The 144,179-nt window shown below is 38.9% G+C and overlaps 4 protein-coding genes and 1 long non-coding RNA gene across 12 annotated transcripts; 4 read left to right on the forward strand and 1 right to left on the reverse strand.

The window, feature by feature from the left end:
• The first annotated feature begins 31,254 nt into the window (after positions 1 to 31,254).
• On the forward strand, positions 31,255 to 36,944 carry LOC114316925 (acyl-CoA-binding domain-containing protein 3). Of its 6 annotated transcripts, none has more exons than XM_082894976.1 (5): positions 31,255 to 32,852; positions 34,287 to 34,392; positions 34,487 to 34,572; positions 34,687 to 34,771; positions 36,620 to 36,944. In XM_082894976.1, exons 1-5 carry the CDS (start codon positions 31,837 to 31,839, stop codon positions 36,632 to 36,634), a joined length of 1,308 nt encoding a protein of 435 aa, XP_082751102.1. In that variant the 5' UTR covers positions 31,255 to 31,836; the 3' UTR covers positions 36,635 to 36,944. The 6 variants fall into 6 exon arrangements, 3 of the variants coding, with proteins under 3 accessions (XP_082751102.1, XP_028119425.2, XP_028119429.2); XR_014344556.1 differs by having other exon boundaries at positions 31,316 to 32,852; positions 34,287 to 34,381; XR_014344557.1 differs by lacking the exon at positions 34,687 to 34,771 and having other exon boundaries at positions 31,316 to 32,852; positions 34,287 to 34,381.
• A 1,959-nt stretch (positions 36,945 to 38,903) lies between these two features.
• Positions 38,904 to 54,869, forward strand: LOC114316926 (uncharacterized). The gene is made up of 9 exons (XM_028263629.2): positions 38,904 to 40,707; positions 41,040 to 41,184; positions 41,922 to 42,090; positions 42,317 to 42,596; positions 46,498 to 46,586; positions 52,258 to 52,440; positions 52,553 to 52,638; positions 52,777 to 52,861; positions 54,043 to 54,869. The coding sequence occupies exons 1-9, from the start codon at positions 40,503 to 40,505 to the stop codon at positions 54,175 to 54,177; spliced, it is 1,377 nt and encodes a 458-aa protein (XP_028119430.1). The 5' UTR covers positions 38,904 to 40,502; the 3' UTR covers positions 54,178 to 54,869.
• Positions 54,870 to 55,202: 333 nt separating this feature from the next.
• Positions 55,203 to 62,266, reverse strand: LOC114316928 (putative prolyl 4-hydroxylase 9). 2 transcript variants are annotated; one of them, XM_082894995.1, is made up of 8 exons: positions 61,800 to 62,266; positions 61,538 to 61,660; positions 60,258 to 60,415; positions 60,001 to 60,103; positions 58,816 to 58,911; positions 56,998 to 57,063; positions 56,772 to 56,891; positions 55,203 to 55,356 (listed from the first exon to the last, which is right to left on the reverse strand). In XM_082894995.1, exons 1-8 carry the CDS (start codon positions 61,947 to 61,949, stop codon positions 55,267 to 55,269), a joined length of 906 nt encoding a protein of 301 aa, XP_082751121.1. In that variant the 5' UTR covers positions 61,950 to 62,266; the 3' UTR covers positions 55,203 to 55,266. The 2 variants fall into 2 exon arrangements, with proteins under 2 accessions (XP_082751121.1, XP_082751126.1); XM_082895000.1 differs by having other exon boundaries at positions 56,998 to 57,034; positions 58,877 to 58,911; positions 61,800 to 62,249.
• Positions 62,267 to 71,159: 8,893 nt separating this feature from the next.
• Positions 71,160 to 94,134, forward strand: CGLD27 (DUF1230 family protein (DUF1230)). Of its 2 annotated transcripts, XM_028263630.2 has the most exons (7): positions 71,160 to 71,635; positions 71,933 to 72,085; positions 72,827 to 72,904; positions 73,716 to 73,811; positions 93,331 to 93,366; positions 93,540 to 93,721; positions 93,813 to 94,134. In XM_028263630.2, exons 1-7 carry the CDS (start codon positions 71,417 to 71,419, stop codon positions 93,973 to 93,975), a joined length of 927 nt encoding a protein of 308 aa, XP_028119431.1. In that variant the 5' UTR covers positions 71,160 to 71,416; the 3' UTR covers positions 93,976 to 94,134. The 2 variants fall into 2 exon arrangements, with proteins under 2 accessions (XP_028119431.1, XP_028119432.1); XM_028263631.2 differs by lacking the exon at positions 72,827 to 72,904 and having other exon boundaries at positions 71,297 to 71,635.
• Positions 94,135 to 98,874: 4,740 nt separating this feature from the next.
• LOC145802315 (uncharacterized) lies at positions 98,875 to 101,237 on the forward strand. The gene is made up of 2 exons (XR_014344563.1): positions 98,875 to 98,957; positions 100,874 to 101,237. It is a non-coding gene; the product is annotated as an uncharacterized LOC145802315 (long non-coding RNA).
• The last annotated feature ends 42,942 nt before the right edge of the window (positions 101,238 to 144,179 follow it).

Consider the following 144,179-nt stretch of genomic DNA (forward strand, 5'->3'; position numbering starts at 1 on the left):
CTTTGGTTAAGATTGGGATGCGGAGAAAGAATGAACTGACACCACTCTAGGGATATCGGCGAGGAGATCATCTAGAACAATTTTTGCTCAGCCCATGTCATCAGCAGTAACAGCAACAATTACTCTGGGGCCAAAATGAATTGCTGGCAGTGCAATTGAAGGGTTGGATGGGTCTGTGGTCGATAAAATAGGACCTCGACGCCTTCTGTTGCGAGTTCTTCCTACTAGAGCGTTAGTAGGAGCTCGGCGTCGGTGCTGACACTGAGTTGGAGGAATTAGCTGGGGGGCAAAAGTGGACGGCTAGTCAGCAGGATCAAATGTGGAGGCCTGATTTGGCCTTAGAGATGAAGCAGCTGGAGGAGTTGTGGCAGACAGAGGAGACTTGCTTTTGCGAAGAACATCGGGCAGGGGGCTTCTATATGTCGGGATGTAGTTAAGAAGGAGTGGAGCCTTGCGGAGTTCAATGGAAAGGTCGAGAAGTCTAACTAAGTCCTTACTAGGCATGTAGGACTGGCAGAAGTTCTTCTCTGGCCGAGGGATAGCTGCAAGGCAAAAAGAGAATATTAGAACAGATAAACAGAAAGACTACTAAGTAAGGCAATAGTGAAGGGACTTTGAGGGGAGGAACTAAGTCCTTACCCTTGTTATCCCTAAAAACTTCACAGCGCAAAGGGAAAAGATGGAGCTCATCATCTTGCGCGAACTCCCAATTGCCCGAGACAATCAGGTAGTCATCGGTTGCGCCCTTATTGGAGTCCGAAATGTCGACTATTAGCTTGTACTGAGTGGATCTCGCCTTGAGGTAGTATGTGTAGCCAGTGTTGGTCTTAAAGCCACACATAGTATAGCAGTACTAGATATCGGCTAAAGTAATTCTAGCATTCTGCCTACGTGCCAACTCGACAATATCATTGATAATCCTAAATGAGGTAAAAGCCAGCTGCATGGGATTGAGTTTATAATACTGGAGGACTTCCATGAAGAGAATGTCGAGGGGAAATCTGATTCCGCCTTTAATGATGGAGACTACGGGAAAAGACATGTAGTCTTTCCCAGGCATGATAGAGTCATCCTTTCCAGCCAACCGAAGTTGAACGTCGGCTGGAATGGAAAACTCTTGCCTAAAGTACTCTAGTTTGAAAGGGGTGTTTACCCTCCTCCTAAATATACCCACAATATCGGCTTAAAACTATTTGGTGTTGGAGTTCAGAGAAAAGTGATTGAAGACCTCAGTTAAACTGTAAAAGGCACTAGGGTGAGGGTTTCGAAGATCGAAAGGGGATTTTTGTTTCAATTTTCCTTAGGCAATTGTTTCTAGCAAATCCCAAACCTAAGTCTATGCAAATATACAAGATTCAGAGGCAGTAATCTGCAAACAAACAAGAATAGACAAAGGGCACAGGTCTCCAAAACATGAAACAATTTAAGAATACGGGAAAAATAGAGCGTTGACAGATTCTGGGTACAAACAAGGTCGATAGAAAATGGTGACTATGTGCTAGGAAATATGTGTCGAGTATAGTAAGTGTGAAGATAGGCATAAGAACAATGGGATTCAAATATAAGATGGCAATACAGATGTAGATAAAGATACAGAGTGAAACATATAGGAAAATTCAAGAGGGAATATGTTGAAGAACATATTCAAAGAGCAATAAGGAATTGAAGAAGGAAAAGAAAAAATTAAAAAAATTACCGAGTAGGGCGGAAGAAACGACACCGGAGCAATACTCGCCGAAATCAGACAGTAACAGTCACCGGAGCAGAACAATGAGTGCTTCGCCGGAAACGATGGACGGCGCAATTGTAGGAGCTTGAGAGAACTTGAAAATGGCAGAATGTAGAGAGAGAAAATCTCGAACAAGAGGGAAATTGATTTTGCAAAAGTGAAGAAACGGGGAGAGAGAGAGAGAGAGAGAGAGAGAGAGAAAGGAGTTTTTATCAAAAATATGAAAAGGCAGCAAAACATAATGAAATGGTTTGGACGACGTGCTTGTCAGACGGTGTGGGCAGAAATGACGCGCCTTGACAGCGCATGTCAAGTACGAAGTGATGAGGAAAGGACACATGTATGAAACGGCTGAAAAGGTTGTGCACGACAGCTCATACGCAGTTAGAACTCTTGAAATTCTTGAAGTAATAAAACAATAACCTCGACTAAAGGAGTGATTTCGGTTGAGATGCTTAAAGAAATTGATTCTTGATTCTTGGTTCTTGGTCCTTGATAGAATGGGTAGTAGAGTCTTGGTTACTTGAAGCCGACGAGTCATAATCTTGGTTAGAAAGATGAATGGATTGTTAGCTGACATGCTATATGAACAAACGATGTAGGTTCCATTACCTCAGGTTGCCAAGGTAATAGAACCTAGGGGGCAATTGTGGGGACATATTTTGCGAATGACAACACTTGGCTAAGGTGACGCCGAAGTATCAGCCGAGGTGCCACGTGGTTTGGTCATGCGCCGAGATGATCTTGGCTAGACCGAGGTTGTTTACGATTGAGCCTAAGTCCATTGAAGTGAGACTTCTAATGGGATTAGGTCACTACTGGTTATAAAAGTAAGGCACCCTCGTGGGTTTGAGGTAAGTTCTTTCTTGTGAGTTTAAACACTATTTACTATTTGTGAGAGATATTGTTTATTGACTTGATTATCGGCGTGCTTCCAGGTGGACAAGCCACCGCCGAATTCTTATCTTCTTGTTACAGGTTGTTGGGCTTAATCTATTCTGCTGGTACTCTCTAGCTAAATTTTTTCTTTTGGTTGTGTGGTCGGAAATCAACACCCACACGTGGCATACCAATTTAAGTATAAGTTTGTAACAATATACTCGAGAATTCAGGAAAAAATTTCATGAGGCGTTGACATTACTCTTAGATTGTGTATTGTATGCATGTTTAATAGTTATAAATATCGATATTCAATTTTTGTACACGTCAAGAAAGAGTTGAAGCTTCATGCTTTTGTTACGCGGATAGCATTTAGAAGTTCTAATGCATAGCCATGTGCTTCCATTTTGGGGTAAAATGTCAGAAATTGGTCTACCGGAATACATTTGTTTGGGTCCAGAGTAATTAGATTGGAGTTCCAAAATTTGTGCTCGTAAACTTTTATCCAATAATTTGTTTGGGTCCAGAGTAATTAGATTGGTGTGTGTAACAACCCTCATACTGTTTACTGATTAATGACTGATTGATTACCGATAATCACCGATTACTGCTAAACGGAACTGATAATGACTGATAACTGACTGATAATTGAACTGATTAAAAGTACTGAACTGACTGACTGAAATTGGAAACCGAATTGATTGAGTATATGTTAGTTAAATTGCATTCTATCTGTTTGACTGTATGATTATCTGTTCATGCTTATATGTTTAAACTGTAAATTGAAGGCCATATCGGCGGCCGAATTAGAAACCGATTGATGTTCCATGATCCTCAGAATTAATGTGATTTTATGGTATAATTATCTGAAAATTGATTAGGTATGATTAAATTAAGCTAATTAAAGAGTTGGACTTAATTACCGTTTTGCCCTTGAGTGGGCCACTACCTCTATACCTTGAGCTCATTATACTTGAGCCAAAAACATTTTTCCTCAGCCCATTCCTTGTGCTCTAGCCGACCTTAGAGAGAGAGAGGAGCTAGAAGAGTTGAGTTCAACTTGCTTCATTGTGAATTGGCTAGAATTGCTTGAAGAATTGAAGGTTGATTACTAATTTGAGCTCCTAAACTTTGAATACTAGACTAAGGTAGGAAACTCATCTTCTTATTGTTGCCATTAAGCTAGTTCTTGCATGATTCATGCTTCATTGTAAGTCATGTTTTGGTTCATTGTTGTTAAATGAAGCTCAATTCTTGCATGCATGTGTTCTTGGTTGAATTTGGAGTTGAGTTCATGACAAAATGTTACATGCATGTTCACAACTATGTTTAAGTCCATGAGTTCATCTTGTTTTTGAAGGTTTGAGTTCTTTTGAAACAGCATTAAAGCTTTGAAAATGATTTAAGATCATGCATGTCATGTTTGAAGATTGTTCTTGAAAATGATTTGAAATTGGTTTGAAATTGGGTTTGAATTAAACACCCTTGGGCTTTGATTTCTCAAATTGAGCTTTGAGCCATGTTATTTTATGTGTTTATAAATGTTTTCCAGAAAAATGAGCCCAAGAGGATCGGCTTTGATGCATTTAAACTTGAGTTTGAGCTTGGAGGTGCAATCTGGGTTTTCCAGATTTCGCACTTCCGCTCGAGCGGGGAAAGTTACGCTCGAGCGTGGAATCCGAGCAACCAGCATCTCTCTGCACTGTTTTGCAGTCCGCTCGAGCGGAGTCTTGTCTCAAGCTCGAGCGGGCGTCGAGCGGAGATTTCACCCGTCCAGTACTTTTACAGTACGCTCGAGCGGGTAAGTTTACGCTCAAGCGTGTACCTTTGTTGCATGTCCGCTCAAGCGGGGAAACATGCGCTCGAGCGGGACTCTGTTTTTCTGAAAATGCTTTTAAATGTGCATCTTTGCATCCTCATTCCATTCTAGGCATTCTTAGGCTTAGTTTAAGGCATCTTGTTGAGGATATAGATGTAGAACACACCGAGGCATTAGGAATCAAGTTATTACCGTTCCCAATTGGGTAGCTTAGTGTGTGTTCAATCTGTTAACTGTGTAGGGTTGGCGACTGGGGAGGCACGCTCTAGCATACTGTAGCCCAAACTCTGTGAGTAACAATTGTGTAAAGATATGTTCAACTGATATCTTTTGAATACTGAACTGAACTGTTTATTGAACTGGTATTACTGAATGAATGTATGTCCTTTATTTCTGAACTGTACTGTGGCATCCTTAGTACCTACTGCTTACTGTTACTGTTACTGTTACAGAGATCTCTGTCGGTTCCCTCGTGGAGCCACTACTGTTTACTGACTGATGGCCATCATTACTGTTCGGTCTTTTAAGACCTAATGTTACTGTTATGCTAATGGATGTACCACATATGACTGTTTACTGTACTGAACAACTGAAATACTGATTGAATTGAACTGTTTTCATTACTGTAAGGACATTCATTCTAAACCCCTTTACGCTTTATGTTATTCATTGGGCTTTAGCTCACTGCTCATATATATATGTAGGTGTACAGGCACCAGATCGGAGCTAGGAGCGTCAGGGTAACTCCAGTTTTGTCAAGCCAGCCTTTGTGCCTCACTGCGAGGTTCCGAGCCTACCTGTTAAGGCTTAGGGGTCTTTTACAATTCCCCCTTCTGTACTGTTTTACTGTTCTGTATAGACTGAATGTTTACCGTACTGTGATCAAGGGATTAGGTCCCTGTACTGCGTGACTGTAAATTCTGTATAGACCGTACTGTTTGTATGTATGATTGCATGAAAAGTCTTTTTGGCATACAGACCGTCACAGCTCATTGGACATTGTTTAACTACTGTTTTGGCTTCCGCCAGGCCCTGTACTCTGTTTTACGATATTACTGTTCAGCAGGCCTTCGGTAATCTCGGATTACTGGCCGGTTACGGTGCTAAACCCATAGGGCCGGGTTTGGGTCGTGACAGAGTGGTATCAGAGCGATACTTAGCACGAGTTATACCGCACACACGTGTCCAAATGAGCTATAGGGTGTCCTAGAAAAGTGATTAGGGCATCTCATGAGCATGATAAGTGTGTGGTTATGTTATGACTGAATACATACTGATGTGGTAAACCGTTAAACAAATGACTGCTTACGTTTAAAACTGTTATAACTGCTTATAGTGAAATGGACAATGCAAATGAACCTGAGTCCTCATCTACTGAGGCAAGAATGGAAAGAATGGAAAGAATGATAGAACTGATAACTGCTAGACTGGAACAACAACAGAACCAACAGCCCCCACCTCCTCCTCCTCCGGTACAGCCGGAACCTAATATGAATGTGAATGATGGGGATATTATTGCTCTCACCCATAAATTCAGCAAGATGAAACCGCCATCCTTTCAGGGAGGATTGGAACCGCTAAAGGCTGAAGCTTGGGTACTTGAGACAGAAAAACTATTTGAAGTGTTTCCGTGCTCAGAAGCGAACAAAGTATTGTTAGCTACCTTCACCCTACAAGAAGAGGCTAGAAGGTGGTGGATGTTGATCCGTGACACAAATACTGTTTTGACTTGGGCTCAGTTCAAGGAGTCCTTCTTTGAAAAGTACTTCCCACAATGTGTCAGGGATAGGAAAGTGACTGAATTTGAACAGCTGAAGCAGGGCACAATGTCCGTTGCAGAGTATGAAACCAAATTTACTGAACTTGCCCGTTATGCACCGCACATGGTGGATACTGAATATAAGAAGGCCAGAAAATTTGAAGGTGGCCTTAATGTGGCAATACTTGACCGGATAAATGTTTTGAAATTACCGACTTTTGTGGGTGTTCTCGACCGGGCATTGATGGCCGAGTCGAACATTGCAGCGGTGAAACAATCTGAAACACCAACAACCGAATGGCATGGTAAAAGGCAGGGTTTCAAATTCAAGAAAGGCAAGCACAACCCAGCCAACAAGAAACAGAATACGGGGTTGACAACTAGCCCCAGCCAAGGGAGTGGTTTCATACCACCCTATCCTGAGTGTGGCAAGAAGCACAAGGGGGTTTGCTACAGAATATCTGGAGCCTGTTATAGGTGTGGCAAGGTGGGCCACATGGTTAAAGACTGCCCCTCTGCTCCACAAGCCAGTAGTAAAGCTGCACCAAGCGCAGCAGCATCAACTGTAGCACCAAAGCCTAACCCCAGAGCTACCGGGAAAGAGCCCATGAGGCCGAGTGTTCGCCCTAGTACCGGGAGACGTGCAAAATACTGAGACCGTTGTGTCAGGTATTCTCTCTATTTGTACACAAAATGCATATGTATTGATTGATTCGGGGTCTACACATTCTTATGTATCGCATGCTTTCTCACGGAAATTGAATAGACCCTTAGAACCTATGAACTATCTGCTAGCCGTATCATCACCCGTAGGAGGGTCCATGACATGTGCTTATATGTACCCCGTATGTGAAATCCTTGTTGGGGATATGCATCTGTTTATTGATTTACAGCCATTGAACATTGATCATTTTGACGTAATATTGGGGATGGATTGGTTACAAAAATATCATGCCACTATTGACTGTGTGACCAAGCAAGTTGTTTTCCGTCCACCTGGTTTGCCTGAATTTGTGTTTAATGGGAGTGGAGTAGTACCTCCTCCGTATTTGATTTCGTCAGTGAAAGCTGTTAAATTAATTAGAAAGGGGTGTAAAGGATATCTGTGTTCTGTACTGACTGTGTCTACTGATGATAGCGTTAAAACTGATGTGAATTGTATTCCTATAGTCAGAGAATTTCCAGATGTTTTTCCAGATAATCTTCCAGGAGATTTGACTGACAGGGAGATTGAATTTACCGTTGATGTGATTCCCGGAACACAACCAGTTTCTAAAACTCCTTACCGAATGGCTCCAACTGAACTGAAAGAACTGAAAGTGCAACTGCAGGAACTACTGGATAAGAAGTTTATCAGGCCTAGCACTTCGCCATGGGGTGCACCACTTTTGTTTGTAAAGAAAAAAGATGGCTCGTTGAGGTTGTGTATAGACTACCGTGAGCTGAACAAGGTAACTGTGAAAAATAAATACCCTTTGCCACGTATTGATGACTTATTTGATCAGTTACAGGGTGCACAAGTGTTTTCCAAGATTGATCTCAGATCCGGATACCATCAGTTGAAAGTTAAATCAGATGACATTGATAAAACTGCTTTTAGAACGAGGTATGGACATTACGAATTTTTAGTTATGCCATTCGGAGTCACGAATGCCCCAGCTGCATTTATGGACCTCATGAACAGAATTTTTAAACCGTACCTTGATGACTTTATTGTTGTATTTATTGATGACATATTGATTTACTCCAAGAGTATAGAAGAACATGAACATCATCTGAGACTTGCCCTACAAACCTTAAGGGAACAGAAACTGTATGCTAAGCTGTCTAAATGTGAATTTTGGCTTGACCATGTTATGTTTTTGGGGCATGTTGTTAGCAAAGATGGGATTTCTGTTGATCCGCAGAAAATTGAAGCTGTAGTGAACTGGCCTAGACCAACAAATGTGACTGAAGTCCGAAGCTTTTTAGGATTGGCTGGATATTACAGAAGATTTGTCAAAGATTTCTCCAAAATTGCCCTACCATTGACTCAGTTAACTCAAAAGGGGACATCATTTGACTGGACTGACCAAAGAGAATCTGCTTTCCAGGAGCTGAAAACTCGACTTGTGACTGCACCAGTTTTGACTTTACCTTCAGGTACGGATGGTTATACTGTATTTAGTGATGCTTCTCATAAGGGTTTGGGATGTGTTTTAATGCAGAATGGGAGAGTTATTGCTTATGCTTCCCGACAGTTGAGACCACATGAAAAGAACTACCCGACCCATGACCTGGAACTTGCTGCAGTGGTGTTTGCACTGAAAATTTGGCGTCACTATCTGTATGGGGTGACATGTGAAGTATACACCGACCACAAGAGCTTAAAGTATTTCTTCACACAGAAAGAACTGAACATGAGACAGCGGAGATGGCTGGAACTGATTAAAGACTATGACCTACAGATATTGTACCATCCGGGAAAAGCCAATGCCGTTGCCGATGCATTGAGCCGGAAATCGATTGGAAACTTAGCCTGTTTGCTTACAGGACAGAAAGAGTTGCTTTGTGACCTTGAAAAATCTGAAATTGAAATTGTTTTACGAGAACAAGGTGGAACCTTAGCTGCTATTTCTGCTCAACCGGCGCTGATTGAGGAGATTAAAGAGAAACAGCAACTGGATGACTTCTTGAAGAAGATCATCGAAGAAAGAGAATCTAAACCGAGACCGGGGTTCAAATTTGAGAACAATGTACTGAAATTTCATGAAAGACTGTGTGTACCAAATGATACTGAACTGAAAAGAAGAGTTCTGCAAGAAGGCCACAATTCGAAATTGTCTATCCATCCGGGGAATACGAAAATGTACCAGGATCTGAAACAGAATTTCTGGTGGCCGGGAATGAAGAAAGAAATTGCTGATTTTGTATCCAAATGTCTTCATTGCCAACAGGTCAAAGCTGAACATCAACGACCTGCCGGACTATTGCAACCCCTACCCATACCAGAGTGGAAATGGGAGCATATCACCATGGATTTTATTGTGGGATTACCTCGCTCCAGAAAAGGTATGGATTCAATTTGGGTTATTGTTGATAGATTAACCAAATCTGCTCACTTCTTACCTGTCAAGACAATCTATAACGCGGACAAATTGGCTGTTATCTATATTGATGAGATTGTAAGACTGCATGGAGTGCCTGTGTCTATTGTTTCTGACAGGGATTCGAAGTTTACATCGAGGTTTTGGCAAAGCCTACAAACTGCACTGGGTACTGAACTGAGACTGAGTAGTGCCTATCATCCTCAGACAGATGGCCAATCAGAAAGGACCATCCAAACTCTGGAGGATTTACTGAGAATGTGTGTCCTTGATTTTCAGGGAGACTGGGAAAGTCATCTGCCATTAGTTGAATTCGCCTACAATAACAGCTACCATTCGAGTATTGGTATGGCGCCCTTCGAGGCATTGTATGGCAGAAGATGTAGGTCTCCAATTTGCTGGGCAGAAGTTGGAGATGGGCCTTTGCTTGGGCCCGAGATTGTGTATGAAACAACTGAAAAAGTGAAACTGATACAGCAGAGACTGAAAACTGCACAGAGTAGACAGAAAAGTTATGCAGATGTCAGAAAACGGGATAGAGAGTATGAAGTGGGTGATCACGTTTTTGTGAAAGTGACACCAATGAAAGGCCAGACTCGTTTTGGAGTCAAAGGCAAGTTAGCGTCGAGATATGTCGGACCGTATGAGATTATTGAGAAAATCAATCCGGTAGCGTATCAAGTTGCGCTCCCTCCTGAAATGGAACACATGCATAATGTTTTCCACATTTCTATGTTAAGAGATTATCTCCGGGATCCGTTCCATGTAATAGAGCCTACCCACGTAGTGTTGAGTGATGACTACACTTACGAGGAACGGCCTATACAGATTGTAAACCGACGGATCAAGAAACTGAGGAACAAAGAGATCCCGTTAGTGAAAGTTGACTGGCAAAACCACGGTGGCGTGTATGCCACTTGGGAAAGGGAAGATGACATGGCCAAACGATATCCTGAACTGTTTCCACTGAATCCTGTTTTCTTCCAGAATGAAGGTAACTCGAGTTTAGAGGACTAAACTCTTTATAAGGAGGGGAGACTGTAACAACCCTCATACTGTTTACTGATTAATGACTGATTGATTACCGATAATCACCGATTACTGCTAAACGGAACTGATAACTGACTGATAATTGAACTGATTAAAAGTACTGAACTGACTGACTGAAATTGGAAACCGAATTGATTGAGTATATGTTAGTTAAATTGCATTCTATCTGTTTGACTGTATGATTATCTGTTCATGCTTATATGTTTAAACTGTAAATTGAAGGCCATATCGGCGGCCGAATTAGAAACCGATTGATGTTCCATGATCCTCAGAATTAATGTGATTTTATGGTATAATTATCTGAAAATTGATTAGGTATGATTAAATTAAGCTAATTAAAGAGTTGGACTTAATTACCGTTTTGCCCTTGAGTGGGCCACTACCTCTATACCTTGAGCTCATTATACTTGAGCCAAAAACATTTTTCCTCAGCCCATTCCTTGTGCTCTAGCCGACCTTAGAGAGAGAGAGAGGAGCTAGAAGAGTTGAGTTCAACTTGCTTCATTGTGAATTGGCTAGAATTGCTTGAAGAATTGAAGGTTGATTACTAATTTGAGCTCCTAAACTTTGAATACTAGACTAAGGTAGGAAACTCATCTTCTTATTGTTGCCATTAAGCTAGTTCTTGCATGATTCATGCTTCATTGTAGAACTAAGTCATGTTTTGGTTCATTGTTGTTAAATGAAGCTCAATTCTTGCATGCATGTGTTCTTGGTTGAATTTGGAGTTGAGTTCATGACAAAATGTTACATGCATGTTCACAACTATGTTTAAGTCCATGAGTTCATCTTGTTTTTGAAGGTTTGAGTTCTTTTGAAACAGCATTAAAGCTTTGAAAATGATTTAAGATCATGCATGTCATGTTTGAAGATTGTTCTTGAAAATGATTTGAAATTGGGTTTGAATTAAACACCCTTGGGCTTTGATTTCTCAAATTGAGCTTTGAGCCATGTTATTTTATGTGTTTATAAATGTTTTCCAGAAAAATGAGCCCAAGAGGATCGGCTTTGATGCATTTAAACTTGAGTTTGAGCTTGGAGGTGCAATCTGGGTTTTCCAGATTTCGCACTTCCGCTCGAGCGGGGAAAGTTACGCTCGAGCGTGGAATCCGAGCAACCAGCATCTCTCTGCACTGTTTTGCAGTCCGCTCGAGCGGAGTCTTGTCTCAAGCTCGAGCGGGCGTCGAGCGGAGATTTCACCCGTCCAGTACTTTTACAGTACGCTCGAGCGGGTAAGTTTACGCTCGAGCGTGTACCTTTGTTGCATGTCCGCTCGAGCGGGGAAACATGCGCTCGAGCGGGACTCTGTTTTTCTGAAAATGCTTTTAAATGTGCATCTTTGCATCCTCATTCCATTCTAGGCATTCTTAGGCCTAGTTTAAGGCATCTTGTTGAGGATATAGATGTAGAACACACCGAGGCATTAGGAATCAAGTTATTACCGTTCCCAATTGGGTAGCTTAGTGTGTGTTCAATCTGTTAACTGTGTAGGGTTGGCGACTGGGGAGGCACGCTCTAGCATACTGTAGCCCAAACTCTCTGAGTAACAATTGTGTAAAGATATGTTCAACTGATATCTTTTGAATACTGAACTGAACTGTTTATTGAACTGGTATTACTGAATGAATGTATGTCCTTTATTTCTGAACTGTACTGTGGCATCCTTAGTACCTACTGCTTACTGTTACTGTTACTGTTACAGAGATCTCTGTCGGTTCCCTCGTGGAGCCACTACTGTTTACTGACTGATGGCCATCATTACTGTTCGGTCTTTTAAGACCTACTGTTACTGTTATGCTAATGGATGTACCACATATGACTGTTTACTGTACTGAACAACTGAAATACTGATTGAATTGAACTGTTTTCATTACTGTAAGGACATTCATTCTAAACCCCTTTACGCTTTATGTTATTCACTGGGCTTTAGCTCACTGCTCATATATATATGTAGGTGTACAGGCACCAGATCGGAGCTAGGAGCGTCAGGGTAACTCCAGTTTTGTCAAGCCAGCCTTTGTGCCTCACTGCGAGGTTCCGAGCCTACCTGTTAAGGCTTAGGGGTCTTTTACAATTCCCCCTTCTGTACTGTTTTACTGTTCTGTATAGACTGAATGTTTACCGTACTGTGATCAAGGGATTAGGTCCCTGTACTGCGTGACTGTAAATTCTGTATAGACCGTACTGTTTGTATGTATGATTGCATGAAAAGTCTTTTTGGCATACAGACCGTCACAGCTCATTGGACATTGTTTAACTACTGTTTTGGCTTCCGCCAGGCCCTGTACTCTGTTTTACGGTATTACTGTTCAGCAGGCCTTCGGTAATCTCGGATTACTGGCCGGTTACGGTGCTAAACCCATAGGGCCGGGTTTGGGTCGTGACAGTGTGGCCTTTCTGTTTCTCAATAATAGAAGCTACGTACGACGAATGCACGGTTCAAAGTGTTCTTTAGGCAGAGCAGTGGAAAATATTCTCTACATGAGGTTTGGTTTGCAGAGTTAGTATCCAGTGAACTAGGCCATCAACACATGAATATTAATTGTATCATATTTCTAGTTCGAATTTGTGTAGGCTTCTATGATGGTATGCTACACAAAGCATTAGCCTACACAAAGCATTAGCCAACTGAATTGTTGACGAACAGAGAAGTGATGTTGCTAGTAATACTTCTAAAAGATGAAGGAATAAGTTTGTGTGTTGAAAACAATTCTTTGAAGGTTTGGATTGATATCAGGGTTGGAAATGTTACAGTTGACGTGATGCATATAAAATGTTGTAATGTGCAATCACTTGAACTAGGTTGCTGTATTGCATGATTAATACCTGGTTTGAGAGAATGTCTAGTGATCCCAACAATCAATGTGTATATCCTGTTTAAATCTGCTTTGTTGGTGTTGGTGGTCAAGCCTGACGAAAGTTCTTTGAGTTTTCTCCTATAACATGCTCGATCAAAAAAAAAAAAAAAAGAGAGAGAGAAAATGAAAGGGATATCTTCTTCTTAAGTTTTTATAAAATTCATAAAGATGACAAGAATTATCATTCTGTAACATTCATTTATTTTGATTGATAATGATCTCTTCGTTCAAAAAGTAATAGTAGGGGTGGAACAGCAACAAAATGGGTGAAACTGATGTAGAACCACAGGGCTTAGAACTGAAGTTAAATGTGGCTATTGAGTTTAGGGTTTGGTGGAGAGGGGTTTGGCATTTGCAAGGGAATGCAGGATTGAGTTTTTGGAATAAAAAGAAAGGATTTGAGGGGTTTTCTGTGGCTGTCCTATCCGTGTACATTGACCTGCAAAGCTAGCATTCTCTGTTGTCCCCATTTTCAAATTTGGTGTCCTTGTCCGCATGTGTGCTTGTATGTGCATTTGAACTTTATTGAGGCTTATGCTTTCTCTTGAAGAAATTCACCTCTTAACCATATCCTGATTTTTATTTTTTACTTTTTATAACTAGAAGTGCAACTTTGTTTCTTGCACCTGTCAAAACATAAGTTTGAACATCCTCGGTTTTGCTTTGAGCGATTGGAATATGTTGGCCAAAAGACTCAGGTAATCACTTTCTTGTTTGAATGCGAGAACGCTAGAAATTTACAATGTTAGACTCACAAATTCACTTACAATGACGTGACAAAAAAGTTAGGGCCTATATGATTGAAAGTGTGTTGAATAAATCATATCACATCATTGTAGATCAAATTGAGGGAACTTTTTAAGGGATCTCAAATATTTTTCTTGAATTTTTGTTAAATTGTTGGTTTGTCAAGGCACAAAAAGACAGGCAATTTACATGTTTTCACTTTCTGCTTTACGATCTGTGCTATCACAGTTAATGAGAGATATTCAAGCTTCTGTTCTTGATACAAGGATTTGATCTAAAAAGTCAGGGAACTACTCCTGGATGTCCAAACAAGCTAGTTGTTATATTGATTCCATCAACACACATGCACACTTCAATTTGATTTTGTGGTTTTTCGGGTTTCTGAGCTCACTGCACAGGGAGAGTGAGTGAGTAGGTGGTAGTGCCGGTGGTGGAGGAGAGGAAGGAAAAGAGAGGAGAGGAGAAGGAAACCAAGTGGTCCGCATTGAAAGGGGCAAAAGGTGAGAGGTAAAACTGTATAAAATACCGCTCAATCCATTAAAATTGTATCGATTTGTATCAATTAACACTGCTCAATCCGCTAACCGCAGACTAAACTTTAAATTTTATAATTCGTCTTTGAAATTGTTTCGCTCCACTATAATTAAAATATATATATATATTTTAACCTCTAATGAATATCAAAGTAAAAATGAGTATGAGAGAGATTTAAGATGTGAAATTTACTATAAATTAATAGTTATACATATGAACAATATTATATAAAATTAATTTGTGTTATACATATGAAAAATACTATACAAATTAATATTTCATATTATGCAAATAATCGATAATTGGTTAGAGTATTTTTTTAATCCGTCAATTCACTCAAAATTACTCAAATTACAATTTATCAATTCGTCATTGAATTTATAATTTTATTTTTAAACAGTGTGAATCGCGCCACATGCAAAGAGTGCAAGAAAGGGATGGTTGGTCTAAGGTGAAGGAGAGAGAAACAAAGAGAGATGTGGTTGGTAGGTACAAGCTCAAAGAGAAAGAGGTGGTATGGTACGTCAAAAAGGTGAGAGAAACAGTAGAGCGAAGAGAAAGATATGATTTTGTTTAAAACGTTTGAAGTGTTTCAATAATCTTGTAATATTTACAAGAAAAATGGCTGGTAATTCAAAATTAGTGACTCGATTTTGGCTCAAATTCGATTATTTTTTTCTTTTTCATTCGAATACAGAGAAAGAGAAGAGGGAGAGGAGAAAAGAAGAAGAGAGAAGAGGAAGAAAAGAAGAGGAAGAGAAGGCTCGTGTTGGCTCTGCCGATGACGGAGGACGACGGCGGACTGTCGTGCTGGTTCTGCCGACGACGCGATCGTGCTAGTTCTGCCGACGACGGAGGACAACGGCGGACGACGAACGCCAACGAGGCTCGTGCTGGTTTGCTGCTCTGTATGTGTGTGTGGATGGGTGATTTTGCTGCTCTCTGTGTGTGTGTGGGTTTGGGTTTGGGTTTGGGTTTGATTTCAGAGCCACCCTTTTTCTTCTTCTCCATTCTTTTTCTTCTTCCTTTTGCAACAAAAACGCAAAAAAAAAGAAAAAAAAAAAAAAAAAAGACACCAAACGACGTCGTTTTGGTGTCGAGCCAAATTCAAGCCTTCGAATTCGAGCTACGAATCGGAACTGTATTTACAAGCTTATGGTATAAAGGCTTGGGTTGAGAAATAGGTTAAAATTTAATTTTTTAATTTTATTTAATTTTAAAAAAATGTATAAAAAATTTAAAAAGTAATGTGATTTAAAAATTAAAAATTAAAAAAATTATTTTTTTATCCACTTGTCCAAGCAAACCAAAATTATTGGAGAGAATTTTAATCTATATTTTTAGTGTTAGGACTATTTTTATTATTTAAGTCTTTATTCCAACCCCACGCCCTTATCTGGGATTAAAATCAGATTTTACAATCTTATTCCAAGGATTAAACAAAGAGTTAGGATAACTAATTCAATTTTGCCTTTAGTTAACAAACAAAAGTTAGGGGCCTTTATTAGTTCAAGAAAAATAAAAAAAATATATATTTTCACACACCTAAATAGCTCAAGATATATCTTTTTTCAATACACATTTATTAACTTGATTACAATTAAAGTTACAATTAATCCTATTTCTACATACTTAAAGTTATAATTACAACCTTCATTCATAACTATTGTACGCACATCACTAACCCTCTTCCCACACACTTTTGATTAATCCTATTTCTACATTGACCCACCTACGCCCTTGAAGGCTTTGGTCTGAAGTGAATTTTTCTCCCTTGAAGACTTGTATAAAAGACTTCCATTGAAAATTATTGTAAATCTTCCAAATAGTATTGAAGGTAAAAAAAAATTCTATTTTCTTATTATATTTAACATTTTGTTATTATATTTATCATTTATGAATCTATGCACACTCCGTTAACATAAAACAAAAGTTATTTCGGTCTAGTGCTCTCTTTTTCTGAAGCAATGTAGCACCTCCCTCGGTGTTGCTACCCATTCAAAATAAGTGCATCTCAAATCCATTCCTTTGTAAACCATTGTGCTAAAATATGAAAATGACAGTATATTTCCATTTAATTATAGAGAGCGGTACAGAGATTTGGAAGATGTAGAAATATCAACCTCGTTTGTTGCAGAGACCAAAATAGATTTCAAGAGGGAGACACTCAAGGGCAGACTACCGTGCCCTAGAGATAAAAAAAAGACGTCTTAGTCCTCTGATTTTTTTAATTAAAAAATTAAAAAATTATTAAAAAAATTAAAAAACCAACAATTCAAATTAAAAAGTCGAAAAATTTTTTTTCTCTTTATTTTTTACATATCTTTTCGTAAAAAGTTAAAAAGTTATCTTAAACATACTAATTTTTTTTATATTACATTTTAATTAAAAAGTCAAAAAATTACTAAAAAATACTTTCCAAACGAGATTGCAAGTCAAATTGGTTTAAATTAGTTTTTCTTACCTTCTACCTTCCAATAATAAGAAGAATATTAATAAAAATAACAATCGACAGAAGCTCATTGTCAAGACCTATCGGTCTTAATGGAAAAATAATAGAAAAATTAAGGTTTAATTTTTTTAACTCAAAAAGTGTGAATTAAGATTTTCTTATTCTTAAAAAATGTGTGTAAAGAATTTTTCTATTATGAGTGTTGATAAATGTTTATTATAGTTATTTTTATTTATGATGTAATTGTCATTAAATTAATATTTTAATAAGTATGTGTCTTAAACTAATTAAATGTGTGAAAATAAAATTTCTCAAAAAATAAATAAACAAACAAATAAACAAAAGTGAAGTTGTCTTGACCATTTTACCCGTTGTCCTGACCATTCCTTTCTTATTAATTTTATCTATTTTTGGTTCACTCCTACAATGATGGTCTTTCTTTTTTTTGTTTTTGGAAAAATTGCTGAGTGTATTTTCATATAAATAATTGTAGATTCATTAAAAAAAAGGGGATGCACCAATAAATCCTAAATTTGTATCTTGTAATCCATTTGGTCCTATGAATTTTCTTATGAACCGTTAGGTCCTATCCCAATGTTAATGACCATTAAACATCAAACATCATCATCGTCAAACCAACATCATTATCATCAAAACAACATCAAACATCACAACATCATTATCAAAACAACATCAAACATCATCACCAAAACAACATCAAACATCACAACAACATCATCAACATCAAACATCATTATCAAAACAACATCAAACATCACAAATATCATCATCAAAAAAACATCAAACATCACAACATCATCATCATCAAACGTCATCACATCATCAACAACACAACATCACAACATCAAATATTACAACACCATCAAAACAACATTATCATCATCAAAACAATATCAAACATCACAACATCATTATCAAAACAACATCAAAATCATCATCAAAACAATACCAAACATCACAACATTATCATCAAATAACATCAACCATCACATCGTTAACAACAAAATAAAACAAAAATAAACAAAATCGCAATCCAAATTGTAGATAATAGTACGAGGGCAATTGCTTGATAAAAGTGGACCAATAGCACTCCCTCGATGCAATAAAACCAGACAAAAAACAAAATCAATATGATTGCAAAATCAAGTCCGACGCCTCCATTTTCTCTGAAACCAAACGTAATTTTTTTAATCGATTTTGGAAAAACCTTCAAATCGACCAAGATCATGTTAATCAAAACTTGCAGTTTCAACAAATATTCATGAAATAATCAATCAACTATTAGAAGCATCAAAGAAAATTCTCCAAACCACGAGCGATCAGATTTTTTGAAAACTTATTATATATATATATATATATCAGTTATGCCTGGGGTGTAAAGGAGACTGGTTATGGTGAGTGTAGGCCAATTGGACATGATCTCCGACCTGTGTCGACACTGCCGACGGGTTACCGGCGAGAAACCGCCTCACCAGCGCCGCCGCCGTGATCTTCGGAGACGGAGTCCTGAACATCATGATGTTGTTGATGTTGATGATTTTCATGTTGATGTTTTTTTTTGGATGATATTTTGTTAATGTTTGATATTATCGATTGGTGCAGCTAATGTTGTTAATGTAGCTAATGTTTTGATGATGTTAACGATATTGTTGATGTTGCTGATGTAGATAGTGGGACTAAATGGTGCATAAGAAAACTTGTAGGACTAAATGGTTTAACTTTTTACCACATAGGATTTACTGATAATTTTTCCTAAAAAAAACGTACAACTTTAATTATTAATATTAATAAAATTTACCATTTATCTATAATTATTTTTTAGAAACACACTAATGTGTAATTTATTTTTTTTTTAAGTCTTGGCTGAATATAAAGTTTTCGTTTGAGATGTGGGTTGGTTTTTTAGTTATTTTAGTCTGAAGCTAAAAAACCTCAAATAGACTTTTCTGGCTTTTTTTACTTTTGCAAGAAAAAAAATAAAATGATTATGTTTTTGATGTGACATTTTATGAAATAATTATGCTTTTGATGTGACATTTTATCTTATTGACTTTTTAATTTATTGTCTTTTTATAACTATTTTAGCTTAAAAGTTGTGGAGACATATTTTGTGAATAACTGCACATGGCCAAGGTGACGCTGAAGTGTCAGTCGAGCTGCCACAGGGCCTAGTCATGATGCCGAGGTAATCCCGGTTAGGCCGAAGTTATCTGCGAAGATACCAAAATCCGAGATGAGTAGATATGGAACAAGAGTACTAGAACATAGGAGAATCTCAGTTTGGATAAAGATAAAACTCTTAAGGAGTTTATCTCTATCTAACTAAAAGTCCAAGATGAGCATTGAGTCTGAGTCTATTGAAGTGAGACTTCTACAGAGGTCAGGACAGTGCTGGCTATAAAAACAGGGCACCCTTGTAAGTCTCAGGCATGTGTGATATACTGTGAGTAGTAAGTTATTTCTTGTGAGTCAAGCACAATTTGCTGTCTTTGAGAGATATTTGATTACTGACTTGATCGTCGGAGTGCCCCCGAGTGGACGAACCATTGTCGGATTCTTATCTTTCTGTGATAGATTGTTCGGGCTTAATCTATTCTATCGGTGCTCTCCAACTAAGTTTCCCCTCTTGGTTGTGTGGTCAAAAATCAACACCCATAATTTAGCGCCGTCTGTGGGAACATAAGGAGAATAGATGGCCAATGACGGGCAGAAAGAAAAGATCAGAGATGACGTCCCATGTGGAAATGGTAAATATGTTGATCCTAACATCGAGGAAGAAAATCATAATGAAGGAACACAGGATCAAAATCTCGGGGATAAGGACATTAGCAAAGATGGAAACGCCTCGAAAAAATCAGGCCGAAATGAGTATTACAATGAAAGCGACCTCCAGGTATGGAAAGATAAATGCCTGAGGAGGGACGACGAGATAAAGGAAATGGTCAACAAGTTGGCAGATCTATAATCGGTTGTCAACTTCATGATGCAGAATAACGTCATGCAACCACCGTTCCCATTACAAGACACACCGATGCCAGGGGCCAAGACTGATGCATAGAAAGTGGGGTAGTGATTCCGCAGCATGGCAAGGAAAAAGAGCCCTCACATCGGCATTCATGGGATGTCGGGTGATGAGAGTCGGTCAGAGGTGACTTGTAGAGGACATCTCAAGCCAAGGGAACATAGGTCAAAGGACCCCTGAATATCTAGGTGAAGGGCCTGTGCTTTGGCACGATGAATGAAAAGAAGTCCAAGAGGACACATAACGACACCGAGAGTAGCGCACCAAAAAGACTGAAATTCATTGACAGCCGAGCTCTTAGTCGGGCTAAGGAGAATTTGAGGGACTACCTCTAAAGGAAGCAGCAGAATGCCGATGTCACATCTCCCGTCAAGCTGAAAACGTCGTTCTCAGTGGAGTTGGATAGGTTTGAGGCCCTAAAAAGGTTCCCTATGCCGAGGTTTCAAATTTATGACGGTAAGTCCTATCTGAACTTTCATGTCGGCTTATATATGAATTCAATGGCTTTGTATACCAGGAACGAACCGTTGTTGTGCAAGGTATTCCCTCATCCTCTAGGGAAATTGCATCGGATTGGTTTCACAAATTGACGAAAGGAACTATGAAGAGTTGTGAAGGCTTGGCCGAGATGTTTGTGGCCAGGTTTGTTACAAAGAAGTTGCAGCCACTAAGGGTAGACTTCCTGATGGCTCTGAAAATTAGCAAGGGTGAAAGCCTCAGGGCTTATGCCAAGAGGTATTATGAGGTGTTCAACCGAATACCGGGATGCAACCAAGAATTGGCAGTCGTGTCTTTTAAGAACGGCCTGAAGATGAATGCCTACTTCGAAAGTCACTAGCAAAAACTCTACCAAAGAGTATAGAGGAGCTCATGGCACGGATCGAGAAATATACTAGAGCAGAAGATGACACACCGGGAACGAAGGCACCAAAACAGGAGAAAAGGAATGGCTCGTCGAAGCGAGGCCGAGGTAATACCGATTCTAACAGGTAAGAAATAGGGCTGAGGGCTACACAAGCAGTCACCACTGTGTTCCGGATCCTAGTTTACAAAGTTCTAGAAAGGATCAGGAACCAGTTGTATTATAGAGCGCCAAAGAAGGTCCCCGATGAGTTTATGGGAAGAAGCTTGGGGAAGCACTGTGCTTACCATAATAAGGATGGACACCTGACTCAGGGGTGCAAAGCCCTGAAGACGCACTTGGAAAACCTGGTTAGATAGGGTCACTTGAGGAACCTAGTAGATGAGGCCAGTACGAGGGAAGAGCATGCAAGGCTTCCCCAGCACCGGCGGCACCACCACCACCACAACCACAGCAAGTAGAACCTCGGGTGATTAATGTGATTCACTCGAAGGTTAATGAGAATGATATGCGAGAAGAGACCCAAAAGGTGAGGCACTTACAACATGTGTATCAAGTCCAACAAAAAAGGCTTAGGACAAATGAGTACCAGGGACCGATGGTGTCTTTTACTGAGACAGACCTAGACATGGTGTAGCATCTACACAACAATACTCTAGTAGTGACCCTCAAGGTTGGAGAATACCAGATAAGACGTATTCTGATCGGCCAAGGCAGCTCTTGTGACATCATGTATGTCAGATGTTATAAGAAGCTTGGTCTTTACCGAGATGATTTGGAGCAGTCCAATAGCCCAATGGTCGGGTTCAATAGAATGCCGACACGACATGACCCCTGGGAGCAATAAATTTGAAGGTGCAAACAAGCACCAGGATGGTAAGCATAGAGTTTACAGTAATTGACACCCCTTCCCTTTATAATGTTATCTTGGGAAGGCCATGGTTACATGTAATGAAGACTGTTTCCTCAAGCACTACACCAACTGTTACGATTTTCAACTGAACAGGGGATTGATGAAGTTATAGGGGATCAAGTGCAAGCAAAGAATTGCTTCATGGTAGCAATGAAATCCAACTACAGTGTACGAGAGGCAGAAAAAGTAGAAGTCGAGGATGAGGACATAGAAGTTCTAGACGATGTCGGCAAAGAACCAGTCGAGAAGAGCGAGAAAGCCTTAAAGAAAATTCTGGTCCAAAAAGGGGATGAAGTGCGCTTCTTCCTTCTCGGCTCAGGCTTGGCCGAGTATAAGGAAATGGAGTTAGAGGCTTTCTTATGGGCGAACATAGAAGTATTTTCTTGGACGCCATATGAGATGCCATGCATTGACCTCGAGGTCACATGCCATATGCTCAATGTAGACAGGTCGGCTAAACCTGTTATCCAGCAAGCGAGGAGACCAACATTAATGCATGTTAAGGCAGTTGAAGAGGAAGTGGACAAGCTGTTAGAAGCCAAGGCTATTCGGGACCCCAAGGACAGTTTTTAACTATCCAAGATTGATCAGTTAGTAGATGTCACTTCAGGGCATGAGAGGATGAGCTTCTAAGATGCTTACAGTGGATACCACCAGATAGCAATGTATCTCCTTGATGAGGAGCAGACTGTATTTATCACCCCAAAAGGGTTGTACTGCTATAGAGTGATGCCTCTCAGGCTGAAAAATGCAGGAGCAACCTACTAGAGGTTAGTGAGCAAGACGTTCAGACATTTGATTGGCAAGATAGTAGAAATATACATTGATGACATGGTCATGAGGACCAAAGAACCTGGGAATCATCTAGCCGACTTGAAAGCAGTTTTTGATATCCTAAGAACATATCGGCTCCAACTAAATGCTTCAAAATGTGCATTTGGCGTTGGGTCTGGTAAATTGGTACTTGGTCATCGGAAGGGGCATTGAGGCAAACCCAGATCAAATCGAGGCTATTCTTGGCTTAAAGAGCCCGACGTCAGCTAAGCAAGTCCAAATTTTGACCAGCAAGGCGGCAGCCCTAAATAGGTTCATTAGCAGAAGTTCAGATAAGTATAAACCATTTTTTAGTTTGTTAAAGAAGGCCACAATTTTTTTGTGGATAGAGGAGTGTGAAGTCGTCTTGGCCGACTTAAAAAAATACCTGACAACTACTCTAGTTCTATCAAACCCAATACCTGGAGAAAAATTGTTCTTATACTTGGCTATTTCAAAGCATGCAGTGAGTGTAGTGGTAATTAGAGAAGAGAATGAAGAACAAATGACAATATATTATGTGAGTAAAACCCTAGCAAGTGCAGAGACCAGATACTTATCCCTGGAAAAAATGACACTAGACCTGGTGGTGGCTTTAAAAAAACTAAATCACTACTTCCAAGCCCAAAAGATTGTGGTACTGATTAAATATTCTTTGAAATCCCTGTTGCAGCAAGGAGATCTGACATACAGGGTAGCCAGATGGGTAGTAGTGTTGGGCCAATATAACTTGGAGTTTAGGCCCAAAACAGCAATTAAAGGCCAAGTTCTGGTTGACTTTGTGGCCGAGTTCACCTCTGGTGCCATCCCACGTCGGACTCTGGTGAGCTGCGGCTTGGAATGCCCAAGGGAGCAAGAAGAAACCCAACTAGGGCCCAAGAACCCCACTATAGCAAAACAGAAAAAAGAAGAGAAACCAAAGTCCTGCGACATTTACATCAACGATTCCTTTCATCTGTTTGTTGATGGAAGCTTAAATCATCAATGAACGAGTGCAAGAGTAGTGTTGGTATCACCAGATAGGCGAATGATAGAGCATTCTATTCGTTTGGGATTCAAGGCCTCAAACAATAAAGCAGAGTATGAGGCACTGATTGTAGGGTTGAAGTTGGCAGCAGCAATGGAGGCCGATGAAGTGGTAGTCTTCTGTGACTCCCAACTCATTATGAATTAGTCAACAGGCGAGTATGCAACCCGAGATGAATGAATGATAGCCTATGTTAAAGAGGTTGTCAGATTGCTTTCATTGTTCCAAGATTGCTGGCTACAGCAAGTTAGTCAAGATGACAACAGTCACACTAACGTCTTGGCTAACCTAGCTAGTGCAATAAAGTCAGGGGAACCGAGGACAATCATGATTGATTACTTGACGGGACCAAGTGTGGAACCTCTAATAACAAAATATAAGGCAATGTATGTGGAGATGGGTCCAAGTTAGATGGATACAATAGTGATATTCCTTAGGGATGGCAAGTTGCCAGACTACCGAAAAGAGGCACACAAGACCAGATTGAAGTCGGCCAGGTTCAACCTAACAACAGATGGCCATCTCTACAGGAGATCCTTCATTGGACTCCTTTTGAGATGTGTACATCCCTTCCGGGTTGAAGACTTTATGTATGAGATTCATGAAGGAGTCTGTGGAAGCCATGCTGGGGGCAAATCACTCGCTCATAGAGCTATCACTCAGGGATACTAATGGCCCTGCATGCAGAAGGATGTTGAAACCTACGTCAAGAAGTGCGAGAAGTGTCAAAGGTTTGCATCGTTAATATATCAACCAACAACAGATTTGAACCCTATATCTAGCCCTTGGTCATTTGCCCAGTGGGGCATGGCTTTTGTTGGATAATTACCTCAAGTAACTGGGCAAATGAAGTTTTTGCTGGTAGCAACTGACTACTTCACGAAGTGGGTAGAGGCTGAACCTCTTGCAAAAATTCGAGATATTGATATAAAAAACTTTATATGGAAGAACATCATCACTAGATTTGGGATCCCAAGGGTAATAATAGCAGATAATGGTACACAGTTTGACAGTAAGCTAATCAAAAGTTTCTTTGTAAAGTACAAAATCAAGAACTATTACTCCACTCCAAGTTTTCCTCAAAGCAATGGTCAGGCAGAAGCATCCAATAAGACTATCTTGGATGGGATCAAGAAGAGGCTAGAAGCAGCAAAAGGGAAGTGGGTAGAAGAGTTGCCCAATATGCTCTGGGCATATCGGACTATGCCGAGAAGATCAACTAGGGAGTCTCCTTTTGCCATGACTTATGGCACTGAAGCAGTTATCCTACTAGAAGTCAGCATTCCTAGAATCAGAACCCAGGGAGTGGAAGATGGGACCAATGAGGCATTCTTAGCCCGAGATCTAGATCTATTGGAAGAAAGAAGGGAGAGAGCAGCAATTCGGCTAGGGGCATACCATCAGTAGTTTGCTAGGACTTACAATAAGAAGGTCAACCCAAGAGAGTTCAAAGTTAGGGACCTCGTCTTGAGAAAAGTTATCAGCAACAAGAAGGATGCTAGGGAGGGCAAGCTCAGCCCAAACTGAGAGGGGCCTTATAGAATCATCTCAGTTACCGCAGTGGGGCATATCGGCTCGAAAACACTGATGGCAAAAAGTTGTCAAGACCCTGAAACACTTGCAATCTGAAATTTTTTTATCATTAGCTTTTTCTTTTTCGAAGTTTATGTCATAATTTTATTAGCCAAAGTAATAATAAAATGCTAGTTTGATTTTTGTGAATTTGAAATTTGTGCGATAGGACTAACCAGTCCTATGACGATGTTTCCAAATGAAACATGATGAATAATTTATACTTATTATATGACAGAGTTGAATTATACTTGCATATAACAAAGTTGAACTAAGTTGGCGATGTTTCTAAATGAAACATGACGAATAACTTAGACTTATTATATGGTAGAGTTGAGTTATACTTACATATAATAGAGTTGAATTAAGTTGGCGATATTTCTGAATGAAATATGACGAATAACTTGAACTTATTATATGGCAGAGTTAAATTATACTTGCATATAATAGAGTTGAACTAAGTTGGTAATGTTTCTAAATGAAACATAACGAATAACTTAGACTTATTATATGGCAGAGTTGAATTATATTTACATATAATAGAGTTGAACTAAGTTGGATTAACCTAGACTTGCCATGTCGGTAGAGTTAAACTCAGAATAGAAACTAAGGTCGAACAACAGAGAAAATAAGGTCGAATACCTCGGCTAGTCTTTGTTTGAATCTGACTTCGGCAAAAGGCCATAAACGCATAATATGAACTTAAGTGAAACTTGGGTTTACATTAGGGGGGCAGGGAGCATGAACAATAAATAAACTTGAGAGCTTGGCACTTGTTGAAATTTTTAGAACAATTTACAAGTTAAAGTTAGCCGAGGTAATGAGGAAAGATGTATCTGAGGTATATATTAACCGAGATGACCAACCAGGTTGTCAAGCTTGGAAAGGTTGGAATGGTGAAGTCTTGATAGAAGACAACAAGTGGAAGTAAAGAAGCAATACTTGACTGAATAAGTTTAAGAAACAGCACTTGTAAAAATATTTTGAAATATTTTTAAGTGTTATTTCAATTATTGGCCGAGACAAACATTCAAGGTTTATATCCGAGTACTCTACCCTGAAGCGATTACCCAGTTAAAGTGTACTTTGAAGAAATGCAAAAATATTCTAAGTATGGAACTTGCATAGAAGGAAAACAGTAAGCATACATGCATTCAAGGAAAACTTGTTCATTTATAAAGACAAAAGAAGGCACGTTGGCCAAATGAAAACCAACATTGTTCAAAACAAAACAGAAGATTACATTGTTCATAACAGTTCAAAGTAAAGCAAAAAATCCTAAGTGTTAGAGACTTGGGCATTGATCTCAAAATGATCAACTTCGGCTGTGTCGACCTTGGTTAGCAATGTGGATTCCTTTGACGTCGAACTGCTATTTTGGCATCAATCTCCTGCAAGGTCTAGTCCAAGCTTTTCTTGACTACTTGGACCTCGGCCTCAAAAGTTGTTTAGGAGAGGCACCCTTGGAAGGCTTCCTTCTCATCATGAGTGAATTCTAGGACTTGATCATTCAATGTTGGAGACTTGGCCCCAATAACAACCCCCTCCTCTTCTTTGGCATCCTCTGCGTCGATTTCCTCCTCGCCAGCCTCACCGTTTGAGTCTGTTGATATCTCGGAGGTCGGAGTCCATAGGGATAGATAATTTGTTAAGAACTGCAGTCCAGCTGAGGTAGAAGCCTCGGTTACAGGCTTAGTTAACTTGCTCTTCATATGCATCACAGGCGGCAACCTGCCTTTCTGAGAATGCTTTCTCGTCAGTTGACTTGATCTCGGCCTCTTTTGTAGCTAGGGTTTCTTGGAGCTCCATCTTAGCCTTAGCAGTTTTGGTCTCGGCATCCTTGATCTCGGACTTAAGTACCTCAGCCACAGCCTCGGCTGCCTCAACTTTTTCCTCAGCCTGGTCTTGGACTTGTTTGGCTGTTTTGGCCTAATCCAACAAAAATTTGATCTTGACTTCGGCATTATTTAGTGAGGAGAGGAAGCCAGCAGCTTCCTAGGTCTTGTGCACCAACTCTTGTTTGAAAGCCTCGGCTTTCATAGCAAAAGAATAGGCGTGTTGGATGGCCTGCAAGGAAACAAGCAAATTAGTAAAATTTCAAAGTGTTGAGCATTTACAGGAAAACAAGAACGATACAAGTGTCGGGTACTTACAAGAACTGAATGTTGCATCATCAATGCAAAATTTTCATATTCATTGATCTCGGTCATGCGATTGAGATCAGTTGGAAGTAGCACGGTTGTGGAGAGAGCGGCGCCGATCTCAATGCTATCGATGGCACTATCACCAGCCTTCATTGGCTTGTCACCAATCATGATAGCAGAGGCCTAGGGTTCATCAGCTTTGAAAACACTTAGGCTTGCTATGGATCTGGACCTCAGTTTCTTCGACCGCGAGGTATTAGATGTCTCAGTCTAGGTAGGCCTTTTCTCAGTAGTGGTGGTGCTCTTTTTTATCTCGACCAATTTCAAGATCAGCACTGTGTCATCTAACTCCACTTGGGTCATAGTGGTTTTTGCCTTAGCCCTTTTTACCCTCTTTGGTTTTGACTTGGGATGAGATTCTGATGGAGAAGATTGAACAGTAACCACCTCTAGCAAGTCGGCCATAAGGTCCTCCACAACGGCTTTATTGTGGCCCATCTCGTCGGCTGTTACAACGACGGTGACTTTGGTGCCAAAATGGGTTGCTGGAAAGGCAATTGAAGGGTTTGCTAGATCGAATGTCGATTTCTTAAAATATCGTCGTTTGGGACTTTGGGTTCTGCCTGCAGGGACGTTTAGTGGAGCTCGACGTCAGTATCGGCGTGGGAAAGGTGGAATCAATTGGGGAAAATATGTAGATATAATCTCCACTAGATTTGAAGAAGAGGCCTGGTCTGGCCTAGGTAAAGAAGCAATTCGTGGAGTTGTTGCAGAAGGTGAGGTCTTGCTTTGGCGGGGAACGTCGGGTAGGGCCAACCTGTATGTTGGGATATAATTGAGTAGCAGAGGGGCTTTGTGCTGGTCGACAGGTAGGCCCAACAACCTTTTGAGGTCTTTGTTAGGGAAGAAGGACTGGCAGAAGTCTTTTGATAATTGAGGGAGAGCTACAAAGAGCAAAAAGCAGACATTAGAACAGATAAGAAAAGTAAAGTAACAAAGTCTTAACAGAAAAGTTAACACTTAATCATCTCCAGCACCCTTGTTAGAGTGTGAGAGGTTGGCTATGATTTTGTAGGCAGTGGATCTGGGCTTGAGGTAATAAATGTGGCCTTTCTCAAACTTTACGCCACATATAGTATAACGAAATTGGATGTCGGCTAATGTTATCCTAGCTTTCTCTCGGCGAGCTAGGGCGATTATACCATTGATAACCCTATAGGAATTGATGGCTAGCTGCATAGGGTTGAGTTTGTAATAGTGGAGGACTTTCCTAAACAGGATGTCTAAAGGAAATCGAAGTCCACACTCAATGAATGTGACAAACGGGGAAGGGCATGGAGTCTCCATCAGGCATGATAAAGTCCTCCTCCCCAGCTAACCTTAAGTGGATGTCGGCTGGGATAGAGAAGTCCCGCCTAAAGTGCTCAAGTTTTTCTTGAGTGTCTACCCTCCATCTGAACATACCCATGATGTCGGCTTCGTAAAGTTTGGAGCAAGATTTCGGGAAAAAGTGATTGACATGGGTTTAAAAACCTCGACTGAACCCTAAATAGGCACTAGGGCATGGATTTCGATGACCTAAAGGGAAATTGTTTCAATTTTTCCTAAGTATGAGTATTTTAAAGCAAATCCCAAACCTAGGTCTATAGAAACAAGAGTCAAGGGCAAGAATCTGGAAACCAAGCAAGAAGATCAAAAACCAAATATGATTTAGAATCAAGAAGCATCAAAGGCAAACAAGATTCAAGAATCAAAACGAAACAGAAATGAAGAGAGAAGCATAGATACGACAAGAACAATGTTAGACATTCAAAAACACAAGTATGAGCAATACAATGAAATGTAGTAATTCGAAACACAAAACAGAAAGAGAACATAATCAATAATGTAACAATGTGGCAGACACAGTGGTAAAATGGAGATGATTCAAGAACATGGAAAGTCACAAACACTAAGTGGGTGTGTGCAAAGCGGCAAACTCAGAGAATTAATACATTCAGGAAACAATACCAATACATGTAGATAGATTCAAAAGAGCAAGAACTAATTTGCAATGTCCAAGTATGGCGAATGGAAGCACAGAATAAATTCATGGACAGTAAAAAAACTGACAGAAGAAATAAAGAAATCGGAGGACTTACCGATTAAAGCCGGAGTGAGATATGCCGGAGTCAAACGACTTGAATTATTAAAGTCGAATAATGAAAGGTGCGCCAGCGGTGACAGAAAACGCAGTTGCAGAGCTTGAGAGCTTGAAAAATGGTGAATTGAAAAAGAAAATTTAGAGAGAGAAAAATGGAGTGCAGAGAGAAATCAATTTTGCAAAAGTAAAGAGGCAGAGAGAAAGAGAGAGTAAGAGTTTTGTCAAAAATTCGAAAAGATGGCAAACTATAATGAAATGCCTAGGACGATGTGCCTGTCAAGCAGCGTGGGCAGCAACGACCCGACCCAATAGTGCGTGTCAGGTACGATCTAGTGAGGAAGCGACGCGTTAAGGAAACGGTTGGGAAAATTGTGCGTGACAGCTCATGCGCAGTCAAAACTCATGGAATTCCTGAAGTAATGAAGCAAAAACCTTGGCTAAAGAAATGATCTCGGTTAAGATACTCAAAGAACTTGGTTCTTAGTTCTTGATCATTGATAAGGATGGACAGTCGAGTCCTGAGAACTTGAAACTGACGAGTCATGATCTCGATCGAAGGAAAGAATAAATTTTAGCCGACATAATATATGAATAAGCAATGCAGGTTCTATCACCCCAGGTTACCGAGGTAATAAAACTTAGGAGGCAGTCGTGAGAACATATTTTGTAAATGACAGCACGTGGCCAAGGTGACGCTGAAGTGTCAGCCGAGGTGCCACGTGGCCTGGTCATGATGCTGAGGTAATTTCGGTTAGGCTGAGGTTATTTGCAGAGATGCTAGAATCTGAGATGAGCGGATATGAGACAAAAATCCTAGATCATGGGAGGATCTCAGTCTGGATAAAGATAAAGCTCTTAGGGAGCTTATCCCTATCTAGTTGAGAGTCCAGGATGAGTATTGAGCTTAAGCCCATTGAAGTGAGGCTTCTACAGGGATCAGGACAGTCCTGGCTATAAAAGCAGGGCACCCCCGTGGGTCTCAAGTATGTGTGATATACTGTGAGTAGTAAGTTATTTCTTATGAGTCAAGCACAATTTGCTGTCTTTGAGAAATATTTGATTACTCCCTCCGTCCCATAATATTAGTCCCTTATTCCATTTTTCATTGTCCCAAAATATTAGTCCCTCTTTAAAAATCAAGTACAAAAATAATATAAATTTCTCATTTTGCCCTTCTTTTAAATTCATAAATAATATAAAAAGTACAATTATGACATTGATATTCCCAAAAAAGTGTACTATCAAAGGGTTATTTTGGAAAATCAAATTTTTAAAAGTACAATAATTGTACTACTAAAAAAAGTTAGATTCCCCAAAAGGAACCATTATTTTGGGACGGAGGGAGTACTAACTTGATCGTTGGAGTGCCCATAGGTAGACGAACCACTGCCGGATTCTTATCTTTCTGTGACAGGTTGTTCAGGTTTAATCTATTCTGCTGGTACTTTCCAGCTGAGTTTTCCTTCTTGATTGTGTAGTAAAAAATCAACACTCACAAAAACTTATGCCAAACATAGCCAAAATGTATTCTTTGTTGTTTATTATATTATTCTTTATATAGTGTTATACTTATCTTGAGTAATTCAACTTGTCTAAATAACTTTTAAATTTTTAGGGTTAATCGCAACATTTTTTTTTATTTTTATTTTTACGATTGAGTCTAAATATATAATTTTATATTATTTAACCAATAATTAACCTCTATAATTATTCTATTTTTGTATCGGAAGTAAACAAATGGAGTATTAAATTGTTCATTGGTTTAATAGTTGCTTGAAAACGAAGCATATTAGTAATACCAAACCGAAAAGGATAGAACAAACCAGACAAAAAGAAAGGGGATAAAAAATGGAAATACTACATACAGCCGTCAAAAATTAGGTAGACGAAGTCGGATACCTTAACCGCCGCTTACAAAAATGGTTGGTTAGTGTGTGAGAGAGTCCTTTTAGGACACCTCGATCTACCGAAGTGGGACCCACTCCTCAACTACAATCAGATGCAAAGCATAGAGAATATGAATTGGGATCTTCCCCTTTATTTCGGTCCTTCATTCCTTCTTTGCAAGGCTTTCAGGCCCACTTTGAGGCCCAATTTTGATAATCCGAACCGTTCGTATTTTTAGATTTATTCAGTATATCATACTTGTAAAAAATCAAGTTGATCGAATACCATGAAGTATGTGTTCGGAAAACTATTTATTAAAAAATAGTTTGTAGTTCCAATTTTCTGAACGCATACTTTCTGATATCCAATCAACTTGATTTTTTACAGATATAATATACTGAATAAATCTAAAAATATAAACGGTTCGGATTATCAAAACTAAGCCTTAAAGTGGACCCGAAGCCCCTGCAAGGAGGGAATGAAGGAGGGGCTCCAGGAGGGGATCTGGACTCAGAGAATATGCCTTGCTCTGATCTTCAAAATCCCTTTCTCTCCGCCCCTTCCCCCTCTCTCTCTCTCTCTCTCTCTCTCTCTCCATCATCGTCAAAGATCTCCACGACTCTATACTCTCTCTCTCTCTCTCTCTCTCTATACATGGAGCTTTTTCAAGAGCTCATGTTCACTGTCGGTCTATCTCTTCTGGTCTTTTTCGTCATCGCCAAGCACTTTTCAATGGCGTCCTCTTCTGATCCTGCTGGAGACAACTCCGTGTCGGTGTCGGTTATCGGCGTCATCACCGAACAAAATCGTCCCCAAAAATCGGTGGTTTGGGACTCGGCAAGCGAGAGGAGAGTTTGCTTCGTCGACGAAGCGGTTGAATTTGATGAACATGTAGAGGAGCCTAGGGCTGAAGCTGTTGGATCGCCATTAATATGCGGCGATGAGGAGCTTGATGATGGAGAGGAGGTTTTCGAAGAATTCTTAAACGTTGGATTGGAGAATGAAGATTTGAGAGCCAGTGTTTTTAGGGAGGAGGCAAAAGGACAAGTGTTGAATGAAGAGAGAGAAGCTGTCGGTGGAGTTGAGTTTGAAGCAAACTTGTTTGATGAATGTTCTAAGTGGGAGAAATTTCGCGAAATCGGAATAGAATCGGAGGATTTGGTTGAAAAATGTTCTGAGAAGGCCGGGGTTCGCGAAATTGGGATAGAATCGGGAAACGATGGAGAGAGCGTGGCAAAATTTGAGGAGGTTAGGGTTTTGGAGAGTGAAGATAATAAGAGGAACGAAAGTGTCGATGAGATTTGCGGCAAAGAAACAGGGTTTTTCGATGATTGGGAAGGGATAGAGAGAACGGAGTTGGAAAAGCGTTTTGGTGATGCAGTGGTGTTTGCTGGTTCTAAGAGCAATGCTGATAGAATTTCGAGCCTCGATAATGATAGCAAGATGCAGCTATATGGGCTTCATAAGGTTGCCATTGAAGGGCGCTGCCGACTGCCACAGCCAATGGCATTGAAGGTGTCTGCTCGTGCAAAGTGGTAGTAAGCTTCGCCTCTAATTATTGAATATAAGGGTTATAAATTACCATTTTTACTCACTATGCTTACCAACTATAATTATTCTTAATGCTGAGAGTTTATGGGCTACAGGAGGATTGTGTTGAAATAAATATTAAATACACAAAATAACGCTGATCATGAAGGTGTAAAAGAGGGATTAATTTTTGGGGACTAACAGGTCCTGCGATAATTAATGACGTTTTCATCCATCCCTATTAAAAAACTTACTAATTGTTAATTTGAAGTGGCAATTTGAAAATTTTGTTACAAATAATGTCACTAATTATTAGTTTTAGCGACAAATTATAAAAATCGTGCTAAAAAAAAGTCACTAATTGTAAATTTTAGGGACATGTATAAAAAAATTATTTTTAGCGATAATTTTACTGGTAGGACTTGATGGGTATTAAGTCCAACTATTAGGACTTATTGATATTTTATCCTTAATTTTAAATTGGTAAACGTATTTGATCAGGGTGTAGCATTAGAACAATCAAGCCTAGGCTCATAATCAAATTATATCCCCAATGGGTTCAGTGGCCGAACCAAGATTTTGGCTTGAGGCCAACATTAAGCAAAAACCTGAGATTTGTGCGGTTTCAGATGCTTATTTCTCATCCATTTGTGTAGTTATGGACTAGAATTTGAAAAACTCTCATATCTATCCTTACGATTAATTTTCCATTTGATCAATTAAGTGATTTAAGGTCTTGCAGTGGCAAAGAATATAATAGGGGAAAATTTGTTTATTTCCTTTTCTTTCTTGGAAGTTGTCTATTTGATTCTTGACTGCGACCGTGTGATTGGTGGCTTGCTTGGACGTGGGTGGGAGATGCTTTGAATGCATTGCCTGCCTACCTACCAAGCACAATTCATACACATTTTAGCACAAACTATAATGTCTCTCTTAATGTTTATGTTTGTGATAAAGTAATGGTTTTCAATTTATGTATTTAATCAATTAATGGACTGGTGTGTTTAGAGGTAGAGGGAGATCATAGAATGACATTATGTACTTTATGTGGCCACTGGCTATCGACTCCCTTGGGTTGTCATTCTAGGATACTTTGGAAGTTAATTTAAATGTATTTTTTGATAAGGGACACTCTGTTCTCATTTACTCCCTCCCTTTTTTATAGGTTATCTTTTTAACCAATATTGCCATAAGCAGTTAAGTTCAACTGCTCAAAAAATTTTGATATATGGGGAGAACTCAGGGTTTATTTTCCTTTTTTTCTATCATAGCTTTCCCAATCACAAAATATAAGTTGCGCTAGGTATCGTACAAAAGGAACTCTGCTCATCATTAGTCATGTTTTAGTATGTAATTTGGCTGTTAGTTTTTGATAATAGGATTTGAGGTTCCCTTGTGTAATTAGTAACTACTGAAGCACACTGGTTACATTCTGCTAGGAATGCTTGGCGACAGCTTGGGGATATGAACCGAGAGGTGGCTATGGAGCAATATATTGCCCTTATGTCAAGAAGCATTCCTGGGTGGATGGGAGGTGACACAGAAGTATTTTCCTTCAGCATCTAGTGCTACTTGTCTTTTGAGTAATTTTAACCAAGGAAGATTAATAATTATGTTTCTGTAATTGCTCTTGCCACAGGATGGTAAACAGGTTTCTTCAGATGCAGGAGCATCTACAAATCTACCTTTTAATTTACACAAGCTAGTTGGCACAGAAAATGAAAGGTAAAAATTTGTTCTCTTATTCTGGGTTTATCAGTAGTAATAGGCTTAAGATTGATTTTTGTCTCTTTGTGTACTCTTAATTATTTGTCGTTATTTCTCTTGCCTTTCCTGCAGTATTTCAGAAGAACGTAAACCTTGTGATGGAGGTTGTGGGATGATTGGGGTTGAGGGTTTTGAGGGTTCAAACTCCGTAAACAGAGTATGCACATGGATTCATTTGTTGTTGTTGTATATTTTCTCTTGAAATTTATTTCCTTATAGTTTCACATTGAAGATGAAATATCCTGGTTAGATAAATTTGCAATTTGATATTTGTGTTGTAAATTGTCCATGCACTGTCAGTCTCTTCTTGAAATGCTTATTAGAATTCCTTAGGAAACAACTTAGGAAAAATTAGATCATTCATGCCATAGCTTTAGACCGGTAGTTCTCTTCATGGAATTTCATTCACATTTTCTGTTACAGTAATGGGTAGTTCACTGTGAGACATTTCAAAATTGTCATTGTCATTGCCTTTAAGTTATTGTAAATCAGTTTTAGATAAGAATGTAGTAGCTCCAAACAGTATATCTGTTTTCTTTATTTCTGATGAAACTTTTTATGACTTATGGCATCTTGTGTTTCATCTCACTGTTCATTTGGCCATTATTATCTGTTGTTATGCTGCTGCTTTGGTGTCTCTCCCTATTCTTTTCTTGTTTTATGTCTTCTTTGATGATACTTTGCATCTATTTCCATTTTCTCATGGTAATGTGTAAAATTTGAACATGATCCAACCCTTTATTCAACTATATTAACATCCAAAAATAAATGCTTAATTCATCAGATAAAATAAAATTATATTTTATCTATGTTTTCTCTTCAAGTATGATATAGATGCTAATGTGGCTACAACTTTGAAATTTTTGTAGACCTCATTATTTTGAAAATTGTTAGTGGGATCAATAAACCCTGTTCTCGACTGTGTGGCTGGGCTTTTGTGTTAGACAAAAGCCTTCGCAAGTTGGCCATATTAAATAAAGCTTTATCTTGGGCCATACCCTTCACTAAATTATATGACACAACTTTTCTCAGTACCTTTCTCCAATTGTTTTGGCATTTCTGTTTTGCTTCTACCACCTTCAATTTGAACCACAATCTTTTTTTTCTTTTTCTTTTTTAATTTTTTTTTTAAAACTATTTATTGCTGATGAAATGCCGTGCACTTTCATCTCTTCCCCTTTCACCCTCCCATGCACATGTGGGTTGTCGAGGTTATAGCTTGAAGGTTGAACCAAGGAGAGAGAGAGAGAGAGAGAGAGAGATAGAGTCATAAATGTGACCAACTCTACTTTTTCAACTTTTGATGTGGGACAACCACATATGGCATACTCACATGGTTTTTTTTTATTTTTTTATTTTATAGATGGATAACTCTCATGAATTGAGATAAAGAAAACTTCAACTTCATTTTATGTTTATTAAAATGCTGTAATACATATAATCTACTAAAATATATAGGAAAAGCATAGATCCATATTTTCTAGTGTTTGATACATGGTGGTTGTTTGGTTGAGTTTTTGACCTGACTGAACTCATGATGATCAAACCTGATCAAACCTTGTCAAACCTTGTCAAACCTTGGCACTGCATTCCCTTCACGAGAATTGGTATTTCCTGTTCTTATTTTTTCTTATTATATGATTATTGATACTGTTAGACCTGGAATTAAGATGATAATGCGGGGAATTTTTTATGAACACTCCATCTCTGATATAAAAAAATATATTACTTGATGTAGCGGAGTTCGTGTCCCTTTCTTTCTCCATTTGGTTTTTGAATATGATATTTTACAATACAACCCTGAATTTATTCTTTAAAAATTTTCATCATCTAATCCTACCTTCCCTATATTGAATTGCTGCCAAATCAGGTTGGTTGCTATGGTAGCTAGCCTTTACCCATTCCGTCCTTGCTTTTTCATTTTATTTATTATTATTATTTTTCTTTTGGCTATTTGTTGGGTTCTTTTTTACATTCAGTAACTGGGTTTTGGCTTGACATGCAGGAGAGGGAGGAGTGACATCCATTTAAGCCGGTTGCTTCCATGACCATGCAACTGAAAACTTCACCGGTACCAATAACCAGCGATCAGGTGTTTGCTTCAAGGAACTTCAGTTCTGGTTATAACCAAGTATATATTGCTCTTTTTTTTTTCTTCTTTTTTTCTTATGTAAATAAGGAACTAGTCTTCTGTACAATCAACAAATTTCCTGGGATTCCTAGCCCTGCTTCTCATGGGGTTGTAGCAGGAAACATTTGATTATTAGGGTCTGGAAGAAATTTTCTGTTTCTTTCATATATATATATATATATATATAATTTGGTGGCAATAGGAATTTCATTAGAGAATGTCCTCCTATTTCTGCCTTGCTGCCTATGACAAAACATTGCCCTCCTCTGTTAAATATATATAGGTTTCGTTTGGGAAGAATGGGTTGGGTGGGTTTGGAGCTATTTTAGTTATAAAAAGATAAAATAGACTTTTTAGCCTAAGAGCATCTTCAAGGGGATAGTTAAATAAGGTTTGTTAGGCATTTTAGCCAATGTAAATCTAATTTTGAGCTCTAATGGACTAGCTATTGGGCTAGTTAGTTTATCATCTTATTTTTTTGGTAGCTACAATTGAAGAGTCTCAGAGGCTCTTCAAATAATTATGTATGTATATATTTTAGATTTTTGTATATTTATGTCTTGGATTTGGAATTTTATATATTTTATATATATATATGTGTGTGTATGTAACAATTTTATATGTTCTTTCAATTCTGTTTGATGAATTACGGAATAACATATTTTGTATTTTGTATTTTTTTTCTTCTCATTTTACAGGTTTTGTACGATTGTATGAGCAAATTTATTATTATTGCAAATTTATATTAGTAAAATATTAACAATTAGTATTTTTTTTTATTTTAAAAGTTAGTTAAGTTAGTTTAAATGATTAACTAAAATAAAAAGCGTGGTTAGAGAACACAATAGCTAAAGTAATTAAGTAAAAAAAAGAGTGTATTTTTTTTGTACTTTAGATAGTGAAAAGTAGAGTGTGATGGGAGTTTATGAGATAAAATATCACATCCAATCCATAATCATTACATTGTTTTTCTTACAAAAAATCAAAAAAATTAAAAAGTTTTTTTCAAACAAATTTTTTAAATCTTAGACTAAGGCTAAGTTTGGCATCTTCAAAATAAGTTAAAAAGTTAAAAAATCACTATCCTATTTAAGTCACATCATTTTATTTAAGTCAAATCATTTTTTTATTACATCATTTTAAACTCAATTTATATTTTATAAAAAAATTAAAAAATATATTTATTTAGAAAATCTTAAACAACCCCTAAAATAAAAAAATCAATCTACTTTTCAAATGAAGGTATAATAAAGAACAAACCAAATCCAAACTTAAGAGATAGCTGGCAAATATGCTTTTGTTGTCTCACAAGTAACCGATAACTACAAGACATGCTTCGAAGTGATGCTGACGGCTTCTCTCATAATGTGAAAGCGGCAAAAACGTCATCAATGAGCATTTTTCACAAATCAAAACAGCATATACTCTTTTTTCTCTTCTTTTCTTTTTTTTTTCCCCTAATTTCTCATTTCCACCATCTAAATTTTTTATCAAGGGCTAAGGGCCCAGGTGTTGTTCCCTCTCCCCGTCCTATGGGCCAAATTACTTCACAAATTTAAAATTAAAATCTGAACACAACATTGAGATCTTAGGACTAACAAAATAACATGTATATCAAATTACTTTACAAATTTAAAATTAAAATCTGAACTCAACATTGAGATCCTAAGACCAACAGCATAACATGTGTACTGCGTAGATTGAAGCCTAATTTCGTAATAGCAACAAACTTAGTAATGAAGTTGCTCCTTTGGTCATTTTTTCTTCAATTTGTAATAATTAACCTTTTCAATTTCGTTCAAATTGTAATGTGACCATGATATGTAATATTTTTTTTGACAAAGTTATAATTTCCTTTTCCTTTCTACTCATTCTATATATTTACCACTATTTTCTCTCTGTTGTCTTTTTTAAACTCACTACTATTGACCATCCATTGTTAGTAGATTTAGAAAATAGATTATAAAAAAGAATACTATAATATATATATATATATATATATATATAGAAGAAATAAAACGAGAAGAAAACTAGCTTTTTGCCCTCATAAATATATGTTATATGATCATTTTTATTAGCAAATTTAACAACAAATTAACAGAAATGTTACATGAGAACTTGAGAAAAAATTTAAAGAGGACTATTTTGAAAAGCTGGTTTTTTTTTAAAACTTTTTTCAGTTTTTTTTTTTTGAAAAAACGTGTAAAATAATAGAGAGATGATATGATCTAAAATAGGTTAAAAATCAAAAATTGACTTTTGGCGAAGTTCCCAAATTAGACCTATTATAATTAAAAAAAAATAAAAGTCATAATTTATCGAAGTCTATATAAGAGCATATCCAACGATGAATAAAAAATTTCATTAAATTTGAGTAAAAAATTAATGCAACATTTGATTTGATACCGTTCACTCTAATATCAAAATTAGAATTTTTATCAAATTTTTTCACATGTTCAGTTGTCCAAGAGAACGTCCAAAAGGATGTTCTAGAGATCATCTAGATATGAACAAAAAAAGCTATCAAATTGTTTTAGGTGGACATCCGGGAGAATATCCGATTCAACTGTAGCAATTTAAATTTGACGAATGATTAAACCTCCCTTCATTTGATGAAATATCTGTTTTTTTCTCTATTTGATATCACTTTGATGAAAATGTTGGGACTCACTTTTTATGAATTTTTTTATCAAATTTGAATTTAATGATAGATTTGAGTAAAAGTTAGGTATGGTCGAACTAATTGTTCTATAAAAATGAGATTGAGAGGATTTATTTATGTGATCTATTTTGGTAACATAATTAACACACAATTTTTTAACTTTTTGATTTTTTTAAATCACATATCTTTTTATTTTTTTACAAATATTTTTTAAAAATTAACTTTTAGGAGTTGTTTAAGAAGTGTTAAATTAATATATTTTTTTACTTTTTACAAAAAAAATATGAAATATAAATTAAGTTTAAAATAATATGAGAAAAGAATAATATGACTTAAATAAAATAATATGTTAAAATAATATATATTATTTAACCCATACCAATATATATTATTTAACCCATACCAAACAATCACTAATCTCCCCTCAAAATAGGCGTTGTTACATATATTTTCATTTTGGGTATAGCTTCTGTTTCAGTCCGGGATCGGATTAGACCGTGCTGTTGGGCTCATGGGGACCTACTACGGGTCTCATTTTGATAATTTAAACCGTTAATGTGTAGAACTCGTCGAGTACTATATGCCTGTAAAAAATTACGTTGATCAGATAACGATAGTTATATGATCAAAACAGTTTCGTATTAAAAAAATTGGACGGTGAACAAATTAACGGTTGAAAAAAAACTGTTTTGATCACATAGTTATCGATATCCGATCAATGTAATTTTTTACAAGCATATAGTACTCGACAATTTCTACATATTAACGATTAAGATTATCAAAACGAAACCCATAATAAACCTCCACAAACCCAACAATATGATCCAGTCCGATCCCGGACCGGAAAGAAGCCATACCCGTTTATTTTTTATTTATAATGGGAAAGGCCCGGAGCCCAACTGTATTTCGATTCAAAAACCAAAAAATAAAATAAAAGATGTGCACGAAAGTGTACAGCAGCGGACGTTAGCAACAGCGATGATCTGCTTACACTTGCAATCCCTCCCTCCCCGCTTCTGCTTCACGCTAAGACAACTACCGATCTAGGGTTTTGAGATCTGAAGAATTTTCCGTCATTTTCTTTCTCCCCAAACAATGGGATTGCTCATCGAGAGCGATGTATGGGAACCGAATCAGTCCCTATATGTATTCATTTTGGTATCATGCTTCCTCTCAATCTTCTGTCTACCTCAATTTTCGGCCAATTCCAACAGAGCTCCCACTCCATTCGATTACTCTGTTCCCGCTTCGTTCCTTCGCTTTCAGAGAAGTTTTATTCTCCTATTTTCTCTCTGCTCAGGTCAGCATTCTACATCTACATACATATTCGCATTCTCATTCTCATTTTTACATGAGATTCTATTCAAGGTAACTCTGTTTGGTTGACGAGAAAATGGCTGAAAAGAAAAGAAATTATGATGTTCTAAAAACTGAAAGTTCAATTCGATGTAGAAGAATTATCTGTTTCCATCGGTTTACGTGGACAAATTTGAGTTCGATGTTTTGATTTCTTCGCTCTAATTGATATTCTCAGTAATCAAAAGGAGCTCAAATTTTGATAGTAATAAATGATGATGCTTCAATTGTTAATCAATTTCCGATTATCTCTCTCACTCTCTCTCTCTGTGACAGTGATGGAAGGGCTGTGGTCTGTGTTTGGAGAGTATGAGTTCGAACAATATGGTGTTAATAGGGAGCAGATGGTGTTGTCTCTTTGTGTTGGTTATGCAGCTGCTCTCTTCATTGGTACCTTCTTAGGCATGCTATCTGATCTAATGTAAGTGCATATTCTTACCTCTAGTTTCATCTTGTTTATGTTATTTTCATGTATTTATATTCGTATCACATAGTTTGTTGTATGAATATGATGTCAATTTAATAGGTCTGTATTTTGTTGAAAAAATAAAGTTTATAGGATTGTAGTCTATCACATATATTGAGCATCCTTGCATACGCGTACACATTGAAATAACTCAGAACTGATGAGACATGGTGAATATCTTGGAGGAATTTTAAGAATTTGCTGTATTTAATACTTCAGATATTATTGGAATTTTCACGTCATTTGGAGATCATTCACAATGCTTGGGGTTTTCCATGAATACTTTGCGAACTATGAGAGTTATGGGTTAGATTTGTTGGCTTCATGAAGAAGTAAGGCAATACATCAGGAATTTGATAACAGTACGAAAACGGCATTGCAATGATTTGAAAAAATCATGATAATATGTTGGAAACAAATTATTTAATATTTCTCGATTGTGTAAGTTTTTACGCAATTCTGTCTAGCCGAGAAAATTGCAAACGTTGCTATTCTGCTGTTAATTCAAACATGGAAACCTTGACACTTCATGTATTAAGCTTCTTCTACTGGCTACAGTATGCTCACTTAGTTGAGTGCTATTGTTACATTTCAATGATTTTTATGTTTAATGGGATTACAAGGCATAGTGAGCTATATTTCATTTCATTGTTCTATTTTTCTGTTATAGTGAATTCTACTGTTTGATGCAGAGGTCAAAAGGACGTTTGTTTGATATTTTGCATCCTGCACCTCTTTGTTGGCATGTGGAAGAGAATTTGTCCACATCTGAGTGTCTGGTTAGCAAGTATCTGTCTCTCTCTTGCCAGTTCTATATTTTCATTCAGTTTTGAGACATGGATGGTGGTTGAGCATGAGAAGGTTTGTGTTCAAAAAACCAGTTCTTCTCTTTTGCATTAGACATTGGCAGCATGTTTGGTGTTCGAAGTGCATGACTAAATCCATAGTTGCTTTCTGTTTAATTGCTGATTTTGTTTTGTGCTTTAAAATTCAGGTCTTCATTGGTCCTGTTCCATATCATAAGCACATATTGAAATAGAAACTGACAGCTAACAAATGAATTGCCCTTTTTGGTTTTACTTTGCAGCTAGGGCATAGGCAAGATTCATTGAATGACATGTTCTGGATAATGGCATTCACTGAGTCTGCATCTTTCATGGGTAGCCAAGTGATAGCAAATTGGCTGATTCCTAGTAATGTAGAGACAAGTGTGCTTTCTCCTTCTACTGCAGCAGTATTGCTGGCAATTCTCTCTATCATTTTTGTCACTCATGGATGGAAGGAAGTATCACAAACAGCAGTGCTCAAGGATTATGCAATATCTTTTAAGGATTATATGAAATCTTTCAAAGCATACATCTTTGGTGGTATAAAATACATGTTCTCCTTTAGTCTTTCTCTTCTCCTTATATAAGATGAACTTCTTGAATGACGTTATGAGAATTAATCAAGTTTTAGATGAGCTCGAGCAGTCAGGGTATAAAACAATAGAAGGGAACTTCAAATTCTTTGAAGTAAAAAATTACGACAAAACAAAGAAAAAGGTTGTTTGAGCATTGTGGCCATTGCCTTTTTTTCTCATAACAACTCTTATCTTTTATACCATTGTCATTACCTAAGTTTTTTTCAAATGAGCAGATGTTTGTGTGATATGGATATTGGAAGTCCACATCATGGCACATACAGCACAACATCTAGGGGAGAGAGAGTTTCCTTGGAAAAAAAAATTTAGAGGTTATAAGTTTCTTGTTGTTTGTTGAGAAACTATGTGAGAGCATGACCCAATCAATGATATGTATATTTGATGTTAAAACCTATCACCTACTTCACCCACTTAAACCTACTCCACTAAACCTAACCCACTACACCACTACCACCTCACCTACTCCACTAAACCTAACCCACTACACCACTACCACCTCCACTTCACCTACTCCTTATCTACTACACACTCACCCTCTTCTATATATAGGAATCATGAATCATTGTAATAAAAATTAATAAACATCAGTCAATAATACATCAATTCTAACATGGTATCAGAGCTATAAGATTTAGGCCTATATTTCTTTCTCGCCGGCGGGCAGTCGGCCGGCAATCTTGCCTTCGCTGCCCGCTGGAGTTTTCTACACATACTCACTTGACGATCTGCGTTGATTCACGATCAGACAGTCCAATTTTGTTCCTGCCCCTTTGTTTCTGCCGCCACCGAGCTCGCCGGAGAACTCCGCCATGCTGCTCTCGCTCAGTCACCGGAGAACTCTTCTGCTCAATCCTTGATGGTGTTGTCATAGCTACACGAGACCAACAAATCTAAGCCCGGCTGAGAGAGACGGGATAATTCATTTAGGAGCTGCTGTTGTTGCACATCAAAATCTTGCAACAAATCTAAGCCCTCTGCTGCAATATCTCTTGCATTCTAAGCCCGGCTGAGAGAGACGGGATAATTCATTTAGGAGCTGCTGTTGTTGCACATCAAAATCTGGCAACAAATCCAAGCCCTCTGCTGCAATATCTCTTGCATTTAAAGATGATCACAAGCAACTTGACTGAAAATGAACTGCTGTGTATGTGTTGTGGCTCTGTGTGAATGTGTGCATGAACTGCTGTGTGTTGTGTGTGGAGAACCAACCCGAGAGAGAGAAGTTGGGTGGGTTTCTCTTCTCTAAACCATGCTCCACAGGCTGTTAAAGCTCCAAACACCAAACACCAAACACCCACCTTTATTTTAATATTTCCACCCATTTATTTTAAACTTTTCTTCCACCAACCCACCAACCCACTGATTTTATATTTTATTTTATCACCCATCATTTCTTTTCACTTTTTCTTCCCACCACTTTCAATCAACTTGTCTTGCATAGCGGGAAGATTGATAAAGAAAAATATTCCAATACAACAAAGCACACCCATTCTTCTTTTATTTATTTAATCACACTCACCAAGTTTGTTTCACTCTCATTATCACATCCATACACACCGGTATCATGTTGTCTTCAACTTTCTTTTATTTATCATTTTAAAATACACCCTTATCATGTTGTTCCCCACCTTCTTTATTTTATATATATATATATATATATATCTCTTTTTTATTATATTCTATTACTCAAACTCTCCTCCATTTGATTTTAAAATCACTTATTTTTTATTTATTGTTTCCCAAATCATTTTTCCTCCTTTTTAAATACCCCCACTTTATTTTTGAAACAATCACACTGATATTTTTCATATAATCCATCTATAAATATTTTTTTATCTATTTTCTTTCTCCCTTGTTTTCTTTCATTTTATTTTTATTTTTTCAACTCAACACTCCCCCCCCCCAAAAAAAAAAAAAAAAAAAAAAACATTTTACAAACTTGTCATTTCTTCATGCCGGGGATCAACCCCGATCAGCATTTTACACCAAAAAAAAAAAAAAAAACACACAAAACAACCACATTCACAGGCGGGGATTTTCTTCTCTACTCTGCCGCCGGTCTCTTCTTCTTGCCTCCGTCCTGGGCGGCCCTTGACGGTGTTGCCTCCGTGTTTCCCACTCCACCGAGCACGTTCACTCCCCCATACTCCTCCACTGCAGTGTATGGCGGACCTCCAAATCGGAACATCACGGTGGCCTTCCGCTTCAGCTCCTTGTTTTCCGCCTTTAGCACACTTATCTCTGCTCGCGCATCCTTATACATGCGTTGGAGCAGAGCCAGCTGGGAGTTTAACTGTTGCACCTCATTTGTCCTGCTCTGCAGCCGGTGCGATAGGTTTGTGACCGCAGTCATGGTTTCCACACATGACTTCAGAGTATACTGATTGGCCTCAATATCAGTTTGCACCGCCATTTTTTGCTCCACCGACCGCATCGGAAAGTTCAACGGAGCAAAACCAGAGGTGTTTGGTTGAGGTTCACTGGCCACCGCACCAGTTATTTATCTTGTGGACTCGTTCAATTCTGGAAAGAGCCTGAGCAGACCACGGGAAGAGGAGGCCATGTTCTGGGTAGCTGGACGGGAAGAAGAGGCCATGTTGCTGAGTGTTTCAGAGACGGGTTGGTTACAGAGTATTACAGAGTTTCTCTCTCAGTAAAGGAAGAGTTTTTTTCAGAGGATTTTCAGAAGTTTTTTGTCTGCCTCAGCCTCAGCATCAACCTGGGTTAAATAGACGGGGCAGCCACGCGTATCGCGCGCCACTTGACGCCAGACGACAAACGGGCGCGCCAGCCAAGGCACTCACGTGCCTCGCCATCATGTCCGGCACATCTTTTTATGACTTGGGCTCGCCTTTTGATGGCACGTCTTTTTATGGATTGGGCACGCATTTTGATGGTACGTCTTTTTATGGATTGGGCACGCCTTTTGATGGCACGCCTTTTGAAAGATTGGGCACACCTTTTGAGGGTGCGACTTTTTATGGGTCCGACAAGACTCTATAAACTGTCCCGACATTGATTCCGGTTAGCTCCTTCATGGGTCCGACAAGACTCTGTAAACTGTCTCGACATTGATTCCGGTTAGCTCCTTTATGGGTCCGACAAGACTCTGTAAACTGTCCCGACATTAATTCCGGTTAGCTCCTTTATGGGTCCGACAAGACTCTGTAAACTGTCCCGACATTGATTCCGGTTAGTTTCTACAAGGGTCCAGCAAGACTCTGTAAACTGTCACAACAACTGTCACAACATTGTCTGCTACAACGGTCCGACATGACCCCATAAACTGTCTTCTACATCGGTCTGACACCACCATACAGTGTCCTCTACAACGTTATGACACCCCCATACAGTGTCTTCTACAACGTTATGACACCCCCATACCGTGTCCTCTACAACGTTATGACACCACCATCCAGTGTCTTCACCAATGGTCTGACACGACCATACAGTGTCACCTATCCTCTTTTATTTTTATGTATTTTCTTGTTTTGTAACTCTCTCCAAACTCAAGTTGGTTAGTTCCTATCCCCCTTGAGTTTGCGGGAGGCTGTTAAAACCTATCACCTACTTCACCCACTTAAACCTACTCCACTAAACCTAACCCACTACACCACTACCACCTCACCTACTCCACTAAACCTAACCCACTACACCACTACCACCTCCACTTCACCTACTCCTTATCTACTACACACTCACCCTCTTCTATCTATAGGAATCATGAATCATTGTAATAAAAATTAATAAACATCAGTCAATAATACATCAATTCTAACATTTGACAAGTAACATACCCCATCAATGACATTTTATTTTACTTTTTTTTTTTTCCCTTGTGTTAGATAAACAGGTATGGCTTTTGGCTTGGGCACAAGCTTGCGTTCAATTCTCCATTGCAGTCTTCTGGATTCTATGGGCTCCCACTATAGTGGTACACTCTTGACCTCAATCTGAGTACAGTTCTATTAATCGTAGTTTGGTTTCTGATGGATAATTTTCTTCCTTGTTAGCTAGATACTGTTGAGTGGAAGCATATCAAGCATTTTAACTAGTTTTCTGTAGTGCATAACTCAATTTTCTTTAAGTCCTGATTTTGGAACATAATACTGTTAATGGAAATGTTCATATGATGAAAAAGTGGGTGTTTATGATGATGAGTCGATGACTTTAGACAACACTGAAAAATTCCTTGAAATTTCTGGATATTGTAGCTTTAATTAATGCATATATAACTCAGAAGTTCAAAACTGATCATCACAGTAACTAAGACAGATATAAGTGGCAAATTTGTTCCGTAAAAATTTTAATTAGAAAGTTGAAGTTTCGAAATGTTTTAAGGGACCAAATTTGTCTACAGAGTTTGAAACTTATGAAACTATATGTTATGGTGTGTAATCAAGAATTGAGGTCTTTTCTTTAAGTTACTTTCAGCTCTTTATTCGGACTTAACCCATAATACTATAGCTCTGTCACTTTTGCTAAGATAAGAAGAGTAGAAGGCTTTGTATTACCAAATTATAGTGGAGGAGGAACCCAAATTTAAAGGCAATGAACCTTCAAAAATAGTGATTAATTGATTTTTTTTTTTTTTCCTTAGATGATGTATGAAAGTCATGAGTAACGTTTTCATACTGTGTACAGTATGGATTTACCAGCAAATTCGTAAGTTCATTTTTATTTTTGTTTCTTTGTTTCAATAAATATTTTGCTGAAAATAAAAAGAAATACAAGCCTTTAGCATCCTCTTTAAATTATACTTATAGTTAGACACGTAAAATCTCAACTGTTGGAATTTGGTGAATGTCTTAGATATATATTCTAACCATGTTTTCTCTTTATTTATTTATTTTATAGTTTTTGTATTACTTGCAAAATATGGTCAAACTAAACTTTTGAGTCGAAATACATATTGAGTTTGCATTGCATATATTTTGTCATGCAAATCTATTTTTTGGTTGTTAAAATTAATGATTTCATTAGGGTTGAGACATTGTACCTTTGGTTCAAACTTGGGGGAAAAAATTTAGATTACAAATTTTAGAGTTCGATTATATTTTTGTAACTTTTATTTCTTATGAAAAGTGTAATAAATAGAGGCATCTCCTGTTGATAAGACATCTGCAGTGGTAAACTTATTTTAAGTCATAACTTTGACCTGTTGTGCCCAAGTGCTCGAGGCTACATCGTGAGATTGGATCTATGAAGCATGGACACGGCAGTTTTCATGCCGTGGCAGTGTATATTTCTGTTATATTCAAAACTTCTTTTGTCTCTTCTTCAGTAACAACGGCAGCCTCTTCTTGCTCACCTCTGTTGTTTCATTTTCGGGCAATGCTGTCACAACGCTTGTAACCTCAACAGTGGCCATTGAAAAGCAAAGGGAATGAAAGACCAAACAACAAAGAGCAAAGAGAGTGATTTGGGAAATGAAGAGTAGAAGAGTGGTATAGTAGTGCTTTTGGTTGTAGTCGTCAACCGATTTCCATTCGTATGTGTTGAAGATGTCAAGATCCTGCCACAACCTTTTCAACGAATTGAAATATTTGGTGACGGAATCATCTCCTTGACGAATCTCTCCCAACTTCAAAGTTAATTCGAAAACTTGAGATTGATTTCCTAGGTCAGAATACATCTGACTAACATTATCCCACAATTCTTGTGCAGTAGGATAGCACATGTAATTAGAGCTTATATCCTCCTCCATGGAATTGACCAACCATGTCATAACCATGGAATTTTCAGCGTCCCAACTGTCGAACAGCGGATCATTAACAGCAGGAGCCTTCTTGTCACCAGTGATGTAACCGATCTTTCCTTGCCCACGGATATACATCCGGACAGATTGTGACCAGCGGAGAAAATTATCACCATTTAGGCGGATGGTGGTGATTTGGACAGAGTGAGAGTTTGATGTTTTCAATGGAATGGCAGCGGCAGGGGTTGAAGTGGTTTCGGACGTGACTTCCGACATGGCTATGACGGTTTTAGGGCTGCTGTGTTTTTTGTAGCTCTGATACCAACTTAGAAAATATGAGGAAGAAGAACTCCGAAAATATGAGGAAGAAGGAATATATTTCTGTTATATTCAAAACTTCTTTTGTCTCTTCTTCAGTAACAACGGCAGCCTCTTCTTGCTTCACCTCTGGAACCACTTGACAGCCGTATTTACAAGTTTCTTGCCGGCCTCAACATTGAGTTCGATGAAGTGCGAGGAAGAATTATTGGCAGACCTCCTCTCCCATCCATTGGCGAAGTATTTGCCGAAGTCAGAAGGGAAGAGAGCCGAAGGAGCGTCATGCTTAAGAAAAAAGGTACTGGTGAATCAATTGAAATTTCTGCTTTAATTAGCGATGTTGCGGCCAACAAGGCTGCAAATTACCAGCGCAGGTTTGATGATAAGCCACGGGTCTGGTGTGATTTTTGCAACAAGCCTCGCCATACACGTGAAACGTGTTGGAAGATCCATGGCAAACCTGTCAACTGGAAAAGCAGCAAACAAGGAGAGAAGAATCGTGGCTTTCCTACCGCTAATGAAGCCGATTCAGGTCCCTTCAACAAAGAGCAGATTGATCAACTCTTAAAACTGATAAAATCCAACTCCTCATCCGGTACTCCTAGTGTTTTGTTGGCACAAACAGGTAGAAATCCTAAAGCCTTCTCTTGCCTAAACTTCTCTCCGTGGATCATAGATTCCGGTGCCTCCGATCACATGACTAGTTTTTCCCATTTATTTAGTACCTATTTCCCTTGTTCCGGTCATGACAAAATCAGAATAGCCGATGGTAGTTTTTCACCTATTGCAGGAAAAGGATTTATTAAACTAACTGAGAAAATTAATCTCAATGCTGTTCTTCACGTCCCCAACTTAGCCTGTAACCTTTTGTCTGTCAGTAAACTATCTAAGGATTCTAATTGTCGTGTTACATTTTTTGAATCCCATTGTGAATTTCAGGACCAGAACTCGGGGATGATGATTGGGCGTGCTAGGATGCTTGAAGGTCTTTACTACTTTGATGAAGTATTATTGATTGATTCTTGATTGATATTTGATTCTGTTACACTTGATTGATTATATAGATGTAGGTTAGGTGGTGGTAGGTGAGGAGTAGGTGAGTGTAGTAGGTGAGTGTGTGGTAGGTGATGGTAAGTGTGTGGTAGGTGATGGTAAATTCTAACAGTCTGACACGGGGACACGCCGGGGACACGTACGGGACACGCCGGGTGGCGTGTCCCTTTAATTTAATTATTTTTTTGCAGGGGACACGGTGGAGACACGGTGGAGACATGCGTGTCTACCAAATCTGGACACGCGTGTCCAAATCTGGACACAGAGCAAAAAAAGAAGAGTAAAGGAGAAGAGTGAAGGTGTTGAAACAAACCTGAACTTCGATCCAGTCCAGTCGACTCGCCGGCGACCTCCATGACCTCCACCGTAAGCCGTCGACCTCGACCTCCATCCCCTTCGACTTCGACGATCCAGTCGCCCTTTGACTTCGACGAGCTCTATCTCTCTCACCTTCTCTCTCTCCCTCGCGATCGCGATCGCGATCGATCGCTTCTTCCTCTCTCTCTCTCTCTCGCGTCTCTGTCTTCTTTCATCTACTGGACTCGTATATATATAATATATAACTATTATTATTATAATAATAATAACTGATAGTATTATTATTATAATAGTTATAAAGGATGATTATATAACTATTATTATTATATAACTATTATATTATATATATTTATACATATTAATAAAAATAAATAAACATGTATATAAAATAAAATAAAAAAATTAATTAGAACATATTACTTAAAAAATATAATAAATAAATAAAATAATTAATATGTATTAAAATAAAAATATTTATAAAAAAATTAAAAAATCTGCCGTGTCCCCCGCCGTGTCCGTGTCCCCATTTTTTAAAAATTAACGTGTCCCGTGTCCGTGTCCGTGTCCGTATGCGTGTCCGTGTCCGTGTCCGTGTCCGTGCTTCATAGGATTGGATACATAATTTTACATTGTTTGTATTTTAGTACAATGAATTTTATCAATATGTGAGGTCATTTTGTAAAATTACTCACCTATTACCATAATGATATCTGACATATCTTGTCTTTTTTTTATAAAAAGGAAAAAGATCTGTTTCTAGTTTTCACAAGATTCTTCATGTATCTGGATGATATTATAGTCATTCACTTAAGTATGTCTTGTTGTAGCCTTGTAGGTTTTCGAACTTTTATTTTTATGTCCATTTTTGGTGAGGTTTGAAAAGAAACATCTATTTGATATAATTTTTTTGAGGCATCCGAGTGATTGCATTGATATAAATATGTAATTCCTATATTGATATATAATGTAGATTTCCACTCAGACACGCAGGTGAACACGTGCTGAGAGAAATCCCAAAGGGTGGCAGTGATATCCATGTGCCTAGCTATTCAGTCTTTACAAAGAATTTAGCTGGTAAATATCCAGATGGTATTTTTTGAGAACTATGGCTAATCAATATTCAGATGGTATCTTCACTCATCCTTTAGGTTGGCATTTAGTTTTTCCAGACAAACTCATATGAGAGCTAGAGAACCAAGGTTGCCTCTCTGAAGTAGGAAATGATTGGCTGCTTATAATCAATATCATTATGGTACATCATTAAAAGCATCAGTTCCAGTTTTGCTGTATTATTTAATATGGGTGCTTAACTCCTGCTAAAATGAGCACCACAGTCGTGTTCAGCATTGGAAGGCATCCACATAACAGCCATATCCACACAAGAAAAGAAGGAAAAAAAAAAAAAAAACTTATCTTTTTCCTAGTAAAGTCACTCATCAGATGGAAAATTAATGAAACTAATGATTTGTTGAGTATTGAAGTGTGATTTTATTTTCTTGTAAAATCTTATATTTATAGCAGAGTCATGTCTTTTCTCTTTTTCCCCATTGTGTGGCTGTGGCTGTGTGTTCGGGAAGATCTAGGATGTAAAAGATCATAACATGAGTGATTTGGCAGATTTGGATTCCTATATGTCTACTCATGTGGTACTTCGTTATGCAATATAAATAAAATCCATATGTTTAGTTTAGATACCATTATCATCCAGACCAGATCCTTTACAGCAAAGTAGCCTAAGCTGGTTTTCTGTTGCTTCTGATGGTCCTGGATCTCTCTCTCCTCCCACCCAGTGACTTCTGTTGAAAGGAGGTGAAAGTTAGTTATTAATAGATTTGATTTGTCTGTTTTACCTTGTGTGTTTTTTGAATTCACAAGTTTGTGCAATTAACATCGAGTTCTGTAGCATGATATATTTCATCCCAATTAGTTGGCAATTTTGGTTCTTGGAATGTCAAAAGGACAAATTATTATTAATGGATCTTATATATACTTTTTTTTTTTTTTTCTGCCACATGTTATCTATGCCAATTTTGAGAATGAGAGCAGGTAGGTACCTCAGTCTATTGTGATGTTTTATTGGACAATAAAAAAAGATTCTCCCTTCTAGTGCTACATAATAGTGAGACTCCGTCTGGTATTTTTTTTTTTCCCAATAGCACTATGTAGCAACAATTTCATTGACTACCAATTGATTTAAATGATATTCTTGTGGTTTTAGGCTGATGGGCGAGAAGTACGTCTAGGGTTGATATATCCTTGTTTTCTGGGTGCCAGAATGCTAGGAAGCACAGTTTTTCCATGGTTTTTCAGTGGACCATTATCTCTTCGTACTGAGGATTGCCTGGTATATGTGTTCATAGTAATGGGTTTTGTTTTGTCCATAGTGGCCTACGATTATCAGGTACCGAAACTTCTAATTATGATTGTTTGAAGAACACTTCTTTTATTTTTACCTAATATTTTGTTTTTGAAAATTGGATTTGAACTTTTACAGTTTGTACTTGTATGTGCAGGAAATTGGAGTTCTTGTAGCACTATTCTGCTTATTTCATGCTTGTGTTGGCCTTCTTTTACCTTCACTTGCCAGATTGAGGACTATGTAAATTATACTAGTGCTTCTTTGCTTCTAATTACTAGTTGGTTGTGGCTTTTACTTGTTGGGATGTTATTGCATTCATTTATTTGTTTATTTGAGAGAAACTTTTGATATATCCTCTGCTGCTTGTTCCATACACAGGTATATACCAAATGAGTTGCGTGGGGGGATGATGAGCCTTTCTCTAGCCCCTGCAAATGCAGCAATTCTGTTTGTCCTATTGCAAGTATGTACCTTTATCCTGAAGTACGAAATAAATTGAAGTTTTGGGTTTTAGAATTTCTAAAACTAAAAAGTTTTAAGGATGAGGGATTAATAGGCATAAATTTTCTTTACTTTATTTTATCATTTGATTCCCAGTTATTTCTTCAAACATGCAATATGTTTCCATGCATCTCTATGTGATTGACACTTGTGTATCCTAAGTATCCAAAACATGTCTTTTGAATAAAAATTTAAAATTATAAGATAGGACACATCTTTGGGAGTGTCAACAAGTGTCAGTGGGGTGTTTCGGTGGAATGTGATGTAACGATAACTATATTAATATACTATTTTAGCTTTTTATGTTGATTGAGGGAGGACATTGAATACTTTGTAACAAATAGTTTGTAAAGACTAAGGTTGCAATCTGCAAGTGTAGTTGCAGTAGAATGTTTTGATGATGGTTGTCGAGGACATTTGATTGTTAGGTTTATTATAGGAATCCACAGCAGAAATTTCAAGGAAATTATTATTTTTTCTTTTAATAAATCCGGGACTCATCCTACATCCCCATTGGACTCAAAGAAATAAAATAAACAACAGATACAGAACTTGCTTACCTGCCAACCCTTCGTTAAACCTACCCAGTTTTTGAGGTTAGGGTTCAAATAGGTGAAGACTGGTTTAAGGTTTTACACCCCAACTGTCAGTCGATCAGTCAGTGTTAAATTTTCAGATCTAATGGGCCATTATGTTTTTCATTTATTAGGTTGTAATGCCTCAGTACATTAACAGTCTCATATGTTGACATGCCTTTTATCCTAGTTCTTTTGGAACCACACTTTTATATAGACATGGTTCACAGTCCTACCAGATGACTGGAAGCTTGGAAATATATCATAATGAAGATTATATGTATATTATTTCATAATGATCCTTTGGTGAATGCATCAAGAACTTATGATTTGTGAATTTCCTCCAATAATTGATATATTATGCAGACTTGTTTTCTCTGCCCTCGCCATTCCTATGTTTGAAGCATATAGAACATACTTCTCAGTTTTTATGATTTGACTCTTTAAATGTATCACTTTTTGTTATTTTCAGATTAAAGCAATATAGGGATTTTCTTCAATTCTTGTGATCATTTTTTTTATCCATGTGTACCATCAAATGTTGAGATTGATTTCTAAATTGATACAGAGAGGCTACTATCAAAGCATTGAGAATTCAACAATCATGGCATTTGCTGCACTTGGTCTGTTCTCTGCCGCAGGTTGCCTACATCTTTTGAAGCGCTTGGGGAAGCAACCCCACCAAACTTGGCACAAATTGTGATTTCATACCCCGTGTTTCCAAGATCAATGGTCAATGTGGGGGATCTTGGTTTTCTGGTTTTCAAGAGATGGGAGAGAAAAAGATGGAAATGAAGTAGCAGCAACCCTTGAAAATCAATTCAATCATGTAAAGATATGTGTTGAATTAAATGAAGAACAATGAGCAGAGAGACACATACTTAATGTTGTAGATCTCCACCAGACACTGCAGAACTCAAGATGGAAGCTGAAAGGATACAGGATTACTAAACCAAAAAAGGTTAAAGGTTTTTTTATATCCTGATTATTGAGCCTTTTAATTCTGATGCAACAATGGCGTATTGTCGTTCAAGTTCTGTAACACCAGGTAAATGTTTTAGCTAACAAAAGTAGCACGCGAGATTGTGTTCCGGCTAATCCACCATTTGAGCTAGTCTAACCCAGGAGGTATTTTTCTGTTTTTGATTCAGTGAAAATTTAGTTATATACATTAAGTCGATAAAAAGCTTGAACTCAAACCATAGTCTTTGATGTAAAGCCCAAAGATCTTGGATGTCACCTTGTGGATGAAGAGTCACGTTTTAGTTCATTCATTCATTCACAAAACTTAAGAATAGTGCTGACATTTGGAGCACTTATTTATAGGGCTTATTGTTTTCATTTGGTTGTTTTGTTTTTTCCAAGGATGAGAATGGATTATTTGTTTTTATTTGATTTTGATTTTTTTTTTTTTTTTCCAAGGGTGAAAATGGATTATTGTTTTTATTTGGTTTTGTTTTGTTTTTTCCGTGGGTGAAAATGGATAAAGTAGAGGGGTTGGAATTTCATTTATTTTTTAGTTTAAAATATGCATCCCAAACAAGCTTATTTTTAGTTCATGTGCGAAGTAATTTATTTATCTTGTCATCAAAAGGGACAAATAGTAGAGCTGTTTATTCAAAGGCATATATGTTGAAAAGTTGTTCTTGGAGCTCCCAATTGTCATCCCCCCCCCCCCCCCCCCCCCCCCCCCCCCAAAAAAAAAAAAAGAGAGAAGAAAAAGAGAGATGCCAAGTCCCAAATCACCAAAACTTCCTAATAATAAGAATGTAGGAGTTACATGTACAAAAATTTACTCATCCTGATCCTGTTCATCCCTGATCCACTTTGTGGCTACCCACTTCTCCCCCAAATTTACCGGGCAGCTCCCATGAATTGATGCCTGTAGTAGTAACATTCAACCGAAGGCAACCATTAGAAGCCAACTTGAAACAATGATATAAAAACTGAAACTCATTCAATTCTTTAATTAACAATTAAAGTTCTTTTGTTTCGGTAGAAATATTTGAAATGTTCTAAATAAGTGTACTTTTTGACTTTTTATGAAATATGAATTAGGAATTAGGTTTGAATTGATGTGATAGAGAGGTGATGTGACTTAAATAAGATGATGTGACTTAAACAAGATAGTGACTTTTTAACTTTTTGATTTTTTTAGTACATGACAAACAAGGCCTAATTAGCTTGTTTGGTTTTGATTTCCAGAAAACACTTTTTAAAAAATTCTACTTCATTATTTTTCGTATTTTTTTTTCATATTTTAAGAATTTTTTTTTTCAATTTTTAGACATACTTAACATAAATACACTTAAAAAGTATAATATTTGTGAAAAAAATCTTTAAAAAATTCATTAAATACTAAAAATACAAATATATATATATATATAATTCAGTATATTTTTCATATTTTTGTATATTTATTAATTTTTTAAAATATTTTTTCACAAATATTTTACTATTTAAATACATCTACATAAAGTACATTTAAAAAGTAAAAAAATTATTTAAAATTTTAAAAATATTTACTAAAAAAAAAAACGAAAAACTCAATTTAAAAAAAATAAAATTGAAACCCAACACATGGAATGTACTAATGGTTGGTAGTGCAGTGGGGTGTTGGCGGTGGCAGTGGCCATGGTGTTGGTGAAGGTTTCAAATATTATCATCAGAGATGATATTGTGGTGTTACAGGCGTAGAGAATCTAACATACTCTAGGTTCTCCTAAATAGTTGCAAAGATTATTTGAATCTTGAATTTGTGGAAGGAATTCTTGGAGAGAGAAGAAAAGAGAAGAGAAAAGTGAATGAAATAAAAGTAAAATTGCTTTCACAAATTCCTTCTCTTTTCTTTTCCTCCACAAATCTTTTTACAAAACCAAGATTCAAACTCAGCATTTTCCTCCACATAACAAAGCTGGTCATTTACTTGTTTATACTTGTATGAATGTTGAGCGATCAATTTTTCCACACAAATTTAAAACACAGAAGCCACATGACAGGTCACAGCAAATCTCACTAATCACCTACTTTATTGAAGTTTGATCTACGATGGTAGAATTTGATTTGTTCACCTACTTAACAGGTGAGTGATGAATACCCTCGTCTCTAATTTGTAAAAAGGTTGTACTAGTGCACAAGGCTTCCACTTAAAGCAGTTGTAGTTACTTAGCTACTGTCCCTTCATAGCGACTTGAATAAGTATTCAGATATAAAGCATTTTGATATAAAGCAAGACACAACTTTGTTTTATTCAAAAGTGAAATTTGGATGAGAATGACAGCCAGAAGAAACACGCACCGAATCAATTGTACCATTTGGGAACAATGAATAAAATAGAAGTCCATCCCCTCTGCGTGGCTTTACTTTCAAGCCAACACACTTGCGGTAATCATAGTTTGCATCCAGGTTCAATCCATTCTGCAGATCAAAGCATACAGTGACTGCTAATCTTCATACATCAATTAAATTAACACGGTTGATTTAAAGGAAACCTAAAGAATAGAAAAAAGCTTCCTCATCTTACCTCAAATGGGAACATCGTTTCACCACCTTCTTCAACACTAGATAAATACAACAAGAAAGATGCAATCTGCATTAAAGTTTGCCAAGGTTGATGTTACAAATTTGAAGTAATCAATGATTCATGGTTAGTGGTGTCCAGTACTGGAGTTATATTTGTGAATAGCAAAATGGACGACAAAAACTTAATGAAAATAATCTATTCATGGTATTGAATTTTGCTGAAATTTCATATTAGTAATTTTAAAGGAATATTCTCATTAAAAAAAAAAAAGAAGATTCAAAAGCACAGTAAAACTAAGCACTTGGCAATACTTGAAAATCTCTGCCTGGCCATCATGACAAACTGAAAACGATAATGCTAGCAACAATTTTACGCCATCACTGAGGTTACCAAGAAAAACAGAGGCAAGAAACATATCAAATATTTTTATGTGGTGCCATTTGTTTTAAATGACAATTAAAAGGGGGGGAAAATTCATCAAAATCATTGGAACATTTGACATAGATCACCAAATTTAAGCAAGTTCTTGAATTGCCAGAAAGTTTGGTGAACCACCACTATTGTCACTAGAGCATACAGGGGCTTCAGATATGACTCATCAAAATATAGGCTGGCCAATGTTGGTAATCATATTTCATTATTTTGTGAAGTAGCTTACGGAGAGATGTAAACAAGAAACAAATTCACAAAGGTTAGGACAATTTTAATGGAATTTTCTTCTGATTTAATCAAAAGAGAAACATATTACATTGACTTCAATTTTCAGGCCAAAAGAAAATTCCAATGTAAAATTGGTTCAATTCTAAAAACTTCCTTTTTATTTTGCTTACACCACTTCTGCAACCTAGGGCAGAGTCACCCTCCTTTTATTTTTTGCTTTTGCCCAAAGAAACAAAACATATCAAAGAAAAAACAATCAAAATCTCTCAAAGTATCAAGAAATAATAAACAAATATATGTTCCATGTTTAGCAACCAATATAAAAAATTTAAATTGATCGAAAAGAATTATCTCAACTTCATAATTATCATGAAATGACTTCTTTTCATTTAAATTTCTATACAACAAAACAGAAAATGGATGCTCAATTGTCCAGTGTCATCATATGGCTCACTGCTAAATAGGCTTCATATGACCACCATGTCAATTATGTAAGCAGAAAGCTTGTGAGCTTCACTTATCAAACATCAAATGGAATATGGTATTACTGTGTACACAAATATTGTTTTGTTTACCCTTCTGGGTGAAGCACATATATAGTTTAAGATCTGATTATCTGATGCACTACTATTTAGTGCACCATAGACATAAGATGATTGATTTTAAACACTAGTTGGCATGATCAGCCTGGGGATTGTCCTTATGTGCAAGTTCCCAGAAAAACAACGAAGGACAGAAAAAATTAATAATAATAAAAGAAAAACGGTGATATTGTTATTTGATAAATAACAAAAGGAAAATAGTAAGAAATACTGATGATAGATATTTCAATTCCAGGTGGAAGCAAGTACAATGTGATTTTAGCTTATATGCAAGTACATGTTATGTAATCCATCCTTGCCAAGAAATCGATTAATATCATTAATTTAGAATGAACACCATTTATTAATTATTTCATTTCACATCCTATTGTCACTGGGGGCATATGATCATTGGGTCCAACTACCATAATTGATCTAGAGACTTCTAGTGACTATTTCTGAGTTTATATATACATAGCGCAAATAGTCAATATCTGCATCAATGAGATCAAACATTTCGGGGGAAAGAAAATTAAAGATGATTGAATTAATATTTATATCTTTGCTTAGTATGTACCCTTTGACTTTTCTGCGGCCCATATTCAGCAGGATTGAATGCATCATAATGAGAATTATACCTCTGCCCAATCTCATAGCGCAGGATGTTGAATGCCTGAAACATGGTGACATCCTCAAATTACTCTTACAATTTAAGAAGGGTCTGAAAACAAAAGGTAATTAACTCATCGAAAAAGAATATCACGTGCAACAAGTCTTAACACAAAAATAATAATAAATAAATTTTTTTTTTAGAAAATTTGGAAAAAGAACTCAGGTGAATAATTCATGATTAAAGATGATTTTTAAGAGACAAACCTCTCAATTGCTGTAAAGCAGGGGAAATCCAGAATTAAAAATACTTTTTTCAGCATTATTGAATCTTATAAAGTAAAGGCCATATCACAAGTGCCTCCAGTAGGACTAGGAGACCTAACAAAATTGACAAACAACAATTACAAGATTCTTATGCACATAGTAGTGCATTTCATTTTTTTTATTTTTTTTATTTTTTATAGCCAATAACCGATCCTAGGCAAGGCCCTTTGGATTGCCCATACACACTATAAATTTTTTATGTTTATTTTTTCCCTTTCCCACAATAAGATTGAGTTCAGTTTAGCTTGCAAGTATAAATTCTGTGCTTATTTTCATAATTATATATTCTGCAAGGCAAGCACAGGAAAACATTAAAGTATCTTGAGAAAAGTTTTCAAATACATAATATTGCCATATGCAGCACAAAGTTGTACAATATGAGACAAGATTCAAAACTCATTAATGCTATCTATTGAGTTATATTGGTTTAAATGTGAAGTTTGCCATACTATCCTTACTGCTTAAAATAATTATAAGCAATTGAAATCCGAAGTTTCAATTACCAAGTCATGTTAGCATGTTTATATATTTATTTTTCATTTCTTTTTGTTTACTTGACTGCATGTACATATGAGTTGCAAGCGGTGAGTGTCGATAATCTTCAAGCACAATGTTGCTAGTTTGGCTAGGGCCACCAGACAACAGGAAAATTTGTGTATCTCCATGAATTTTTGACAGAAAATATGAAGTAATATAAGAATATCCACATTTTCCATACCATCGAAAGCATAAAAGACTTCACTCTGATATGTACCAAAATAAGAAAATATTATAGTTCAAATCCAGGAGAAACCAGAGCGATGATAATGTTTTACAATAGAATTACCTCCCCATGACTCCTAGGAATCATGGTGGCCCTTGCAATTTTCTCCTCAATGAGTTCCAAGATCCCAGTTTTGTCTTCAGATGCACTAATAAACATGCCAGAACTGATCGAAAAGAAAGTATGTGTCAACAATATGTCTATCTTAACATCATTGCAGACCACAAGCAAAAAAGAGGAAAAAAAGGAACACACTTTCTGCATGTTGTTCCTGCCTATATGTTTGCATGTAGAACTATATGTATATAAATTGTATGTACCTTGTTCTAATCCCCTTGGTGTTCTCTGCTGTTTCTCCCTCGCGTAAAGCCAAGATTGATGGTGCAAGGTGTGCCTTTGCCATTTTAATTATGCTTTGGCATTGTTCTACAGTTGCAAAGTTGGGGAAGTATACTGCACGTGGCTTCCAACTTAAAATCTACATAGGAAAATTAAAGGCACAAAGTGAATAGTAGGAAAAAAAGATGTTTGACCCTCATAAAATGAAGAATGTAAATAGTGGCACCTATCGTAAACCATTGCTGGCAACATCTCCAAGGAGATTTTCACAATCCATAAAGAAATTCAGGTTTAGGTATGGAAATCTGGCAAAAGTGTGCGAACCTACAAAATGGATTTGTGTTTTGGCAAAAGTGTGCGAACCTACAAAATGGATTTGTGTTTTGTGTGTGTGTGTGTGTGTGTGTGTGTGTGTGTGTGTGTGTGTGCGTGTGTGAAATTTACATGTTCTTTCTAAACATCGCAGAATTTAAACACTAAATATTTTCTATTAAAGTAAAGAATTATTGAGTAAGTGAAATCTAAATCTGCAGAGAGAGAAACAAAGAACTCTTTTCTATTCACCAGTGAATGAATTGAACAGCATAGAAAAGATTCAAAAAACAGCAGTGATGACCAGGTATATAAAATTTCCCATGCAATAAGAAAGCGATTAAGGATTCCATGGTTGTGGTTGAATGTTCATAAGAAAAGTAGTTAATTATTGGATTGTGTTTGAATGCTCATAATGTGTTTGCAATAATCTCCACTGAAGAACTACTTGTTCCCATGGTAGCCATCAGGTTGGAGCAAACCTAGGTAATGAACAATATACTTCTCAAATTTTCAATCAAAAAATTGAAAGGATGATTGTTCTTGTTTCTAGTTTCATGAACATCTAAAAAAAAAATTCTAGTCTCAGAAAACAACTTCTAGCATCATTTTTATTTTCTGGAAACACCAAATGCAACAAGAGAAAGAGAAAAAAAGTAACCAAAGCATGAACAATGAACAACCAAAACAAGGAGTTCCAGTATTTTATTTAGAAAGCCAATGAAGAATCTCACTGATAAAGTCACTGAATCCACAGGCAAGTACTAATTCTTAGAAATTTTGCTTTAACAACACTCAAATAAAACATGAAAATCGTCATAATAAATCACTCAACCGAATCACAGATAAACAACACAATTCAATACTTTTAAAAACCTAATTGAACTGCAACAGAGAGTCAAATGCATGAATGTACCATTACCACCACAAAAAGAGCAAAATGGAGCACCTGAAAGGGGATCAAAGTCAGAGAACGCTCTCCGGTCTCGCCATGAGGCAATGGATCAAACTCTGCCCCTTCATCCATCGATTCCAGCCGCCTCGGCGTTGGTGGTACGCCAGACACAACATCCTGTTCACGAATCAATCAAATTTTCACAAAATTAACCAATGCAAAAATCAAACAAAATGCATATCTTGTGCATATGTGAGTGTATACAAATAATCAACTCTGAGAAACGAAAAGGAAAGAAGAGAGAACAGAGAGAAACCTGAGAGAGGAGAAGAGAACCGAATAAGCCGGCGAGGAAGAAGAAGGAGCACAAGAGGAAGACAGCAGGTAACCCTACCTTGGATCCGAAGCTCCTCCACAAACAACTACTACGTCCTCCTAATGATCCTGCTTTACCTTTGCTTTTCATTTGCTCGATTAAATTCAATTCTATAATTTCTCTCTCTCTCTCTCTCTCTCTCTCTCTCTCTCTCAAATTCGATAGTTTTTTCTTCGAGAATCTTTGTTGTTGATGTAGAAAGATAGAGAGAGAGAGGGGCCGGAATCGTCGGCACTAGTGGAGAGTCCTCATCGACGTGAGTGGATTCGTCTTGGCTTTGCACGCGGCGGGAAATGGGATTAGAGAGAATTCGATTGTGCTTTCTGGTTAGTTGGCTCCTAATTGTTTACTCCATTTTTTTGGGCCGGGACGGCGAGGGTAGTTAAGATTATTCTTAAAAATTATACAAGCTCGTAAATTTATAATTTTTTTTTACTAATAAATGTGTCATATATTAATAAAGAAAAATGCTTTGGAGCAATAATTAGTGCTCTCTCTAATTAGGTGGCAGTGGGTCCCGCCATTAATGATGTGATGTTTTGGTCTTGGAGTTGTGTTTTTTTTTTTTTTTTTTTTTTACTTTTTTAATACATTAGTGCTATTAGTGATGATATTTTTAGTGAGATGAATCATTGTTGATTAATAAAATTTTGAATTTTAAAAAAACATTATATAGTGAGTACAAAAAATTTGGGACATTTTGAGAAGATATTTTGGCTATTATATCAATTTGATCTCTATTTTTATAATGGCATGATTTTAATCCATTTAAAATAGAATAAATTATTTCAAATAATACGTTAACGCCGTAATCATTTTTTAAAAGAGTGAATGAATTATTTTACTTATTGATTTTAATTAATTTCTTAAAATAATATTATTAACTGGACTAAATTGACATACTTTTTAAAAAATTAATAGTCAAATTGATACAATTATAAATTTATAACTACAAATTACAATAATTAAATTAATACAATAGATAAATTGAAATGATTATGAGTATGATTTACCTAAAAAAATTGTAAAAATTATTTATTTTGTAGCATCACTCTAATTTATGTAATATTTTCTTTATAAATTTCTGTAAGATAAATATTTTTAAATAAATAAGTAGTCTTCCATTATTGAGACTTTTTTGTTTGTTTGGTTTTTTTGTTTGACTTTTTTAACTTTTTAACTTTGTTTTAGAAATTTTTTTTATCCTTTTGTGATTTTTAACTTTTTTTTTTTGTTCTTTCGTAATTTTTTTAGCTCAACTCAAAAACCAAATGACCCCTTAAAAGTAGGTCTTGTTGATGAGTATTAATTAATGCAATTTAAAAAAAAAATTCTCTTTTATAACACGCATTTTGATTAAGAAAATTATACTATAATTTAAACTTCTTAATAATTTTTTTAAGATTTGATAGCTAGATTTAATTATCATAACATTTATTTATTTCATATATGTTAATAAATATTTTAGGATGCTTATTAAGATTTGATATCTAAATTAGCATTTAACTATCATAACATTTTAGGGTAATAAATTATTAATTACTGGTTGCACGTGGCGACGAGACTGATTTTGACGGTGGTGCCAATCCGTGAACTGACATCATTGGTCCATGACAGATGGAGTCCACTTGCTTTTTTTTACTTTACCTTTTGCAACGGTTGATGCAGATGGAGTCCACTAGGACCAATACCATCCGAGTCTGGTTTTTGTTAATGGGTCATGCTCCGGAGCTCTAATTAGAGCTGCAAAAGTGCAGCTTTAATGAGCTGTCACATATATATAAAAAAAAAAAAATAGTAAACTAAAAGACAAAAAAAAAGAAAGAAAAAGACAAATTAGAGATACATTAGAGGTTCTTTTTTAGTGGTCTAAATCATTTTTGTTTTGTTAATTTAGGTCTTGTTTGTCAAGTATTATTTTTAATTTAAAAGTTAAAAATTTATTTAAAAAATTTAAAAAATTATAATTTATATTAAAAAGTTAAGTCTGCGTTTGGTTGTGTTTTGTAAATGTGATTTGAGAGTATGAGTTGTATTTTGAGTTTGTGTGTATTAGAATTATGATTTGAGTATAGAAAATTTGTTTAGTAAAGAGTTTTGAAAATAGTTTTGGAAAAGAAGTTTGATTTGAGTGGGAAATTGTTGATGTGATATTTGATATGTGATACAAAAATTTACAACTCATAACTAAACATACAACTCAAAATTATTTTAAAGAACATTAAAAATTAAAAAAAATTCAGAAAATATTTTTCCCAATTATATAAATCAATTGCAAAAAAAAAAAAAAAAAATTCTGTACAACGGAGGACATCCAGGTGGATGTCCCCTAGGACGTCCGGACAGTCTTCCCCTGGGCAAAATTTTCACAAAAGCAGCGACTGATACACAGAGCTCTTTGCAAAGCCCGTGAAAATTGATTCCAAAACAACAACCAAACATCTTACTCAAACGCACGTGTAGAAACACGTTTACAAATCACAACCAAGCAGAGCCTAAAAGTTTTGAGTATGTTTGGTTTGGTTTGGTTTGGTTTTAGAAGAATAATTTTTAAAAATTATTTTGGGAGAGAGAGTTTAGAAAATTTTTTGGTTTGTTTGGTTGTGTATTTTAAAAGTAGTTTTAGAGTTTGAGAGTTTGAAATGATTTGATATTTTGTTATAATTGAGTAGATGTGTGTGAGAGAAAAAGTGATTGAGAAAGAAAGAGAAGAGATAAAAAGTGATTGATTGATAAGTAAGAGAGAGAAAGTGATTTTAGAAATTGTTTTGAAAAATTTACAAACCAAACAAATTTTTTTCTCAAAATCACTCTACAAATTCAAACCAAACATACTCATTTTCTTTCTATTTTTTTTTTTTATATATTTTCATAAAAAATTAAAAAGTCATTTCAAATATACTAAATTTTTTTTTATTTTATATTTTAATTAAAAAATTAAAAAATTATTAAAATAATCTGTTCTTAAAATAATTTCTTATTTGAAAAAATGTTTTAGGGCCTCCCCAATTTATATTTCAAATTTTGATATATCGAACAAAATTAAAGGTTGTCAAGGCATTTATAAGTTCCATTTATAAAGTCAATTGGCTTCTAACCGCGTTTGCGGTGCACTGAGTTGAAGGTTTTGAATTTGCACGGATGGATCAGTCACGTCTCTTTTAAATTATAACATTTTTTTATTAATATTTTATTTTTGACCAAAAAAAATATTAATAATAAAATAAAATTGAAGGTTTGGAGCACCTTCACCCGAAATGTTAAATCTAAGAGCTAGGTTAGAGATTTAAAAATTTTACCAAATATTTTTTTATAGGTGTGAGATTCACATAGGATTTATATGATATGTGTAACGCCTTCAAAATAACAACATTAAACCCATCAGATAAGACATGCATTTACATATAAGCTAACCACATTCTTTTATTCATTAAAGTTCCATTACATAAGTATTACATGTTAACATCAAAACAAAATGCCCTACGGGCTTATAGCTTTCCAAGTTAACACTTGGTTACAACAAAAGAGTACTAACTCGTTTACACATTAAGCCCTTGGCTTGAAGTTACATGTAATACATCAAAAGTTAAGCGACAAAAGTATGTCCGCCTTTAGCCTCCCAGCTATGTCCTTGGAGGTGGCATGCTACCTGCACCTGAAAATGATATTCCCATATAGGGTGAGCCACAGCCCAGTAGAAATACACTAAACCAACCATGAACTATGACTAAAAGATTAGCAATTGATAAATGGCTAACACAGATACATTCACATAAATTACACATTTATGTCATACAACTTACGAGTCTGAGTTACCTTTCATTTTCCATTTTTCAACAAATAAGCATGCTAGCTCTATCATCATTTCCATAGATATGTATAAAAACTATATCCCACATTCAGATAAGCATATAAGCTATATCCACATTCTCAACAGATATGTATAACAACAATATCCCACATTCACAGATAAGCATATAAGCTGTATCCACATTTTACCAAGATAAGCATATAAGCTCTATCTTCACTTCTCTAGACAAGCATATGAGCTGTATCTACGGAGTTCATCCCCTATCTTCTCCCAACACTATCCGGTTTAGAGGTACATCCCCTATCTTCCCCTAAACCGCGGAGTACATCCCCTATCTCCTCCTCTACACATAACGTATATAAACACATTGGTTCTATATACAATCACCCAATACATACAGTTAGTGTATTCTATCAACCGTCAAGTTCCATGACACATTTCATTGATTAGTTTCAGTTTGCCTAATTATCATGCATTGTCTACAACAATCACGACTATCCTCCACCGATAGCCCAAAGCAGTTATTTCTAAACAGAAAATAAATGCACAAATGGATATTCAATCAACATTTCATTTCCTCATTTCTCACCATTAATTATCCCAATTAATCAAACAATGTAATTAGGCCTTTTTCATAATTACCATTTCAACCCTTAGGTCCCATTTTCATCAATGATTTAACATCAATTCCATTTCTCTATGCCAAACATGCATCTAGGTTTATTATGAATAAAACCCCAACTTTTGTAAAATTACACAAAAGTCCCAAACTTTCACAAAATTACCAAGCCAAGCCCAACATCTCAAAATACCAAAATTTAAAGACAAAATCCATAGAGAGGAGTAGGATATCCCTACCTCGAAGTTTAAGCCAAAAAGGAGATGAAGACTCGAAGATCAACTTGCTCCAAATCCAAACTTTTTCAGATTAAAACCAAGCTCTCAGTGCCCTCTATCTTTTTAACAAAGACCCTAGGCTAGATTCACACTCTAGGGAGATCAATTCTTAGAGAGAATATAAGTGTAGAGAGAGAGAGTCTCGAATCTAGGTTTAATCAAAAAAAGAAGATGAAAAAGTGATGTTCAAAACGCTACTGTCCGCTGATATAAAACACGCTCGCTCGAGCGAAGACTTGGTCGCTCGAGCGACTAGACACAGAAAACTCTCGCTCGAGCCAAGAAGTTCTCAATCGAGCGAAGAAAAACCCAGACCGCTCGAGCCAAGAAAAGCTCGCTCGAGCCAAGAAAGGCAACTCTCAGGTCCAGAACCAGACGCAACACTCGCTCGAGCGAAGCCACCCTGGCTCGACCCACCAGACACGAACCTCACTCTCGCTCGAGCGACAAACTCCTCGCTCGAGCGAAGGTCCAAAAATCTGGGCAGCAACACTAGGTTCCCAAACACAACCAACCTGTAACAAACCTGCCCAACACATCCTATAACTCAATATACAAAGTAAAGAGGATACAAACATGATAATAAACAACTACCAACATCCACGGACACATGTCCGGATCACTGTACAACAAGGGTAAACCCGGGATCGCTATAATATGAGTCTTACAATCATGTGAGACATTTAGTGAAAAATTTGATAAAAATTTTAAACTCTGTTTAGTAGAGCTCTTTAAACTTAATTCTACCATTACATTTGAGTGTGATGTTTGTTTACGGTTTTCAAAACATAATTCCACACATACTTTTGAAAACTCTGTCCAATGTGGGAAAATTTGGGCTAACCGGTCATCCTCCTGAACATCCGGCCGATTGACCGGAACAGTGCAATTTTTTTTTTTTTTTACCAAATGCCACATGTTATTTTTTATATTTTAAATAAAAAAAATTCAGAAATTTTTAAATTTTTTTATGAGTTTTGAATAGAATTTTGAGTTGTGTGTTTAGTTATGCGTTGCAAGTTTTTATATCAAATATCATATGTCACATTAAAAAATTTTCACACAATTCAAAATTCTTTCACCAAACAAATTTTTCATATCAAATCATAATATCAAAATTCACAAACTCAAAATATAACTCTATTCTCAAATCATATTTAGAAAACTCTACCAAACGCAACATTAGGGTCTCTAGCATTTTCCTAAATCTAATGTAACAATCTAACAACTCTATTTTAACATGAAAAATGAAATCCACCCGATATGCCAAATGCTAAGTTGACATTTGATATGAACTTAACATGTCAAATTTGACATCTTTCATATTGATGTCAAATGTTGAGTTCATCAAATAAAATAATTTCTTTTTTAAAAATAATAAAATAATTGATTTGACATATTAGATAAATAGTTTCTTTGTCAAATTGACATATACCAATTTGACACCTAAGCTTTCAAAAAATTTGACACCAAATTTTGAAGAGTTGGGTAGAGATGCTTAGATGACAAATTAACCTATGTTAATTTGACATCTCTTGAAAGTCTCCAACTTATATGTAAAATTTTATTATTGAAAGATGAATTAAAATATTATTTTATTTCTAAAAAAAATACTATAATTAAATATTTGACATAAGCTAAGGAACAAAAATTTGAGATCAAATTTAATTGTTAACGTGCCATGTAAGATTTGACATATCAGTTGGAGATGTTCTTAGACCCACAAAAAACTCTCACAATTTGACTCACATTGAGAGGTGGACAAATGTCGAGCCGACTGACACTACATAATAAAAGACTATGTTTGCCCAAATCCGGTCCAAAAAAATTATAAATCTCAAGCCCACTCATTGGGCTATATGTTAAAAAAAAATTAAAACATTTCATACGTAAATTCAATTACACATTATGTTTCTTAAATAAATATATTGACATCATTATAAATTGAAAGATTTATTATATAAATTCAATTACACATCATCAAAAATGTGAGTTTCAATAAAATCAACAAAGATAAAATCTAGATCCCAAAATATATATATTTTTTAATGTATTATAAATAATTAATTAATTTAATAAATCTCAAACCCAACCAATTGATACTTCGGACTGAAAATATTAGTCCAGTTTGGCCTTATGGACTAAAACAACCTTCCCAAGCCCTAGAAAAGTAGAGTTGAGCCAGGCACGCTACACGAGCCAATGGGTCGATGTCTACTCCTACACAAAGGTAGTATGATAGGTTTCAACTTTTAATTAGTTATGCACCCAAGAATATAAGGCCTACCTTCCTTATCACATCATTGTAGGTGAATTTATAGATCTAAATTGTGAGTTTCTGAGAGCATGTTTGTTTGGACAGACTGGATAAGAGGGGATTGTAAACCATCGGACTGTTAGTCTTGGGATATATTGTCCCTGAACTATTTAGTTAGACTGGATTTGTATCCTATGTCTGGATTAAACTATTTTTAGTAAATTCAATATTTGAATGGACGGACTGGATAAAGATAAATGTTCAAAAGATTATTTTACCCTTGTAATTTTTAATTTTTATTTAATATATAATTTTAAATTTGTAATCTATAATTTATAATTTAACAACACTAAAAAAATTTAATTTATACGGCTATAATTTTTAATTTATTATTTTCAATTAAATTAAATTTATAATTTATATTTTTATTTAATATATAATTTTAAATTAGCAACACTAAAAAAATAGTTTTATTTAATATATAAATTTAATTTTTTAACAACAATAAAAAAATTTAATTTATAAGGCCACAATTTATAAATTATTATTTTTAATTAAATTTAATTTATAATTTATAATTTTTATTTTTATTTTTATTTAATATATAATTTTAAATTAACAACACAAAAAAAATAATTTATAAATGTTCAAAAGATTATTTTATCATTTTTCAATTGTTTATTAAGTAATAGCATAAGGATAAAATAGACATTTCACATATTAGTCCCATAGAATACCAATCCCATGGAAATAATCCCATGGAAATAATCCCATTGTCCCCCTAGGATACAATAATTCCTCATATAAGGACTAATAGTCCAGAGAGACTTTTAATCCGGAGCAAAATAATTGAACCAAACAACGGACTATTAGTCCAAATCACATGGCCCAATCCTTCAAAAACAAACACCACCTTACTCTATATTTTTTTATAAAAAAAAATTATTTCAATTTTATCGTTTAAATTATTGTCATTTTTTATATTTAAATTCATAAATTATCAATTCCATCTATTTAATTCATAAAATTATCAATTTTTGCTAATATGATTTAGTTGGAGATGATTGTCGCATAGTAAGGCCAAGTTTGGCATACTTCAAATAATCTATCTTTTTATCTTTTTTTCATCACATCACCTCTCTACTTTTCTACACATCTTTTCATAAAAAGACAAAAAATACACTTATTTAGGGCATCCCAAACAACCCCTAACTATTAAAACCCAATTTGATATGTAAAAAATTATTTCAAAATTTGAATAATATAAACCATACAATCAAACACTTATTTTTGTTATAAAAACAGAAGGGAAAAAAAAATAAAAAATAAAAAAGAGAAGAAGAGTCCTTGGCTGCATGATTTAAATAAAATTTCTAAAGCGTAAACTTCATAAAGTTAGATTTTCACCATTTATTGATTTAGGAAATTGGAACATGCGAATTGAAATAAAAAATTTAGAGACTAATACTGTGTTTGGTTAAGGGATTTGAAAAGGGAAAGGAAAAGGAAAAGGAAAAGGAAAAAGGAAAAGATGTGTAAAACTAGGTAAAATGAAGGTATATTTTACTCACATTTCACCTAACTTTTCATTTTCCCTTTCTAAATCCTTCCTCCAATCCCCCAACCAAACACACCGTAAATAGATAAATTAATAGTTTTAGAATAAATTTGAGTAAATGACTAGTTTAGGGGATAAAAATAAAAATAATTATTAATTTATAATTTTTTTTGGTTGTCTAATTTCATTTATTTAAATTAATGACGAAATAAAAAAAAGTAATTACTAGTGAGAATATTATGTGAAATTATGAAATTGCCCTTCTACTTTCACATTCTTCTCGTCCCCTTCCACTCTCTCTAGCTCAGGCAATCAAGTGCAAGTCAGTGCCACTCGTGAACAAAGTGACAACTCGTGGATACGTGAGAAATGCACACAAAATAGCGTGGAAGTAAGCACTTGCCACGTTGCACAAGCCCGCCTCCCTCCCTCTCTTTCTACACCACCCAAAAATAAAATAAAATAAAATTATAGCAGATAGCATTTGGTTAATCTTACTAGACAATTCGACCAACATCTGTTATAAAAACAATATATATCGATTGATAATTATTGACTGAATAAATATCACTTTAAAATAAAAAATTAAAAATGTTACATATTTAGAAAGAAACATAAAGTATTTAAAATTTAAAATACGTGAATCTAATTCTTTTTTACTACGACCCATACCAAGTTTAAATCTATACAATAAATTTAAATTTTTTTTGATATTTTTTAAATTCATAACATTTTTGAAAATTTTATAAAGATACATATTTGAATTACAACAATATCGTGCCAGCCACATCAATCTAATGGACCATACACTTTCTCCAGCTGGCATTTCCTGAGAGGCCACTTCTGCCATGTGGCAAAAAAGTGGGCCAGCCGTCCATATGATCCTCCACAATTTTCGTCCACATAAATAATGCATGGTTCTCAAAAAATATGCAACCATTCTTTGAACTAGAGAAACAAATACAACAATTTTCTTTCCTCGCTTCTCTTCCATGTTCATCAGTTCACTACTGAAACTATTAACTTTGAAATAAATGCTCAGGCTAAATGTGTACTGCTCTTTAGTGCCTGGACCAAGACAAATCAAGATTGGAAGCAGATTTGCTTCATGGGTAGTTCAGTATCACAGAGCACAGAAGTTACCTCAGAGGATTAATGCTGTAAATGATGAGATGGATGGAGGGACTAGCGGATTACCTCGTCCGAGGTGGGACCCTGGTCTGGAATTCGAGGTCCCTTTTGAGCAAAGGCCGGTATGTCCACCTGCAACTTCACTGTGTTTGGATCTTGAATTTGTAGGACTTTTTTTTCCCTTCCCCTTTCTTTTCCCATTTTCCTCCACAAATCTCTCTGCAAATCCAAGATTCCGAGTCTATGTTACACTAATTCTTTCCACTAGATGTAAAAGCAGAAAGAATGATGAAATAACTGGCTTATGTTACTCAAATAAGAATTTTTGCTTCACTGGTCCAAATAGAAAAAGTAAGATTTGGTTTATGCAGTCTTACAATCGACAAATCAAACTGATATTAATCTGGGTTCTATAATAGGTGAATGAGTACTCATCTCTGAAAGATAGTGTTTTATATTCATGGGGCGAGCTGAGTCCAGGTTCCTTTTTCCTACGTCTTGGAGGTCTCTGGTTGGTGACTTTCACAGTTCTAGGGGCACCAATTGCAGCTGCAAGCTTCAATCCTTCAAGGGTAAGAAAACTACTAGTTCAAAATAAAAAAAAAGGGTAAGAAAACTATAAAAACATCCAGTGTAAATAAATATAACAAGGAAAAAAATGAAGAACAGTGTATACCATATCTGTAACCAAGATTGAACTAAAAGTCACTCCCTTCATCTTTCCATTTCTTAATTCATTTTTTTATGGTTTGAACAATGGCATAGAACAATTCATGACAGAAATGGTGAAATTCTAAAACCAGCACAACCAATGCAATCAAAGAAAGTTTTGGAACTTTTTTCCTAAAAGAAATTAAATAGTACCAGGAGCAGCAATCTCACATCTTAATATTTAAAGGCTATTGAGAAGGGAAATAAAAGGCTATGAGAAGAATGATATTGAAGTGCAAAAACATAATCGCATATAAGGAGATGATATATTGAGCAATTACATTCCCTCGACACAAAACATATCTCAAGTTCTGTATAGATTACTTCTCAATACAATTTTTTTTCAAATTCCTTAAAATTTCATGTATTGATTCTTGATTTGGGGTGATTCTATTTACACCCATCAAATTTTCTCACCACACCCCCTATGTGATAGCCCAGTTCCCCGTGCATGTGAGAGAGAGCTGGATGAGGTGAGAAAATTGGAAGGTGTAAATAGAAGCACTCCATTGGCTAACAATGTAAGTATGCTTGTAGCATTTGGTGAAACACGATGATGATGCTATTCAAATATCCTAAATTATCTATTCCTAATTCTGCAGGAACCTCTACGATTTGTTCTTGCAGCTGGAACAGGAACCCTTTTTCTTGTGTCACTAATAGTCCTTAGAATTTATCTGGTATCTTCTCCTTCATGTTAAAGCTATTTCATTACTGGAGTGTATGAGCCACTTGTGCAGAGATGACCAAAGAGAACTTTTCCAAGGAAACTATTTCACAAGTCGTGCTAAATGGTTTACACATAAGATTAGAATGGCTGAACTATTTTAATCCAGAAAACTATTATCAGAATATTGCTAATTTGTTTTCCTTTAATCTCTCTTTCTCGTTGCGAAATATTTGATCAATTATTTTCACTATCAACAATGATTTCCCCACTCGTCAACATGTATCAAAAGATGACTTTGTTCCAATTATAGTAATTTAATACAGGGATGGGATACAATTTTATCAAAGCTTACTAGCCAACAAAGGAGATGCATGCATTTTCAAAATTTCGGGTTGAAATTCAAATTTGTGCTGAACAAATTAAGATTTCCATGACGTTGAAAATGCAGTCCTTTGTAGTTTTCTTAGAAGAGGCATCATGCATTAATATAAAACCTTGATATAAAGCGAAGGCGTAATGTCATATCCAGACGAGATGCCAGGAATGTTGCTTTCTGAGCTAAGGGGGAATTAAGCTTCCTCATGTAAGCATGTGCGTGCATGAAGCAAGCCTATGTGCTAATACTCAATGAGTATACCACAAAAAGTAGCAATCATACTTGTGACTAAATCATGTTTCTATTTGAATAATGTATTACTATGGAAATTGTTTCTTCACAACACTGATTGAGCTGAGCTCAATGTTCATTTAACAAAACATCAATAATTTTAGGTTCATGGTTGTCTTGGTATAACTTATTTTTAAAATTTTGCATCTTGCAGGGATGGAGTTATGTTGGTGACAGACTTCTATCAGCAGTGATACCTTATGAAGAAAGTGGATGGTATGATGGACAAATGTGGGTAAAACCGCCAGAGGTTGGTACCCTTTTTATTTAATCATTTATACTATTCTTCATGAGGGTTGGATTGGAGACCTAAAGTTTGTGTTCCTTAAATATTCTTATACATAAAAATAACTCAGGAACTGCTTGAATAAACGAGAAACACATTGTGATGAGTAAAGATAGGGATCATGAAAAAACTTTCATGAAACTGATCATGAAAAATTTATGGCCCTTGGATTACCTTGATTAGTGTGTAGTGCTTTATTTTATTAAGTGTAATCCAAAGGTCATAAATTTTTCATGATCATTTTCATGAAAGTTTTTTCATGATACCTAGTATTGCCCCATTGTGATTGTTTTTGTTCTTTTTTTTTTCTTTGTTCATATACTTTTCTCTTATAAGGTCTTTCCTTTGGTGACCTATAATCTTATTCATCAGGGGCGTCAACTAGTCAGAATCGGAAAGACATGATAGATAATACACTAATGGGCTCTCTCTCTCTCTCTCTCTCTCTCTCTCTCTCTCTCTCTCTCTCTCTCTCTCTCTCTCTCTCTCTCTCTCTCTATATATATATATATATATGGAAGTGCATAGTGTAAGCTTTCAATTTTCATAGACATCACATAGCAGAAAATTTTCAAAGAAACATAGTATAGGGAAATTAACAAGGGGGGCAACTATGTCAGAGTAGGCAATTAATTACATAAAATCCTCTATAACAAGGTCACTTAATTGATGAAATAGTTAAATGCTAGTTGTAGACGTTCCCGAACGTCCCGGGAGAAATCCCGTTTTGTCCATTGGGCTCACTACAGTTCGGACTCAACGTCACGGTTCTGTATCTAATGTCGCAGAGTGCAATGCAAGACCGATGAATCATCAAAGAGTCCAAATCTGGCAAATCATTTTGAAAAACTGATTTTTAGAAAGAAGTGCCAAACATGAACTGCTTTGCCAGATACAGAGTTGCCACCTAAATATTTTATTTTGGGGAAATTTAGGAAACCTTGACTCGTGCCTAAGGCCACGTGTCCGTCATCACCAAAGTTGTCTCGGCTTGGGAACTTGGGTACGATTGGGGAAGGTTACTTCGTGAGCACCCCCGCTCGCCCGATCAAAGATCGGCCTCTACTAACCATGATATCGAGTTTTGAAAACATTATGTGCTCTTATTCCGGTTATTAGCCTAGAATTACTATGTGATGCGCACAGCATACAAGTACAGACTAGATTGCCTAAGTTGGAACAAAGCATCGCATATCCGATTGTTTTGAAAATGGATTGAAGTTTGCTACTCGCAAGTAGGCTAAAACACGGGTTTCAACGAATTATTCCAACTCAAGCAACCCAACCTTCACCCACAAGCATTCAGGCAGTTATATCATATAAGCACATAGCCTCATGGTAACCATGCTATCATGGCAGTCACTCACACACATGCAAGGATGCTAAAGCATGAACACTTACCGAGTACTCCAAGCCAAAGAAAGAAACTAATTAGAAAATATACATGAATCCTAACTATACTAAGAATGCCTACTACAGCACATGTAAAAATGCAACTAAGATAGGCTCGGCTATTCTAAAATGACATATGAAATGCAACAACTGATACACGTATTCAACTCGGAATTGAAATACAATGCAGTTAGTATGATGCGCCGAGCCCGGTGCATGCGAGACAGATGAATGGATGCAAACATACGAGCATAAGGATGCTAATTTAAACGTGCCCTCAAACTAACCATCATAAGCTGGTAAATAAAAGGGAGAAAGACGTGGGGTTGGAAGACATACATCACACACACGCACACTTATTACAACATTGCCCTCTTCGGAGGGTCCGAATAAATAATACACAACCGAATGAATAATGAATTACAACTAATTATTACACAACCCTAATTAATTAACAAATTAACTAAAATAAATAAGCTAGCATGCAAAACATATGAAATGGACTGCCTCAGCTCGGTCTTGAATGACAAGGAATGCATGCATGCTCGAGTCGCCTTGCTGAAAAATCCATCGCGATGCCCCGATTTGCCTCTGTTTGCAACTGGTCCTAGAACATTGTACAAAACTCTAGAAGGCTGAAACTCCACCATGCTGTAGGGATACTACCGACCAGGTTTTGCTGTTGGCTTCCGACTTGCTGCAACAGAGAGCAAGAAAGGGGCATGGCAAAGTATTTTCAACATATGTGTGCACGACCACTCTCTCCGTCATTGCATGAGCTCTAGAGAGTGTAGTCCTCGATCCTTGTGCCACCAATCACGTATCTCGATGCATGATGGCTGAGGAGTCGGATTGCATGACTCAATGTCAAATGGATGCACAAATGAACACAATAAGGCCTAAACTCCATCATGGGTAATCCGGAGTGTCGGCGACCGAGAATCGAGACACGTTTCGTCACTTGGAGTACGAAACGTCCCTCGTTTCCCGTGTCTGGACTAAACCCTACTCCAAACACAATGCAATACATATGGCATGCATGAATGCAACTCTAACATGCAACCTAAACATAATGCCACTAAATGATGCAAACATGCAAATGATGATATGCAAACATGCTACTAGCATACACAATGCTATGAAATAATTAATGGCATACTCAATGTACATGAAAACTATATGGCATACGCAATGCACATATGGAGACTAACAATGAAATGATCAAGGCATACACAATGCAATGGTCAATCATGTAACAACATGGACTAAATGGCATATACAATGCAAGATGGACTTAAACTAAAATGAATGGGCCTCAGCCACACTCAAATCAGTGGCCAAACATGATGAAATTAAAGGCAGGAACACTCATGCAAACATGCCCAATGCAAGGGACCGAACTTAAGGCATCAAATGCCACTCTACCAAAGCATGGCAAGGGATGAAATATGGCATACAATCATAAATTTTTCAGCTCTGAAATGACATGAAAGATGGTCCCGAATCATGCAAACACCTCACACAATGCATGCTAGATGGCCCGAATACCGAAACTAGCGAAGCGCATTACACTAGAGGTACGCAAAGCAATGCACAAATGGCAAAACCAACCCCAAACAGACCCTAGGCAGGTCCAAGATAGTGGGAAAAGTGGACTAAAATGATGGCTCGAAAGGCATGGAAATGAAGTTCATGTAATGGTCCAAAAACGAGGCATACAAGCATGACTCTCAAATGCATTTAAAGAGTGGAAAACATGGGAATATGGCATACATGTAAGCTCTGAAATATGATGCACAATGGTCCCAAAACATGGAAACACCTCAACATAAGCATGCAATAGGCTTCAAAACTCAAAGCTAGGCAAGGGTATTGAACTACAACCATGCATAGCAAGCATCATTCGACCATGAGGCATAAAAATAGAACTAAGGCAGTCCAAAACATGCACAAAATCAGTTTAAAGCATGGCCAAAAGGTGTTAAAATCAAAGGCCAAAATAGCATGCAATGCAAGCTAGTAAAGAAGATTTGCACTACAAGCATGTGAGGCAATCCAGAGGTCACCAAACCAGCAAAAGCCAGAGGTATGACATGCCAAATAAAGCCCAAAAAACTACTGAAACATAGTCTATGCATGCAAGAATGATAGGCTTCTTTGATAGGCTATAAAGATGGTTGTTCTACACATGCAAGATGGACTCCCAAAATGGAAAAATGGGCTCTAGGAAGAGCCTATGCAGGTCCTAAAACTCACCAAAAATGGCCTAAAACATGGCTGGGAAGCATGCAAATAAGGGCTCCTTTATTAGGCCAAATATGCTAGTAAACAAGACAAGGGGTGAGAGGGTCACCCCTCTCTGATTTTGGTGCTTAAAATAGCATGCTAGCCACTGAAAATCCACTGGATTTCAGTGGCTAAGAGACCAAACAAAGGTCAATGCAAAGGCCCTAAGGCATGGCTCAAAATAAGATGAAATGAAGCATGCAAAGGGGGTAGATGGCCCCCAACATAAAAATGGTCTTAAACAAACATGTTAAGGACCTCAAAATAAGACTTTTTTTCAGTTTATGACAAAGCCCAAATATGCTTTCAAGTATAGCTAAAAGATGAAGCAAAATAAAGACCAAAAGGGAGAAAGTGTGTTACCCTTGTAGCTCAGCAACTTCAGCAGCTTCCGGACCAAAAATGTAGCTCGTCGACCTCTAAAAAAGGCCTCCAAGAAGCTTAGGTTGGTGTTGGAGGGGTTAGGCTAGGAGATGATGTGAAAAGGGCCAAAAACTTCACACTTTCTAAGCCTAGAGGGAGAAATATAGAGGGAGATAGATGTATATACCTTAGAGAATTTCAGAACCTTTTGCAAGGAAGAGGAGGGCCTCTCTTATAGAGATATAAGGCCAAAGCTTCTCAAAGAAGCTATAAACCAAGGCCAAAGATCCTCCATACACGTGTGTGGAGGATGCAGTCTGTGCCTCCCAGCTGGCACAGTTGGAATCAACTCACTGAGACAGAACTGAAGGGAGTAGGCCGACCAGTTCAGGTGGTCGGCCAGCCACTTTAGGTGGTCGGCCAGCCAGTTCAAAAGGGTCAACTCAACAAAAAGTGGTCGGCAGCCCCATTTGGTGGTCTCCCAACTGAATGCAAGCTAGTAGTATGGTGGGAGACCAGCAATTGTGGCCCAAAAATGAGGGAGACCAGTTACCTGTCAAGAAAATCGGTCGGCGGTAGAAAAGTGGTCTCCAAGGAGAAAAGGTGGTCTCCCACCCTTGTACCACCTTCCAAACAATGAAAATAGGGTCTATGCCAAAAATGAACTAAGACGGATGCAAAACGAGGGTTCGGGGGTCAAAACGCGCAGCCGGGTGCCCCGAAAATAGGCTGTTAAGCATTGAAAGTGGCGTGCGACCACAAAGGTGGTCTCCCAGGCCACAGTGTCCCTCTAGAGAGAGGAAACAAGGTGTGTGCCAAAAATCGGAGCAAACGGAGAAAGTTAAGCGGTCCCGAACCGAGGTGCACGGCCGACGGCTCCGAAAACCGAAAATTGGTCTCCAAATTGGAACAATGGTCTACGACCACGAAAAGTACGAGACCTCTTCTTCCCTTTGGGAAGAGAAACAGAACCTGGTTCGCAAGTCGAGGCAAAGCACAAAAGAGTCCCAAAGTCCGGAGACAAGACTCTCAGTTGAGACTCCGTAACCTGAGCACAATATACACAATCACCGAGCGCTCAATCGATGACGTCTGAGTCTTAAGGTCGGTCAAAAATGGGGCGTCTACAGTTGCCCCTCTTTGAAAGAACTCGAAAGTCATAAGTGACGGGAGTGAATGTCAAAGCCCAGAGATGATCCATTTTTGACGAGGCCAAAGACTTAAACAAACAGGCGAGATAAACAAGAGATGTGCCCGCAGGCAGGGGCAAAATGCAAGAGACATGCATAAAGCCGGTCATAACTTATGATCATGCAAAGAAAGCTGTAACGAAACAAATATATATAATAAATGCAACAATTTAAGCAGGAATGCAAAATGTTATGCAGGAAGATTTTGATAATTGGACTTATACGCTACGCGAAGCCGGTTGGAAAATTGTACTTATACGCTACGCGTAGCCGGTTTGAAGATTGGACTTATACGCTAAGCGAAGCCGGTTTGACAATTCAGGATTTATGCAATGCAATGCAATGCAATAGCTAGGAAGTGAAGGTACCTTACAAGGGCAATTGGCAATGACCTACCTCATGCTGCTAGGGACCTTCCCCTTCTTCTCGGTTGAACCGCAGGTACTACTTTTCTCCCTGACTATGGTCGCAGCCTTCCCTATTCTCCAATAGGGTGACAGATTAGGTTGGTTTAGTATCCAGAATTGAGGCGCATACACATGCTATCTCAATCTATGGGGCTGCCATATAGATTTCAAGCCGAGGATATACCCCTGGGTATTTAAACTAGACTTTAGTCTCGGAAATCCCGAACCTCTGCGTTCTAGGCATGAGCCATTCGAACTCTAGTTTCCACCGTCTCAGTTGGTCTTCTAGGAACTCACTGCAAACACAGGCAGGTGGCTATACCAGACCGCCGGAAGTCGTTCGGGCACGACAAACACCAAAGGAATTGTACCTTTAGAGGATTTAAGGTCTCCTAGACCGGAAAGTGCACAAGACAGTGCGAATAAAGATGCAGGATTTAAGGTCTCCTAGACCAGAGGATTTAAGGTCTCCTAGACCAGCATAAAACAAATATGATGCGATGGATGTAACAGATAGAGCAATAGATGCAAAAGGGGTAATGCACTCCAACCACGCTGGAATCGTGAGAGGAGGAAGAACAAAGAAAACCAATCAAGAGAGTGTTTCACTCAACCGGAGATAAATTCCAAACACGCTGAAATTGTGTGAGGAAGGGGACACTCTAACCATGCTAAAATCATGAGAAGAGGCCTGAAAACAACTGCCTAGGTGCATACACAACGCAACCTGAGATGAATTCCAAACACGCTGAAATCATGTGAGGAAAAGAACACTCTAACCACGTTGAAATCGTGAGAATAGGCTCGAAAACAACCGCCTAGGTGCATACATAATGCAACCTGAGATAAATTCCAAACATGCTGAAATCGTGTGAGGAAAAGAACACTCTAACCACACTGAAATCATGAGAAGAGGCTTGAAAACAACCGCCTAGGTGCATAAACGACGCAACCTGAGATAAATTCCAAACACGCTGAAATCGTGTGAGGAAAGGGACACTCAAACCACGCTGAAATCGTGAGAGGAGGTCGAAAACAAAATGCCCAAGTGCATACACGACGCAACCTGGGATAAATTCCAAACACGCTGAAATCGTGTGAGGAAAGGGACACTCAAACCACGCTGAAATCATGAGAGGAGGTCAAAAACAAACGCCTAGGTGTATACACAACGCAACTTGAGATGAATTCCAAACACACTGAAATCGTATGAGGAAAAGAACATGCTAACCACGCTGAAATCGTGAGAAGAGGCTCGAAAACAACCGCCTAGGTGCGTATACAACGCAACATGAGATAAATTCCAAACACGCTGAAATCGTGTGAGGAAAAGAACACTCTAACCACGCTGAAATCGTGAGAAGAGGCTCGAAAACAATCGCCTAGGTGCATACACGACGCAACCTGAGATAAATTCCAAACATACTGAAATCGTGTGAGGAAAAGGACACTCAAGCCACGCTGAAATCGTGAGAGGAGGTCGAAAACAAAATGCCCAAGTGTGTACACGACGCAACCTGGGATAGATTCCAAACATGCTGAAATCGTGTGAGAAAAAAGACACTCAAACCACGCTGAAATCGTGAGAGGAGGTCCAACAACCCGCCCAGCGCGTCTACAACGCAACCTGAGATAAAACCCGCCCAGGCCCGCGCATCAGGTGTCCTGGGATAAATTCCAAACACGCTAAAATCGTGTGAGGAATGGGACACTCAAACCACGCTGAAATCGTGAGAGGAGATCCAACAAACTATCAGGTGCGTGCTCGGCGTAACCTGAAAAAGTCTCGGAGGACAACGATCCTAAACGCAGCTCGACGTAAAAGGATAAATGATACAAGATAACACAAGGTGCAAATAAACGCAATAAGTGCGATGATACAATACATGTTACAAGCAATGTAGAGCATGATGTTTAGGGAATGCAATAAACAAACAAAGCGGCACTTTAGAAAGCACCTCATGGAGTGAGTGGCGGTAAACCACTTTACTCTGATGGGGATCTCCCTCCCATTGTGTTCTTCGAACACTTACCTTCAACTCGCAGTACAAAGGTCCTAAAATGCTGACAAGGGGTAGCTTCGGCATGCAGAAACCACAAATGTCGTTTTCCTTCTTGATCATATTCACAACTTTCCCTCATTGTAAACATAGCCAAGATAACTTTGACGGGGAATCGTACTCAGGGAGAGCACTTCTGATTGCCATTCTAGCTTTGAAACAATCAATACAGTACTCTGCTCACTCTGAACACATAGCTCATACAGCACACTGCTCATTCTGAACACACAACTCATAACACTGTACTCTGTTTCTTTTGAACATACAGCTCATAACACAGTATTCTGGTCATTTTGAACACATGGCCCATAATAGCACACTGCTCACTCTGAACACACAGCTCATAACACAGTACTCGGTTTATTCGGCACACAGCTCATTCCGAACATATGGGATGTAGTGAGAGAACTTGCAGAAGTTGAAACAAACTCAGGCGCTCCAAATTTTCCCTCTTTTCTTTTATTTTGCTTTGTAGCCCGGAACTTTCATAGTTTCAGATGGGTCCTAATTTTTACTATTCTTGTATGACCTAGGTTGAACCCTACGGTTTTATGAAAGAACAAATTCTGTTTTGCACAAATGTGGAGAATGGCATGGTACTCTGAGCACAAAACAATTTTTTGAAAGTGAGATGAGAAAAAGGGTTCTCAACCGGGTATTGAGCCTACAACTGACCACAGCCAAAAAGACTCAACAACGAAAAACAAAAGGTAGAACAACCTAAACACAACTCAACAAAGGAAAAACAAGGTAAAATAACCTAAACACAACTCAACAAAGGAAAAACAAGGTAAAACAACCTAAACACATCTATTGACACTCAAACGACTCAAAACAAGAATCGAAACAAACAAAAACACACAAACACAATACTCAGCTGTGTTATAAAGGTAAGAGACCTCTCGATGCACGAGGAGCCAGTTTCTCCGGGTATTGTTTCCCACCCTTTCTCACTTGTGGTTCTCACATCACTCGGTCCTCAAGCTCTATTTTTCTGAAAAAAAGCCATTTTCCTCACTTTTCTCTCAGCACACATCTCTCTATTCTTCAATCTCTCATTTTTTATCCCTCCCCTGGGTGGTTGATGGATAAGCAGGAAGTTGTGGGCTCTTGCCCTTGGTATTCTACCATATTCTTGTTCTTGTTCACAACATGAATTTCTCCCACTGAGGGGCTGGGCTATAACTGGGTGTGTAGCAAATCTGCAGCTGACATCGGTTGACGATGCTCTGCTGGGGAGTTTGGACGCGATTAGATCTATCTAGATGAGGAATTGGAATATCTTGATCCATTCCAGCTTGTGCTTCGCACTTGGCTCGATACCTCGCTACTTAAAGGATGTGAGAGCTTTTTGTCCTTTTGCGGTTAGCTTCAGTGGTACCCTTTTCCGGCAGGTATGAGTGCCCTTCTTGGAGAGTATGTTGGCAATGGGGAAAAGACAGAAAACCTGACTCAACTGTGCCCCTAGTTCATCATTTTGACCATTTTTTTGTTTTTGGCTTTCTATTAAAACAATTTTGACCAAAATGAGAGTTAGATTAACATGCTTGTTCGATTTTTTGATTTGAAATCATGCAAGTCAGGTTATGAGCACTGAAAATTTTTCTTTTTTGGGTCCAAGAAATGGTCCAGTTTTGGAAAAATGGAGTAATTTTCGAGAAAATTAGTCAACTTCATTAAAAATTCTCAAAACTGTTTTTACAAATGGCCACTGCTCAACGAGCGCAGAATTTACTCTTGAGATGCACAACCTCAGATCCAAAATAATGAAAAATTGCCCCTTGTCTAAACGGCACTGCATGGCAACTGAAAGTTTCCCCTAGTCTGAATAGCACCACAGTACTGCACGGCAACAGAAAGTTGCCCCTAGTCTGAATAGCGCCGCAGCACATGGCCACCAGTCCTCATAATGACAATTACAACCAAATTCTCGGATACAGAGAAGACAAAGACCAGAACCGTCACATGGACACAGTCGAATTTGAACTGTTTTACGGTTGTACTTCAGAATGAAGTTGCCTACGTATCCCAAACATAGGAATCAAGCCTTGCGTAGTTCGGGGGTTAAGGTACACTCGGGTATTAACCTCTCCTTTTGTGCTCTAACTTTTGCCAAGGCCGCCCTTTCTGGGTTTTCAACCTTGCAAGCTTTGTTTTTCTTTTCAATTCTTTTCATTTCTCTTCTTCTTTTTTCTTGTTCATTTTTTCTTTCCATTTTCTTCATTTTTCTTTTTTTTTTCATTCTTTGCATTTTTATTATTATTATTTTTTTTGTTCTTTTTCTTGCTCTAACTTTTGCCTGGGTCGCTTTTCCGGGTTTTCGGCCCAGCGAGCCTCTCAAGGGTAAAAGTGTAGCATTGTCCATGTCAAATAGTTTTGAGATCCTGAAGTCATCTGACTCCAGGAGAATGGCTGCTGTTCACTGACGATGCAGGAGTCCATCCAATGGGGGGCTAAATTTGTCCCTAGTGTTGTGGATAGGAACTCGGTTATCCTTTAGCAATACTTTCTTCTTTCTTCCCTTTTGGGATTTGGCATTCTTGCTGATCTTCATTAGCTTGAGCAATGACCCCATTTTTGACTCTTCGAGCACATCTGACATATTTGCCCCTAGTTCAAGGTCTGCTTTTGATCTAGCTTCACAAACTTCCTTTGATCACATCTGATATTCTCGCCCCTAGTTCATGGGCTGCTTCTGATCCGGCCACACGGGCCTTACATTGTGGTTAACCGTTTGAACTTTCTAAATTAAGGTTCAAGGTTTGGAAACAAATGGGTTGAGTCTCGAGGCTGAGAGCGATCCTAAGCTGCACAATCTCAAGAGTGATTCCACACAGGTCTTCGTAGAACTACGCAAAACATTTTTTGGAATTTTTTAAGAAAGCGACTAATCGCTCGCGTTGAAGACAATGCAGAACCAATCTGGATCAAGCCAGGATCCTTCTCAGTACTCACATTAACAAACATGATCTCATTCATTGAGGGATTAGCATGCCTCTTTTTCTCTCACTTGATCAAATTTTTGTAAATCCTGAGGAACTCCTTCCTCTTTGTTTTCAACACATTGTTCGAAAAGTTTTGAAAAACTAAGGTCAAATGCAATGATTTCAAGGCACAGAAGAGCAGGTGAAATATATTGCCGTTTTATTCAAGTTTCCTGGCACAACTGGCGCAAGGCAGAAGCAAACACAAGAGTGTGAAAATCACTACTGTTTTATTTAGATCTTCTGGTGTTACTGGCTCCAAGGCAGAAACAGACTCAAAAGAGTGTAAAAGACATACACAAAACAAGAGAATGATGTCCGAGGTAACACCCCCGGAATCACCCGACTCCAACGTAACAGGACTAACTCAATACAACAAGACAGACCCGACTGACTCAGTACAAAAAGACTGATTATCTACAAAATAACAAACTGACCCAATACCCAAGTCAGAAAGTACAAAAACTAGTATTTGCATATTGCTCAAAACAGTGCGTGCCATTCCCATGTCTGGAGTAAATCGAGCGCCACCCGCAGCTGGTTCATTCCCCCGATCACATGGTCACATTATCTCCCAAGTTCACCGATCCAGTGCCGATAGACTTTGCCGAGCTTGGCGCGGCAATGACCCCGTTCTCAATCAAATCTTGCACTTCGTGGCGAAGATGAAAGCAATTGTCGGTGCCATGATCGATTTGTTGATGGAAGACATAGTACTGGGCAGCATCATGCGTAGCCGGAAGAGGATTCGGGAGAGGCCGAGGCTCAAGGGGTTTGAGATGGCCTTGTCCAACAAGGATTTGGAGAGCTTTGGACAAAGGCATATAGAGGGCATAGAAGACCCTCTGACCTCGGGGTTGGTACTTTAAAGTTTCTGGATTTTTGCTGGACACACCAGCAAAGGGATTGGCAGGTGCTGGCCTGGTTTGTCGATCTCTTCCGAGTGCAGGTTTACAGCTTAAAAGATCATTTCTAGTACGACAACCCTTCTCCCGGTTTTCCCCTTGCTTCGAACTGCTCTCATTCTGAGTGACGAAAGTATCCTCTACAATCTTTGCAACAACTACGAGCACTTGCTGTGTGTTTAGCCCTTCCATTTTCAAAGCCTCCACAACGCACATAAGGTGTTCATGGGGAGCAATGCCTGCCCCTACCTTGTTCTTACCACTAGCCTCCACTTTGCCAAGGGATTGGCCTTCTTCCAATACAACCTGTCCCAAGATTGGGGAGCCTTTTTTCGTGAAACTCCTAGCATGTGATGTGGCCGATGATGGAACCAATGTCCCAGAGGCTAGATCTATCACAGTTCTTTAAAGATCTTCAATCATTCTCATCAACTCAGAAGTAGTGGGTTCACGGGTTTGAGATGATTGGAGTTCAGGTGCACCCATCATGCATAAGTCCATGCTTTACGGAATGAACACCTCAGGCTTGGGTAGATGGGCTGGGGTGATGTATATGCTGGGGTCGAAGGTGGATGGTAGTGTATGGATGAGGTTGAGGTGGGGAGGTGACGAGTCAGTACTAACTTGAGGTCCTTTGGGTGGAGCTAGGGTCTCTTCGTCAATAAGATCCTGAATCTTATGACGGAGGCGGATGCAACGGTTCGTATCATGACCGTGTTGTTGATGATAGGCACAATATTTAGCTGGGTCATATCTTGGTGGAAGAGGATTTGGAAGGGGTTGGGGTTCTAGGAGTTCTAGGTGCCCTTCTTCTCGCAGTTTTTTCAAAGCTTGAAAGAGACTCATGTAAAGAGGATTGAACTTTCGGGCTTGGGGCCGATTTGAAGTGGCGGGTTTTTGGCCATTGAGGGAAGTGGTGATAGAGTCTACTTCTAAGCATTTTGCAGCTGTGCTACCATTAGTAGTAGCATTGGAACTGCGAACAACATTCTTTCGCAAAGGCTCATCATCTTCCACAAAGATTCCTTGTCTGATGGCATCCTCGATTTGAACCTGCATTTCATGAAGGGCTGGAAAGGTAAACAGAGGTAGGACGACCATCTTTTGCAACAGCTTGCCATGCAGATTCCGAACAATTATCCTGATCTGATCTTTGTCGGAAGGCCTTGTAGTCATCATTGAGGCCTTTGCTCTCCATCTCGCCACGAACTCTGAGAAACTCTCCTTTGGCTCTTAGCGGGTGACTTCAAGATCACGAGTTGTGACCTCGATCTGTGTGTTGTAGGAGTATTGAGCAATAAAGGCCTCAGCCAGCTCTTCCCATTTCTGTTTCACAGAGTCCTCCAATTTCGCATACCAGATTGCGGCTATCCCAAACATGATTCGACCAAATAGTGACAGCTTTTGAGCTGTGGTCAAACCCATTGGCCTCAGGATATCAGAAAATAGGTGGAGGTGCACCATTGGGTCTCCAGAACCATTGAAACGATCGATATGTGGCATCTTGAACTGGTCTGGTAATGTCACCGTTGAATCGGTATATCCATCCTCTATGTCCGGAATGGGCTTCACACCTTGAGATCTCTTGAATAACTTTTCAAGCTTGCTTACTTTTAGTGTCGTGGGGTCCACCTCGAACTCAAAAGGAGAATCCGGCAGGTTGGTCTATGCCTTGGATAGCTGGGGTAGGATTGCAGGCGGAGCCGGCTCTGTTGGAATGCCCGTATCTTCCTGGACATTAGTTGTCTCCCCGAGTATTGGCACTCTTGGTAGGGGAGAAGCTTGGTGTGAAGCGGATGCTCCGGTTTGCTGTTGTAGCTTGGCAATTAACTCTACCTATTGAGCCATGACCTCGGCCTGTTGTTTGGCAAATTTTGCTTGACGAATAGTGTCCTGCTGCATGGTTTTTATACTTTCCTGGAGCTGACGCATCATCTCTTCCATGCTAACTGAAAACTGCTGATCTAACTGAATAAATGTGTATCCCCTTTCTGAGGTGGAAACAGATATCTCAGCCCAACTACACACAGGTGAGGTGGATAATGATCATTGATCCGAAGACTGTTGAACTGATGATCTGTGCCTGACTGGCCTTTTTACCCTGCCTCTGGCAAATGAACACTGATTACCCTTGAACTGAATCTCTGACCTGACAAAGTCTATCAGCACAAGTCCAATGCACCCGGGGGATATCGAAGCCTTCTGAAGCTATGGTTCCCAAGACTACCCTAGCAAAAGAGAAAACAAGCATCTCAGCCCAATTTCACCAGAACAAATATGAGCAAAGCTGAATGACTGTGCTCTCCACTGAATTTTGCCCCAAAACTGAATCTGATACCCGCAGATATAACTGATTCTCAAAACACTGATACCGATGCCCGTAGGCCTGATACCCAGACTTGCAAACTGATATATGCATTCATGTAGAGACACACTCTAAAAGCACATAGCAAACAAGTGAGAGCCAAAAACACCCCTATGGAGGGGTAGGGTTTCCCTGTCCTATTTTGTCAGGAGATAGCGTTTCACTACGCACGCAGCGGTTTCAAACAATCTATAATCGGGTAAGCAACTTGTCCTAGCTTGGAATGGTCACTGCGGATTTCGATATGCACTAGGTCGAATGGTCAAAAAGGATGCCCCGATAAAAATCGGGGTTTGTGTTCCCATCGTGGCAGAGCCCGTAACCGGTCAACCTTATGGCACGCTTCTCAAAGCGAGCCTCCGGTAAACCGTTCAAGAATAGCAGATGGCAAATACGGCGTCCTAGGCGCACCAATGCACATGTAATGCAAAGAAACACATAAGTGTAGTCAAAACAAGATATCATGAGTTCGAGTCAAGTTCTCTAATTCCCCAGCAGATTTGCCAGAAACTGTAGACGTCCCTGAACGTCTCGGGAGAAATCCCGTTTTGTCCATTGGGCTCACTACAGTTCAGACTCAATGTATCGGTCCTGTATCTAATCTCGTAGAGTGCAATGCAAGACCGATGAATCATCAAAGAGTCCAAATTCGGCAAATCATTTTGAAAAATTGATTTTTAGAAAGAAGGGCCAAACATGGACTGCTTTGCCAGATACTGAGTCGCCACCTAAATATTTTATTTTGGGAGAATTTAGGAAACCTTGACTCGTGCCTAAGGCCACGTGTCCGTCATCACCAAAGTTGCCTCGGCTTGGGAACTTGGGTACGATTGGGGAAGGTCACTTTGAGAGCACCCCCGCTCGCCCGATCAAAGATCGGCCTCTACTAACCATGATATCGAGTTTTGAAAATATTATGTGCTCTTATTTCGGTTATTACCCTAGAATTACTATGTGATGCGCATAGCATTCAAGTATAGACTAGATTGCCTAAGTTAGAACAAAGCATCGCATATCCGATTGTTTTGAAAATGGATTGAAGTTTGCTACTCGTAAGTAGGCTAAAACACGGGTTTCGACGAATTATTCCAACTCAGCAACCCAACCTTCACCCATAGGCATTCAGGCAGTTATATCATATAAGCACATAGCCTCATGGTAAGCATGCTATCATGGCAGTCACTCACACATATGCAAGGATGCTAAAGCATGAACACTTACCGAGTACTCCAAGCCAAAGAAAGAAACTAATTAGAAAACATGCATGAATCCTAACTATGCTAAAAATGCCTAATGCAACACATGCAAAAATGCAACTAAGATAGGCTCAGCTATTCTAAAATGGCATATGAAATGCAACAACTGATACACGTATTCAACTCAGAATTGAAATACAATGCAGTTAGTATGATGCGCCGAGCCTGGTGCATGCGAGACATATGAATGCATGCAAACATACGAGCATAAGGATGCTAATTTAAACGTGCCCTCAAACTAACCATCATAAGCTGGTAAATAAAAGGGAGAAAGACATGGGGTTGGAAGACATACATCACACACACGCACACTTATTACAACATTGCCCTCATCGGAGGGTCCAAATAAATAATACACAACCGAATGAATAACGAATTACAGCTAATTATTACACAACCCCAATTAATTAACAAATTAACTAAAATAAATAAGCTAGCATGCAAAACATATGAAATGGACTGCCTCAACTCGGTCTTGAATGACAAGGAATGCATGCATGCTCGAGTCGCCTTGCCGGAAAATCCATCGCGATGCCCCGATTTGCCTTTGTTTGCAACTGGTCCCAGAACACTGCACAAAACTCCAGAAGGCTGAAACTCCACCATGCTGTAGGGATACTACCGACCAGTTTTTGCTGCTGGCTTTCGACTTGCTGTAACAGAGAGCAAGAAAGGGGCATGGCAAAGTATTTTCAACATATGTGTGCACGACCACTCTCCCCATCATTGCATGAGCTCTAGGGAGTGTGGTCTTTGATCCTCGTGCCACCAATCACGCATCTCGATGCATGATGGCCGAGGAGTCGGATTGCATGACTCAATGTCAAATGGATGCACAAATGAACACAATAAGGCCTAAACTCCATCATGGGTAATCCGGAGTGTCGGCGACCGAGAATAGAGACACGTTTCGTCACTTGGAGTACGAAACATCCCTCGTTTCCCGTGTCTAGACTAAACCCTACTCCAAACACAATGCAATACACATGGCATGCATGAATGCAACTCTAACATGCAACCTAAACATAATGCCACTAAATGATGCAAACATGCAAATGATGATATGCAAACATGCTACTAGCATACACAATGCTATGAAATAATCAATGGCATACTCAATGCACATGAAAACTATATGGCATACGCAATGCACACATGAAGACTAACAATGAAATGATCAAGGCATACACAATGCAATGGTCAATCATGCAACAACATGGACTAAATGGCATACACAATGCAAGATGGGCTTAAACTAAAATGAATGGGCCTCAGCCACACTCAAATCAGTGGCCAAACATGATGAAATTAAAGGCAGGAACACTCATGCAAACATGCTCAATGCAAGGGACCGAACTAAAGGCATCGAATGCCGCTCTACCAAAGCATGGCAAGGGATGAAATATGGCATACAATCATACATTTTCTAGCTCTAAAATGACATGCAAGATGGTCCCGAATCATGTAAACACCTCACACAATGCATGCTAGATGGCCCGAATACCGAAACTAATGAAGCGCATTACACTAGAGGTACGCAAAGCAATGCACAAATGGAAAAACCAGCCCCAAACAGACCCTAGGCAGGTCCAAGACAGTGGGAAAAGTGGACTAAAATGATGGCTCGAAAGGCATGGAAATGAAGCTCATGCAATGGTCCAAAAATGAGGCATACAAGCACGACTCTCAAACGCATTTAAAGAGTGGAAAGCATGGGAATATGGCATACATGTAAGCTCTGAAATATGATGCACAATGGTCCCAAAACATGGAAACACCTCAACATAAGCATGCAATAGGCTTCAAAACTCAAAGCTAGGCAAGGGTATTGAACTACAACCATGCATAGCAAGCATCATTCGACCATGAGGCATAAAAATAGAGCTAACGCAGTCCAAAACATGCACAAAAACAGTTTAAAGCATGGCCAAAAAGTGCTAGAGTCAAAGGCCAAAATAGCATGCAATGTAAGCTAGTAAAGAGGATTTGCACTACAAGCATGTGAGGCAATCAAGAGGTCACCAAACTAGAAAAATCTAGAGGTATGACATGCCAAATAAAGCCGAAAAAACCACTGAAACATGGTCTATGCATGCCAGAATGATAGGCTCCTTTGATAGGCTATAAAGAGGGTTGTTCTACACATGCAAGATGGACTCCCAAAATGGAAAAATGGGCTCTGGACAGAGCCTATGCAAGTCCTAAAACCCACCAAAAATGGCCTAAAACATGGCTTGGAAGCATGCAAATAAAGACTCATTTGTTAGGCCAAATATGTTAGTAAACAAGACAAGGGGTGAGAGGGTCACCCCTCTCTGATTTTGGTGCTCAAAACAGCATGCTAGCCACTGAAAATCCACTGGATTTCAGTGGCTAAGAGACCAAACAAAGGTCAATGCAAAGGCCCTAAGGCATGGCTCAAAATAAGATGAAATGAAGCATGCAAAGGGGGTAGATGACCCCCAATAGAAAAATAGTCTTAAACAAACATGTTAAGGACCTCAAAATAAGACTTTTTTCAGTTTATGATAAAGCCCAAATATGCTTGCAAGTATAGCAAAAAGATGAAGCAAAATAAAGACCAAAAGGGAGAAAGTGTGTTACCCTTGTAGCTCAGCAACTCTAGCAGCTTTTGGATAAAAAATGTAGCTCCTCAACCTCTAAAAAATGCCTCCAAGAAACTTAGGTTGGTGTTGGAGGGGTTAGGCTAGGAGATGATGTGCAAAGGGCCAAAAACTTCACACTTTCTAAGCTTAAAGGGAGAGAGATTGAGGGAGATAGATGTATATGCCTTAGAGAATTTCAGAACCTTTTGCAAGGAAGATGAGGGCCTCTCTTATAGAGATATAAGGCCAAATCTTCTCAAAGAAGCTACAAACCAAGGCCAAAGATCCTCCATACACGTGTATGGAGGATGCAGTCGGTGCCTCGCAACTGGCATAGTTGGAATCAACTCACTAAGACAGAACTGGAGGGAGTAGGCTGACCAGTTCAGGTGGTCGGCCAGCCATTTCAAAAGGGTCAACTCAACAAAAAGTGGTCGGCAGCCCCATTTGGTGGTCTCTCAACTGAATGCAAGCTAGTGGTGTGGTGGGAGACCAGCAATTGTGGCCCAAAAATGAGGGAGACCAGTTACTTGTCAAAAAATCGGCCGGCGGTAGAAAAGTGGTCTCCAAGGAGAAAAGTTAGTCTCCCACCCTTGTACCACCTTCCAAACAATGAAAATAGGGTCCATGCCAAAAATGAACCAAGACGGATGCAAAACGAGGGTTCGGGGGTCAAAACGTGCAGCCGAGTGCCCCGAAAACAGGCTGTTAAGCATCGAAAGTGGCGTGCGACCACAAAGGTGGTCTTCTGGGCCACAGTGTCCCTCTAGAGAGAGGAAACAAAGTGTGTGCCAAAAACCGGAGCAAACGGAGAAAGTTAAGCGGTCCCGAACCGAGGCGCACGGCCGACGGCTCCGAAAACTGGAAACTGGTCTCCAAACGGGAACAGTGGTCTACGACCACGAAAAGTAGCCTACGACCATTGAGAGATGGTCTACGAGACTTCTCCCTTCCTTCGGGAAGAGAAAACAGAACCTGGTTCGCAAATCGAGACAAAGCACAAAAGAGTCCCGAAGTCCGGAGGCAAGGCTCTCAGCCGAGACTCCGTAACCTGAGCACAACATGCACAATCACTGAACGCTCAATCGATGACGTCTGAGTCTTAAGGTAGGTCAAAAATGGGGTGTCTACACTAGTATATTAATGTATGTAGATGAAAACGCCATATGCTCTCATGTTACCTCCACTGGCACAGTTCATGTTATCACTTTGTCTCAACTATGAATAAGCAGCCAACCAGCCCACAGAAGCACAGGATCAGATTAACTTACGCCTCCAGTATTGAACTGAGATTTATAAGCCAAACAAGCAAAAAGTTAGTCATAAGTTTGATAATGGAAATCATTATTTATTTATTTATATAAATACAGATTTATTGAAAGAAAGAAAGGCATCAAGAGGTGGATGACATTGGTGTCCATCAACACATTAGACAAAAGCAAAAAACTTTACATCCACGCTAGCCTTAACACATAAGCCAACCATAACTGAATCATTAGACAAGCAAAATTTTGTGACTTTCAGCTGAAGTTAAAATTTCTCACCAATTGAATAGTAAAGGTAGATAAATACACAGAATGAGTACTGTGAGGAGGATGAGAATTAGCATATGCACAAGAACAATCTATGTGATTTGGACTCTTCTATTGATAACTTACATTTCTTGCAGATATTGGCTCGTGACAGGTTGTTGGGCTCATATAAGGTACTAATAAATGAACAAGATTCATTGAATTTGTAATATTGCAGATCAAAAAATAAACTGATACTATATTTCTCAGTAGAAAATAGTTTACATACCAATTGTTTGCAACAATACATTGCAATATACACACAAACAGAGTAACATAAATTGCTTATGACTCTTTATTCCTCTAGGTCAAACCAGTTATCAAATTGCTGAAACAAACACTAGTCGGAACAGGGGCATTATTAGTTTCAGCAGTGTTGTTATTTATCTTTGCTACCCCAGTAGAGGATTTCATTCAGAACACTTTTGCAACAGGAGCAAACTCATCCAATGTTTCAGCTTCAAAGATCAACAAAAAAAACAATATAAGGTATTTAAATAGATTTAGTTTCCTAATCTGCAGCTTAGATATACTGATGTTACTTTGATTTTGCCATGGCTATGTCTATGTAAATATATAGAAAAGACGAGCTGCTAAAATTGCCCGTGGAGGTGAAGTCTGATGATGATCTAGCAGCAGCTGCTGCTGAAGCTGCTGATGGAAGGCCAGTCTACTGCAGGGATAGGTTTTATCGTGCATTAGCAGGAGGCCAGTACTGCAAATGGGATGACCTAGTTAAGTAATCAAGACCAAGAAAAGCATAGATCATGTTCACATTCAAGTTACTTTTTTTTTCTTTTTTTTTTAAAGTCACATTCAAGTTACCTATATATGGTTTGTTATTTGTACTCACTAGGGTAAAAACAAGTTCAATATATTATTCATTATTTTTAGGGAAACAATTAAGATGATTTGAATGAAAAAAAAATTGAAATCAAATCACTAAGACTGTGTTTGGTTGGGAGATTTAGGAAGGGATTTAGACTTTTCCCTTTCTAAATTCCTCTTCAAACCCCCCAACTAAACATAGCCTAAGGGAATCAACCTCATAGAATTGTGGGAAGATATTTATTAACTGATAATTGCTTAATATATAGGAACCAGAAAGGTTACAATATGACTGAAAATTGTCTGATAAAGTTACAATGGAAAGAAAAAGAGGCTAACTATCAGATACGAATTGAAGCTGATATGAACAAATACATAAACTTGAAGATGTCGAACAAGCAAATACAAACCTAAGTTATTTTTCTCCTTCAACCGACGGTAAAAAATAATTGTTATCTTTTTATCTCATCCTAATCAAATATAATACGATAATAGCCAGTTCCTTTATTCAATTCTTTATCCCAAGGTAAAGCTGATTCTGCTAGTGATATGTTTTGCAGGACATTTTAAGTGGCTCTGCTTCTTTCCGATTCTGTTATGTTCTATTTTCCTCCATATACCAAAACAAAAACAAAAAAAAACAAAAAAACAAAAACAAAAGCACAAAAGCATTTGAAGTGAATGTGTGCCAATTCTCAGCTGAATATAAACCCTAAACCCTAGTTCATTCCATTTTTCTTAGACTCATTGTTTTGAAACATATAGACTAATCTCCGTTCCTACTTCAAGTATATCTTTCTTGCAAGTTAAATTTAATAATACTAAGCAACAAATATCTCCATCAAAATTCAACTAGCAATTGGAAACAATTTCTGTAAGAACAGAGACATATTCAAACCATCAAAACATGTTACATAGCCAAATCGATAGAAATTTTCATTGAAGAGCTATAAACACAACACAATTCAAAATACCTCATAAGCTGCTGCGAGGATTCGAACTAATCGTCACGAAGCAGAGGAATCGTTCGACGAATGAGTTGGTTTCGGCGACCCCCAAAGAGGCCGTAGGCATTTTGGCTGGCGAGTTCAATCGGAGTCGACTCAGTGCTGGTGCTAAGCTGACCCACCAGTTTCTCCTTTGATCAAAGAGATAGTCAGTTAAGCAGTACTGTTGGTGGAATTTGATGGCGGTTTGATTAAATTGGACGGTGTGATGGAATAGGCCCACGAGAGAGAGGTCCATTCAGTTTCACGATAACACAGAAAATGACGTCATGACGATCATGATACATCAGAGAAATGGAAACAAAAATGCTAGAGATCTAATGGATCTGAAAATTCCATTTCCACCCACTAAATTATTTGTGCGTACATTTTTTTCAATCCATAATTTAGTTTTTACTTCTTTATCTCAAGTGTCTCTATTTACATATCACATCTTGTCTCAAGGTAAATTATTATTCAAAGCACACCTTTAATTATTTTGATAAATAAATATTTGGGTGATTCTACTTACACCACTATTTAACCTCTTTACACCCTTCATCTCATTATACCACTAAAAAAAATGTAATTCTCATTACACCCCCAATATATTACCAAAATTAATCCTAAATTAACTATTTCATCTCTTTACACCACTAATTTTGGTAACACGATTTACATTATTCCGGTGTTATGTTACCGGAAAAAATAGATCTCTCTAACATTTTGTTACTATACATTTACAAAGTCACTTTCTTCCAAACAATGATTTCTTAATTTGTGGTAGGTATATTCGGTAATACAACGCTAATTAATTTGAATTACTCCAATGCCATGTTACCAAACAATATTTTTTTCCCTAGCATTATGTTGCCGTCCAATTAGATGATATTAAGTTGGGCCACTTGTGAAGTGCCTGTTCAGTGATATATTGTTATACAGATAGGATTACTCTAGTGTCATGTTGCCAAACTACAATAGAGTTATCTAGGCCCCCATCACTGTACATTGAAAGATTTAGTTTTTCCTTGAAGCATCCATAAAAAAATTCATAAATTAAACACACATCCATAAAATCATACATAAAATGTATCCATAAAATGATTCATAAAGACATCAAGTGTACAAATATCCTTAATGTATTCATAAATCTGTAATTGTTTGCATCCATCAATCAAATATGTTATCACAATTTGCCTTAGTAATTTGTAGGTAATTTTTCCCCCCTTAATAGAAAGAGACATCCACACTTTTTAGAACCTGTCAATCTCAATCGTTCTCCCTTAATCTTCGTGTTGTCTTTGTAGTAACCACTTCTTTCTTTGTAGTAACCACTTCTTTCATAAGCAAGTGTAAGTTATGGTTTTCTGCCATTACCTCCCACATCTGATATCTTTACAATAATGACAAATCCAGTATTCTTCCCAACGTCAGAAGAACATTTCATTAATGCTTCACGACTACTAAAAATCTAAAGATAATAAATACATTTATACGTCAAATTATTGATAAAACTCATTAGAAATTAAAAATAAGAAAAAAATCGTATTCATAAAAAAAAAACTTAACAAACCTCATCTGTAATGAATTCACGACTAAAGTTCACAAATATTGCAGTAGTTGCGTTGTTGCAATGAGTATAAATATAATCCTTCCAGGCAAAAAAATAAAAAATATAAAAAAAATGAAACTAAAAATACATGGTAATGAGAAGCCGAACAAATTAAAAAAATTAAGTTTGGGGTTACTAGAAATGTATCTTTCATTCGGTAGTTGGTTACCAGACTTATATTTTTTATTCAGCAATGTGATGCTGGACTATTTTATTTTGTTCAATTTTGAACCACCGAACGAAATTCAAACAACAGTCCAGAAAAATGAAACAAAAACCTACCAAATAAATAAAAAAACTCACCATTTTACTTTTTTGATGGTTCTTCACTAGGGCTGGAAACGAACCTAAGCTCAGAGCTCGGCTCGTTTACTTATCGAGCTCGTTTATGGAGCTTGAGCTCGGCTCGATAAGGAACTGGGTTCGAGCTGAACTCGGCTTGTTAATTTTAATGAAACTCGAGCTCGGCTCGGCTCGATAATTTTTTTTAATATTATTTATATTATTTAAATAAAAAATATTATTTATATTATTATTTATATATATATTTATATATTATTTAATATATAAATAATATATTTATTATATAATTTAAATAAAGATAAACGAGCCGAGCTTATGCGAGCTCGAGCTCGGCTCGTTTACTAAACGAGCCTAATATTCGAGCTCGAGCTCGACTTGTTTACTAAACGAGCCGAGTCGAGCTTGTTCATGAACAGCTCGGTTCATTTGCAGCCCTATTCTTCACCACCATTTCTTCATCTATTGTTTTATTTAATGATCAAAATACTATGATTCTCACTTTTTGAAAGAGATGTGTAAGAGAAAAGAAAAATTAATAAAGGAAAAAAGGGGAGTAGGGATTGAAGACCAAGGGGTGTAAGGAGATAACAAAATATATTTACTTTTAGTGTTTTGTCCTTAAAGGTAATTTCACACATGGATAAAATTGAGAAGAAAAAAAAAACTCATACGGAAGGTGTAAAGAGATAAAGTAATGGTGTAAGTAGAATCACCCTAAATATTTTACTCAATACACACCACAATCTTCCATCTTTACCCTTTCTTACACACGATACCCACAATCTATTCACAATATTCTATCTTTACCCTTACTCTGGTGAGGAATCAGATGGAGAGGAGAAAAGCGACGTCGGTGAGGAATCAGATGGAGAATTCGAAGTCTAATGATCAGCATCGGTGGCCTAGGAGATCACTAGAAGTGAATTTTCTAACATGGAGTTTGGATTGTACCGTTGAGAAGAAAAAATTAGGTGGATCTGGAAGTGTAGTTAGGGCATTGCAACAACCCATGATTATCAAGAGCATCAAAACTTCATTTAATGGCAGCACAGAATCGAACTGAGTGCAGTTGTTCGATTGTTTTTAACCGAACGAATAGTGTTTGTTCAATACTTAAAAACTGAATATTTGGAGAAAGTTCGACACAATAAAACCGAACATATACAATTTGTTCGGTTAGGTAGTCGAACATTAATTTATTATTCGACTCTGGAAAACCGAACTTATACAAACGGTTTACCACTCAGCAAGTAAACCAAAACGAAAAAAAAACTAAATAAATAAATAACCTTTTCCTTGCTCCATTGTTCCGAATGAGTATTGCCAGATGTATCCATTATTGAATCCAATCAAAATCTTCAATAATATGTATATTTTTGGTTATTTCTGTAAGGATTTTTAGTTTTTGTTTTAAGGTTTTTGGATTCTTAAGAGACAAGATACGTAAGTAATACGTTTGGAATTGTTGATATGTACTATATTTATTATTGTCCTTTATAGTAATTATACAAATGGTATATATCATAGCTTGTCTTTTATAGTCATTTTACCTAAGGTTAAAATTGTAATAAAAAATAAACTAACTAATGGTGTTTCTTGAGACAAAATGTTGTGTGTAAATAGAGCCTCCCCACATACTTCAAATTCCAAATATACCCTCACCTTCTCTATGCACATCCTCTCATTCCCAGCCTCTCATAGTCTCTCGCGTTGCCATTACCTCCATCGCAGACTCTCTCAAACTCTTCAATGAACCTAAAGCTTCTACACATGGCGCATAAACCACTAAACCAATACTTGAATTCATAATCACTGTTTGTACCTCTTGAATCTTCGGTTTTTCTTTATCTGTAATTACGTGAAGCTTTTCTCCAAAGAGATTGATTTTTGATTTATTTTTTCATTGAATTTGAAACTCTTGAGAGTTAGGGTTTCGCAATTTGTCGATACAAAGCAAGTTTTCGCCATTTTGGAGTTTCACGAAGCTCTGTGTAAGGTATGTAATCGCTAGATCTCGTTTTGCATATGAATATATATATATATATATAGAGAGAGAGAGAGAGAGAGAGAGAGAAGAAAATGAGTGTTGGCCTCTTTAATAAGTAGATTTGAAGAATGAAAGAGTTGTGTGTCTATGTATGTATGGTTAAAGGTTGGGCATAGGAGGCGATGGTCTGCGGTGAAGTGGAGAAATTGTGAAATGTGTGGGTGAGATGGTAATTTTGTTAAAGGATAAATTGTGATTTTGAAATTTTTTTTAAGTGTGTGGAGTAAGGAAATTTGGTGTGTGGAAATAGAATTTCCCAATAGGTCTATGAGACATTTGGTAGAATTTTTAATAAAATTTTAAGTAAATTGCAAACATATCCCCTGAGGTTTACTTAAATTACTAATTACCCCCGTGGTTCTAGAAATTATATTATGTCTCATAAGGTTTCTAATTTCATAATAAATAGGTCATTTTATTAATAAATCATCAAGTTAATTAACAATTTTTAATAATGTTAAAATTTTATTTCAATTAATAATTTAGATAATTTTATTATTGTATAGGTAAACAGTTAGAAATTTTATTTTTTCAATTAATTCTGTTAAATAAAAAATTCTGATAGGAAGGTATTTGTAATTTTTCAAATCACAGGGGACAATACGTATTTTAAGCAAATCTTAAGAGATGTATTTTTAATTTACTCTAAAATTTTTAGAATCTCTAGTATCACTTAAACGGAAAAAGCGCCACGTAGGACTTACACAGATTGAGGGCTGAGACTATTTTAGTGACACCGAATAATTTTTAAAAAAATTACATTTCAAAGTTATTTTCAAAATTTATAATTTTATTTTTTTAATATTTATAAAATTTATTTTAAAATATTTTTTCAAATATACACTAATGTGAAATTATCCCATAATTTTTTGAGGGGAGAGTCGAGACTCGAGACATCAAGCCACATACCAACAAGGGTTGGTTTAGTTGGTAAGGCTTGTTCCTTTCGCCCATTTGGCTTAGGTTCGAGTCCCGCTGCTGGCAGTCCTTTGTTGATGGGCGATATTGCGTAACGCTTTCCCTGGCCCTGGAATGGGGTAGCCTCCCCTCCTCCTAAACTTTTTTTGAATAAAAAAAAAAAAGACATCAAGCCACATTAGTCGCATGAAATTTTTTCTTTTGTTTAGCGTTTAATATGTTGGGCTACGACGGACAACAAGACTGATGGAAGGGGAACGGCCCAATTAACCCAAGACTTATTGGACTTTCAGATTTCGGTATACACAAGTCAGAAAAGTCTATCACACGAGTTTCAAAATCCTATCAGACTCGATAATATATTAGAAAAATGTTCTATTAAAAAAAAAAAAACTACAAATTTTTTAAATAATGTGATAAGAAAAAAATGAATTAACGACGCATCCTCCTACGCTCCCTTTTTCTCTTGAAATTTTCTAACCAACTCTGTCAGTCATTCAAAGAGTTTTGTATAAAAAAAAATTATATGAATATAGCACTCCTAAATATATTATAGGTAAAACCAATATATGGTTTCAACTAGGGGTGGATGAGGACTTGTATAATATGATGGTGTATCATTTCTTTTGCATGATATACCATATGTCTCGGGTAAGGAGCACTTAAAAAAATAATAATAATAAAATTATAAAAAAAAAAAAATGTCATCACACTTCACTTATTTGAAACTTTGTTAGGTATACCTCTTTAATAAAATATGACATCTAATTGATTTATTAAAAATATTTAATTTAGTTTAGTGTTGATTATAATATATTTTTTATATATTATATTTGGCTGTTGGAAGTCCAATGGCTATATAATAATCTATTTGGTAATAGTTAGAATTTTGATAAAAAATTCAAGAACCAACAATATTTCTTGGTATTATTTTTGTTTTTTCGTAGGAGGCTGATACATCTTTCGATGGTATATACTTGGTGATTAATTCGGTGGGTTTGGCATTGTGTGGGAGCATAGCGCTTGGTGTAAAAGTTTCAATTCGTGAGGATGTTGTTGTGTATTAGACTTGGTCAAGTTCAAGATTTTGTATTTTGATTGCTGCTTTGTTTTTCAAGCTTTTGATTGCGTTTCGGTTTTGTTTCGAAGATAATTTATTTATCTATTTAGTCAGCTATTTCCTCTTGATTATTTGTGATTCACCTAAGGGTGGTTTGTGAAATCATTTATGTCTCATTTGTAATTGTTTGAAAACTTTTGATTGATAGTGGAATCAGATTTCAATCTCGTGAACGTATATCACATTATGGGAACCACATAAAAATTCATGTGTCGTTAAATTAATTTTTTTGCATTATTTTTTTTATTTTCATCAATTGATTTACTTATGGAAAATCATCTATTTTTCCTAACAAACTGGTATCAGAACTTACGGTTTATTTGGGTTCGTTTATTTGTATAAATCAATGGAGGGGAATGTGGGTCGTATGTTTAGCTTCAATAGAAGTAATTGGGTAACTTGGAAAACTAAAATGGAGGACTTATTATTTTGTAAAGATTTGTATGGACCCATATTGAAGGTGATAGTGGCAAACCTGATGGTATGAAAGATGATGAACGGAAGAGACTTAATCAAAAAACCGTTAGTGTTATCCATCAATGGATTGATGACAGTGTGTTTCATCATGTTGCTACTAAAATTTCAACACATGATTTATAAAAAAAAAATTAGAAAGTCTTTATGATAGAAAATCAATCACAAATAAAGTTTTTCTATTTTGAAAGATGGTTAATTTAAAATATAAAAATGACAGCTCCATTGCAGAACATTTAAATGAAATAAAAAGTATTGCTAATCAACTTAGTTCTATGAAAATTATTTTTTGATGATAAATTGTAGGCTTTGATGCTACTTAGTTTCTTACTTGAAAGTTGGGAGACTTTGGTTGTGGCGGTTAGTAATTCGACGCCTGATGGAGTTGTCACAATGAGCCTAGTCACTAGTAATTTGTTGAATGAAGAAACTAGAAGAAAATCAGCGGGTTCTTCTCATTCGGAGACATTTGTTATGAGAGGTCGAAGCAAAACAAGGGAGAGAAGTAAGACTCTTAATGGTCCTGATCAAAGCCGTGACAAATCGAGAGATGATTCTTTTTCAAAGAAAAACATTAAGTGCCATTATTACCATGAGAAAGGGCACATGAAGTGGGAATGTTGAAAGCTCAAAAACAATGAGAAAATGCATGATAAAAGTGTAGATAAGAAGCATGACAACACAACTGCGGTTACTACTAATGGTGATCTCATGGTTGTTTGTGAAGATGATTATGTTAATTTTGTGGGCCAAGAGAGTAATTGGGTGATTGATTCTGGTGCTTCTTTTCATATGACTTCTCGAGTTGATTTCTTTACTTCCTACACCAAAGGAGATTACGATTGTATTTGAATGGGTAGTGAAGGTTTGTCCAAGATTGTTGGCATGGGCGATATTTGCTTGGAAACAAATTTGGGCTGCAAGTTATTGCTTAAAGATGTGAGGCATGTTCCCGACATTTGCCTCAATTTGATCTCTACCGGAAAGCTAGATGATGAAGGCTACGACAACAAATTTGTTGATGGAAAATGAAAGCTCACACAGGGTTCTGTGGTGGTGGCTAATTGCAAGAAGACTCGCACACTTTATTTGATAAAAAGAAAATTTTGTAAAGGTATTCTCAATGCACTTGAGGATGATACTTCTACCGAATTGTGGCATAAGCGATTTGGGAACATAAATGAAAAGCGGCTGCAAGTTTTATTCAAGAAAGAGCTTCTACCCGGTTTGAAAAGTACATATCTTAAAACTTGTGTTCATTGCTTAGCACAACATAGAGTTTCTTTTCATAAAAATGTTGTATCTAGAAAAGAAAATGTTTTGGAGTTGATTCATTCGGATGCTTGTGGTCCTTTAAAAGTTAGAACACAAAATGGTGCACTTTATTTTGTTGCTTTCATTGATGATTATTCAAGGAAAGTTTGGTCTTTTGCACTAAAAACTAAAGATCAAGTTCTAGATGTGTTTAAGCATTTTCAGGTCATGGTTGAAAGAAAAACGGGACGGAAATTGAAGTGTTTCCGAATGGACAATGGTGGTGAATATATTGGGTCATTTGATGAGTATTGTCGCGGCCAAGGTATTTGACATCAAAGGACAGTTAAGAAAACTCCTTAACCAAATGGTGTTGCCGAGAGGATAAACCGTACCATTTTGGAAAGAATAAGATGTCTTCTTTCACATGCTAAATTCCCAAGATCCTATGGGATGAGGTAATGAGGACATCGATTGATTTGATTAATTTGTCTCATTTCTATCATTTGAATGGTAGTGTTCCCGAATGAGTTTGGATCGGCAAAGATATGTCTTACGAGCACTTGAGATTTGGTTGCCAAGCATTTGTTCACATTCCAAAGGATGAAAGGTCCAAGCTTAATAGCAAGTGAAGACAATGCATTTTTCTTGGCAAGTGAAGACAATGCATTTTTCTTGGCTATGAGCGTGATGAGTTTGGTTACAAATTGTGGGATTTGATCGACAAAAAAGTTATTCGAAGTTGTGATGTTGTGTTTCTTGAAAACCAAACAATTGAAGACTTTGGCAAAAGTGATCAACCGAAGCAAAAAACTAGTGATCTTATTGACATAGACCCATCTCCTTCATCTTTGGTGAATGATGAAAATGGAGGACATGCGCAGCCTCCTCTTGAAGATGTAGATGTAGATGATGATACTACTCCAAATGAAGTTGAGTCTGAAATTAAGAAAGAGCATCCAACTCAAGAATCACCACCACAACTTAAGTTGAGAAAATCTACAAAGATCGACAACCTTTGAGAAAGTATCCTCCCAATGAATTTGTGTTGATTTCCCATCAAGGAGAGCCCGAAAGCTACCAATAAGCAATTGAGCATGCAAAGAAAGGTGATTGGAAAAAGTCCATCGAAAAGAAAATGAATTTCTTACTTGAAAACCACACTTATGATTTGGTAAAGTTTCCTAAGGGAAGGAAAATTTTGAAAAATAAGTAGGTCTTCAAATTGAATAATGATGGCAAGAATCTAAGGTACAAAGCACATTTTGTTGTTAAATGCTTTGGACAAAAGAAAAATGTTGACTTTGATGAGATTTTCTCGTCAGTTGTGAAGATGTCTTCAATCCGAGTTGTACTTAGTATGGCCGCAAGTATGAATCTTGGGGTTGAGCAACTTAATATGAAGACCGCATTTCTTTATGGCGACCTTGAAGAAGAAATTTACATGGAGCAATCGGAGGGTTTTGTAGAAAAAGGGAAAGAGAAATTTATTTGCAAATTGAAGAAAAGTTTGTATGGCCTTGAGCAAGCACCGCGGTAATGGTACAAAAAATTTGACTATTTCATGATGAATAATGGTTTTTCTAAAATGACTTCGGACCATTATGTCTTTGTGAAAAAAATTTCGGATAGCAAATTTATTATTCTTTTGCTTTCTGTTGATGACATGTTAATTGTGAATCAAGATTCTATCATGATTAACAAGTTGAAGTTAAAGTTGAGAAAGTCTTTTGCTATGAAAGACTTGGGGCCGATAAAACAAATTATTGGTATGAAAATTGTTTGTGATCGAAATAAGTGATTGATTTGGTTGTCTCAAGAAAGTTACATTGAGAAGGTTCTTGAGAGGTTCAACATGGATAAAGAAAAGTCAGTTGGTTGTCCACTTGCGGTCACATCAAGCTTAGTTCAAATCAGTGTTCTACAAGTGAGAAAGACAAGAAAGAGATACTAAAAATTCCTTATGCTTCAGCGATTGGTTTTTTGATGTATGTCATGGTTTGTACAAGGCTGGATATTGCTCATGCTGTTGGTGTGGTGAGTTGGTTTCTCTCTAATCCAAGTAAAGAACATTGGGCAACAGCGAAATGGATTCTAAGGTATCTTTAAGGGACTTTAAAGTTGTGTTTGTGTTTTAGGAATGGTAAGCCGATACTTGATGGGTTCATAGATTCCGAGATGGTTAGTAATGTTGACTCTAGAAAATATACTTCGAGGTATTTGATGACTTTTGTAAGGAGAGATGTGGCATGGCAATCTAAATTACAAAAATGTGTTGCTCTCTTAACTGCCGAAGCTGAATTTATCGCCATTATGGAAGCTTCCAAGGAAGAGTTATGGTTGAAGAAATTTTAGCAAGAGTTGGGTTTGAAACAAGAAAGGTATGTACTTTATTGTGATAGACAAAGTACTATTTATTTGAGTAAAAATTCTAATTTTCATTCGAGATCGAAACACATTGATGTGAGATACCATTAGATTCGTGAGGTTTTAGATTCAAAATTAGTGCAATTCGAAAAGGTTCATATAGATGATAATATTTCGAATATGTTGACTAAGACTTTGTCGAGGGACTGACACACTACAAGAAAAAAAAACATTTGGTGACCAAATTTTTAGTTGCCGAAGGTTGTTTTTAGTCGCTAAAAGTCAATGGCGACTAAAGTTCTGTGTTGCCCCGTTGGTCGCCAAAGCCTTGTCGGCAATAGTCATTGGCGACTAAATTGACATTGGTCGCTAATTATCTTATCTTCGGCTACTAAAATGGACTTAGTCGCTAAACATAACTTTTTGGTGACGAAATATTTAGCTGCTGAAAGTAATCAAATCAAAATGAAATTCTCTTTTAGTGACTAAAATATTTAGTTAGCAAAAATATTTAGTCGCAAAAGAATTACATTTAAGGACCATACAATTTAGTTGCCTAAAGTGTCATTGTTTTCCCCCTACTAAATATTTAGTCACTAAAAAGAACATATTTTTCATCTTCAATTTTTTAGCTACCAGTTTTTTAGTTGCTAAAAACGTGGCATTCCTTTTTGGCTACCAATTTTTTAGTTGCTAAAATCATGGTACTCCTTTTCAACTGCTAATTTTTTAGTCGCCAAAAACTTTCATTTTCTTTGGCTACTAACTATTTAGTTGCCAACAAATTCCCTTTTTATTTTTTGGCTACTAAATGATTAGTCGCCAAAAGCTCTATTTATTAATTTTTTTAAAATGCATAAATTAAATATTTTTCATTAATTTCTGAATTATATACATTCCATTATCAATACAACTTGTAACGTGGACATATACAGAATAATACATCTATCAATTATCATCTAAATCCATTATCAGTAATACCTATTTCATTATCAACTATCCAAAAACTTTAACTTGTAACATCATATTCCAAATATCATATAAATCACACCAACCAAGTATAATTCATCTAAATTAAATATTACATACAAAAATACTGAAATTTCAAAACAAAGGGTTATAGAAAAATAAATGTCTTCCATTTACAGAACAAATGCTTTTCATATACAAATAAATATCCACAATAGCCCCTGCAAATGCAATCTGTAAGGAAAAAAAAAACCATTAGCACTTATTCAATAAAATTGACATTTCAAATTATAGCAATTATAAAAAGAAAACTGAATTAGAATACCTTTAATGGGTTAACATGGTGCACTGAAATGCTACAACCAGCAGCTGTGGAAAAAAAAAAAAATTTTGAAATATCAAATAGCTCCAACTATTCAAATCCTCCCATAAGCAAAATATCAAACAAGTTTCTCATTAACTTGAAATGCCTTTGCTTCTCTTCAGCAAATTGTGCTTCATAACCATTTAAACAGTTGACCAAAATCTGACATTAAGATCCCATTAATATACATCAATAAAAAGCACCAGATGGCATTTAAAAAGTGTGTGTATTTTTGTAACCTTACCTTCTCTATGTTTGGGACAAGCTCTTGTTGTTTCCTCATTCTTTCACTGATCCGATTTCTCCTCACCTGTGAATTGCATGAATAAAGGAAGAAAACAAGTCACCAATAGAAGATCTTCTAACCTCAAGCAAAGTACTCCACTCACAATTGGAATTTATGGGTACTAGTAAGTTCAATGTCCCAACCACTATTCTAGGAAAGTTATGGCTACTGGGAGTAGGTTGTTTGGTTGTGTAGAATTAAAATTTGGTTGGAAAGAAATACAAGAGTTTTTTTAGAGCAAGATTGAAGAGAGTGGAAGGTTGTGGGACAATATTTGTTATTTGTCTTTTTTTTGGGCTTCAATGTCTTCTCCTATCAAGGGGATACCTATATTTATCAAAAAAAAAATAAATAAATAAAAAAATCAAGGGGATAGCTTCACTTTTTATTTATAGAAATTGGAGGGACATATATGACTCGTAATTTTGTTTTTACATTTCATCCACCCTCCAAGGGAGCATCCACTCTACAAAGAACAAAAGAAACCGACCCTTGAGGATGTGCTAGAACCTCATAAAAAGAATATACCTTGCTTTTAAATCAATATTCTATTAGGTATTGGATTTTAACATCTTTAACAGTAGAAAACCAAATTCTACTACATCTAGTTAGCCAACTTGACAAGGAAAAAAAAACAAATTGCATACTCTCAATGCTAGGAGAAAAAACTTGAATAATTACAAGAAAACATTGCTAGAAATATATACAAGAGTTGCATACCAGTTAAAACAATAGGATAACTCCGTGGAAAGGTTAAGACATCATTAGAATTGAGGCCTGATGTGTAGAACTCCACACCAGCTGGTAGAACACACTGCAATTCAACAACCCCACTATGTTGGATGAGGATGGTTGAAAGAGAGAACATATAAAATAGCCAAAGTAAAGCAGAGTAATAAAGTAATGGCTTTGTCGACAAAAAGTAGCCAAACTAAGAGAATGTGGGAAACATAGTAGCACATGGTTCATAGTCTCTGGTTCAGCATTACAGAGTACACAATCCATATTGGCATTGCCATTGATAACACAAACTCTCTGCAAGTATGTAGTAGTCTTCAATTTTTGTCTCCAAGTTAACCAAGCAAAACATATGACTTTGGGTGGGATTACATTCTGCCAAATCATCTTATCAACCCCTCTTATATCATTGGAATTTAGACTGAAGTATAAACTGACTAGAGCTCTCGGCTTTCCATAACAAACTGCCATTCTTATCTGCCCTCAAAGCATTGGCTGAAGCTAACATGTTGACTGTAGCCACATCCTTCCTTTCCCAATCCCTCAACAATCTTATAAACCCCAGCTCCCAATCAGAAAAACGTTTTATAAACACTATTCCATGGACCACAACACTACCCAATTCTATAGAACTTTTATTTATAATCACTATCACTATGCAGTTTTTGATACCATATCATATTCTTTTTTTCTTAGACTGGTTCATGTTTCAATTTCTAGAGTGAACTATGGTATGATTGGTCTTAGAAATATTTAGATAAAAAGACAAACAACAACCAAAATAGTATGTTCTCAAAAAAAAAAAAAAAATTAAAAAAAAATAATAACAAACCAAAATAGTACAAACACAGAAGAGAATTAGAATGCATCATTTTTTCAATTTGCTTCCCTCAAAAACTTTACTAAGAGATCAAGTAGAATCTTACACATTTGACCACGATAATGGCACGTTTTTAAATCAAATACGTCTACTTGATTGTTGTGCTACTCTATTTTTCTCTGATTATCAATTATTTTATTTTATTTTTATTGTTAGCCTCAAACACAGTTTGTGGTTCTTGGATTACCAAAACATGTTAATTTTCCGTTAAGGAGATTCATTTTATTCCAGGAGAACTACAATCAGCAACACACAATCTATTGTTTTTTATTTATTAGCATTTCCAATTACAAAAGAAGAAAGCGGTATGGATGGACTATATATGTACATCAATTGAATGTCTGCTTGAAAATGGAATCAATTATAATAAGGATATAAAAGCTTGAAGTGAACGAGTACCTACCTAGGAGATCACATCAAACCATAGAATTTGCAAATCAAGTATAACGCAACGGGTAAAAATTTCAGATCATTCCTTAGGTGATAGAACCTGAAGCGAAGAATCTTGTGGGTAAATCACGTGCTTCAAAAATGCAAACAACGAACACCCAACAGTGGAGTGATACCACAATATGAGTATCACCCACACAAGTCACAGTGCAAAAAGCTTGATCATTATTTTAATAGAAGAGAGTCAGTATGAGAAAAATCATTCGTTATTCAATTCATCCCATATCCCATATAACGTATCAGATATATAGGCTAAGTATATCATCTATCCATATCAGTTGATATGATAGATATAGATATCAAGAGTGGGTTATCCAAATAGGTTTTGAATTCAAATTCAAACTTTCATGGATAAGGTTCAAAAGGGTCATGGGTCATGCCATATGTCACATGGGCGCCCAATTTCTAACATCTCCCACTCGCACATGAGTTGGCATGACACTACCACATCTCTATCTTAATCTCCCAAAAAAACATGAACAATCTCATACTAGCCAATGAACTGTGCGACTGTTGAGAACACATGCATGTGGGAGCTCTATAATAGAAACTCAATATGAGTCAGCATAGAGACATTAACCCAAAATGAACAGAAATACCAAAATGAACAGAAATAGTGTCTCATGTACCCAGACCCATCTAACTACATCAGTCCAAAAAAATCTCTAATCCCTCAAAGAGCATGTTTGACCCTCCTAGGTCCCGCATTATATTCACACCCAATTAGCATCCCATAGAGAGCGATGTGAGTTGTCGACAGTGAATATAGAGCAGAGATGTAGAATTAGATGATCTTCCCTTCACCCTCATATCATTTAATTCAAAATTGACCGCTTTCCCAGTAATGTCCCTTAAAGCCGAATCATGCATGACCGCAGGCAACATACCAAAGTAGCTGAACATCAACTTCTCATCTTATGACATAGTCAAAGGTCACAAAAGGCACAAACTGAAGTCATTTAGGAAAAAATGACTTTTAGGACTCACATGGTGAAGAAGTAGGGATCCATTCTTTCACCTCGCTAACGAGTCGATAAGCACATGCAGTACAAATACATGTTATAGTGGAGTAAATCTTCCAAAGAGTGATGTTAAACTCACACACCATACATATCTTAGTCTAGTCGCTCTATTTGCTCCAAATACAATAAGCCACTAATCTCATCCTTGCTCGCTACCTAGCGCTAAGGGAGATTGCTCGTATGAGTGAGCCAATCTTGCCTGCTAACATCAACTTATTTATTCTGTGTATGCTAATTCACAAACCATTGCAAAAAAGTAGTAAACATAAATGTGTAATAGAAACAAATATGAATACTAATGGCATAAATATCCCAAAAAGTATGAGTTCAACTGAATACACACACACATATATATATATATATATATATATCACCACCTACATAGTCCTAAAGCCCTAACATGAGTAAGATAAGCATCTCTAGCAATGGGCTTAGTCAAAGGGTCCGCAACCATGCGACTTGTAGGGATGTACTCCAGGATCACTTCTTTCTGTGCCACAATGTCTCTGATAAAGTTGAACCTCACATCAATGTGTTTGGTTCTCCCGTAGTATTTAGGATCCTTAGCGTAAGTGAGTGAAGCCATTCTGTCACAATGGATAGTCACAGGGTCTGAAGTATGTGTGATAATAGCCAAATGCTGAAGGAATCTCCTCAACCAAACGACTTCCTAAACGGCAGATGAACAAACCACAAACTCAGCCTCCATAGTCGATAAGGCGATACAGGATTGCTTCTTACTGCTCCAAGAAATAGCACCATCGCTAAGCATGAAAGCATATCCTGAAGTAGACTTACGTTCATCTAAGTCTCTTTCCCCCAGTCAGCATCATAATAGCCAACTAGACGTAGATCTGAACTTTGGTAGCAAAGTGAGTAATCTACAGTCCCTCTAAGATATTGTAATATCCTCTTAAATGCTTTCCAATGAGCTGGTCCTGGGTTGGATTGGTAACGACTCACCAATCAGACTGCATAACAAATATCAGGGCGTGTACACATCATAGCATATATCAAGCTTCCAACAGCATTTGCGTAGGGAACATGGGCCATCTTTTCATTCTCTTCTGGAGTCTTAGGACCCATATCAAGGCTTAGGCTCTCGCCTTTCGCAACAAGAGTTGTCACGACCCGAACCCGCCTCTATGGGTTTAGCATCGTAACCAGCCAGTAATCCTTGGATTACTAAAGGCCTCTTGACATAATAACATATAGTAGGGGCTACGGAAGCAAATATACTAAACATACATAGTCCATAGAGCTGTGCAGACATACATGAAAGAGATAACTTAAAACTTTTTGTAGACTTGTGAGTGGCGACATAAGTACAATATTTACACATCACTCCAAGTACATGTTATCAGAAATCTTGTCCAAATACAACATGGTATAAACATAGTCTAATATGATTACAAAAACAGCCACGAAACTTGACTTCATTCGGAACCTCCTCGGGAGGCACAAAGGTTGGCTGACAAAACTGAAACATAGGCTGTCATCTCTGGACCTGGTCACGTGCCTACTCACCTACATGCATAATATAAATAGTGAGCGATCACCCAGTGAATAATAACAAAGTAAAGATTTTACTGAATGATGTCCATATAGAAACAAAGTCTTGTACATAATCGGATGTCATAACAGAGTAGATTTATTGGCGTGGACATTTGTATTCAGAACTTAAACATATATCATATCATAGTACGTGGCATATCCATTAGTATTAACAAATCCGATGACCCACAAGGGACTACTATGAAGGCTTTTTGATGACTCATGTGCACAGAGATGTTTTCGATGACCCAAAAAAGGACCTGATGACCCGTAAAGGGACCCGATGACCCATAAAGGGATGCATATCATATGATGCTATGGATACCACGAATAACTTTCAGAATTTTGGACAATCATTCATTCATTCAAAACATAGCATTTCAAAAACTAATCATTACATGTCATAGCGTTCAGAAAATATTTAACATTGAACATAACTTTACAAAGTTATTACTCACAAATAACTGGTAGCTCCGAATAGACGGCGGAGTGGGCAATTCACCTATCCTGAGGCGTGTGACCTACATAACATGGCAGATTCATACATTGAATACACACGCTCGGATTGTACATAACTTATTTCATTTGTTCTTAGTGTGTTTCTAGCCTTTAACCTCATATGGGGTCTTAAACATGGCCTAGGAGTGCCTAGGATGGAATGGGGATGCTAGAATGTACTTGAAAACATTTTTCAAATTTTGCTGAAAACAGAGTCCACGCTCGAGCGTGGCTTTCCTCGCTCGAGCGGACATGCAAAAGTGAGGCTTCGCTCGAGCGTGACTCCCCTCGCTTGAGTGGACTGTAAACTTCGAAAAAGTATTGGTTGCTTGCTTTTCACGCTTGACGGACGCTCAATCTTCGCTTGAGCGTGAGACTCAGACCCTCGCTCAAGTGTGACTTCTGTCGCTTGAGCGTGTTGCAAAACATGTGAACTTTTAGGTACATGCATTTTACGCTCGAGCGGGAATCAGGTCGCTCGAGCGGAATTGCTCGCACTCAGAGTGCTCGCTCGAGCGTGAAATCCCACGCTCGAGCGTGGATGCAAATTCTTGAATTTTCAGATTTGATCTTCAAGCTCAAACTCAATCTTTAAAGCATCAAACTCAATTTTTCTGGGCCAAAACTTGAGGAAATGCATGAAAACCCTTGAATAACATGAAGTAAAGATCGTTTCAAGAAATCATGGTCCAATAAAAGTTTATGAATGATCCAAGAACATGACATGCATGAATTTCTTTGGCCTTAAGCTTCTCAAAACATGATCAAGTGCAACAAAACAACTTGAAGCTTGATGACTTCCCAAAATTAAAGTGAATTCAAGACATGCATGGGGGGATTCTTGAAAATCATACTCAAAACATGGGAATTTATACATGCATGTATGGAATGATTTGACTTCCTTCATTCCTAGCTCAAATCCTACATTAATCAACTTAAACCTCTAGAACTCATGTATTACACATCATGATTGTACATTCCAAGTGTTGAATTCTTACCTAGGCTTGTCAAGGTGAGATCTAGAAACTTGATTCTTGAATCTCTAAGTTCAATTCTTCTTCTTCCTAGCAATTTTCCCTTGGTTGAGCACAATTTTGATCTCAATTTTCCTTCTCTCTCTCTCTCTTTCTCTCCCACTTTTTTTCTTGTAGACTCAAGAGTGTGTGTTGAATGAAGGAAATAAAAGATGAGTAGAGGCTATAGGTACCTTATATAGGCTTGATTACGAGTTGGTTAATTAATCGACATTAATTATTCTAATTTAATCGTTCTGAATCGAATTTCAATTAAACCTACCATAAAATTCTAATTAACACATAAATCAAATCAATTTCTGAATCAGATGCTGATAAGGCCTTCAATTCGCAAACCGAAACGAAAACAAGAATAGATCTGTCAAAAATAAAACGAAATCAATTTCTGAATCGGATGCCGATAAGATTTCCTAAATTTCCCAAAAGTAAAACATTTAGGTGACGACTCTGTAATCTGGAAAAGCAGTCTAGTTTTGGCATTATTTGATTCAAAATCTGATTTTCCAAAATGATTTGCCGGATTGGACTCTTTAGTGTTTATCAGTCTCACATTGCTCTTTGTGAGATTAGATTCAGAACCATGATAGGAGTCCAAACTGTAGTAAGACCAATTTGTGCCTCTCCGAAAGGGGGGCGTGCGAAGAAAGTCGGGTCTACAGTTTCTAGCGACTCTACTGGGGATTTAGAGAACTTGCCTCGAAACTCATGATATGTGGTTTTATCTACATTTATGTGTTTCTTTGCATTGCATTTGCATAGGTGCGCCTAAGTTACAGTGTTTGCCATCTGCTATTCCTAAACGGTTTGTCAGAGGCTTGCTTGGAAAAGCGTGCCATAAGGCTGACCGGTTACGGGCTTTGCCACGATGGGAACACAAACCTCGGATCTAGATCACCGTTGTACCGTTTGATCCTCTTTTCACTTCTCGGTGTTAGGAGCGAGAGGTATATTAGGTGGTCTTGCTGAGGCACCCTTTTTGACCATTTGACCTAGTTACATGTCGGAAGCCATAGAGGCTGTTCGAAATTACGACAGGTTGCTCACCCGAATGCAGGATTGTTTGAAACCGCATGCGTTCGTAGTGAAACCCTAGCTCCTGACGAAACTAGGACAGGGAAACCCTACCCCACCATAGGGGTGTTTTGGCTCTCACTTGCTTGATATGTGCTGTTAGGGTGTGTCTCTATAGAAATGTATGTATCAGTTGCAAGTTTGGGTATCAGTCTGAGGACATCAGTGTTTGAGGGTATCAGTATTGAGGTAGAAAATTTTGGGGGGCAGAAATAAGTGTTTGAGTACAGATAGTCCAGCTTATGATTTCAACTGTGTGTTGTCTCTATCTAAGCTGAGGTGCTGTACGTTTTTCTGATTTTTGTTTCTTTTGCTTTATTTTCTATTTTGCAAGGTTGTATTTTCACCATTGCTTTCGATGGGGCAGTTACCCCCCAAGCACTCTGGACCAGAGTAAGGAGGCTTTATCGATTTGGGAATCTTGTGAGAGGACAACCAGTGTTTGCTTCGCTTTCCCCGGTTACAAGACGGAGGAGAGTTCGGCATAATTCACCAGTTCGTCAGTCACTTGTGCTCAGTGAAAACCAGTTTTCTACTTCCACTTTAGAGTGTACACAGAGTCTGATAGATTAGCATTCCTTAGTCAGTATGGAAGAAATAATGCGTCAACTCTAACAAACTATCGAGGCCATGCAGCGAGACACTGCTCGCCAAGCGAAAGTTACTGCTCGACAAACAGAGGTTGTAGCCCAGTAGGCTGAGGTAATTGCCAGGCTTCAACAGCAACAATATCAACAACCACAACAAGCAGCGGCGGTGCTTCGCACCCACTCCCACCTAGGGTTCCAATACCCGGGGATACAACTATTGCCCAGGAGAATACAGACGTTCTAACCGGGCCAGTCCCACCTCAGACTTCCAAAGCACTTGCCTACCCGACGGATACACTGTTCGAGTTTGAGGTCAATCCAACCGCTCTGAAAGTAAGCAAGCTTGAAAAGCCGTTCAAGCGAGCTCAGGGAGTCAACTCTATCCCAGATGTAGAGGACGGCTACACAGATTCGACGGTGACATTGTCGGATAGATTTAAAATGCCTCACATAGACCACTTCGACGGCTCGGGCGATCCTATGGTCCACTTGAGGCTATTTTCAGATATTTTGCGGCCAATGGGCTTGACTAGAATGCAGAAGCTATCCCTTTTTGGTCAGACCCTGTCGGGTATTGTGGCCATCTAGTATGCTAAACTGGAGGATTTAGTGAAAAGGAGTTGGGAAGAAATGGCTGAGGCCTTTATTGCCCAATATTCGTATAATACTCAAATCGAGGTCACAACTCGTGATCTTGAGGCTACTAGGCAAGAGCCGAAAGAGGGCTTTTCTGACTTCGTCACTCGATGGAGGGCCAAGGCCTCCATGATGACCACCAGGCCAACTGAGAAAGACCATATAAGAATGGTCGTGCAGAATCTGCAACCGAAGCTGCTGCAGAAGATGATTGTCTTGCCCCTCCCTACCTTTGTTGATCTTTATGAGATTGGGATGCAGATAGAAGGCACAATGAAATAGAGTCTGATTGACTAGGAGAAAGAGCAGCCTAAGAGGGCCTTTCCACGTAATTCGAATGCAGCTACGAGTAACAATGCAACTGTGAGGACCTCTGACGTCGGAATGGTCACCACCACACCAAAAATAGCCACCCCCTTTATCGACTTATCTGGAGCCACCTCACAACTTGTAAAGTACCCACCCCGGGGCCAGAGGGTTTTCACCCCACTTTACATGTCTCTATCTGCAGCCTTAAGGGTCCTGATTAGAAAATGGCATCTGAAGCCCCTGGAACCACGCCCATTGCCAAATTTCCTCCCTTCTACACACAACCCAGTCAAATATTATGCCTTCCATCAGCAGCATGGGTATGATACTGATTTGTGCTTTAGACTTCGTCATGAGATTCAAGATCTCATTGACAATAAAGTGATAGCGCCTCCTAAGAAGCCAAATGTCACTACAAACCCTTTCCCACCGCATAACCAACCCCCTCCTCTACCCAGACAAGTCAACCTGATCCAAACAGTGGTCGTTCCATACCCCAGCACAGACTTGTGCATGATGAGCATGTCAATACCTCAACTTGAACTTGTGGTGGTGGCTATGGTAGAAGAGAGTACACCTGAGGGCTCTATGGACTTAACTGAAGAAGCATACAACCCTTGCCGCTTTATTACGCCAACCGATCAGGCCAAGCCGAGGATAGAATTGCCAAAGGGAACTGGGGTAGTCCGGGAAGACGAGCCAAGTCAAGGGTTGGATGATTTAGCAGAGCTTGAGGAGGACATTGCTAATTTGTAATTTTTCGACAAACAGGATCCGGGGGATGTGCGTATCAACTGGTTTGACCTGAATGGATCAACAGATAATGCAGGGTGGCTTAGTGATGAGCCAGATATTGGTGAGGGGTCTTAGCCGAAATAGGAACGCCTGCAATGGCCAGAATGGTTGATGACAAAGGGAAGTTGCCGAAGAGCACCGATACGAAGGATTTTGCTCAGGAATTGAATAGTATTTGTACAGCTGACACAGAACAAGAGGCCGCGCTGAAGTGGTTTGAACAAGAAAGAATCGAGACTAATCAAAGGGCTAGAAAAGCCAAGGCCCCTGCGGGGACAGAATGTGTTGTGAACACGGAAATAACTACAGCGGAGCCGGACAATTGTTTGTTGGTTGCCGAGGGAATGTGGTGGGAAGATGATGATTTGCGTCTGGCCCATACTGATGAGGACTGGGGACAGAATCTCCCGGATGATACGTGGTATACCGAAGAAGTCGACCACATGACCCGGAGTGGGTGGTATTTTAAACCCCCACACCTGGACCAACCGGAGGCATCAGGGAAAGACAAGGAAGCTGAGAAGCAGAAAGACAAACTACTAGAGGAGGAAGCTGTACTGAAGCAGCTAAAAAAGATTCAAGTAGACATCTCTATCTGGGGACTGCTCATGGCCTCGCGGGTGCATAGACAAGCCGTCCTATCAGCAATGGACAAGGCTAAGCTTTTTATTGATACAACCCCCGAGCAATTAGTGGGACTAGTGTTCCTAGGTGGCGCTTTATCGACTTTGACCTTCACAGATAAAGAATTACCGCCTGAGGGCTCCGAGCACAATAAGCCGTTATACATCTCTGTGGAGTGCAAAGAGAAGCGGATACCAGTTGTCTTAGTTGATACGAGATCTGCAATAAATGTGTGCCTATTGCGTACGGCCTATGCTATCGGGTTGAAGCCCACAGATTTCATACCAACAGCCCAGGTGATTCGGGCTTATGACAATACCAGTCGGGAAGTAATGGGGACAGTACGAATCAGAACTCAGGTTGGCCGGGCCCAACGGGACATCGAGTTTCATGTTTTAGATGTGCCAACCACCTTCAACTTACTCCTTGGACAGTCGTGGCTGCACCAAGTGAAGGCTGTTTCTTCCACTTTATATCAGATGCTGAAATACCCCCATGGGAATGGGGTAGCAATTATTTTTGGGAACTCTTCCATACATCCGCCGTTGGAGGTTACTATACTGATCTTGGAAATTGCACACGGCGAGGAGGATGTCTTCCTGTTTGGGTTTACCTTGGTCGAGGCTCGGGTAGTGCAAGATCTTCTAGCTGTTGATGAGGGACTGTATGTCAGTGCACAATCTGTTTACCTCATGAATAAGCTTCAACATGTGCTCGGGATAGGATTAGGAAAGAGTGGCTGAAAGGGCGTCGTTGTATTGGCCGAATTGCCACGCAATCCCCATACCTTTGGTCTAGGCTATACGCTTACCAAAGAGGATTGGGTGAGAAAGGGAAAGGAGATGGCTGGAAGACCCAAGGCTAAACAAGTTGGGAAGCACTATGAGTTAGTGCATAGACCTATCCAAGGAACCCTGAACGGCCGTTTTGTTCGGGAGGGGGAAGATTTCCCATTTTGCGGTTTTCTGGAGCCATGGCTGAATTCAGAAAAGTGGCGCTTGCCCGGCTTTGAGATCTTTTTTAACTTACAGTTGCAAGGGGATGAAGTTGTAGAAGAGCAGACTGACCCACCAGCTGAGGCTGAATAGTGCAAAGAGGATGAGTCCAATGGCACAGAACTTGAACTGGGAGTAGCGCTGGCTTGTCTCCTCTCAGATCCTCAGATCATACCGGAGTGCTCGGGAGATGATTTCTCTATTTCCATGATTGGAGATTAATCGGCTGTGGGCCCTTCTTCTAGCATTCTGGATGCATCTATCGCACCGTCCCTCGTTTGGCAGTACGAGGAAGGCTTTTTGTCTAGCAGTTCTGGGTCAGGTAGTGAACCGGAGTCTGATTCCATAGAGTTTGTGGAGTCGGAATTAGATTCCAGTTCTTCTGAGTCAGAGTCCGATACTCTTGGGGTTGATAACCAGGATGCCATTGTTTTGTCCAGGTCGTCTTTTTCATTTTTTTTTTGAGTCGGTTGTAATCGAAGAATTGGACGATCTGGAAGTTATGAATGAGAATGGTACTGTTGTTGCTTTTGAGTACTTTTCCGTGCCTTTAGTTTATTGCATTAATCAGGACTTTCAAAACTTTGACAAAAACGACAAGGAAGAAATTCCTTTGGTTTTGAAACATTTGATTAATCAAGAGGAGGAGAGGTTTGTAAAACCTTTGGTTGACGAAATCACTTCAATTAATGTTGGTACTGAGAAGGATCCGCGTCTGGTCCAGATCGGGTCCACATTGTCTTCGGAGGAACGCGAGCGCTTAGTCGCTTTATTAAAAGATTTCAAAGATGTTTTCGCGTGGTCCTACGAAGACATGCCTGTAATCGATCTTGAGATTGTACATCACCAGATCTGTCTTGACCCTGAGGCTTGACCCGTCAAGCAAAAGCTTCGGAGAATACGCCCGGACTGGGTTCTGAAAATCAAGGAAGAGGTCACCAAGCAGATAGATGCAGGGTTCCTGTTAGTATCTGAGTATCTTACTTGACTGGCCAACATAATTCCGATGCTGAAGAAAGATGACAAAATTCGGGTGTGTGTGGATTTCAGGGATCTGAACAAAGTCAGTCTGAAGGACGACTTTCCATTACTGTACATCGACGAATTGGTGGACTTCACTGCAGGGCATGCGCTGCTCTCCTTTATGGATGGGTTTTCCAAGTACAACCAGATCTTGATGGCCCCCGAAGATAAGGAGAAGACTGCCTTCACCACCCTGTGGGGAACCTACTGCTATAGGGTGATGCCGTTCGGTTTGAAGAATGCTGGGGCTACTTATTAACGGGCTGCAACTACGATCTTACATGATATGATCCACAAGGAGGTTGAGGTGTACGTGGACGACATGACTGTCAAATCTGAGGAAAGAGCGTGCACTACATCGCCTTGAAGAAATTTTTTCGACGGATCAGAGAGTATCGGTTGCAACTGAATCCTCAGAAATGTACTTTTGGTGTCACAATAGGAAAAATGCTAGGGTTCTTGATTACACAAAGGGGCATCAAAGTCGATCCTTCCAAGATTAAGGCCATCTTAGAAATGCCACCACCAAGGACTAAAAAGGAGGTGCGAGGCTTTCTGGGTAAAGTGCAATTCATAAGACGGTTTATTGTAAAATTGGCCCTGACTTATGAACCACTATTTGGTCTCCTGAAGAAAGGAAAGAAATTCCAGTGGGACGACCAATGCCAAGTTGCTTTCGAGCAAATCAAGCAGTATCTACAGAACCCACCCATGTTGTCACCGCCAGAGCCGGGGAAACCGTTAATGTTGTACTTGTTAGTAACTGACACGACAATAGGCTGCATGCTTGCACAGGAATCTAACGATGAAGTGGAGAAGGCTATCTATTACCTGAGCAAAAAGATGCTAGAATATGTGACCCGTTACACTCCGCTCGAGAAGGTTTGTTTGGCCTTGGTATGGGCTACCAGAAAGTTGAGGCACTACCTGTTACCTCACTCTGTAATATTGGTTTCAAGATTAGATCCCATCAAATATCTCTTTGAAAAACCAGCACTTATGGGTAGTCTAGCCCGTTGGTTGCTTCTTTTCTCCGAATTCGATTTGAAGTACATGACTCGCAAGTCTGTGAAAGGGAGAGCGGTAGCAGAGTTCCTAGCCGATCACCCAGTGGAGGGGGATGAAACAGTAGAGTATCTGTTCCCAGATGAGGCCATTCTATAGGTTGAAGAAGAGATTTGGACTATGTACTTTGACGGAGCATCTAATTAGTACGGGTATGAGATAGGGGTGTTACTGATAGTGCCCGACAATTCCCACATACCCTTAGCTTTCAAACTCCGGTTCAAGGTATCAAACAACGAAGTAGAGTATGAGGCATGTATCATTGGCTTAGAAGCTGCCCTGGAACTAGGGGCAAAAAGGTTGGACGCCATTGGGGACTCGAACCTGGTTGTGTCTCAAGCGGAAGGAGACTGGGAGGTTAAAGAAGAAAGGATGAAAATCTATCACCAAACCCTAGAGTTTCTAATTCCCAGGTTTGAGAAGCTAACCTTTACGCATCTGTTATGAGAAAACAACAGGTTCGCTGACGCCTTATCAACTCTACCTTCCATAATAGACATCCCTTTTGGAGTTCGGATGCGTCTGATCATCATTGAGCAGAGGTATGTGCCGGCCTACGAGTTGATTACCACAATACATGAAGTACAAGATCAGAACCCCTGGTATCATGACATTTGGAACTTCTTGGAAAAGGAGGCTTATCCACTAGAGGCAAATGCCAAAGATAAGAGGGCAATACGGCGAATGGCTGTTCAGTTTATCATCTACGGGAGTAAATTGTACAAACGGGGCCATCTGGGAACGCATAAACTGTGTGTTGCTACTGAAGAGTCGAAGAGCCTGATGGAGGCCATCCACGGAGGAGAGTGCGGATCGCACATGAGCGAAGTGATGCTAGCTCGGAAAATCCTCAGATAGGGTTACTACTGGTTAACCATGAAGGAGGATTGTATTGGTTTCGTTTGGCGATGCCACAAATACCAGATCCATGCAAATCGTATGAACATCCCACCGCCGAAGTTGTACAACATGACTTCACCATGGCCGTTTTCAGTACGGGGAATTGATGTTATTGGGGCAGTTACTCCGAAGGGGTCGAACGGGCACGAGTACATCCTGGTAACGATAGACTACTTTACAAAGTGGGTCGAGGCCCAATCCTATGCAGTGCTGAAAGCGTCGCATGTAGCTAAGTTCATTAGGAATAACATTATCTACCGGTATGGGGTCCCGAATGAGATCATTTCGGATAATGGTTCCCACTTCAAGAAGGAAGTGATCGATTTGTTGGAGAAATACAATGTGGCTTTTCATAAGTCATCCACATGTAGGTGTAGACACCCCATTTTTGACCGACCTTAAGACTCAGACGTCACCGATTGAGCGCTTGGTGATATTACATAATGTGCTCGTTCAGAAGTTTCAGAGTCGCGGCCGCGAGCCTTGTCTCCGGACTTCTGAACCCTCTTCTGTGCCTTGCCTCGGTTTGCGAACCAGACTCGGTTTTCTCTGTTTCTTTTCCTGAGGGGAGGGAAAGGTCCCGTAGACCATCTCTCAGTGGCCGTGGGCTACATTTTGTGGCCGCAGGCCATTTTGCCCATTTCGGAGTCCGGTTTCTGATTTTTCGAGACCGTTGGCCGTGTGCCTCGGTTCGGGACCGCCTAACCATCTCCGTTTGTTCTGATTTTTGGCATTCATCTTATTTACTCCCTTTTGAGGGACACTGGGGTCTGAGAAACCCACTTCGTGGCCGAATGCCACTTTCGGTGCTTAACAGCCCGTTTTCGGGACCCCGAACTGCGTGTTTTGGCCCCCGAGCATTCGTTTTGCATCGGTTTTCGTTCATTTTTGGCAGGTGCCTCTGTTTCATCACCAGGAAGGTCACTGGAGGGTGGGAGGCCAGCAATTATCTTGGCAACCAGTTATATTCCATTTTCGCCCTCCGACACCCGTTTTTTTGCACTTCCGAGCCAATGTTGAACACCTTGGGGCCACTTTCTTCAACCCCAAACCACATATTTGTGTTGTACACACATGGGAGGACCCTAAAAGTTTATGGCCGGCCAGAAATTCCATTTGACCCTTTTGAACCCCTCCTAAAAATGGCTTGTTCTCTCTCCTGTTTTAGAGTTTCCAAATTCGAACCACAGGGTTGTGAAGAGGAGACTTGGGAGGCCACCTTTTTGTGGTGGCAGGCCACCTTTTTGTGGTGGCCGGCCACTAAAGCAAGTTGACCCTTTTGACCCCTAGTCGGCTGGCTAGGGGGGGTGGCCGGCCGGCCACCTGCAAGCCCAAAAGGTGGCCGGCCATGTTCCTTATGCCTGGTAATTTACAGCTGTATAGCTGTTTCCCCCAGAAAATATCTGTATCCGGGGGATATTTTGTGGGGGAAAGCCTTGGTCCTTATTCCCCCACCCTTTCCTTCCATGCTCCCCCTCCTTTTGGTCCATATAATCAGCTGCAAGCATTGGTATTGGGGGTTAGAAAATTTGCTCTTCAAGCTTGAATACAAGAATTCCTCTTCATCTCTCTCATTTCCTTGAAAAACTTCCAAGTCCTACACCACCATTCCTTCTACACCACCACCCCCCACCCTTCCATCCTCCATTCCAGAAGATTGAAGGTGTTCTCCAAGGCCTAAGGAGCCACAAACTCAAGCCAAGAGGCAACCAAAGTCAAGTCTTTAAGGGTAAGTTCACTTTCCTTATTTTCTAGCTCATTTTTGCAACATTTCTTAGCCTCTCTTTCTTGTATATTTGATCTCCGACCAAAACTGAAAAGGTCATTTTTTTGAGCCTTTTTCACTTTTTCTTAAGGGCTCAACCCTGTTTGAGCCCCCCATCTTGCACTTGCTTCAATGTCTTCCTTAAATGCTATTTTCTTGCATGCTTTGGCAGCCTATTGTGCTTCGGTTTTTGGCCTTTTTATAGTACTGAAAATAGTCTTATTTTGGTCCATTCTTCATGTTTTATTAAGGGCCTTTCATGGTTTGGGACCTCCATATGCTACTTCATGTTATATCCCTCCTTGGTCCCCTTTTCTTGCATGTTTTGGCAGCCCATTATGCTTTCATTTTTGGGCATTTTACAGAACTAAAAACTGGCTTATTTTGAGCCCCTCTTCAACATTGAAGAAGGGCTCAACACTGTTTGGGACCTCCATGCTACACTTGCCTTTATATTCCCTCTTTGGTCCCCATTTTTGCATGTTTTGGCAGCCTATCATGCTTCGGTTTTTGGCCTTTTTACAGTACTAAAAATAGTCTTATTTTGGCCCATTCTTCATATTTCATTAAGGGTCTTTGGCCGTTTGTGGAATATTTTGTATACTTTGTGTTATAGCCTCTTTTGAGCCTCATTTTTGCATTGCATTTCTAGCATGTTTGTATACTGTTTTGGGGTTTTTACAGTTCTGTAAATATGCATATTTTTGGTCCCTCTTCAATGTTGTAGAAGGGCATTTTTCAGTTTGGACTTTTTATATACCACTTGCTTCTTTAGCCACCTTTTGGCCCATTTTCTTGCATAAGCCATATCTATGTTTGTTTTTGAGGTTTTTACAGTTCTGTAAAGTGGCTTATTTCGGGCCCCTCTTCAACTTTGTTGAAGGGCCCTAACCTATTTGGAGTTAGCAGCTGTGAGTTGCTTCATAATCTCATGTTTAGGGCCATTTTTGCATGCCATTGTTGCCCTATCTTTGCTTGCTGTTTGGCCATGATTTGTACTGAAAAAATGCTTATTTTTGGGCTGCCTTGCTACTGTCTCTTCATTGCATGTCCGTATTGTGCATATTTGGTATAGCTATAGGCCATTTCGGGTGCCAAAGTCCATGTTTCGGGACTATTCCACGCATCGGGTGTGTTTTCGCCTTATTTCGGGGCTGTTTTCCCCACATTTCAGTGCTGAAATTCCATTAGCATGTTTGCATATCATTTTCCATGCCATTGCATTGCGTATGCCATTGCCTCGGTTTGCGTGCCCGTGTGCACGCATTTCGAGGCACTTTATTTTCATCCACCGGCCTCTTATGTGAGTGTGGCTGAGGCTCTCTCATGTTAGTATAAGTCCATGTTGCATTTTCCATGCCATTTTAGCCATATCGCATTGCGTATGCCATTGCCTCGGTTTGCGTGCCCGTGTGCACGCATTTCGAGGCACTTCATTTTCATCCATCGGCATCCTATGTGAGTGTGGCTGAGGCTCTCTCATGTTGGTATACGCCCATATCATGTTTTCATGTCATTTGCATTGCGTATGCCATTGCCTCGGTTTGCGTGCCCGTGTGCACGCACTTCGAGGCATCTCATTTTCACAGCATAGTGCATACTAGGTTGTATCTTAGGTCGCATTCATGCATTTCCTCGGTTTGCGTGCCCGTGTGCACGCATTTCGAGGCATGTCATTCCATAGCATTGTGTATGTTAGGATTGTATCTTAGTTGCATTTCATGCATGTCATGCATATTGCATCGTGTTCGGGATAGGAGTTAGCCCGGGCACGGAAAACGAGGTGCATTTCGTACTCCGAGTGACGGAATGTATCTCAATTCCCCGGTCACCGACACTCCGGATCACCCATGATGGAGTTAGGTCTTGTTGTGATTTCATGCGCATTCATTCTATATTGTATTGTGCAATTCGGCTCCTCGGCCATCATGCCTTGGTATGCGTGATTGGTGGCACGAGGATCGAGGCATGCATATATTTGTGAAAATACATTGCTATGCCCCTTTCCTGCTCTCTGTTGCAGCAAAATGAAGAATCAGCAACTTTTCGGAGCTTGGCACGCTTTCCAAGAATAACTGCTAAACAGAGGCTAATTGGGGCATCCCGGTGGATTTCCGCGCAAGACAACCCGGACATGCATCATCCATCAGAAGCAAGGCAGTCCCTGGCTTGCATGCCAGTTTTACAGTTTTCTTAGTTAATTTGTTAATTAATTAGGAATTTGTACATTATTCGGACTGTAATATTTGGACTGTAATGTTCTTTTATTCGGGACTGTATATTTATTCGGACCCTCTGCGCGATGGCACAACTGTAATAAGTGTGCGTGAGTGTGATGTATGTCTTCCAACCCCACGTCTTTCTTCCCTTTTATTTACCCGCTTATGATGGTTAGAATAGGGCATATTTCAATTAGCATACAGTATGACAGCATGTTTGCATCATTCATCTGTTTTGCATGCACCGGGCTCGGCGCACCATACTAACTGCATCGTACTTTCAATTCCAAATTGAATACATGTTAGTTGCAGCATTTCATATGCCATGTTTAGAATAGCCGAGCCTGCTATAGTTGCATTTTTGCATGTGTTGCATTAGGCATTTCTGTATATTTAGGATCATGCATGATTTCTAATAAACTTCCTTTTTTAGCTTGGAGTACTCGGTAAGTTTTATGCTTTAGCATCCTTGCATGCGTGTGAGTGACTGCCATGAATAGCATGCTTACCATGAGGCTATATGCTTATGTGATATAACTGCCTGAATGCCTGTGGGTGAAGGTTGGGTTACTTGGATTGGAATAAATCATCAACTGTTTGTTTTAAGCCCACTAGATAGTGGCAAAACCATCTTTTCTAAGCCCACCCGCGGGTGGCAAAATCTGCATTTTAAGCCTACTTGCGAGTAGCAAACCATCTTTCAAATAAACAAGCATGAAATGTTTTGTTCCAATTCGGGCGACCCAGTCTATACTTATATGCTGTGTGCATCACATAGTAACCTAGGCTAATAACCGGAATAAGGACGCACAAAGTTTTCAAAAATAGATATCACGGTTAGTAGAGGCCGATCTTTGATTGGGCGAGCGGGGGTGCTCACGAAGTGACCTTCCCCAATCGTACCCAAGTTCCCGAGCCGAGGCAACTTTGGTGATGACGGACACGTGGCCTTTGGCAACGAGTCAGGGTTTCCTAAATTTCCCAAAATAAAATATTTAGGTGGCGACTCTGTATCTGGCAAAGCAGTCCATGTTTGGCACTTCTTTCAAAAATCTGTTTTCTCAAAACGATTTGCCGGATTTGGACTCTTTGGTTCAGATTTAGAACCGTGACTACAAATCGAGTCCGAGCTGTAGCGAGGTCCCCCGCGGGCTTGTTACAGTAGGCCGCAAACCAACGGAGCGGTTGAGGCCGCCAACAAGAACATCAAACATATTCTACAGATGATGGTGGAAACCTACAGGGATTGGTCGGATAAGCTGCCATTTGCTCTTTGGGGCTACAGAACATCGATTCGTACATCTACTGGGGCAACTCTGTATTCTCTGGTTTGTGGGATGGAGGCTGTTCTGCCGATCAAAGTTGAGGTTCCATCGTTGTGGGTGATGGCTGAGTGCCAAATAGCGAAAGTAGATTGGTAGCAGAGCAGGTTTGAGGAACTTATGCTGTTTGACGAGAGAAGACTGAAAGCACTGTACCACATCCAAGGTTATCAGCGTAGAATTTCCAGGGCTTTCAATAAGAAGGTTAAGTCCAAGAATCTAAAAGAAGGGGATTTGGTGCTCAAAGACAACCGAGCACCCATCCACGACCCTAGGGGCAAGTTCAAACCCAATTGGACTGGCCCTTACATCATCAAGTCTATTTGGTCAGGTGGAGCTGTCATTCTAATGGACTTAGATGGCCTTAAGTTCTCCCGACCTATCAACACGGACAAGTTGAAGAAATACTATCCCTGAGTGGCTCACTAGGCCGAAAACTCGAAAGGGCGACCTAGGCAAAAGTTAGAGCACAAAAAATTTGAAATAAGAAAAACTAAGCTCGCAAGGTTGAAAACCCCGAAAGGGCGGCCTTGGCAAAAGTTAGAGCGCAAAAGGAGAGTGTTAAAACTCGAGTGAACCTGAACCGAACTACATAAGGCCTGATTCCCATCTTTGGGATACGTATGCAACTTCACTCTGAAGTCTAGCCATAAACACTTCCAAATCAACTGTGTCCATGTGATTGTTTTGGTCATCTTTGTCTTTTCTGCGTTCAAGAGTTCGGTTGTGAGCTATAGTGCAGTGCTATTCAGATAAGGGGCAACTTTCCAGTTGTTGGATTTGGGGTTGTACATCTTAGCGATAGATCTCGGGTGTGTCCAGTTGTGATCCTTACCGAAAATGGTTTGAAAAGTTTTAATAAAAGTTGATTTTGTTCAAATTAATCTTTTTACAACTTAGACCATTTTTGGACCAAAAGGAAAATTTTCAGTACCCATAACCCTATATTTCATTGATTTTAATACAGAGTTCTCCGACTTTTGATACAAATTGAAGTTTCTTTTTATTACATTCAAAAGAAAACTTGAAAGTACATATTAAAGCAATAAACTAGGGGAATGGTTAAGTCAGGTGTACCTGCACCCCCTTCTAGAGCTTGTGGAAGCTTCAGATGCCAAAGTAGGCCCGGTTGTGCCTCATCTTCAAGCCAAGCTATGTATTCGCTAGAAAGGGCGCAACTGAAATTTGGAGCAGGAGCCAGAAGTTCTCTTGTCCTCCATGCAGTGGTATACCGAGCTAGCTGTGAACCTCGGATCATAAATGAAGCTGGGTATTCTATCCCCTCTTTCGGGCAAGTCTGGTCGTGGCCGAACTGTCGCCGGAACTGAAATGGAAAGTAAAAGACATAGTGTGTCAAACCAATCAAATGAATGCCAGGTTGGCAAGACATGCTGTAGCTCATCTCAGGCAGATCAAACCAGGGGCAACGCCAAGTAATGTCAACAGCAGACCTGTTGCACATCCATTGGCACCACCATCCCTCGTTCGGGAAGCCGTGGGCGAAAGAAATAGTCGGGCGTTGAGTATCCTGGGCAAGAGTCCACTACTTTCAACTTCTCCATGAGCCAAACCTGGGGAGGGATGAAAAATAAGAAAGATTAAAGAATAGAGAGGTGTACGTGGAGAGAAAAAAGTGAGAAAGGGTTTCGAGAGAAAAACAGAGCCTGAGGGCCGAGTGATGTGAGAAATATATGTGAGAAGGGAGGGAAACATTACCTGCAAGAGTAGTTGACTTCCTGCGAACCTAGTCGTCTCCCGGCGATGGAAAGCATCCAAACCCATTGAAGTCTCGGCTAGCGTCAAGCCAATGCAGCTCTTGCCCTCCTTCAAGTCTTGGGCAACTATGATCAAGTGAACACTAGACCCTTTGAAGCCAAGGGCAAGCAGAAAATGGGCCAACATACACAAGCAGAGGGCATGTTGCCGAAAACTTTGCCAAAGACGGTCGCCGCGGTCGCCGGCATCAGAAAATTGATGAATCAAGCTTGGAATGTCCAACTCCCCGTTGTGAACTAGGGACAGAGCATCGTGTAAAGTGACCCCACACATCCTTCCTAAAGCTTGGATGTGACCAAAACAAGACTGGGGCAAGATCTCCTCATCACGCCGAGATTCCATCAAAGCTTGGAATTCTTCCATTGCGGGACATATCTCTTGTCCCTCAAAGCTAAAAACATGTGTAATCAGGTTCCAACACCTAGCCGCGGCATGGAGAAATGGAAAACACAACGGAGTGCGGCTCAGCGGGAATAGTGCATTTATCCTGAAACCCCAGAAATTTAACTTTTTCATGCCATCCAAGTTTGCAATCCAATCGGAGAGTTTTTCGGCGAAGAATGGTTCCATTTGGAGCAAAAATAGAGTGGGAATGAAGAAACCGCGAACCTAGAGCTTTTGTAGAAGATAAGGTGCTGAGTGGAAGACAGGTGGCAGCAATCTGGAGATTCTTAGAAAAACTGGCTGACTGGCCACCTTTACTGGCAGACCGGCCACTTTAGTGGCCGACAATGGTCATAAGTGGCCGACAGCCTCTCTTTGTCCCCAACAGAGTGTCTTTGGTCTTCCTGTGTGATGAGGATGCTGAAAACCTGTGTTCTGTTCTACCCTGGATGCGTCCTACTCATTTGTTTAGTAGTTTTGTTGAGTTGTTTTTACGTTTGTTTCAATTCAATTTGTTGCTATTTGTTTACCGAGTTGTTGCAATTTGCTTATTGAGTTGTATTTGTTTCATTCATCAAGTTATTTTTGCTTATCAAGTTGTTGCATTAGTTGTTCTTTGAGTTGTCTTATTTTGTTTGTTATGTTGGTTCACTACCTGACCAAGCAATTGCCAAGATAATGTACAAATGTTCAATTTCCATTAGTCCCGTTTTTTGTGTAAAATGGTGAAATGCAATGCTCAGAATATAAAATGCAACACTTTTTAATCAAAAAATTGTCATTCCAGTCATGGTTTCTTTTTACAAAGAGTACAAGTTTTTAAGAAAATAAATTTGCCTAAGGCTGTACAATGTGCTAATACTACTAGGAAAAAGAAAACAAAGAAAATATATCTGAATCGGTGCCACCCATCTCAAGATCGAGAGGCTCTCTTTGTCATCTTCCTCGGCTGAGCGGACTCAGAGCTATCGCCATCCGCACTGCCGTCCGAATCTGAGTCGGAGCCTGAACCAGAGCTGTCTCCGCTCCCATCCTCGGAGCCCTCCTCAGCGTCGTCTCCACCCTCAGAACCTGAGCTGGTGCCGTCACCTCGACCCTCAGATCACTCTGACTGCGGACTCCCTGGCTTCTCGTCCTTACTGGACTCGTCATCATCATCGCGCATAATAGGCTCCTGACGTCTCCCTCGGTCGTTGTAGACGTCCCCGAACGCCCCGGGAGGGTGAGTCCCGTTCCGTTCATTTGGGGTCACTACAGCTCATGGACTCTCAAAATGTCACGGTTCTTAATCTGAACCAAAGAGTCCAAATCTGGCAAATCGTTTTGAGAAAACAGATTTTTAGAAAAGAAGTGCCAAACATGGACTGCTTTGCCAGATACAGAGTCGCCACTTAAATATTTTATTTTGGGGAAATTTAGGAAACCCTGACTCGTTTGCCTAAGGCCACGTGTCCGTCATCACCAAAGTTGCCTTGGCTCGGGAACTTGGGTACGATTGGGGAAGGTCACTTCGTGAGCACCCCCGCTCGCCCGATCAAAGATCGGCCTCTACTAACCATGATATCAAGTTTTGAAAACATTGTGTGTTCTTATTCCGGTTATTAGCCTAGATTTACTATGTGATGCGCACAGCATACAAATATAGACTGGGTCGCCTGAATTGGAACAAAACATTTCCTGTTTGTTTTTGAAAGATGGTTTGCTATTCGCAAGTAGGCTTAAAATGCAGATTTTGCCACCCTCAGGTGGGCTTAAGAAAATATGGTTTTGCCACTATCTAGTGGGCTTAAAACTCATAGTCAATGATTTGTTCCAATCCAAGTAACCCAACCTTCACCCACAGGCATTCAGGCAGTTTATATCACATAAGCACATAGCCTCATGGTAAGCATGCTATTCATGGCAGTCACTCACACGCATGCAAGGATGCTAAAGCATAAAACTTACCGAGTACTCCAAGCCAAAAAAGAAGCTAAGTTAGAAATCCATGCATGATCCTAATTATACAGAAATGCCTAATGCAACACATGCAAAATGCAATTATAGCAGGCTCGACTATTCTAAACATGGCATATGAGATGCAACAGCTAACATGTACTCAATTTGGAAATTGAAATACAAATGCAGTTAGTATGATGCGCCGAGCCCGGTGCATGCAAAACAGATGAATGATGCAAACATGCTGTCATACTGTATGCTAATTTAAACATGCCCTAATCTAACCATCATAAGCAGGTAAATAAAAGGGAAGAAAGACGTGGGGTTGGAAGACATACATCACACACACGCACACTTATTACAGTTATGCCCTCGCGTAGAGGGTCCGAATAAATATACAGTCCCGAATAAAAGAATAGTACAGTCCAAATAAATATTACAGTCCAAATATGTACAAGTTCCTAATTAATTAACAAATTAACTAAGAAAATAAATAAACTGGCATGCAAGCCAGGGACGACCTTGATTCCATTCCGGATGATGAATGATGCATGCCCGGGTTGCCTTTGCGCGGAAATCCATGACGATGCCCCAATTAGCCTCTGTTTGCACCTGTTCTTGAAATGCGTGCCAAGCCTCGGAAGACCGCTGATTCTTGATTTGCTGCAACAGAGAGCAGGAAAGGGGCATAGCAATGTATTTTCACAAATGTATGCATGCCTCAATCCTCGTGCCACCAATCACGCATCTCGATGCATGATGGCCGAGGAGTCGAATTGCACAACTCAATATAGAATGAATGCACATATAAACACAACAAGACCTAACTCCATCATGGGTAATCCGGAGTGTCGGTGACTGGGGAATTGAGACACGTTCCGTCACTCAGAGAACGAAACGTACCTCGTTTCCCGTGCCCGGGCTAACTCCTATCCCGAACACGATGCAAGATGCATGACATGCATGAAATGCAACTAAGATACAACCCTAACATACACAATGTCATGGAATGGCATACACGCTGCACGAGATAATACACAACCGAGCATACACAACCGAGCATATACAATGCTATGGATGGAATGGAATACACAATGCAATAATGGGCTTACACCAACATGAGAGAGCCTCAGCCACACTCACATAGGAGGCCATCAGATGAAAACAAGACAACTCGAAATGCGTGCACGCGTGCACGCAAACCGAGGACCGACCATCAGGCACTGAAATGCCACTCTAATGTGACATGGCAAAGACATGGGGTATGATATGCTATAATGCAAAAATCAGAGGTAAAATGAGATGCAAAACAGCCCCGAAACCCGGTAAAATGAAACCCGATGCATGGAACGAGCCCCGAAACATGGATTTTGGTGCATGAAATGGTTTGCAACTATACAATACAAACATAATTTGAACATGAGATGAAAAGACAGAAGCAAGGAAGCCCCTAGACAAGAATTTTTACAGTTTAAGGCATGGCCAAACAGTAAGCACAAATGGGACTAAATTATCATACAAAAATGGCTCCACAAGGGAGGCAATGAAGCAAATGGTAGATACAAAGCCCAAACAGAAAAAGAATCTTCTACAACACTAAAGAGGGACTAAAAATATGAATACTTACAGTTTATGAAAATCCCCAAAACAATATACAAGTATGCTCAAAATGCCATGCAAGGTAGGGCCCAAAAGAGGTCAAAACACAAAGTATACAAAAAATTCATCAAACAGCCAAAGACCCTTAATGAAACATGACAAGGGGGTCAAAATATGTCCAATTTCAGTTCTGACCAAGGTCCAAAAATAGAGACACAATAGGCTAATAAATCATGCAAAAAAGGGGACCAAAGAGGGGTATAATGACAAGTGGCACATGGAGGTCCCAAACAGTGATGAGCCCTTCTTCAATGTTGAAGAAGGGATCAAAATAAGCTCACTTACAGTTTATGACATGCCCCAAAACAGATTACACATAGGCCAAAAATAACATGCAAGATTAGGGCCTAAAGGAGAGATAAAGAAGGAAGTGCAAGATGGAGACCTCAAATGACAAAATTCCCTTAATGAAACATGAAATAGAGCTCAAATAAAGGGTACTTTCAGTTTTTTTCGGAGCTCAAAACAGTAAGAAAAATAACTAAAAAAAAAGATACAAAAAAATGGCCAAAAAGAGGGGAAAGGGTGCTTACCCTTGTAGACTATTCTTTAACAACTTCTTGGATCAAATTTGCTGCCTCCTAGCCTTTGAGAAGACCTCCAAGCTGCTGTAAATGGAAGTGGTGGAGTGGTGCTAGGTGATGGTGTGAAAATGGGGTAGGATTTGGGTGTTTTTTGAAGGAAATGAGAGAGGTGGAGGGATATGATGCAAGAAGCTCTTAGGGAAATTTTTGTAACCTCCAAGACAGAGCTGGAGGCTCTGTTATGTAGCCAAAAAATGGGAGAGAAATGGAGGGAAAAAGTGGGGGGGGGGGAAATGGATCAAGTTTCCCCCCAAAGTTGTCCCCCCCCCGGATATAGATTTTTTGGGGGAAAAAAGTATACAGCTGGAATATACACACCCTGAGGAGCAAGGCCGGCCAATTTTTGGAGCTGCAGGTGGCCGGCCGGCCACCCCCCATGGCCGGCCGGCCAAGGGTCAAAAGGGCCAAGGTGAAGCCGGCCACCAACTTTTGGTGTCCTCCCAGGTGTCCTCAACACAACCCTGTGGTTCAAAATTGTCAACTGTAAAACAGGAGAGAGAATAGGCCATTTTTAAGAAGGGTTCAAAAGGATCAGGTGGAATTACTGGCCGGCCACCAACTTTTGGTGTCCTCCCATGTGTGTACAACACAAATATGTGGTTAGAAGTTCAAGAAAATGGTCCAAGGGTGATCAACATTGGCTTGGAAGTGAGAAAGGCGGGCGTCGGAGGGCGCCAGAGGAATATAACTGGTTGCTGAAACAATTGCTGGCCTCCCACCCTTCTACAGCCTTCCTGGTGATGAAACAGAGGTACCTGCCAAAAATGAACGAAAACCGATGCAAAACGAATGTTCGGGGGCCAGAACGCGCAGTTCGGGGCCCCGAAAACTGCCTCTTAAGCACCGAAAGTGGCATTCGACCACGAAGTGGGTCTCTCAGACCTTAGTGTCCCTCAGAAGGGAGTAAATAAGATGTATGCCAAAAACCGAAGCAAATGGAGGTGGTTAAGCGGTCCCGAACTGAGGCACACGGCCAACGGCTCCAAAAAATCGAAAACCGGACTCCAAACGGGCAAAATGGCCTACGGCCACAAAACGTAGCCTACGGCCATTGAGAGATGATCTACGAGACCTCTCCCTCCCTTCGCGAAGAGGAAACAGAGAAAACCGAGCCTGGTTCGCAAACCGAGGCAAAGCATGAAAGAGTCCGGAAGTCCGGAGGCAAGGCTCGCAGCCGAGACTCTAAAACCTCTGAACGAACACAATATGCAACATCACCAAGCGCTCAATCAGTGACGTCTGAGTCTTAAGGTCGGTCAAAAATGGGGTGTCTACAGTTGTCCCTCTTTGACAGAACTCGAAAGTCATAAGAATGACGGGAGTGAATGTCAAAGCCCAGAGACGACCCATTTTTGACAAGGCCGAAGACTTAGACAAAGCAGACAAGATAGACAAAGATGTGTCCGCAGGCATGCCCGCGGGCAGGGGCAAAATGCAAATGATAATGCAAGAAGCCGAACATAACTTAAGATTATGCAAAGAAACATGGGGACGTATCCTGGTGTTTAGGGACGTATCCCAAGCTTTAGGGACGTATCCCGGTGGTTAGAAAAGAAGGAGAAACATAGCGACGTATCTCGGTGTTCCGTGAGGAATGTGAAACATAGGGACGTATCCCGGTGTTCCGCAAGGATTGAGAAACATAGGGACGTATCCCGGTGTTCCGCAAGGAATGTGAAACATAGGGACGTATCCCGGCGTTTCAGAATGGTGTGAGCATTGGAACGTATTCCGAACACTTTTAACCGAAGAGGGAGAAACATAGGGACGTATCCCGGTGTTTCAGAATGGTGTAAGCATTGGAACGTATTCTGAACGCTTTAACCGAAGAGGGAGAAACATAGGGACGTATCCCGGCGTTTCAGAATGGTGTAAGCATTGGAACGTATTCCGAACGCTTTTAACCGAAGAGGGAGAAACATAGGGACGTATCCCGGCGTTTCAGAATGGTGTAAGCATTGGAACGTATTCCGAACGCTTCTAACCAAAGAGGGTCTAACATAGGGACGTATCCCGGCGTTTAGAATGGTGTAAGCATTGGAACGTATTCCGAACGCTTCTAACCAAAGAGGGTCTAACCCGTCGCACGCGCGAGGAGAAAGAATGAGAATCGCAAGTGAATTGGTGCAAAAAAATGCAAGTAATGAGCATAACAATGCGAGATAGATGTGCATAATCAATGCAATGAATGGGTATAACAATGCTAGTGAAGTGGGTGCATAACAATGCAATTGGAACATGCATCACAATGCAAGCATGAGAAGTGCATAACAATGCGGGTGGAAGGATGCATAACAATGCAAGTGGAATGCGCCTGACAACGCATATTTGAAACAAAATGCCGAATAAGGGAATACAAGCCTTAACGAGACCAGATAAAAACGCGACCTCCGATTTACCTTTCGGAGGGGTTTGCAACACATTCAGCTCAAAAACGGGCACTCCCTGTTCACATTAGAGAGAGATAACATCTGTTGTTGCTTTAATTGCCATTCTGACTTGAAGCAGGCTTAAGCTTGAGGTCGAGATACACTCATACTTCGGAGTAGTGACAAGGCCTGAGGAGGTACATCCGGAGTACAATCACGGAATCCACTGAAGGTGAAATACACTCAGGTGCTTCGATTTTCCCTCTTTTCTTTTGCTTTGCAGTCCGGAATTTATATAGCTTCAGATAAGTCCTTGTTTTACTGTTCTGACATGACCTGGGTTGAACCCTGCGGTTTTCGAAAGAACAAATTTCCTTTTTTGCACAAATGTGGAGAATGGCACAACACTCTGAGCACACAACAAATCATTTTTTGAAATTGAGAAAATGAGTTCTCGACCAAGTATTGAGCCCATGACTGAACACAGCGAAAAAAAAAAGACTCAATAACAAAAAACAAAAGGTAAACAACCTAAACACATCGAGACACGCTCGGAATGACTCAAAGCAAGAATCGAGACAAACAAAACTAAAGACACGACACACAGACGTGCACAGGGAGCCTGTTTCACCGGGTATTGTCTCCCACCCTTTCTCATTTGTGGTTCTCACATCACTCGGCCCTCAAGCTCTGTTTTTCTGAAAAAGCCCTCTTCTCACTTTTCCTCTCATCGCATATCTCTCTATTCTTCAATCTCTCATTTTTCATCCCTCCCCTGGGTGGTTGATGGATAAACAGCAAATTGTGGGCTCGTGCCCCTAGCATTCTGCTAGATTCTCTTTCTTCCGCTCACAGCTAGTGAATTCCTCCCACGGAAAGGTTGCGCTACAACTGGGTGTGTAGCAAGTCTGCAGCTAACATCAGTTGATGATGCTTTGCTGGGGAGTTTGGACGTGATAAGATCTGTCCAGATGATGGAGTGGAATATCTTGCCCCATTCTAGTTCGTGCTTCGCACTTTGCTTGATACCTCGTTGCTTGGAGGATGTGAGAGCTTTCTGCCCTTTGTTGTGCCCTTTTCTGGCGAATACGGTGCCCTTTCCGACAAGTAGAGTGCCCTTTCTGGCAAGTATTTTGACAAAGGGGAAAAGACAGAACACCTGACTCAACTGTGCTCCTAGTTCATCATTTTGACCATTTTTTGTTTTTGCTTTCTACTAAAACAGTTTTGACCAACATGAGAGTTAGATTAACGCGCTTGTTCGATTTTCTGATTTAAAATCATGCAAGTTGGGCTATGAGCACTGAGAGTTTTCCTTTTTTGGGTCCGAGAAATGGTCCAGTTTTGAAAAATGGAGTACTTTTCGAGAAGATTAGTCAACCTCAGTAAAAATTCTCAAAAACTATTTTTGCAAATGACCACTGTTCAACGAGCACGGAACCTACTCTTGAGATGCACAACCTCGGATCCATAGCAATGGAAAATTGCCCTTTGCTTGAGGGGAACTGCATGGCAACGGAAAGTTGCCCCTTGTTTGAACGGCACCGCGGCGCGTTGAATGGCAACGGAAAGTTACCCCTTGATTGAACGGCACCACGGCGCATTGAATGGCGACGGAAAGTTGCCCCTTGTCTGAATGGCCCCGCAGTGCATCAAATGGCAACGGAAAGTTGCCCCTTGTTTGGATGGCACCGCAGCGCATTGTAGGCAGTCCTCAGAGCGACGAACACAACCAAATCCTCAGATACAGAGAAGACAAAGATGACTAGAACCATCACATGGACACAATCGAATTGTTTTACGGCTGGACTTCAGAATAAAGTTGCCTACGTATCCCAAAGATGGGAATCAAGCCTTACGTAGTTCGGGGTTAAGGTACACTCGGGTATTAACCTCTCCTTTTTAGGCTCTAACTTTTGCCAAGGCGCCCGTCGCGGGTTTTCGACCTTGCGAGCTTTGTTTTTCTTTTCTTTTCAATTCTTTTCATTTCTTTTCTTCTTTTTTTTCTTTTCATCTTTTCTTTTCATTTTCTTCTTTTTCTTCTTCTTTTTTTTTTATTCTTTGCATTTTTCTTTTTTTGTTCTTTTTTGTTCTTTTTTTTTTTCTTGCTCTAACTTTTGCCTAGGTCGCCCTTCCGGGGTTTTCGACCCAGCGAGTCTCTCAAGGGTAAAAGTGTAGCTTTGTCCATGTCAAATGGTTTTGAGATCCTGAAGTCATCTGAATCCAGGAGAATGGCTGCTGTATTGATTCGCTGAAGAACCCATCTTCCTTTCTTCGGGCACATCAGACATTTTTGCCCCTAGTTAGAGGGGTGCTTCTATTCTAGCTTTACAAGTTTCTTCTGACGAGATCTGATCTTCTTGATCTGACTTTGGTGCCTCTTGATCGAGGGCTGCTTCCAATCTGGCCACACAGGCTTCCCTTGATGGTCGATCGTTGAACACTTCGAATTGTGGTTCAAGGTTTTAAAGCAAGGACTTAAGTGTTGAGGCTGAGAGCGATCCTAAGCTGTACAATCTCAAGAGCGATTCCACACAGGTCTTCGCAAGATCGCGCAAAACATTTTGTTTTTGAAAGTTTTTAAAGAAGCGACAAATCGCTCGCGTTAAAGATAGTGTGGAACCAGTCTGGGTCAAGCCAGGGTCCTTCTCAGTACTCATGCCGACGGGCATTATTTCAATCATTAAAGGCTTAGCATGCATCTCTTTCTCTCAAATGATCAAATTTTGCAAAACCCGAGGAATTCCTTCCTCTTCGTTTTCACCGCAGTGTTCAAAAAGTTTTGAAAAACTTAGGTCAATGCAATGATTTTGGGGTGCAAAAGAGTAGGCGAAAAGTACTGCCGTTTTATTCAAACTTTCTGGCACAATTGGCACACGGCCGAGGCAAACACAAGAGCGTGAAAAACCACTGCTGTTTCATTCAAATCTGTCGGCACAACTGGCTCCCTGGCAGAAACAGACTCAAAACAAAACGAAAAGACAAACATAAAACAAAATGGTGACGCCCGAGGTAACACCCCCCGGAATCACCCGACTCCTATACAACAGGACTGACTCGATACAACAAGACAGACCCGAAACAAAAGAGACTGACTCAAAACAAAAAGACAGACTCAAAACAAAACAAAAAAACTGACCCAATACCCAAGTTAGAAAGCACAAAAACTGGTATTTGCACATTGCTCAGAACAGTGCGTGCCATTCCCACGTCTAGAGTAAATCGAGTGCCACCCGCAGCTGGTTCAATCTCTGATCAGATCACATTATCCCCCCACAAATTCACTGATCAAGTGCCGATAGACTTTGCAGGACCTGGTGCGGGGATGACCCCGTTGTTAAACAGATTTTGTATCTCATGGCGGAGACGGACACAACTGTCGGTGTCATGACCGGTTTGTTGATGGAAAGCACAGTACTTAGTCGGGTCATGTTTTGGAGGGAGAGGATCAGGTAGAGGCCGTTGCTCTAACAGTTTCAGATGTCCTTTCCTGAGTAGGACCCCCAGGGCTTTAGATAAACACATATAGAGTGGGGTGAAAACCCTCTTGCCTCGGGGTAGATAGTCTGAAGTTCGAGGGTTTGAAGTGGATGCACCAACAAAGGGGGTGGCTGCTCTTGGTGTGGTGGTGGCGACCATGCCCACTTCGGAAGATCTTGCAGCTGCGTCACCGCTGGTGGTCACATTCGAACTACGGGTAAATGCCCTCCTGGGCTGCTCCTTCTCCTGGTCAATGAGGCCCTGCTTCATAGCATCCTCGATCTGTACTCCCATCTCATGCAAATCTGAAAAGGTAGGGAAGGGGAACACGATCATTTTCTGCATTAGTTTGGGCTGGAGGTTGCGCACAACCATCCGTATTTGATCCTTATCTGTTGGCCTAATGGTCATCATTGAGGCTTTGGTCCTCCAGCGGGCCACGAATTCTGAGAAGCTCTCCTTCGGCTCCTGCCTCATCGTCTCAAGATCACGGGTCGTAATCTCGATTTGGGTATTGTACGAATATTGTGCGACGAAGGCCTCGGCCATCTCCTCCCAGCTTCGTTTCACTGAATCCTCCAATTTGGCATACCAGATGACCGCAATACCCGACAGGGTCCTGCCAAAAAGGGAGAGCTTCTGTAATCTTGTCAAGCCCATCGGGCGCAGAACATCTGAAAACAAACTCCGGTGGACCATGGGATCTCCTGACCCGTCAAAACGGTTGATGTGAGGCATCTTGAACCTGTCCGGCAGTGTCACAACTGCGTCGGTGTACCCGTCCTCAATGTCTGGGATGGACTTTACCCCCTGGGATTTCTTGAACAACTTTTCAAGCTTGCTCAACTTCAACGCTGTATGGTCTACCTCGAACTCAAAGGGAGAGTCCGATGGGTTGATTGGTACTTTAGACAGCTGGGGTAAGATTGGGGGCGGAGCCGGCCCTGTCGGAATGTCTGTACCTTCTTGGACATTTGGCGTCTCCCCGGGTATTGGATCTACTGGTGGGGGGGAGCTTGATGCGAAGCAGATGCTCCGCTTTGCTGTTGCAATATGGTGATTAGCTCTGCCTGTTGGGCCATGACCGCAGCCTGCTGTTTGGCGAATTCAGCTTGGCGGACAGCATCTTGCTGCATGAGTTTCATACTTTCTTGCATCTGGCGCATCATTGCCTCCATCCCTGATGTGTTCTGCTGATCCATCTAACTGACTGGTATCTATCCCTGTAGTAGAAACTGAGACCTCAGCCTAACTGTTCACTGGTGGGGTAGATAAGGGCCACTGATCTGGTAACTGCTGAACTGGTGATTTGTGCCTGACTGGCCCTTTTACCTTGCCTCTGGCAAAGGAACACTCTCTGACCTGACAAAGTCTATCAGCACAAGTTCGATGAACCTCGGGGGATATCGGAGTCTTCTGAAGCTATGGTTCCCAGACTACCTAACAAAACGGGAAACATGCAGCATCTCAGCCTGATTTCATCTGAACAGATATGAGCCTATTTGAATGAGTGTGCTCTCTACTGAATTCTGCCCCAAAATTCGGCTTGTAAACCGTTACCCTCGGGTAAACTGAATCCCAAAATACTGAACTGGTGCCCGCGGGCCTGATGCCCAAACTTGCAAACTGATACATGCTTTCCTGTAGAGACGCACTCTAAAAGCACATAACAGATAAGTGAGAGCCAAAACACCCCTATGTTGGGGTAGGGTTTCCCTGTCCTATTTTGTCAGGAGCTAGGGTTTCACTACGCACGCAGCGGTTTCAAACAACCTATAAACGGGTAAGCAACCTGTCCTAGTTTGGAATGGTCACTGTGGATCCGAATATGCACTAGGTCGAATGGTCAAAGAGGGTGCCCCGGTAAAACCGGGGTTTGTGTTCCCATACTGGCAGAGCCCACGACCGGTCAGCCTTATGGTCATGCCTTGACAAGACAAGCCTCCGGCAAACCGTTCAGGAATAATAGATGGCAAACACGGTGTTCTAGGCGCACAAATGCAAATGCAATGCAAAGAAACACATAAGTGTAATCGAAACCGGATATCATGAGTTCGAGTCAAGTTCTCTAAATCCCCAGCGGAGTCGCCAGAAACTGTAGACGTCCCCGAACGCCCTGGGAGGGTGAGTCCCGTTCCGTTCATTTGGGGTTACTACAGCTCATGGACTCTCAAAATGTCACGGTTCTTAATCTGAACCAAAGAGTCCAAATCTGGCAAATCGTTTTGAGAAAACAGATTTTTAGAAAAGAAGTGCCAAACATGGACTGCTTTGCCAGATACAGAGTCGCCACTTAAATATTTTATTTTGGGGAAATTTAGGAAACCCTGACTCGTTTGCCTAAGGCCACGTGTCCGTCATCACCAAAGTTGCCTTGGCTCGGGAACTTGGGTACGATTGGGGAAGGTCACTTCGTGAGCACCCCCGCTCGCCCGATCAAAGATCGGCCTCTACTAACCATGATATCAAGTTTTGAAAACATTGTGTGTTCTTATTCCGGTTATTAGCCTAGATTTACTATGTGATGCGCGCAGCATACAAGTATAGACTGGGTCGCCTGAATTGGAACAAAACATTTCCTGTTTGTTTTTGAAAGATGGTTTGCTATTCGCAAGTAGGCTTAAAATGCAGATTTTGCCACCCTCAGGTGGGCTTAAGAAAATATGGTTTTGCCACTATCTAGTGGGCTTAAAACTCATAGTCAATGATTTGTTCCAATCCAAGTAACCCAACCTTCACCCACAGGCATTCAGGCAGTTTATATCACATAAGCACATAGCCTCATGGTAAGCATGCTATTCATGGCAGTCACTCACACGCATGCAAGGATGCTAAAGCATAAAACTTACCGAGTACTCCAAGCCAAAAAAGAAGCTAAGTTAGAAATCCATGCATGATCCTAATTATACAGAAATGCCTAATGCAACACATGCAAAATGCAATTATAGCAGGCTCGACTATTCTAAACATGGCATATGAGATGCAACAGCTAACATGTACTCAATTTGGAAATTGAAATACAAATGCAGTTAGTATGATGCGCCGAGCCCGGTGCATGCAAAACAGATGAATGATGCAAACATGCTGTCATACTGTATGCTAATTTAAACATGCCCTAATCTAACCATCATAAGCAGGTAAATAAAAGGGAAGAAAGACGTGGGGTTGGAAGACATACATCACACACACGCACACTTATTACAGTTATGCCCTCGCGTAGAGGGTCCGAATAAATATACAGTCCCGAATAAAAGAATAGTACAGTCCAAATAAATATTACAGTCCAAATATGTACAAGTTCCTAATTAATTAACAAATTAACTAAGAAAATAAATAAACTGGCATGCAAGCCAGGGACGACCTTGATTCCATTCCGGATGATGAATGATGCATGCCCGGGTTGCCTTTGCGCGGAAATCCATGACGATGCCCCAATTAGCCTCTGTTTGCACCTGTTCTTGAAATGCGTGTCAAGCCTCGGAAGACCGCTGATTCTTGATTTGCTGCATCAGAGAGCAGGAAAGGGGCATAGCAATGTATTTTCACAAATGTATGCATGCCTCAATCCTCGTGCCACCAATCACGCATCTCGATGCATGATGGCCGAGGAGTCGAATTGCACAACTCAATATAGAATGAATGCACATATAAACACAACAAGACCTAACTCCATCATGGGTAATCCGGAGTATCGGTGACTGGGGAATTGAGACACGTTCCGTCACTCAGAGTACGAAACGTACCTCGTTTCCTGTGCCCGGGGTAACTCCTATCCCGAACACGATGCAAGATGCATGAGATGCATGACATGCAACTAAGATACAACCCTAACATACCCAATGTCATGGAATGGCATATACGCTGCACGAGGTAATACACAACAGAGCATACACAATGCTATGGATGGAATGGCATACACAATGCAATAATGGGCTTACACCAACGTGAGAGAGCCTCAGCCACACTCACATAGGAGGCCATCAGATGAAAACAAGACAACTCGAAATGCGTGCACGCGTGCACGCAAACCGAGGACCGACCCTCAGGCACCGAAATGCTACTCTAATGAGACATGGCAAAGACATGGGGTATGATATGCTGTAATGAAAAAATCAAAGGTAAAATGAGATGCAAAACAGCCCCGAAACCCGGTAAAATGAAACCCGATGCATGGAACGAGCCCCGAAACATGGATTTTGGTGCATGAAATGGCTTACAACTATACAATACAAACATAATTTGAACGTGAGATGAAAAGACAGAAGCAAGGCATCCCCTAGACAAGCATTTTTACAGTTTAAGGCATGGCCAAACAGTAAGCACAAATGGGACTAAATTATCATACAAAAATGGCTCCACAAGGGAGGCAATGAAGCAAGTGGTAGATACAAAGCCCAAACATAAAAAGACTCTTCTACAACATTGAAGAGGGACGAAAAATATGAATACTTACAGTTTATGAAAATCCCCAAAACAATATACAAGTATGCTCAAAATGCCATGCAAGGTAGGGCCCAAAAGAAGTCAAAACACAAAGTATACAAGTTTGACTCTTTGGCTATCATGCATTGAAAATGGTTGATTGGTGGCTTGAGAGCCAAGTGCCATACTCCTTTGAGCATGAAAAATGATAAGGAGTGTGGCAGTACACACATTGCTTGAAAAATACAATGCTGTGCCTCTGTTGTTCTCTGCTGCAGCAAAACCAGAAGCTTGGAAAAAGGGGTGGCCGATCAGCCACTTATAGTAGGCGACCGACCAGTGTGGGTAGCCGACCGACTAGTTAAGGCGGCCAACAGCCACTTTTTGTGGCCGACCGGCCACCAGTCCATTTTTGTGCATAAGTGTATCTGAGTTAAGGCAGAAACAGTCTGGAGGTTTGTGCAATTTTCGGAGGTTGATGCGTCTGCAAATAGAGGCAATAGAGATCATGGCGATGAGTTTTCAGTAGGACTCAACTGAGCATACATGTCTCCCTTGCCCGCGAGGCCACTTTACTTGCTTTAATTATTTAGTTGTAGCTAATTATTTGATTTGAGTATTATACTTAATTAGCTTAGCGTAGCTAGTTATTCAATTTCAATATGTTGTAATTAATTAGCTTAGAATTGTTAATTAGTTGTTTTGTAATAATTAGCTTAGCTTAGTGTAGCTTAGCTGATTTATTCAGACCATCTTTCAAGAGGGCACAATGTTTTAATAAGCGTACGTGTGTGTGTGCATGTCTTCCAACCCCACGTCTTTCTCCCTTTTATTTAACCGCTTACGATGGTTAGTTTTAGGGCATGTTTTGATTAGCATACCTTATGCTTTGCATGTTTGCATCATTCATTTTGTCTTGCATGCACCGGGCTCAGCGCATCATTCAAACTGCTTCATATTTCAATACTTATTTGAATACATATTTCAAAGCATAGTATCAAATTGTTGCATTCATATGCATCTTAGATAGCCTAGCCTATTTAGTTGTATATTGCATGTATTGCATTAGGCATTGTTAACATAGTTAGGATCATGCATATTTCTAACTAGCTTTTGTTTTGGCTTGGAGTACATTGTAAGTTTTACGCTTTAGCATCCTTGCATGAATGTGAGTGTTGCCATGATAGCATGCTTGCCATCAGGCTATTTGTTTAAATGATTAACTGCATGAATGCCTGTGGGTGAAGGCTTTATTGCCTGAATTGGAACAATTCGATAAATGTGAGTTTTAAGCCCACTTTGCGAAGTGGCAAATCA

The sequence above is a fragment of the Camellia sinensis genome, chromosome 1 (assembly GCF_055761805.1).
Source record: "Camellia sinensis isolate YWXY chromosome 1, ASM5576180v1, whole genome shotgun sequence".
Taxonomy (NCBI): domain Eukaryota; kingdom Viridiplantae; phylum Streptophyta; class Magnoliopsida; order Ericales; family Theaceae; genus Camellia; species Camellia sinensis.

Excerpts from the sequence above, each read along its gene's own strand:
- LOC114316925 (XM_082894976.1), top strand. The coding sequence starts at position 31,837 with ATGCCTTGCTCTGATCTTCAAAATCCCTTTCTCTCCGCCCCTTCCCCC. Across the intron at positions 32,853-34,286 it reads GTGTCTGCTCGTGCAAAGTG|GAATGCTTGGCGACAGCTTG; the intron begins GTAGTAAGCTTC and ends ACATTCTGCTAG. Across the intron at positions 34,573-34,686 it reads GTTGGCACAGAAAATGAAAG|TATTTCAGAAGAACGTAAAC; the intron begins GTAAAAATTTGT and ends CCTTTCCTGCAG.
- LOC114316926 (XM_028263629.2), top strand. The coding sequence starts at position 40,503 with ATGGGATTGCTCATCGAGAGCGATGTATGGGAACCGAATCAGTCCCTA. Across the intron at positions 42,597-46,497 it reads CAAAGCATACATCTTTGGTG|ATAAACAGGTATGGCTTTTG; the intron begins GTATAAAATACA and ends CCCTTGTGTTAG. Across the intron at positions 52,862-54,042 it reads TTCTGTTTGTCCTATTGCAA|AGAGGCTACTATCAAAGCAT; the intron begins GTATGTACCTTT and ends AAATTGATACAG.
- LOC114316928 (XM_082894995.1), bottom strand. The coding sequence starts at position 61,949 with ATGAAAAGCAAAGGTAAAGCAGGATCATTAGGAGGACGTAGTAGTTGT. Across the intron at positions 57,064-58,815 it reads GGCCGCAGAAAAGTCAAAGG|ATTGCATCTTTCTTGTTGTA; the intron begins GTACATACTAAG and ends ACTTTAATGCAG. Across the intron at positions 55,357-56,771 it reads CAAATGGTACAATTGATTCG|GCATCAATTCATGGGAGCTG; the intron begins GTGCGTGTTTCT and ends TTACTACTACAG.
- CGLD27 (XM_028263630.2), top strand. The coding sequence starts at position 71,417 with ATGCTCAGGCTAAATGTGTACTGCTCTTTAGTGCCTGGACCAAGACAA. Across the intron at positions 72,086-72,826 it reads CAAGCTTCAATCCTTCAAGG|GAACCTCTACGATTTGTTCT; the intron begins GTAAGAAAACTA and ends CTAATTCTGCAG. Across the intron at positions 93,367-93,539 it reads GGTTGTTGGGCTCATATAAG|GTCAAACCAGTTATCAAATT; the intron begins GTACTAATAAAT and ends TTATTCCTCTAG.